At 42.7% G+C, this 106,253-nt stretch overlaps 3 protein-coding genes across 4 annotated transcripts; 1 reads left to right on the top strand and 2 right to left on the bottom strand.

Moving 5' to 3' along the window:
* Positions 1-19,849: 19,849 nt before the first annotated feature.
* Positions 19,850-31,924, bottom strand: GOLT1B (golgi transport 1B). 2 transcript variants are annotated; one of them, XM_080634461.1, is made up of 5 exons: positions 31,795-31,924; positions 27,168-27,259; positions 25,217-25,395; positions 23,728-23,809; positions 19,850-22,351 (listed from the first exon to the last, which is right to left on the bottom strand). In XM_080634461.1, the coding sequence occupies exons 1-5, from the start codon at positions 31,817-31,819 to the stop codon at positions 22,313-22,315; spliced, it is 417 nt and encodes a 138-aa protein (XP_080490587.1). In that variant the 5' UTR covers positions 31,820-31,924; the 3' UTR covers positions 19,850-22,312. The 2 variants fall into 2 exon arrangements, with proteins under 2 accessions (XP_080490587.1, XP_080490586.1); XM_080634460.1 differs by having other exon boundaries at positions 19,850-21,884.
* A 2,334-nt stretch (positions 31,925-34,258) lies between these two features.
* Positions 34,259-55,799, top strand: RECQL (RecQ like helicase). Its single transcript, XM_080625971.1, has 14 exons — positions 34,259-34,452; positions 35,832-36,029; positions 37,868-38,047; positions 38,907-39,013; positions 39,988-40,186; positions 41,309-41,475; positions 41,962-42,043; positions 43,088-43,236; positions 43,322-43,439; positions 45,029-45,167; positions 46,010-46,101; positions 52,133-52,352; positions 53,036-53,165; positions 53,397-55,799. The coding sequence occupies exons 1-14, from the start codon at positions 34,437-34,439 to the stop codon at positions 53,583-53,585; spliced, it is 1,986 nt and encodes a 661-aa protein (XP_080482097.1). The 5' UTR covers positions 34,259-34,436; the 3' UTR covers positions 53,586-55,799.
* A 660-nt stretch (positions 55,800-56,459) lies between these two features.
* Positions 56,460-80,900, bottom strand: PYROXD1 (pyridine nucleotide-disulphide oxidoreductase domain 1). The gene is made up of 12 exons (XM_080628931.1): positions 80,318-80,900; positions 76,802-76,882; positions 74,606-74,725; positions 73,099-73,227; positions 71,146-71,219; positions 70,046-70,206; positions 69,031-69,131; positions 67,616-67,745; positions 66,266-66,378; positions 59,756-59,878; positions 59,327-59,464; positions 56,460-58,821 (listed from the first exon to the last, which is right to left on the bottom strand). The coding sequence occupies exons 1-12, from the start codon at positions 80,396-80,398 to the stop codon at positions 58,573-58,575; spliced, it is 1,500 nt and encodes a 499-aa protein (XP_080485057.1). The 5' UTR covers positions 80,399-80,900; the 3' UTR covers positions 56,460-58,572.
* Between the last annotated feature and the right edge of the window lie 25,353 nt (positions 80,901-106,253).

The following is a 106,253-nucleotide window of genomic DNA, read 5'->3' as shown; positions in this document are numbered from 1 at the left end:
AAAATGAGAACTGACATGCTTAAAGAAAAGAGCTAGCAGACACAAACCTTTATTTAGAGACATACTCCTGTTTACAAGCTTCCTCATAACTACAGTGGAACCAGAAGAAACATGGGGTTAGGTCTGAATCACTGGCCTGTATAAGGGGTCATTTGTAGCTATTCTCAGAGTGCTCAGACCGTGTCCCATTTAAGCCCATTTTGCACTGGAATAAAGGTTTACATAAGATGCTGAGCAATGATGAATCACACACTGAAAACAAAAGCTGTGGTGGAAGAAAAAATAAAAGAAAAAAAAGCAGCTTTTGGAGGATAAAGGAGTTACTTTTTTCACCACAAGTCCTGTACACAGTCCCACTAGAAATAATAAATCAGTAACTTACACAACTGGCTCTCAAATAACACTGGGTACAATGAAACATTATGCAACTGTGGTTGCTGGTCTGTAAAGGGCAGACATATGCTGGCTTGATATCACATCTACCCTTGATAACTTTGCATGGCTTATTTAATTCTCCACTGGATATCAAATGCCACTGGTGCAAAAGCATAAGAAGTATGACTTTCTGTTTTGCGTTAGGCTGTTACTGCAGTTACTGCCTGTTCCCTGCTTCCCAAAAGGTTTGTTTAGCTGTTTAGTGTCCAACAGATGAAGCTGATAAAGCATGGCAGCAGCTATCTAACCTGGGGATGTCAAGGGGTTCAGTTCTTCAGGTACACTCTGCCTGGCTAGTTAGAGGAGTACTCCTTATAAACATGCTTCTCTACCATGTTGAGCATAGTCCCAGTTTTCGCTCACAGGCAGAACTGTATGCACCTAAATATGTGTTCTGCCTTGACATTTGGCCACAGTGCTGCAGAAGGACCCAGACATGAAGTTTCATGGTTTACAGTGGATTGAGTGATCTAGTAGCTCTCCCAAAATGGGCAATGCGGACCATCTAGATGTGTTGCAAAGACAGTACTTTCGCCTGAATTCTAATAGAGAGCAGATCTGCATGATGCTTGCATTTATCTTACTGTTTGTTCCAGATGAAGAGTGGAGACCTTCATTATTTATAAGCTTTAAATGAATCTTCTAATTGTAATACCTGGAAGCCTTAAAATACTGGCTGTACAGTCACAACACCTAAGTGAAGGAAAGTACAAATATCCATTTCCTCTACAGACAAGAAATGTAGACATAGATTGTCCCATTGGCATACCTCTGGTTGGTATACATAAAACATTGGTTGGCAGTTGCTTCAGAGAATTGCCTGGAGGTGGACAGGTGCCAGAATAGAGCATGCATGACTCTTGAGTTAGTAAATCTATAGTTCCTCTTCCTTATAGAGACATGCCCATCATATCCATTACAGGTCTTCTCAAGGAAGAAGAACAAGTGTAAATGATTGATGTGGTTTTGGCTGTGCACTCTACTCACAGCTATGCCCTATGGAAGCTTCTTGCATAACAGCACACAGGCGATGGCTGCAGAAGACCTGCCTATACTAGCTCCAGTGGGTTTTAAGGCTAGCATAATTAGTTTGAGGTAATGAGAGATTTCTCCCTGGATTTTACCAAAGCCTGGGTCACATCATTGTGGCGTGCCTCTTGCTGTATGTTCAAACACTGTCTTAATTTGATTTAACTGGACAAAATTCAACAAAGAGAGGAAGTTGGAGCTTTCTCCTTGATATAAAAGGCACTAGGAACAAGCAAACCCACAGAGAAAATCCTCAGAACCTGTTTGAAGACAGCATCTACAATGATGTTCATGGCTTTGTTCAAATTAACAAACTGCAGAGAGGAAACATATTTGCATGATGGATGTCGATCTCAGAATATGCTAGAACTTCTCTTGCTTTGCAGTCTTTATAAGCTTCAGTGAGTGCAGTGAAAAGTAGTAAGCATAACCCACCACACCAGACAAATGTAAATAATCCCATGGAAGCCTACTAACAAGCCAAGAAAAGCAGAGCACAACTACAGTGTCACTATACAGAGTCACACATTACTCCCTTGGACATGGAAGAACTCCCAGATAGCACCCACAAGAAGCTTCTTTTCTTGACAATGTCTGCTCAAAAGTGGTAAAACATTTTATAATAGTGACAAAGCAGATACTCCACCTACTTGGTATATATTCAACTGTGTAACAGCTCGATGACAGGAAAAAAAAACACATTGTAAAATTCAAAATTTTGGAGTTGCATTAAAGTTACCCTATGTGTCTTTTCTGAACACTCTATGAGCAAGCCCTGCATCTGAAATCCCCGATCATTTGTTGACAGTGCCCAGAGCAAACTGGATTCTGCCCAGGGAATTTAAGAGCAAAATAGCACTCAGCACATTAAAAGTGGCCTTGGAAAAGTATGCTCACAGATGGGGTATTTGCAGAGGTGTCAGCATGAAGCACACAAAGCAAACAGAGGCCCTTTGCTAAATTGATAGCATGGTAAAAGGCCATCATAAATCAAGAGTGATACAGTCTCTATTAGAAAAATGATAACTTTGAAATGCTAAGAAATACCACTAGTAATGAAGATAATAAACAGGCCTGTAACAAGTAATGTAGGCTTGTCCTCTTACAGCTCAAAATCTGTATCAATGATCAACCAGCCCTGATCAGCTCAATAAATCCAAATTAGCAAATTAGCTACTTGTAATATCCCCAGAAATCAAGGGTTTTGCCCAGCTTCAACCCATGTCAATATCAATGCTCTTGACTAGAATATATCTCTCACTTCTGAAATTATGAAGCTAAACTTAAACATCTTAAAACAGTTTAGAATTGGATACGATTTGTCCACTGTTGCAATCCAGTTCACCTGGAAATGGCAGGACAGAACATTAATTTCATATGTATGTCACAATAAATATTTTGCCCAATTGACATGATTAAAACATTGCTGGCTACAACAAAACCACATAAAAGATGATTCAAAAGGAAAAAAAAATGTAAATGAGCATTTTCAGCTCTGTGGAGAACCAGAAAGGAATGTCACTGAACTTCTGCCTCTAGGTATCAAGAGAATCAACCTATAAATGCCAAAAATCATCTCTGAAAAGGTAATGAAAGGATAATATTTCAAAATGAAGCTATTCTAATGGCAGAGACATTTGTCAATATGAAAAAAAAAAAAAAAGACTACAGAACTGAAACCTGGGACATGGACTGGGTTACAGCACAGGATCAGATTTAGAAAAAGGCACAACTAGGTTAGAAGGATAAAGAAAGAAGAAAAACTGAACTGAACCAAATACAGCCAAACAATCCAATGGACTCCCTTTATGGTTACAGAAACAAAACACTTCCAGGCATGCGAAACTGTTTCATTTGTCTCCCAAACTGCACTTCTTTTCTAAAAAGAATTTAAGTTTAAACTCAAGTTTGAGGCAGAATTTGCAATTTAGTTCCCATGCACATATAAATAGGATACAGCATATCTAACCACCATTCTTACTTACAAAACAAATCATGTACTGATGATGGATAAATGGCTCAAATATATGAGAACACGGATACGATATGATTCTTGTTTTCTGTGTGCATGAATGTATATATACAGTTGTGGTAAAAATTGTGGCTGTGTAGCCACCATATGCCATAATACCCTAAGCTACAGCTGCTGTTCCATGTTGTGTAAGGAATAAACTCAGCTCATATGACACTTTCATACTAGTACACAACTATTTTTTTATAGCTTTCACCCAGTATACTTCAGGCAACAGGTTCTAGCATTAGGAAGTGGGGTTTTGAGTTTGTGAGTAGGTGCTGCCACAGCATTGGGCAGGATTCACAGGGATTTGACCCTTAACAGTAGCACTGACTGTGGCCTTGATACTTTGATAATCTTAATGAATCTTGATGGTTTATTCTTTAAAATTACCTTGGTACTTCTGACTGTTTTAAAACTATTGATCCTACTAAAAAAGTAACTTATGCTTTTATTCATGCAGGATCAAAACCTTAACCTCTGCATTTGTTGAGGATACTGCAAGTATTAGAATTTGCTATCAAGTTTTCCTCCCCTTGTTGTTTTGATTAAGAATTTCCTTTATTTTTTACTAGAGGGTAAGAAATTCCATGCAACAACAGAAATTATATTACTACTGCTGATTTTAAATGGACTTTATGTGATTCTTCAATGAATTGCATGACGATATGCAGCTGTATAAAACCTTGTGAATTAATAATTTTGTTGTAAGAGTAGGATGTGCACTTTTGTATGGTGTATTTACATATTATATTTAAGATACAGTCATTTAAAGTTCACATTCCAGAAAATCAAAAAGGTCTCCTTCTTTCCCAGTGCTTCATACAGTTTTGCCAGTGTTTTATTTTCCACATATCTAAGGGGAAATTACACAATTCAGACAATTCAGCATCAAATATTACAGACAGAACCTTTTCAAAAGTTGTAAGAACTCTTAGTGCATTGCACTTCACTTGCAGCCAGTTGCATTGAAAAGAAGTAAAAAGACCACCTTCTGAATTCATTTCAAAACCAACAAGAAGCTGCTCTTTGTAAAAAAGACAGCAATATTATAAAAGACCCAACCGTTAGAAAAAAGTGCCTGAATCCCTGACATATCCCCTTAACTTTACCTTTGTAACTAATGTAACTAGGAGTTCTGACATACCTCTTCCCTTCCCATGGCCAGTGTCTATCGGTACAATGATCCTTGTTTAAAGAATTATTCTTCAAATACATGCTAAGAAGAGAAAGAAAAAAAGAAGTCCAGCAAAGCCAGGATGTATTCTGATATAAGTAGTACTAGCTTAGGTCTCTGATGCTGATGGTGAAAGAAAGTACCGTACTTAGAGGGAAGGTGTTGAGAGTGTAGGAAGGAGGTACAGTCCTCTCTCCTGACTCAGTGGTAGACATACTGATAAACCTTACCATGGATCCTAATGAGGTAAGTAAAGAACCAAGACAAACAATCCCTCCTCCCCCCCCCCCCCGCAAAAAAAACCCAACAAAACCAAAACCAAATAAACTCAAAAATGTCCAAATAAAGTAGCATTCTTCTGAAGCAACTTGCACCACTGCTGTTCAACCTCTTCTGTTAAGCACTTAAGAGCTCCTCAAGACACTAGAGAACAAAATATTACTACTATACTGACCTGTTTAAGAAATTACTTTCTGCAAAGAAATCTGCCAGCACTGGCGACTTTAAAGAGCATCTTTGCATGGAACTCTTCATACTGTAAAAAGCCTAGCAAGCATAGCTCTGGGACAACATGCACTAATCCTGTGTCAAAGCCTCAGGAGGTTCAACCTCCTCCTCAAAGTAGGGTCAGCTCTGAGCTTAGACGAGGTTTTTCAATGCTTTATCCAGTTGGGTTTTGAGAGCTCCCAAGATGGAGACAGCACAGCCTCTCTTGGCAACGCATTCCATCTCCCTGACTGTTCTTGTGGGGAGAATTCTTCCTATATCCAGTCTGAACCTTTCTGGCTTCAATTTCTGGCATTGTCTCCTGTCTTCCTGCTGTACATGATTGCTGAGCCTGGCCCCATCTCCTTGGTTTTCCTTAGATTCCTTTAGGAAGGCTGCTGTTATGTTACCCAAAAGCCCCCTCTTCTCCAGACTGAACAAACCCGGTTCCCTGAGCCTCCCAGCATAAAGTTTAAAAAAGGCGATTCTCAGTAAGGATAATGCAATCTGAAGCATTTATTACAGAAGTGATGACCCCTCAGAAAACAGCCCAAATATAATTTAGCAAGTGGACATGATCTGCGCGGCACTGATCTCTCTGAATGCTGGGGGAAATTCATACAATCAGAACCTTGTGGAATTAAACCCAATTCATATACCAGGAAAGCCAATGTTTTCTGTGCTTACTAAGACTGCTTTTATCAAGTATTATGTGAAATGCTCTTATAAGCAAAATGAATTAGCAATAGCTGTGTATCTACTGAGAAGTCATATGTTTCACTTCATTAATGCATCAGATATACTCCAAAATAAAACTTGGAGCAAACTGCAGACCTCAAGGGAAGAAAGCAAATTAGTAACTCTGTTGAAGGGTATTATGACATTAGTTTGTAAAAACAGTAATAACTATGGGCCAATATGAACAAAAGACAAATGCATAAAACTTCTTGATAATTTTAAATATAGTTTCAACTATTTTGCTCACGTTAACTCTTTTGAATCATTTGATATACACACCAAAGGGCAATATTAGGTCTTTCCATAAGCATAACACTAGATTTTCATCTGCAATAGCATATAGTAATAGTTCCTAAATTGCCCTTTTACAGCAGATGCTCTACTTCATGAGGTAATATTATCGGTTCTTTAATGTTTAAAGTCATAAAGTAATGAAATCTTTCCAAGGTAAATGGGACAACCCATTCACTTCATCCTATGTAAGAACTGGAGGTATAAACCTGCAAGTATGTGAGTGACTATGAATAAGAAATTAGGGTTACATACTACTTTGATTTATGCCCAAGTATCACTGAAATTCAGACATCCAAGTTGGAGGCTGCTCATTTAATCTCTGCATTACATCCATCATGGCAGCTGGATAGCCACAATTTACTATCAAAAGCCACAAACAGGACTGAGCAGCTTGAGCTCATGGAAGTCTCTGATGAGCTGATCTAGGACTGTGAAGTACATGGTATGTCACTGTAGTGACATGAAGATATCAGTCCTCACATGTGCAAATTTTCCAAACAGAACTTACCCCTTAGTTCCTTCATTCTAACAGTGAGCCTTTAACTTTTTTAGTCTAACAGTGAAGGTCCTGCTTCCAAACCTACTGATAATCTGCCATGTACTTTCAGCTGAGATTATTCATTTAAGAAAACAGCATAACATAAGGAAGCAACGAAAGTAATGTCTGTTTTGATTCGTTTGCATAGACACACCAAATAAATTGTTTTAAAATGGCTGAACAAATTCAGAGTAACTGAGTGCTTACATGAATAATGAGCTGATTTACCTCCTTTCCTAACATTGCTCTCCCAGGGATACATTAATCACTAGTGAATTCCATTTGGATCGTTTTCATCTATCAAATTGAAACAAGGATACAGCCTACGGACTGTGTTAAAGCTACCTAATGATCTTGCAGTCTTTCTTTTTACCTATGACGTTGCAGCAGATTCTAATACTCAATTTCCATGGGAAAAAAAAATCAGAATATCCAGTGCATTACACAGTGCTAAGAGTCCTAGGCCTGTCAGTAACAATCAGTGCAATAGATGAACAAGGCAGGACAGCATAAACCAGAGGCATAGTTCATTTCTTATACGTAACATTCATTTAAACAGGCAAGAAAGAGAAGGTTGAGGTTGGGCTGGAAATGCTTCAAGGAGAAAGGGAGGGTTGTGACTAAAAGCAGGAAATGAAGGGGGAAATGAAGGGATAAGGAGCTGTAATAATACTGTTGCTTACTGATACCTTTAGAAATTTATTGAGTTTTACATGAGTATAGTGATAATCAAATGGCAATTTTCTCCACCTTTGATACATGCTCTACAAATACACAGTGACAGCCATAACCCTGAAGAGCTTGCAGTCTGAACAAATGGTGCAAATAAAGGGTAAAAGGCTCAGACAGAACCAAGATGCCCAAGGCTACACCACTTGCAAGTGATAAGAATGTACTTCTACTGCTGTAGCTATTGCTTCATGCTGTCTTCTCTACTGTAAAAGTATAAAGCAAAGTTAGGTTTTGTGAAGATGAGAAGAACCCAATGAGAATCATAAAATCAACTAGGTTGGAAAAGACCTTCAAGATCATCAAATCCAACCATTACTCCAGCACTGCCAAGTCCACCACTAAACCATGTCACTAAGGGCATCATCTACATGTTTTTTGAATGCTTCCAGGCATGGTGATTCCATCACTACCCTGGGCAGCCTGTTCCAATGCCTGACTGCCCTTTCAGTGAAGAATTTTTTCCTACTATCCAGTCTAAACCTCCCCTGGCACAGCTTGTGGCCGTTACCTCTTGTCCTGTCACTTGTTACCTGGGATAAGAGATGTCAGCCCTGCTTTGAGCAAACAGGCAAGTAGGTCTATGGCTTGCCTGCTACTTGTTTTTCTGCATGGACATGCCAGAGCATTACTGCCAGGTGCTGTGTAACACCCTGGACACCAGGGTCATGCCCATTTGCCTAGATAGACAACAGTACACCAAAAATGGTATAAGACATGACAGCGTGTCTCCCTCCTTGGTTCATTTGAATTCTGTCTCTAAGCATTCTGGCTGGGGTAGCTGCTGGGTATTTTCCCTGAGCAGCCTCAGATCCATTTTCGGCTACGTCTGGTCTGAGACTCCTAAGTTAAAGAAAATGCAAATGGGACTAATGGAAGCCTCCTCCAGAGCACTCCCCCCTTCTAACTCTGCCATCATCAGCAGCATCTACACTACTGCTAGAGCCACCCAGGGGAGAACAACGCTGATAAGACCTAGGATGGAATAAGATTACTCTTGTTATCAGTGGTGGGAAGAAGCTAGCCACATACCTGTTGTGCCCGTATTCCACCTGTTATAGTTACCCAAGGAGAGCAAACAACTCAGTCTTGTTTTATCTCAGCTGCTAACTTTAGCATCAGGCTGCAGCTGTGAAGTTCACAGTCAGCCCAGCACAGACCTTCAAAACCCACAAATTATTCTTAGTGCAGCTGTTCCACAGGGTACAAGATTGCTGTGATGTTCCTTCAATCTAATTGAAAACCACCTGTGCTATCTCCATGCCCTCTGTCTTGACAAGGATGACTTCTTTTTAATCCCCAGATCAGCCTCAGTAGGCAGAAGAACATAAACATGACATTTACAAAAGGCTAGTTCCCACAGATATTCATCTCTCATGTTAGTGTTTACCACAGACGACTTGTCTTTCACTATTTAAAGTTATTTCTCAAATTACTCAAAACCTCTAAATACATGTCACTGGATTTTACCCAGTCTATTTTAGTACAATAGCAGATATTAGGCCTAAAATAAACTCACATGCATAAAAACCCATAATGCCTGTCAGCAGACCATATTCTTTGCAACTTTTTTTTTAATCATTAAGAGTCCCATGTTACAAATAAACAGTAAGAAATATATCCCTCCCCCCGCTTCCCGAGGAAATTATACACCTTCCCTTCCCCCCCTTCTCCCTCCCGACTCACTATTTCTTTTTCACGCATGCTATCTGCAATGAAAGAACATGGGAAGAGGTAGAAGAATCATACACATTCTGCCTCTGAATCTCAAGCAATAAACCTTTCGGGCGCAGAAATCTTCTTTGAAAAGCATAAATAGCAAACTAGAGCATTGAAATCTGTAAATAAAAACAGTAAACTACAGCTTTCCTTGTGTGCGAAGGAGAAGCCCCTCAGGTACTCCGCATCCCTCGAATGATGGACGAGAAGATTCCGGCAGGAAACCCGCTGCGCTTACCTTGATCATGCCTGCAAACAGGCGGTACCTCCCTGGTGCGGCTAAGCGGGCTCTCAGCGGGCCGCCGCTCGTTTCGTGCAGCGCTTCTGATGAAGCCCCGGTGATCGCTGAGCCTCCGGTGCGGTGACGGCTGCGCTTACGGCGGCGGCTGTGGCACGCTGCGCGGGTTCAGGGCCAGGCGATCCGTCTGCGGACTCCGCCAAGGTTACTGTTTCTGCCGCTGCCGCCGTGGCCACTGCCGCCGCTTGCGGGCTCCGATTGCATCAGCGGGCGAGGGCGGTGCGCACGGCGGGCGCCAACGGGGAGAGCGGCGAGGGGCTGCGGCTGCCCCGCCTCGCCCCTCCCGGCGGGCAGGCACACCTCCGGCCACCGCCCCCCGCCTCCCGCCTCACCCTCGGGAAGCACCGGCAGCGCCCCAGCCGGGGACCGGGCTGGCGGCATCTAAACCTTCACCCGCACCGATCCGCAGGGGCAAGTCGGCTAGAGGGGTCAGTCCTGGTCTGTGGCTCGGCCTTCAGATGGCCGCACATCATATGCTGTGCCTACCAGGCAGAGACAGTTAAATGCTTGTGCTGTAATTTATACCGAGGACAACACGTTCTTCTTACCCCTCTGTCTTAGCAAGCATTAAGAAACTCATCATTTTCAGTCCCTGAGTCATTTCCTCCTTCTTGCATCCAAGTTGTCTGACACACCAAACACCTCACGGTTTATTCCTCCCATTGCTAGCAATCTCTCCAGCTGCAACACAGGCTTTCCCCAGGCCTTCTGCCTTCCACCACTATGTGCACAACTTGTGCCAAGTCCTTCAGCACTGGCAACGAACACAGGAGAGGCCCACACAACCGTTCTATTTGGAGCTGGCTGGGACTGCCAGATGTTTCACAACTGCCCTCTGGGTCCTCCCCCTGCTAACCAGTGCCTAGTCGATGCTGAAGCCCATGTAGCTACACCTCTGCAGCTATTCAGACCTTGGTGGCTGTCTTGCAGCCGGCTATATCTCTGATTTCGGAGAATAGGTACCTGGCAAGCCAGTGACCTGCACCTGAAGAGGAGAGCATAAACATCAGAGGCCAATCTACTCCACTACTTCTACCATCACTGCTGCCAGTGAAATTGTACAGTACTGGTACAACCCATGAATTTTTACAAGACGCTCCCAGTATAACCACTGTATGATGTTCACAGTGTGCTTACTTTCATCTTTATTGAGTTTATAGTTAAGTCTTTTCTTCTTTTACTACTGTTTTTGTAAATGTGTCCCACTTCTGATCTGCTTGAGAGTAGTTGTAGGAAGCTGTTTCATCTCAATGCTACTGTCACACGTGCAAGGTTCTGCTTTGCATGATGTATGTGAATTACTCCCTCTCGTACAGTGCCAGAGACTGGTTACATAAACAGATATCTGTTCCTGCTACTCTTCAGCCATGTAAAAAACCACTATTTAATGGAATTACAAAAATTTGGACTCCAAAGAAATGACACTACTTGAACTGAAAGTCCATGTGAACAGTGATGTTCTAGTGGCTATTTAGGAGAGAAGAAAGATGGAGCAAAAACCAGGAGGCAGGAAGGCAGCAAAGAACCATCAGAGAGAGGCATAATTCATCATCAGTGAACTACTACTCAGTGCTCATGAGAGCAATCCAATCAATTCCTGATGAATTATGATAATTATTATTATTTAGATTACAAACACAACATAGGACCAACCATACCAGATAATTTAGGATCCTGCCTCTGACAGTCAACAGTAATGATGCCTACAGAAGATTTACAAGAACAGAACAAGCACACAGGAGCACACCTGATGTGCTCTTTTAGCTTCAAGGGCTTTGTACCACAGCAGTTTCCCAAAAGATGAATACTCTAGGCTTAACAGTTCATGGAATTTTTGTTCCTTGAATTTATTGTTCCTTGAACCCATGCAAAATTTGGCATCCCTAAGATCTTGTGCTGATGAGTTCCACAATTTAGATTTGTTCTGTGGAAAAATAGGTAATTTAGTTTTATTTTGAACCTGTCACTTGAAAATTTCACTTCATGCTCCCTTCTGATACTGTGAAACTGTAAACACAAGTAAAGGTCAAAATATTCACCCCATCTATGTCATTTGTGATTTTAAAGACTGTTGAACTCTCTGTCAGCCATTCCCTTTTTCCAGATGAAGAGTCCTAATCTTTTTACTCCTAATATAGGAACAGTTCCATACCCTTGATCATCTTGGATTTAGGACAGGGACATGAACTACACAAGACTCCCAAAATGCAGGTTGCCACATTTACTTTTAATCTGCTTTTTTATCCAGTTTCTTTTCCTAAGAATGCCTCCTGTTCTGTTTCCTAGTTTGACTGTTCCTGAGTACTAAACCGAACTGATGTTTTTACAAACTATCTAATTCCAAAATTTCCGTCCTGCACGGTAACACGTCATTCATAACCCATCACTATACATAGCTTTAGCTTTCTTTTTTCCCCCCCCACCATGTGCATCACTTCATACTTGCAGACATTATTATATGTTATTTTGACAACCGTGTACTCAATTTCATAAGGTCCTTCTGCAGCTTTTTGCAGGTAGCTCTAGTTTGGCTGAATTGTTAAACACCATTACCCAGAAGGTTTTAATCTGATCAGCAAACTTTGCCCTTTCTCTATTTGCCTCCCTTTCCCTACAATTTTCTCAACTGCACAGACTCTCTCTCTTCTGTTTCTTATCTTTTAGCCAATTAATGAGAGCAACATAAAAGCACCTTCACATGGGAGCTTATTTTCTACCAGCCTTTGGTAGGGGACCCTGTCAGGTCCTTTGGAAATCCAAGTGGATCATATCAATTGGATCTCTACCATCTGCATGTTCACTGAATCCTTCAAAGAAGTTTGTAGATAGGCAGGTTGGGATTTCCTTTCAGATAAGTTATGTTGAGTCTGCCCTTTAATGTGTTATTTATTCATGTGTCTTTTGCATTCCTTACTACAGGTTCTACAGTTTCTTCAGACTTGCTGCAGTATCCTGAATCCCTCTAGAACAAAAGCTGTTTGAATGCTGTTTCACTGTTCCCAGACCTCAGCTTGCTAGTCTGCACAGCATTGTGCTTGAGCCCTTTTTCTTTCTAAGTTGTCTGTATCATGCTCCACCATAGAGACGCATTTCAAGTTATCCTCAAACTAGTACCAACTACTGAGGTAGAGGGCAGAATCCATAGCCTGGACATAAGTAAGAAATAGGAGAAGGAAAGGGAAAGGAGGAATATTATCAGAACTACAGAGGATTTGTGCAAAGCCAAAACACCAAGTTTTCTAGGATCTCTATTAAAACAAGATATTTTTATTGATAGTCAAGCTGATCCTGAACTTGCAAATAAAAGTTGGAAAGAGGAGACCAAAATTCAGAGAAGCTACAGAACTTACCTCAAAACTTGCATCTTGCTGTAACACCCAAAACCTGAAACTGCCATTAGTAAATGTGCGATATAGACTTATTTTTGCAGCATTGGCTTGCACTGCCTCAATGTAGTTACACTTTCTTATGTAACGCTCCAGAATTCACAATGCAAGGGGTGTTGACTTTCCTTTTACCTCTACCTCAATCAGTTGTATTGATCCATCAGTCAGAACATACATTTTCTACATTATGAATATTTCATTTTCATAAAACAGGTAATTGCTCATTTCTATGCTAGATTTTCCATTGACACAAAGTATTCAGTGAATGCCTGACAGCACTGGTAAACTTTAGAAGTTTTAATGATAAGTTTTTCACAGCTATGATAGAATTAAGTAATTTATATGCTTAGAGTCCAAAGTGTTTCTGTTTTCACAAATTCTAGAGATTCACAAGGTGAATAGGAGTTGTGATACCTGGGGCTGTAGGAGCAGATTATGTTCGTAAAGGTACCACAAACCCAGTGATTAGTATGTTTCGTGCTTTTGGCTGGTCTGCACAGAAACACAGCATTCCTTCTGCTTGCTCTGGGCTCTTGAGGGGAGTTTTTGCAGAAGACCAAAGGGGTTTCAGTCGTGCACATTATCCAAACCAGAACTGAACAAACTTATATTTTAGCCACAGAAATATGAGGAACTACAGTTGGGAAAATGAAAAGGCTCTATGATATAAAGCCAAATGGGGCATTTTGAAAGAGGAAGCTTGTATAATTCCATAATTCTACAAGGAATAAGGGCAGAAGCCCATAGCTTGGTACACTTTCAAAGGCTCCCTTTTCTAATCCCCATCTGCACAAAGTGGATAGGGTAAACACAGGCAGAAACCAGGTTTTCCATTTAAGAGAAAGCTGGGATTCTGTGATTTTTTATTTGGCTTTTTTTCCCTTCTGTAATGGAATTAAAACTTCCTGTAGTAAAACACGTGGAAAGCAATTTTGATTCAATCAAAAGGATTGAGGCATGGATTTGATGGATGGACAAATTGGTGGTTAAGGAATTGGCTGGATAGTCACACTCAAAGAGTTGTGGTCAGCAGCTCACTGTCCAGTGCTGAGTGATGTTCATCAGGGGTTGGTGTTGGGATCAATCCTCTTCAGTATCTTTGTCAGTGACATGGACAATGGAATTGATGCACCTTCATCAAGTTTGCCAATGACACCAAGCTGTGTGGCGTGATCAACACGCTGGAGGAAAGGGATGCCACCCAGAAGGACCTAGACACGCTTATGAGGTGGGCCAGCACCAACCTCATGAAGGTCAACAATGCCAAGTGCAAGGTCCTACATCTGGGTCGGGGCAATCCCAGGCACAGCTACAGGTTGGGCAGAGAAGAGATTCAGAACAGCCTTGTGGAGAAGGACTTGGGGGTGTTGGTCAGTGAGAAACTGAACATGAGCTGGCTCCAGAGTGTGCTTGTAGCCCAGAAAGCCAACCATATCCTGGGCTGCATCAAAAGGAGCATGACCAGCAGGTTGAAGGTGATCCTGCCCCTCTACTCTGCTCATGAGACTCCACTTGGACTACTGTGTACAGTTCTGGTATCCCCAGCATGGGGGGGGGCATGGAGCTGTTGGAGCAAGTCCAGAGGGGGGGCCACAAAGATGCTCAGAGGGCACCTCTCCTATAAAGACAGGCTGAGACAGTTGTGGTGGTCCACCCTGGAGAAGACTCCATGAAGACCTCACAGGAGCCTTCCAGTACCTAAAAGGGCCTACAACAAATGTGGAGAGGGACTTTTTACAAGGACATGTAGTGACAGGATAAGGGGGAATGGCTTTAAGCAGAAAGAGGGTAGATTTAGATTAGACATTAGGGAGAAGTTTTTCACTATGAGGGTGGTGAGACACTGGAACAGGTTGCCCAGAGAAGCTGTGGATGCTCTATCCCTGGCAGTGTTCAAGGCCAGGTTGGATGAGGCTTTGAGCAACCTGGTCTAGTGGAAGGTGTCCCTGTCCATGGCAGAGGGGTTGGAACTGGATGTTGTTTAAGGCTCCTTCCAACCCAAACCATTCTGTGATTCCATGATCTTGACAAAATTTGTGCTTCAATTTGACTTTGATCTTTCAATATTTTCAAAGCCTTTTTGAAATGTGTTCCAAAGTTAAAAAAAAATATATATATCCAAAAGAGAGTATCTCTTCTAAAAATATCAGAACGCTATATTTTGATCTTTCTGCAAAAGCTTTGTCTCTACTTAGCTTCTGTACTAAACCCCAATCTCTGTTAGTTTCTACAACTACATGAAAGTGCATTGGCACAAATACTTAAAATAAGGAAACATCAACTTTCACCCAAAATTTTCTTCAGGGAAACCCTGTGACTGATCTCAGTCACAAAACTAAAATTCTTCATAATAATTAAGAAGGTAATTTCAGGACATGATTTCCATATAGCTGCCTTGCAGAACTGGCAATACAATTGTAGAAAGTTTTAAAGTGAGGGAAAGTAAAACCCTTTGGATAAGAATCAGATTGGTGTTGTAGAAATTTCCTAACAGGAAAAAAACCACATAAAAAAACCTATTATGTTTAAAACTATAATTTTAAAAACTATTAGTTAAAAAACCTATTAATTTAAAATTATTATGTTTAAATATTATATGCATATATGTGTTCATATAAGTATAAAATATTAGGGTAAGGTTTTTGTTAATAGTTTTAATTTCAGAGAAGGATGAGTCATTTAAAGTCTGGTCATTTGAGGCTACAACAAAATGATGGGAGAAGCTGAAATACTGAGCCTTATACACAGAAAGTGATGGTGGCAATTACTAGTCTTCATTTTGGAAAAGGAGAAGAAACAGTTAAGATTCTTTGTAGAAATGAAGAAGCCACAGTGACCTCTCCTGTAGTCACAGGCACATGTCAACATGCCAACTTGACCCAATGGCTTGAGTGAGATGTAAGGTTTCAGTGAATGTCATTTTCAGAGAAGCAAAACAGCAATACCATTTTAGAGGCAGCACCTTCTGCTGGTGCTGATTTCCTCTTTTTCATCCTCATGGCATTTTTTCACCTCCTTAGACATGCCAACTCTGCTGTGTGTGGGCTCTGACGTAAAATGGATTGAGTCATGTGGGTTTAAAAACCCAGATAAAAACATGGGAGTAGGAAGTAATTGTTGTAGGTGCTAAAAGGCAGGAAGCATCTAAGCTGGCATCCTCACAAAGAAGTACAAGCTGTATAATTACACTCTCAGAAAGGAACATTGAAAAACAGGAGTTGTGAGCAAAGACAGAGGACAAAGCAGTTAACACAGCACCTGACAACCAGAACACTAGGAAAGAGGCTGAAAGGAAAACGTCTGCATGGGTGAGGCTAACTGGAACAAAATAAACACATCTCCTCCCCTTTCATCCCTACCCATTCAGGGAAACAGCATTTTGCATATTCTTCCTAAAGAAGCATTTTATGAATGTGTCACTTATTTTTGCCTTGAAAGGCAAGAAAAACATTACGCTCTGGGAATTAACCAGGAACAATTTGTTTCTGACATTTCTGTCAGACTTCAGTTTTATAGCAACTCAGCACTTACCTCTTTTCCTTCTCCTTCATCCTGATCCTCCTCATGGCCTCCTCAGGCAGAGCAGGGCTGGGCTGGGCCAGGCCAGGCCAGGCCAGGCCAGGCCAGGCCAGGCTGGACCGGCAGAGAGCTACTCCCCACAGGCCTCTTCCAGAAGGTTCCGGGCCACCGCAGCTGCCTCACCTCACAGCCCTGCCAGAACAGGCCTGGCTTCCTTCCTGTATGTCAGTCACACTTCTGAGGCAAAGCCCTCCACAAGCATTTAAAAAGAGTTTAGGTGCACCAGAGGTGGGAATGGGGGCATGCGGAGATGTTGCATGTGGCAGCAGCACCTCAGGGGATAAGTCAGCAGCAGAACTACCTCCCCTGCCCTGGCCCCCCTGGCTGGCTCCATCTGAGGCTGTAGCACCCAAGGCTATTGAGCCCTGAGTTCTCATCAAAATCAACCCACTCCTTCACCTTTTAAGGGAAGCACCATGATCCCTTGCCAGCCTATTTTCACATCTAAGGTAACTCCCAAGGTTTCATAACCACTAAGTGGCTTCTTTCTCCTCCACTCAAACCTGCTTAAAAAATGGCAAAAAAGTTAAGAAACAGGAGTACCTGATATTTGGTGCTGTTGTGTTTTCTTCTGGGCAGGTTAAGCAAGTTGTGGTTAATTCTCCACGTAAGTTCATAGAATCATAGAACCACACAATCGTTTAGGTTGGAAAAAAAAAACTAAAATCAGTAAGTCCAACCATTAACCCAGCACTGCCATGTCCACCGCTAAACCATGTCTCTAAGCACCACATCTATATGTCATTTAAATACCTCCAGGTATTGGGTCTCAATCACTTCCCTGGGCAGCCTGTTCCAATGCCTGACTACCCCTTTTGGTGAAGAAATTTTTCCTAATATCCAATCTAAATCTCCCCTGGTGCAGTTTGAGTCCATTTCCTCTTGTCCTATCGCCTGTTACTTGAGAGAAGAGACTGATCCCACCCCACTCCATCCTCCTTTCAGGCAGTTGCAGAGAGCAATAAGGTCCCCCCTGAGCCTTCTCTTCTCCAGACTAAACAACCCCAGCTCCCTCAGCCATTCCTCACAAGACTTGTGCTCCACACCCTTCAACAGTTTCGTTGCTCTTCTTTGGACATGAGAAGTTAAGATGGTTAAGCATAAAAGCCACTCAGCCAGGCCACCTGGAAGAAGACTTGCTGCCCAACTGCTTTGTTTCAATATGAAAACTAAATCAATACTTACAGACTGACCTAATGTGACCTTTTTTTTCTGGGGGGTGATGTTAAAATATTTTGGTTCAAAAATGCCTTTTATTTCAAAGCAGTAGAATTAAATTGTGGGAATCAATACAAGGTCTCAATTTCTCTGATGTCACTGGAAGAGCTTTTGAGTGCCTGGAGGAAAGGAGGCAGTGAGGCAGCTGGGCTGTGGCACGTGGAAAACCCACTTTCCCAATCTCCAAATTCCAACTCAAATCCTGCCAGCTAAGAGAGGAACCGGCTGACATGCGGCATTTTGACACGAAAGGCTTTTTATAGAAAGCTCAACATTCACTTCACGTTTTAAAGCTACATTGCAGTTCCTCAGTTTAAATTAAATCAAGCTTAAAGGGACTCCAGAAGAGCAGAGTAAGACAGCCAGAAGTTTTTAAGATATGTCAGACCCCAGACTGCTGGCTCATTGCATGGCCAATTTGAAAAGGAAACAATATCTTTATTAAACAAAATATCTGTCTTTTGCGTTTGCCACGAGGTATCACCGCTTCATCTCCCCTCCTCGGCTTTACAGCCCCTCCGCTGGTGTCCCCCGGTGTTTCCCTTCCTCGTGGCTCCCCCCGGTGGCCGCGGGGAGACCGATTTATTTTTGCAGGAGATCCACCACACTCCCCAGAAAAAGTGGTACTACAGCTTCAATGAAAACTGGTGCCTGCTGGAAAGTATGCATGAACACACGTGCTTTTCAACAAGTATACCTCCAGGCATTCGCTACTTCAGCAGGTAAGCTAGACACAGTAATTGCCGTTGAAAAACACATACATGCATTTCTGGAAATAGGTCTTGAGCAATATCCCGAATTATTAGTCATAAGTGTGAGATAATGAATTCCACACCAAATTACTACGCATCAGTCCTGTAATTTTTCTGCAAAATGATACATATTTGAGGATGCTTTAGCATACAATTGTGCTGTAATTAGGCTTGGCGAGGAACTATAGCAGCTGCAAAATCTCTTTGTTGGACTGAGCATAAGATCCAAGTCTTCTGAAAGATGCTTTAATATGTCAAGACCAATTAGAACAAATGGTTCACAAAAGCCAAATTCTGCTGGGTAAGATAGTCTGCCATTACCAGCTCTGACACTAGTGCTGTCAGAGCTCGTAATGGCAATCGGAAGGGTGGAAGTAACAGCCAAAACAAGCCACGACATGCAGCGACAGACAGGATGTAACTATTGGCGCTGACTTCTCAAGAGACAGCTAGGAGACACACATACTTTGTTCAGTTTAAGGACATGGTCTCTACTTTCCAGCCTGATAATCAAGTGAACAAGAAAGGCAACAACTAGATGAATCTGACCTTGAAATCTGGTAACAATTCTAAAATAATCCAGCGAAACTTTGCCCTTGACAATTACCAGAGACAAGATACCTTTCTTTACAATGTTTTTGACTTAACTATAAAATACAGTGGTACGATATTGTGGGCAATAACAAAGTCAAAGTATTCCTGGTTAATAAATGGCAACCGTTCACTAAAAGTAACTGGCCACAGAGGTTAACATTATACCTCTCACAGTTAAACAAATATAACTACATGTAGCTGGGATTTTTTTCCTTTTAAATTAGGAAGTGCCAATTCTTTGGAATTCTTAAGATAGAATCAACTTTTGGTAAAAGTCAGTTGAGAGGCCGGAACTTTAGTCAAAGGAAGAAGCATTGAAACTCGCACTCATCCAAGATGAGATAAACTAAAAGCACAGGGGCTAGAAGCTACTCTATGTTCTAGACATGCACCCCTTTTTCTCCTACAATTTTCAGTTCATATTTCCTCAGAAAGGAGAGTAGGTAATTTCACAAATAAACTATTTCCTGTGTAACTGTAATTTACACATTTTGTTGTGTTTGAAATTGAACCTGGATAACTACAGGGAAGTTTACATGAAAGGTTTATTGTAAGAAAATCAGGAAACATTTCTATTTAAGATTAATCAAAGACACCATTTACTATGAAAGTCAGAGCAGCATAAGCTGGTCAAGCAGTTAACAGCATGCACTTCCTATCCTTTGGAAAGGAAAACTTGTCAAAACACTTTATTAAAACATGCACATAGAGACACAAATAAAAATGATAAAAAAAGGTACCCATTTATTCAAGGTATGACAAGGATATTTACAGTATTCATTTGCTCAGAGTAAGATCCATCTTACGATATTTAAAGCAGCAATTATAAATTACATTAAAAGGGGGAACGTTCCAAGCATGTTTCTGATAGAGATATTTTTACAATGACAGAAACACTTTAAGGCTAAGTTGTTTTGACCTTTGCTGCCACCCACATTTATCTTGGCAAAACTGCCTCAAAGACAACGTTACCTTGAGAGATAAAGACTGTGCTACATTCAACATACAATTTTGTTCCCTCAGATGCTTTTCACAACAGTTCACATCTGACAAAAACTGACTTTTGTTTTAAAAGAATGAATTAAATATAAGCAAGATGAATTACCTACATCCCAGCATTTCAGAGGTCTAAAAGATCGTAGACAGCAACACATTCATCACCTCTGAGAGATACCATCAGCTTTCCTGTTGATGAAGATACTTCAACTTCCCAAGCAATTTGCTTTCAGTCAGAGCTCCATAGTCATGTGGTGCAATCCACCTTTCCCATCACATTACTTCTCAAAAGGCAAGAACAAAAAACTTCGGGTAGCTGATTTCTAACATTAAGTGATGAACACTGCCCGCTTTAAAAGTACTTGATTCCCACAGTAGACTAGTGTTCTACCAAAGCAAAAAGAGGAACTTGCTAAACTGCTGTAGTGTTATTCTCTAGCCATTTTAACACACAACAGATCTACAGGCGCAGTTAAAATTGGTTTATCCCTTGAGGTAGAAGCCACAAGTCCTGTCTGTAAACTATAACACACATGCCATCAGACAAATATAGATATTTTGTAATTTAAGAAATAAACCCACTGATTTTTCACATTATTAATTTTAAGCATAATGGCATTTTTTCACTGAATCATTTTGTGCCTGTTTGAGAAGGAAGCAAATTAAACATTGGGAATGGCAGATTGTGGCTATTTATACAGTTGTCATTTAAACAGGTCTCACAGAAATAAACTTCATAGCAACTTCCAAAAAGGCTGGTGTATGAAGATTCTTCTTAAAAGTTATTTTGGAAAATATCAATTTTAACTGCATAATAAAGGTGGGGGGTAGGAGTGGAACAAAACCAAAACCACCTACAACTGAAAAAAAGCCCAAACCAAACCCCAGTCATTACACCTTAAAGGCTACATAGCTAGTTGAAATACTACCACTGCATTTTGGTAATTCTTTTAAGATTACATTTAAGGGAAAAGAACATTAAACACAAAAGAAACCCCCAAAGCCTGCACAAATACAATTTACTTAATGATAACTTTTTGTTAGGTCAAGACACTACATAAACTAAATCTATTGAAAGTGCACAATGTTTAACATTCGAATGGAGGCAGAAATGCAGCCCTTGCATTTAGTAGGGGACATGTATTCCATGTTAGCTAAGAACCTCCGTCAGAGCAAAGTTGTTGCTGCAGCTGATAGAAGTTTTAAGTTATCTGAAAACAGCCGAAGCAACAAGTTTACAAAACATATGAAGCTTGGCACTTGATCTTTAGTTAGCCCCATTAGTTCAATCTTTGCCCCAGAGACTCACATACACAGAAATTTTAAGCTTTCATTTTATTACTGTAAAAAATAAGTCAATTTGTGATTCCAGAGTAAACAAAAAAACCTTAGCTTCAAACTATTTAAAAACAAAGGTTCAATTTTTGATAAGATACATTTGAGAGGTTCATGTCAGCACCTTAACCAAATGCATTTTGTAAATTAAGCATATTTCACCAAGTTTTCATGTTAATGACAAGGGGCTACATTCTCATCCAGATGCACATGTAACAAGACTCGAGAAGAACAAACTGGAAGGAGTGCAAGTCAGTTTCCAGAGTTCCCAGTTGAGCTCTAAATGTTCGGAACCAACATTTAAGACTGAAGATTGACCTGCTGCATATCCCGAAATGGAAGGCAAATACAATCAACTTACATTTGGCTGTGAAACATTAAGATAATGTTTTATCTCAGCCACATATTTACAGAAATGTTTATAACAGAATCATGTAGGGCTTCCTTTTTTTTTTTTTTTTTTTGTCATAATACATTTAAAGTTCAACAGTCATCTGAACCTTCATGCAAAGATGCATCTCTTGTTACACAAGAAGTTTTCCCCGTCTGGTTTTTTTCTTTTGCACTCTGAGGATAGCAAGGAGAGGGTTGGGTAAGTTTGGGTCACCCTTAAAAACATAGGCCTGTTTGCTTTACTGCACCTTCAAAATAAGAAAGCAAAGTACAGGCACCGTTAATTCCACAAGGGTTCACTGCCTCTAACATGTTTTCCAAAACCAACAGAAAGAGTCTTGAACAGTTGTAACATGGGTTATTCCACGACTTTCACCTCTTCAGTTTACTTCCTGAACTCTGTAGTTACTTTCCTAGAAGCATACTTGCTGAGCTTCTTTTCTAATGCATATTGTTGACTATACATTTTAAATTAAACTGTTATGTAAAGAATGTAACACGCTTTTCCTTTGTACACAACTTAATCTTTGTGCTGAGTATTCTTCAAAAGGATTTTATAAATAATACGGTAAATTTAGAATCAGTCTTCTGCCCTCTTGTCATTATACCATGTTGTTGCTTTCTCCAACTTTATCTACAAGCTGTAGAAAAGAAGACAAAGATTTTAAGCTGTATGACATATGTGCAGTGAAGTTATTCCCAAATATTACTTGCTACTTGCACAGTTAGTATGCAACTAAAAATGAGAGTCAAATAGTACTCACCAAGGTCTCATGACTGAAGTTTGTGAAAATTAGAAATTTTACATTGCAATTGTGTTTCTGCATGACATGTTTTTCTTATATAGACATTAACAGTGCAACATGAAGATGCAACAGAATGAAAAAGGAAATAGAAGAATGCAGATAACACTGCTAGCTTAATGATTAAAACAAAACAATACGGTATCAGCCACACATGCATTAGTAGACCAAGTAAGATATTTCAACTGACCATTACTGTGGGTTCTCTTCTGAGCCTACGTAGGCTTTGAATAAAACATTAACAATTATCTTTTAAAAACAAGATTTAACCCCATTATGATCAAATTAAATATGACTAAGTAAGATCAATTGACAAATGAAACATTCAATTGATCATGAATTATGAGCCAGAACTTGGCCTAACTGTAAGACTGGAACAGACGATCTTGAACACTGATTTTTAAAAAGCAGTAGGTATACATCTAAGTTATACCCTCCCTTAATTTTTTAGTAGTAGCTATTAAAACTGTTGCATTCAAAACTAGGGTTAAAAATGCTTGTGTTAAAACATATTTAAATTAGCACAGTAAAAGTAGTTGACTGAAACATCCTAGATTACCATATTTCTGCCACCTGTTAATTTTCTTCAGATCCCTGGCTATTTGGATAAGAAAATGGAAAACTGCATTTGAAAAAATATAAATCTGAGTAAATAGCAAGACAGAGTCTGGTGCAGTGGGCCTTAATAAATACATCTGATGAATGATTATGCATCGTGAGTTTCCAGATTCACCACACAAGCTACAACTTAACATTGACCTACACTGTTTGCTTTTACAGGCCACTTTTCGTGAACATATCCAAATATCATCTGAAGAAAAACAGTGGTCTCCTTGTCGTACAGCTAGGAGAAGCAGCACAGAACAGTGGCATGATTCACCTGTCTGGTCTCCTAAGGCCAACAGTGAAGCAGGAAGCAGAACCCCATCACTCTGAATGCACGTTCAGAGCTCTTCCCACTTCACAATGCCTAAGTAGGGGCAGCTTCTCCAAAGGTGTCCTTTTGTTCCTTTTACATCTATTAGTCTCTTGTTAATGAATGGGAATGAATGTAGTCTGCATTGTGCAAGAACTAGTAGGGGAATACACTCAAAGTCACTGCTCTACAGTTATGTTTTGCTTCATTTCCGATGCATTTCTATTATTGCTATAACAACGGAATAAAAAAAGAACAGTACAAGCTTCAAATTTTGCACGAAGTACCAAACACTTACCGAGCTTATACCAGGTAAATTCAAGAGATAGCCAAGAACTGGAACTCTTCTAATAAAGCCAACCACCACAGGAAAGAACCCCCTTCAGGTAAGATATCAGAAGGTTGTATTAGTTTTTATAATTAAACTATTCTTATATTGCTGTAAAGTGAAGAAATGATTTTTTTTAAACCAAGATTACATAAAATCTTGTAGCTTGTTAGCAGCACATTAACTGTACCAAATACATCAACATACATTCAGCAGAGAAAGGAGAAAACCAGGAAACAACCACCTTATTTTTAAATGGACTTATTTCTTCTTAGCTAGCAACTCTCAATCAGCTCTTCAAAAAGGAAAGAAAAAAAAAAACCCAACTAAAGAAAGAATACCCAATTAGTCAATAGAACTCATACTCCCAACTCATTTCTCAAAATTACCACACATATTTAGAGACAGTTTCTTTTTACGTTATAAGAAATACATTCTTGCAATACTCAATGTAAAAACAATTGAAGCTAATTTTGAGTAATTCCCTTTGATACTATATATGGTACTCTTTATATTAACTAAAGAAAATTAAACATGACAGTTGTATATTACTTATTTAACAGATCACATAAAGTCAGAGATTTGGATCACGAGCCAGTGTGTTGCCTAGCACAGTTGCTATGCTGTAGCCCCCTGCACTGTCCACTTGGTCTGTGCAGCAGCAAGATAAGTTTTCTGTGGCAATATCTCAGCTGTTTACAGTCAATCACAGCAATTCAGCTGGTGGTGGCATTCTGAGCTCTCTCTTGTTCAGCTATACATTCCCTGCATAGAGTAAGTATTAATGTGTAATGAGATTTCATCCACAATGAAACAGTGAAGTTTCACAAGTCATCATCCTCTTCACTGCACTGGTTAAGAAGAATTTGCTGGCTAATATCAATATGAAGATTTTTTTTCCTGGAGATTTTATTTTTCTTTTTTTAGAGACTGCATCATTTCATAGGTCCACTAAATTGTGATGCAGGGCACACAAACCACTTGTAACAGATTAAAACAACTGCTGTAGCCAAAAATAAGGAATAATCAGTACAGGAAGGATAATATTGTTAGCCATAACCTTGGATGCCTGCAATCTGAACAAGGCTCCAAAAGCAGCCCAGACTACAAGAGATACTATCTCATAACAGCCTTCTCTAGTGAATGCAACTTGAGCATGTGAAAGTCTGGCAAAACACTAAACCTCTGATGGGAAACTTGTGGCAGCACCTTAAAGACTAGAAGGGAGAGATATTCTAGATTTAAACCAGAGTAAATTAATAATTGTGTGTGTCTCACTTCAGTCAGATGCATCCTTGAAAAAAAAAAACAACCAAAAAAAACCCCACCAAACCAAAAACCAAACCCAAACCCAAACAACAACAAAACCCCAACAAACAACAAAATAAAAACCACTGCAATCCTGTCATTTATTTATTCCTAGATACACTAATACAGAAAAGTATTCTGAAAGTCTTACCTGAATAATAGGAAGAACCCATAAATTTCAAGGATCATTCCTATTAAAGGCCAACCAATGAGAACTATGAGCACACCACCAAGAAAAAAACCCGTTGCTTTCATTTTGTGTTTTTGAAAGAAGAATCTAAATGTTCTTTCTAAACCAATAACAAAAGATAAGCCAGCCACAAACAAAACCTAGAAAATAAAGAAAAAAAAAAAAGCTAATTATATTCCTAAGTTTAGGATGTACACATATATACAAAAATTAATTCTTCAAAATTAATTGCATTTCTTGCACAACTTGTCTTAGTACCAAGAGATGCTAAAGAAGAATTTACTAGTAAATTTCTTTTGTCAAATCAGTCTTAAAGCATTTCTAGCTAACATTCAGAACTCTTCTCTCAGCTGCTTGAAAAGCAGAAGAGTCTACTTTTGTGGTCTCTGACAAATACAATCATGTCAAAAGACCTGGTGACACCAGTTTTATCTGTCCTACAATATAAGTACAACCATTATCCACAAGCAGTGCTGAAGCTTAGCACTGCTGACAGCAAAGGTTCATAAAGACTGAGAACAGACATGTTACAGAAGCACGTCTGTTCTGTCACACAGACATCTTCAACATCTTGTACTAATCTACTGAACAGTGAAAAGCCAAAAAATGAAAACAATTGAAGGGCACTATCAGTCATCTTTTTTTTTTTCCTCTTGTGTACTGTTTACTAGTTCCAGTACATTCTGAACACTTTCACTAGTCCCAACTAGTTAGAGCTACTTTTAGTGTCTTTTATCAACAGGACTTGCAATTATTTCAGTTTCAAGCATACACCTAAGTAACATTTTTGCTGAGAAGTGGAGAGTATCTCAGATTTTACTTGATATTATGGATAAACTGTAAGTTTCAGATGTTATTTAATAAACCACCTTCTTACCACCTCTTTCTCTTTCCGCTACATATACAGTTTTTTAAGTTTCTGTAAGGATATGGTAACTTCTCTTGCATAATCTGTCATAACCTGTTATTGTCTCTTCCTACTTATGTTTTCATCATTTTCCCTAAACAGCATCTTGTATTTCCACCTTATGTTAGAAAAAGGAAAAATAAGCAATATTTTTACTCTTCCACTATACGCTTTATTGACAGTTCAGAATAATGCTTCAACTAACCTACCCAAATTCAAATACACATTTTTTTTTTTATCTTCCTTCAGGGAATCTCAGTATTTGACTCTGCTGCTACAGAATTAAACTGACCAATTTTGACCACAGACTAAGGCATCAGAAAAAGAAGATGCAAACCTCTACCAAGCTGTGCTCTTGGCTGGCTGGTGAAGCTGAAAACAGCAGAGGCACAGAGATTATCACATTCCGAAAATATCCTGTCATTTTCTATTTGCTTTGGATTGGGAATTTTGTGTACCAGAACTAGGATTCATTTTCTAGGCTTAAGTGAAAATTTTGATTTGGTAAAAATGAAAGATATTAAATCTCTCTACAATGAAGGGTGATTGGCTCTTCTAAATCCAAACTATCAGCAAGTCATACTCCTTCTGTCATAAAGCACAACAAAGCTAAAATTGCTACCATATACAGAATACTATTCTTACCCAAATACATTCTTAAGTTTGACAGTTACCTTACAAGACCATAAAAAAGACAGCATTAGTAATCACAGCTAATCTAAAAGTCATATTTGCAGCAGCATAACAACTGTGGAAGAAGCTGTTTCTTGTCTGACCAATATACTGCAGGCCTGACCTGGAGGTACAACATTTAAATTCATGTGAACTGTTCTAACTTTAATCAGGAAAAATGATTCACTCTTATCACTGAGCATAACTCTTCCTTTATACCAAATTGCCACAGTATTTTTTGTGATCCAGTTTCAAACTGATAAAGTTTTTGTAACATATCATATACTTTATTCTAAGCAGTGCAGAATCTAAAACTAAACCGAAGGCACTTACATTTCCAATAGCCAAAAGAGCTTTGTCAAAGAAGAGTATCATTCCAAAGAAAAGGAAAAACACTCCAAAGCCTGTTAGTCCCATTCCAATCTCTGAAAAAGGAACAGATTTAGGTATATAACAAAACGTGGTACCAGGAAAAATTCACACATAAAAATTGTGTAAACCTTACATCATCCAGTCTACAGACATTTTAAGTTTATAGAAAAACTCAACCTATTTTATGATCACATAAAACTTTCCTGAATGTACAAATATAATAAGCCCTGTAGACACCAATTACTTCAATACCAGAAAGATCTTTGGAAGCTGCTTATCAAAAAAATACGTATTTGGCAGTATGTACTGAATCAAATGCTACAAAAAAAGCATGCGTGCATATATACACACACACACAAAGACATCCCTTTTGCTTTACTGCTGGTCTGAAGGAAAGAATTGTATTATGAACAGATAATGAAGCTTTGCTTTCCATTTGCAACTCTTATCCTATTACTCTTACTGCAGTAACATATGTACCCCAGTCCTTTCCATCCTCCTGAGATCTCACATTCTACCTCCCACAATCTTGCATAGAAGTCCTACAGCCCTCAATTTCTGGCTTGAACACAACTCAGATTAATGCTGTAGGCTGTTTCCAAGTTACACCTGCACTGACAGCAATAAAACATCAGCCTGGCTCTGCAGCCAGTTGCCAGTTTTCTCTAAACTAGTAGACATCAGTATCTTTGAATTCTGCCTGACTGTAAAGGTTGCTCCAGAAACACTGGGAGGGCAAAGTAGGATGGAAGGCTTGTCTGAGAAATGGGGCTAAAAACATCAAGCTATGATTAAAACTACCATTGACACTAGCCTCTAAAGGTATCTTGAAGATCATACTTAAAAATATATCTTACTTTTAAAATTAAACCACTAAGGCCTCTGTTTGACTTTCACAAAGACTGTATGGGAGTGAAGTTAACAGGAACAACAGCAACATGGCTGCAACAGCCTTTGCATTTAGCCATGCACTCACATTGCTACCCCTGTCATCAGAGAATTTAGAAACCTATAAGACACAAAACCAGCCATAATACTACAGGCAGCTTGTTAGCCCAGTTTGTCTGTGCATATATATCTTTTGAAGATTCCAGTAGTTTTGTATAGTCTAGCCTGAACCAAACAAAAAACCCCACCCACGCTATCACAGCCTTCACTGCTATTGTCTGCAAGATCTACTTTTGAATATATTTTGGTTGCACTTTTGATTGAAAATTAGATCTAGTTGATTGAAGAGCTTGAAGAGCTCAGGAGTATCACTCTGCCTATTTCAGAACTTCCCTTTAGTTATAGCAAAAAAATTTCAAAACAGCTCAAAGAGATTTGTTACAGCACCATTCAATTTCCCTAACTTCTGTAAGGGCTCATCTTTCACCAAGGCTGCAGACAACATGGTATTAAATCTGTAGTTCTACTGTATTGTCTGCCACTTTAAGCTTTTGCTATGAGCATTTTAACCACCCAGAATTAGAAATACTAAGTAACCTGCCACAGTTGATTTACTACAGACGTTTGTCTGTTTACTACAGACACTTTCATTGTTTACAACGAAAAATGAAACTGCAAATTGTATTTTCAATGAATCTGCTGACTGAAGGCAAGATAACAATTGCAGCCTGCCCTTTTCTCTAGTACTCTTTACTTTAGAAGAGCAGAAACAATCTGTATTCTGGGAGGAAAACACTTGGAGGCAGAACTCCAAGGGAATTACCAGCTGCCAATAAGATAAATATGCAGTCATGGGAAATGAGTATTCATTCCCTCAGCAGACATGGCACAAAGAAGGCATCTAGTAAGAAGGCAGAGGCCAACTACCAAAGAGCTGCTGCAAGTACTGCTCTGACACTTCTCCTGTATTCACTTGAAACATGTTTGCGATCACCTACTGCTAGAACAGATTCAGTTTCACTTTTAAGTACCACTGAAAAAAGGAGTGGTCCAGAACTATTATTCCCAATCTGTCAATAGAAGGTATTACTAACTTGGTTTATATCAGAATTTGGAAATATATTTGACTAGCATTCTTAAAGGCAGGGGGGAAGCACTGACATATCATACCTAATCTTTGCAACAATGAACTAGGAATTCTTGTTAAGTGCTTTCTCCTGCACCAGAAGAGCCTTCCTGTATTACTCAAATACAACATTTCAATGCCTAGAAATGCAGAAAGACATACTACCCATGTGACATTTGCTATGGATTGTTTAAAACTGATTCTGATGCACTGAGAGGAGAGAGCAATGCTGTCTGAACCTTTCTGCAGATACCCTGTAATCTCTGCAAGCTTACTGCAGCACTGTACCAACCAGCTTAGTAAATAGTAAGGCTTAAAATGAAGATACATTGCTTGTGAAAGTTCAGGGAAGACAATGCACATCCTTTATCTCTTGTGCACAAAATAATGCAAGCTTACTGCAGCACTGTACCAACCAGCTTAGTAAATAGTAAGGCTTAAAATGAAGATACATTGCTTGTGAAAGTTCAGGGAAGACAATGCACATCCTTTATCTCTTGTGCACAAAATAATGGGATTGTGCACTATAGGCTCTCAGAAGAAAAAACACTAAAGCAGTTTATAGGCTATATGAAGTTCCCATTTTTAATTATTATTTTTCTAGCTGTATTTTTTAGTTTTCCCCAAATTATTTTTTCAATACTAAGTGCATTCTTTTGCAATTACTGGTGATTTATACACCATTCCACAAATCACTTAAGAAGTTCTAGACTACAGATGCAAATTTAACTTTTCAAGCATCATCTAACAGAGTGGTCCTCTTCAAGTATTAATCACACTACCACACCAGTAACCCTATGGCTAACTCCATATTTTTCCAAACAGCAATGAGCTTAAAAATACCTGATGGAATATCTCCAGAATTTGGGAAAAATAGTGGAAAACACAAACACTAAACCACACTAAATTCTGCAATATTTTATTTCCTGCTCTTGGCTCTGCCAGTTAAAACCAACAGTCAGCACTAGAGGTAGCTGAAGGTCTCAAATGAGGAACTTTTCTCCCCCAGAACACTCTGGGCAAGACAATAGGGGAATGGGCAAAAGCAAAGCCCACAAGGGTTTAATCAATCAGAAATCTAAAAATAAACTGCAAGGGTCAGCATCCATCGCATTAACAGAGCAAAGAACCTCATTTTCCTCAAGAAATCACTGACCTTGAATGCTGCTAGCCTGCTTTTTTGCCCGTCTTCATCCTTGGCCTTGAATGGCTCTCCAACACCTCCATTTCCACTATCCTACCATCGAGTTAAACCTAGTTCTTTTAATTTTCATTTCTAAGTCTTTCACATTTATCCTCCTTCATAACCGATACTATGGTGCTTATCAAGAAGACCCATCTACTTTCATGGCAGCTGTGCCAGAAATGCATCATATGCAAGATTTTAATTTAAATCAAAGACCAAACTTTCTTCTTTAACTTGTAGCTTAAGCTCTTGGGAACCGCTTCACTTTGATTTATTTGTATTTTCCCTTTCAGTATCTCTATTAGCAAAACTACAGTTACATACAAGTACTTCTTCAAGGCCAGGTTGGACAGGGCTTTGAGCAACCTTGTCTAATGGAAGGTGTCTCTCTGCCTGTGGCAGGGGGTTGGGAACTAGATGGTCTTTAAGGGCTCTTCCAACTCAAACCACTTTATGATTCTGATTCTTCCTTGCACTTCAGACTGAGCATCTTGTCTTCACTTTCAACCCTCCTCTGTTACTTTCCAACATCCAGCATTATAACAGAAAGGCAAGAGGAACACAGTCAAGTCAGAAACATACAATTAAGTGATTCAAAGCCACCAATGTCCACATGGAGGCATATTAGAAGATTTCAGCTAACTGCTACTTTTGCTTACCGTTCATCTTTCATTCATTCTCGCCATCCTCACACCACAGCATCCCTTCCAGCACCCACGAGCTGGCAGCCCAAGACAAATGCCAGCAGCGGCGGCGCTGGTGCCGCTGCTCTCCTAAGGAGGGAGCAGCCGCTCCCGCCGGGCGCTTCGCTGTACCCCTCCATCCTGTTTTACCCGCAACTCACGGTACCACTGCCAGCCCCGAGGCCGGCGCCAGGGCGGTTTTGACAGCCCTCACGAAGCAGCGGTACCGACAAGGGCAGCCAGGTAAGCCTCGCCTGCGCCCTCAGGTTTGCGAACCTGCACTCAGGTTCGCCTGTTTCCAGCCGGTGCTCACCGGGGACCGCCGCGGGGTGGCAAACGAGTGTACCGACGGCCCTTCGTCACCTGCACAGGCCGGACCCCGCCTCGGTGACTCCCCTCCCAGCGCCGCGCCCAGCCCGTACCCCGAGCGGGCGTGGACGGAGGAAGAAGCTCATTCCGCCACTCGGCCCGGGCCGGCGCCCTCAGCCGCAGCCACTCCAACGGCCGCAAACGACGTGCAGCGGAGGTGCGAACCACAGGTGAGGGCCCGGTAGGCTCCGGGAGCTCCCGCCCCACGCTGCGCGGCCACCCCCGGGACCCCTCCACAGCCCCCGCCTCCCCGTTCCGCGGCACGGCAGCCTTTAGCCCGACAGTGGGCAGCCCGCCTTCCGCGGCGGGGTACCGGTAGCGAGGTGCGGCGCTTACTCTGGGTGTCGGAGAGGGAAATCATAGTGGCGGCAGGACCGGGAGTGCGGGGTGGCGAGAGCGGGGCACAGAAGCGGCAGCAACGGCCACGTCTTCCGGAAACACGCAGCCCCCTTCACCTCGCCGCCGGCTGAAAGGGGGCCACCGATTGGAGGAGCCGGCACCAATCAGAACCCGCGTTGTTCGCGCGGCATGCCGTCGCTATGCCCGCCTCTCTGCCTTCATTACCTCGGACGGAAGCGTCTCAGCGCCGGCGCGGATTGGGGGAGAGGGGATGTACGTGACCACCTTTGCTCCAGCCCTCTCCTGGCGATTGGCTAGAGGGAAGCCGGCAGTGGAAGAAGCGGAAGCGGGAGGGGGTGCGGCCTGCGAGCCGGCGGTACAGGTGCGAGTTGGGAGCAGCTGCGGTCCTGGTGCGCGGGAGCGGGAAGGGTGGCGGGTGGTGCGTGGCGCACGCTCCGGCACTGACCGTTTAGACTAGGGGGAGCGAGCGCGGCGCTCGCCAGGGTTGACACAGTCGCGCGGGACGAAGCAGTGTGAGACGAGGCCGTTGGCAGCCCCGGGGCCGCCCGCTTCACGTGCATGGTGGCCTCAGAGCCAGAGTGGTTTGGGCTGGGAAGGACCTAAAGACCATCTAGTTCCAACTCCCTGCCATGAGCAGAGACAGACTAGGTTGCTCAAAGCCCTGTCCAGCCTGGCCTTGAACACTGCCAGGGATGGGGCAGCTTCTCTGGGCAACCTGTGCCAGTGCCTCACCACCCTCACAGGGAAGAATTCTTTATAGCTAATCTGAACTTCTCTTTAAGTTTAAACCCATTACCCCTTGTCCTATCGCTAGAGTCCCTGATAAAGAGGCCCATCTCCACGTTTCTTGTAGGCCCTCTTTAGGTACTGGAAGGTTGCCCTAAGGTCTCCCCTGAGTCTTCTCCAGCCTGAACAGCCCCAGCTTTCTCAGCCTGGCTTAGTATGGGGGTGCTCCAGCCCCTTATTATCCTTGTGGCTCTCCTCTAGATACCTCTGATTAAACTACTGCTAAGGTGAGACATCTTGCTTGTGCAAGTATTGTTGAGGTGGTTTTTTTTCACCCTAAGTTACAATTTCTTAGTTTGGTAATGATCTGTTAATGTCACTTCTTAGAATAGGGACTGAAGAGGTCTATTTTGGACTCTGGGCAGAAGATGTTGTGAGAAAGCTTCCAGTGCTGGGACGCTGATTTAAATCTGTGCAGAGTGAAAAGTGATGCTGGTTACTAACCTGCCTGGTTTAAGCACAGCCATCATGTATCTGCTTAGAGGTCTCTTTTCCTGTGGCTGGTGGGCTATTAAGAAAAAGGCTGTAATGGGATGAATTCGCAGGAATTCAGCTGAGTTTTACAGAGGGGTAAAACTGTTGGATGGACAAGGTACTTCCACTTGCCTTTTGTCCACTATGGTTTATAAGCAATGTGTTAATTTTTATTCAGTTTCTTAGGAGCTGCATTTTTGAGGAACTGAATGGTAATTGGGGGTCTTTGTTGTCAGTGGTGTTACAGAATTAATTATAAGGTACACTGCACTACTTCTTCCAGGGACTGAAGCCAAATTAAAGACTCATGGAATTTCAGCAGCACATAGGGAAGCATTCATAGGGAATTTTCATTCTCTATACACTCCTTGGATAAGAAAATGGATTATGTCTCCTGAGCTGTCAGCCTAGTGGTATTTGTGACATTTGTGTTTACTAGAAGTGTACTGCATTTACAGTGTGTCTGTTTCACACCTACTGCTTTTTCTGGAATGGCCCTGCTCACTTTGTACTTTGGGGAGACTCATATTTACAAATACATTTGTGCAGGTGACAGGTGGAATGAAGGCAGAACTGTGTAACTCGAATTATGTGACCTGGACACTGCTGAGTTATATTATACAACAATCATCTGCTTTCTGAAGTGTGGGCCTTTAACTTATAATTAAAAATAACCTCTTCTGGCAAAGTCAGTGTTTATTCACACATTCTTTTTTATATATATTTTCCCCTCATTTACTGGAATGCAATAAAATATTTGTTATGGTAGAATTTGCTTATAGTGATGGTCAGCTGAATTTGTTCCCTTTCACTTTCCCTCGGATATGGCTCCCATGTATATAATAAATAGTTCAGAATTCAGCAAGAGTGAGAGAATATCAAGTTTCTTGGGTTTTGTATTGTTAGCATATAATATGAAAAAGAACATTGCTCAAAAAATAAATTCTAAGTCTTTGAAGAGACGAAAAAACCCTGCAGTATGTCAAAAGTAGGAGAATGACTGGTCTGTATTAGACAGTGCCTCTTGTGGAAAATTTATGACTTGGTCAAAATTAACTTGGTTTCGTTTAGCCTGTAGCCTGAGGAATTGGTTGTGAGTTGGTATCTGTCCCTTTCGCAGCAGGAAAAAAGCATGTTTTCATCTAGTTTTCATCTATTTATATAGGCAGATTAAGGAACTAGTGCTTAAACTGTTGTGTTAACACCTCATCTACTAATGAAAAATCTCATAGTAAATTTCTTTGAAGTTTAGAAGGATTACTAGTGGAATAACTTTTTTTTTTTAATTTTATTCTTAGTGATAGTTGTTCAGTTAAATAAAGTCTCCTAAGGATAACAACATTCTCCAACCTCCAAAGATGGCAGCTGTTGAAGGTAATCCAAAATTAGTATTCAATATGTTCGTTTTGCTATACTTTAGCTAACAGACACAATCACCTGATGTTATTGCTATTTATATGAATTTGATGTATGCAGAAAGGAGTGTGTGGAGTCTACGCTATTATATGTCAGATTTAAAGAAAAAGTTCTTTTACTGGATAACTTTTTATTGCTTAGATAAAAAGTAAAAGTAGGTTTGCCAAGGAAATTTCTTGTTTTTCAATAATTTGAAAATATGCTTAATATTTTAAGATACTTCCAGCTCTTTCCTGCTGTGCAATAGCGGGCATTTAGGAAGACAAACATCCCCATTTTTTGCCATTTGTAATAAGGATATCTTTTTCTATATCATACATTTTTGCTTCCATAAGCACATTATCATATCTGCTATGCTTGGACAAAAATGTTGTATTTTGTGGGGCAGTGGGGAGGAAAACGTTTCCTCTTATGCTTTTCTGACCTGGCTCTGAAATAGTGGCACCTGCTTGGCATACTGTGGTATGTGTTAATTACTCTTTTAAACCCTGGGGACTGGATTCTAGAACACAGTCCGTAATTCACACAGATGCATATTAGGATGTAAAGAGGCAAATTCTCACCAAAGATTCACTTGTGTAACCCAAGCTTTTGGGGAGTATTTGCATCAGGTTTTTCAGATGTGAAGAAGGGCTTGTGTTTGAAAAAGCTTTTGTCCTCTGTGTTCAAACCTTGACATTCAGCAGATTCTCTGGTTCTGCATAGGAGGGAGATCTGAGTGCATAAAATGTAGTTTTTTGCTAACATCACTATTTCTGCCTTCAGAAAACCTTTACTTGCTGAGGTTCATGGTGCTTCTCACATGTAAATGCTTTCTATTAAGTATCTTCTAATGTGCTCACCTTGGAATTGGCTGGAGTACTCATCTTCATTGTAGTACAGCTTTAATATCAGGACTTATGCAATATGCTTTTCACTGCTTAACATGCATCTGCAGAAAAGAAAATAATTTCAAGTGTTTCTGTGGAGAGGCACTGCTTTTGGGAAAGTGGATTGTAATATACTTTTTCCCTGTTTACCATTGCAGGCAATGGTAGTGTTGCATATCTCTAATACACCATATCGGTGATGACAGTTTACAGCATAGCTGTGTATATATGACCTACCAATATAAGAAACATGTTGTTAAGTCTTGCTAAGTATTTTTATATGGCATATGCAATATTATATGCTATAATCTCATCAGTGGGCGTGTCAGGCTTTCTTGTTTCTCTAGATGTATTTGGTTTGTTTTTAATTTTTATCTCAATCAACAAATCAAATAAAATATCATGTAAAACTGGGATTAACATGTTACTGTAGTCTCTATACTGCCTTTAACTTACTTTTCCCTTTAGTGCTGGAGGAGGTACTGGTTTCCATTGAAAATGAGCTGCAAGCGGTGGAGATGCAAATTCAGGAGCTTGTAGATAAACAGCAGGAGCTCATTGAAAAGAAGATGAGAATAAAGAGTCTGATAAAGCAGTCCTCAGGAGACTTGGAGGCAGGTGGAAGTAAAGACACTGAAACCTCAGCCGAGGCATGGAACAAAAAAGGTTTGCAGAGACAAAATTCGAATATTCTAATACAGAAGTAAACTAATTCAGTAGGGCAAAAATGTGTTCATACAGAATTTTGTTTGGGTAATGGTATTGTCCTATTTAATTTTGTTCAGCTGGGTGACCTGCCATCTTAATTACGCAGGGTAATGTTTGTATGTAACTCCCTGGACATTCCTAAATATTAATCTGAGTTCTTCTGGGCAGAATTATCATAAGAATGGCCTGTTATAACTGCTTTTATTCTTTTATTGTTGCAAAGTCACAACTTGATTGGATTTGCTGTAAGAATCCCAGCATAAATTTGGATATACTGCAATACTTATATTCCCTGTTTATGTTCTAAAAATAATTACTCTGGATCTTTTCAGGATTTGATAATAACAGTTTTGCTCTGTCAAAGTTGCTTCTTGCTGTCTTTGTGTTTCTTGCTTGAATGGGTAGGACATTGGTTGTGTTTGCCATGGGTCATGTAGCTTCATTGTGTTACCAAATTAATGCAAATTAGATGGATGCTGACTGCCAAAAGTAATGTAGAATACATTAGTATGGTAGAGTTAGTCCAAGTGGCAAGTGCCTCAAGGTGGTGTGAGGGCTACTGTTCTTTTGGAAGTGGTGTCTTTCAAGTTAAACATTAACTGAACTCCTGGATAGTTGGTGGGTCTTGACCATGTTATGCCTAGCCAGATTAAATTCAGTTCCTTTTACTATTTTTCCCTCTCTTCTATTTCGCTTACAATTTGGGAACACATTGTTAGCTTCTGCCTCTCTCTATCGTGTGTATTCTCCTTTTTTTTTTTTTTTTTTTTTAATTAAACTAGTTTTTTAGTCTAATACTTATTTGTGCTTGAGAAAAGTGTTCTGCATATGTAAGAATACTGACACTTTATAATTGCAGATTAATGCTATTGAACAAATCAATTTGTTTTGGATAGCTTTGTGACTAAATCTCTCCTATGCTTTGAAAGCTAACGTCTTTGCAATCAGATGCTGTGTACATGTTGAATAAGAGCTGTTGCTAAATTTGGTTCCAGTATAAAGCTGAGTGAAGTCAGTGGGAGGCTTTTCTTGGTTCCAGAGAGCCTTGGATCTCGGCTGTGCTCTTTGGAACCTCAAGTCCCAGAGTTAATGCTTGCGCTGCACATGGTGTAGCCTGGAGTTTCCACAGTTGTTCTGCGTTTTAATTTTAATAATGTGAAAATGGTTAATACTGTTCTTGATGCATCGTTTAAGTTTTTACAGTATTACGTCTTTAAATGAAGCAGTCTTTAGTGAAGAAAAGAATGTTGGGGTCATTATTTTGGGGATGATTAAACTTCTCCTTCCCCCCTTTTAAAATAAATGCTTATTATCAGTGAAATATATGGAAAAATGGTAGCCCTGCTTTCATTATACTATTTGTATTCACTGCATTTGTATAAGGGAGACCTTCAGACAACTGCTGCAGGTCTCAGTCTCTGGTTTTGTTTATTTTCAGGGTGGGCTTCTAATTTCCATTTCATTGTGGACTAAGCAGTTAACTTGATCATTAGCACTTTGAAGTGCTTCATCTGCTTGTGAGTGTTTCACACTAAATGTGCAATGAGAACGTTTAGTCTGGAGGTGGATTGTGTTTACATTTCATAGGGTTTTCAAAGGTCCGCCTTAGAAACTGGTTTATACAGACTCAGGTTGTGTGTGGCTTTTTGTGTACCATTACTGAATCTTTGAACACCTTTCCAGATCTAAAATTATGTTGCTTCCAGATTTAGTTATTGTATATGTAAATTGTCCTTCCTTCTTGTATTTTAACTTGTTATGAAACATGTTTTGCCTTTTTTTTTTTCCCTTAACAGATTTTCCATGGTATGAGAAGCTAAAAACAGCATTGCGGGGCAGATTTAAACTCCAGAAGTTTAGGTCCTTGCAACTTGAAACAGTAAATGCTTCAATGGCAGGAAAGGATATATTTCTTGTCATGCCTACAGGTGGTGGGAAGAGCCTTTGTTATCAGTTGCCAGCTGTCTGTTCTGAAGGTATGTAAGGGAAGAAAAGATCGTTTATAGACAACTGGATTTATTTTCTCCTTTTTGTAGTTCTTTGGAGAATGAACATTATATTGGTATGTAATATCACTGTATGAGAAAAAACAGCAAAGACTGACTAGAAACACTTGTTTTTCTCTCTGTTTATTTTCTCTGAATAATAGTAGCTTTGAAAGAATGTGCCTTTTACGTATGATTTAGCTTTAAATAATTTATCTATGTTCCTCCAAATACTGAAAAAACTTTTTAAACATTTGTTACTTTTCTTTTTCTTTCTTTCTCTTTTAATCAATGTACTGACTATAAGTTATCAAAGTATGAATATCTGTTATTTGTCTTTTCCATTCTAAAGTTTTAGCTTCAGATTATTTGGGAGAGCCTTTGTATATTCATTTTAAAAAATAAGTGTCCAGTTCTGGTCTTTAAAATATTTTATTTTTTTTAATAACCCATCCAGTTGCATGGAAGTTTACTTATTTACGAATATATAATTTATCAAAACCTAGCATTGCTTAGTTATACTGTAAATTAGCACCTCATGACACAGATGTGAATGCAACTTTCTGTGTTTTGTATATTAGTTCTTTCTCTGTTTATTGCAGCTCAGATGTTTGTGGTCTAGATTCTAAGAGAAGGTGCCAGGTCTTGGCCACCTGATGAGCAGTATCCTCATGTGGCCTAGCAGTCACTTGTCAGCTATATAGGAAGGGAATCTGCTACTGTGTGTATGAAGCTTAAGCTCACGTTTGGCAGTTCCTTCAGAACAGGACTGATGCATTAGTAAAACGTATTACAGGAGATATTTGTGACATCTCAACTGTTCAGTTTACACAATGACTGATTGTTACAGGTTTCACACTTGTGATATGTCCTTTGATATCACTTATGGAAGATCAGCTCATGGTTTTGGAACAGCTTGGTATTTCTGCAACTTTATTAAATGCCTCAAGCAGTAAGGTATGTTTAACTGCCACATCTTCATGGGTTTTGTGGTGTATGTGCTGGCATTGTGCCTCTGTGCATGTTGTTTATGGCTAATGAATGAATGGCACAGTTTCATCAGCTAATACCATTCTATCAACTGTGCTAAGATTCTTAAGAGGTTATTAACAATTCATAAGGGGTGGTAAACTGTTACATAGTATTTACCACTACTATAAGTCTTTGTAGAAGATCACTATATATAAAATATTAATTTTAATACTTGAAAAATCTATCACAGAACTTTGAAAAAACAAACCATTGAATATTTGTCTTTCCTTCATCATGTGGTATCAGTATTTTTCCAATAAACTATAATGTACCAAACACACCTCTGGTACTACAAATAAATAATTAGTAAAATTAGTAAATAGTAAAATAATTTCTTGTACACAACTGAAGTATTTATTGTTGAGTTTTCAAAGTGTTCTATCTTAAAGCAGGCTCCAAGTTTGGCACATTGCATCAAGCCACTAAACTATTAAAGCCAGTGTCATGTGCAAGTTAATGACCATGGCCTTCTGCTAGTCAGGAAAATATATAAAAAGTAATTGACTTACTGTAAAAAGTAATTGACTAATAGCAGACTGGGAAATAAGTTGCTTCTTGGTCTCTGGATCAAACAGCTTCCTATCCTAAAGTATGATAAATAATTATATTTAAAAGCCTGCACTGTTCAACATGTTACTAATGGACAAAAAAGTCACCGACTCCAGTCTTTTAAGTCTAGAAACTGAGTAAAAATCTGCAACACGCACCAGCCAAAGGGACTTTACATCCTCTGAATAGCCCCGTGAAATCTATTTATTCCATTAAAGGGGTTGGTTAAATGTGTTCTTGTTATTAAAACAAGAACACAAGACACTTATTCACATTACCTGTATTACAGCACATAGCTGGCAAGTTGTCCTAGTTTGTTAGCCCCTGATTTCTCCTTTTGTTTCGAACAGGAGCATGTGAAGTGGGTTCATACCGAAATGCTAAACAGAAATTCCCAACTAAAGCTCATTTATGTGACCCCAGAGAAGATTGCAAAAAGCAAAATGTTCATGTCAAAGCTAGAGAAGGCTTATCAAGCAGGACGTCTTGCTCGCATTGCTGTAGATGAGGTCCATTGCTGTAGTCAATGGGGCCACGACTTCAGGCCTGGTATGCTCATTAGAAATCCGGTTTGCAGTGTTATTCAGGCATCAGTACTGAATGAGGCTTGCAATAAAGCCAGGTGCTTTCTTCATGTGTTAAGCAAATGCTTAGTGTAATGCTAGTACCTGTGTTAGCTCAAGAACTTTAATGCACATATGAGTATCCTTGTCCAGGAGTTAAGTTCATGCAAATAGGGGGTGATGCCAATGTAGATTTTTCTGTCAGTATTCTGAAAAACTCCTAATTCAGTTTATTTTAATTGGAGCTTAATAAAATGAAAGTTTTTGGCTGCCATCTTTAATATGGAGAATACAATCAGCTTTAATCTAATGCTACATGAAAAATATGTAATTCTGTACACCACTTTGTAATACTCTGGGTGACAAGAGCTAGAGCATTCTGTAAATTCATGAGCTATGCTTTGATCACTTCTAAATGCCCTTGACTTGCAAGGGAAAAAAAGTGCACTTCAGTCTGTTTCCTGTCTTGTCTGTTGTAGAAGACTTACTTACTGGTTACTCTTCCTTTGCCTTTGAAAGAAAACCTGATTTGAAGCAATAGTGACCATAAAGTCAACCTTTGCAATTTTGTTAAAAAGTGGTGTCTGAGCAAAGAGCCATGCCAATAAATAGAAAATGTGGAATTTGTACCCCTGGCTGCATTTCTCTTCTAAGGCAGCAAGTGATTGTCAGTACTGAGCCTTTAGAATCTTTCCTTAGTACATTCTGGTCTGTGTATCCAAATTCCATATTGATTGTTTACTAGCAGAGCTGTGTTTACTGAGAAGTTGTTTGTAAAAACAGACCTGCAAAATAACCTGAATGTTCGTTAATGCGATGACACTTGATTTTTTCTAACTTTTTAAGGACTTCTATTTCAATATGCTTTGCCTTTTGAATTGTGGCGGTTTCTGTAAAACTCAGAAGATAAAGCATCTGTTTTGATAAATGCAGCCTTCTTATTACTTCATTTGGGTGTATAAATTAGTTCTTTAGTAAACTGATCAATAGTAACGCTTATTGCAGTATTACCCCATTGAATACTATCTACATGAATTACATTAATATCTTTTTTAACTTTGAATCTGTGGTATGTGAAATTCTTTCCCCTTTCTGTTTTCTTGCTTAGACTACAAGTCTCTTGGTATCTTGAAAAGACAGTTTCCCAATACTCCCTTGATTGGATTGACAGCAACTGCTACAAATCATGTTTTAAAAGATGCTCAGAAAATTTTGCATGTTCAAAAGTGCATTACCTTTACTGCTTCTTTCAACCGGCCCAATCTTTACTATGAGGTATGTCTTAATTTTCAATTATACATTTTAATAATAAATATCTTTTCAACTGAATGATGGTGTCCTTTCATCTCCTCATCTTGCTGAACTTGCTGTCATCTGCAGAGGAGCTTGGGCTGCTTTGTCTATGGTCAAGGCTTAGCAGATAGAACTGTGTACAGGGGAGAGCTAGATAACAACAGGCTTAGACTACTGCAACCTGTTGGAAAATATGTCATATGATTGCAAAACGTTGTGATTCATTGTGTTTTCAGTTTGGCCACAGGTTCTTTTATTGTTCTTCATGGGAAAACTTGTGGTTTTGTTTTTGTGTTTTTCTATGGACTTTTGAGATGTAATCTGACTGTGCACAAAGAGGATATAATAATTTTGGTTAAATGCAGAACAGTTGTTTTTATTGTACTGGAAGAAGTAGAATGAATAGGCTTGTTTGGCAGACTGTGTGCAACTTGAAGAACTCTGATATATGTATGTTGTATTTTTGAGGTTCGGCATAAGCCTTCAAATAATGAAGATTTCATTGAGGACATAGTTAAGATGATTAATGGAAGATACAAAGGACTCTCAGGTAAAAAGTTGTTTGTTTTTTTTTTTTAAAAAAAGGCATATTATTTTTGTATAATCTTCAGTGTTACAGGAATGTTTTTGAGTAATCCTGAAACTTGTAGAGAAACTTTACCTTCACCATACCTTAAACATCCAGCATTAGAAGAAATGAAATTTAATACCTTGAATAATTAGTCTTTTCATTCATTAGTGTTTAAATGTCTTTACATTTTGCTTACATATTCTGACGTATTGAAATATAATGTTGAAGTATATAGAGCAATGTTTGCATAATAACAGCAATTTTTAAGATTGTAAAAACAAGGCTTGGAAAAGGTTACCTGTATGTTCTTAAATCATGTGTTATGTTATTTAGTATCTGTGTGTCAAGATACTTACTATCTTTAGCACTTCTTTTTCACATTTGATCCGTAAGATTCATGTGTTATGCACCTAGAATGGGTGTTCGGTGGGGTGAATTGCACTTTTGTGATGAAAGCAGAACTGTGAAAGTTGGACTTTATGTAATCAATTAATTATGTAGTGCAAATAAAAGAGGAAAGACATATTACAAAGGCACCAGAACCCAGTTTTCCAGGGCAGCAGTCTCTGCCTGCTATGGAACTCTGTGTCTGTGATGAGCAACTCCCTGTGGACAAACTGCTAAGATGATCACAAATCATGTGGCGTTGTGTGTAATCCTTGATTTAGCCCAGGCTGACTAATGACAACAGATATATCTGAAACCTCAGGTGAGACATCATAATGAACAGCACCCCTTTACATGTGCATTAATAACCATTGTCCTCCTTGAACACAGAACACTTCTATGATTATGTGGATTGCTATACATATTTTCTCTTTAGCCTACAAGTCAAAGCCGATAATTGAAGTTTCCTTTATGGCTACCATACTGGAGACTGAATAGACACAAAGATTGTTTGCTGGGGTTTATTTATTTATTTTTAAGTTAATAAAACTTTCAAAGTTGTTTTTAAGTATTGGGGACTGTTTGCTGTGAGTTTTTTTAAGACATTACAATAAAGCATGTCTCACTTTTGTGCAGGAATTGTTTACTGTTTTTCTCAGAAGGATTCTGAGCAAGTTACTATGAGTTTGCAGAAACTGGGAATCAAGGCAGGGACTTACCATGCAAACATGGATGCTAAATGTAAGAGCAAAGTTCATAAAGGATGGGCAGCAAATCAGATCCAGGTTAAGTAGATATTTCTCATAGACTTATATTTTATTTAAACAAATTATGGTTTGATACCTTAATGGTTTCTTAATCTTTTTTCAGGTTGTAGTGGCAACTGTTGCTTTTGGCATGGGAATTGATAAACCTGATGTGAGGTTTGTAATTCATCATTCTATGAGCAAATCCATGGAGAACTACTACCAAGAAAGTGGACGTGCAGGTATTGTAGGAAATGGCTTTTGCAAAGCTGCCATTTACATTCATTAAACCAAAAAAAATTGCACTTTGATTTTAGTCATTTGTGCGAAGCCTTATCTCTGAGACAGGTTCCAGAGTGTGTAATGCCACCTTGCCTCTGTAAAGAGGCTTTGAAGCAAACTACCCAACCCTTTACTCAGCATTTGTTTCAATTACTTAATTTTTGTGGCATCTGTGGCTTATCAGAGTAATTTCATAACATGACATTGACTGATCAGATGCATGTTATAGAAAGGAGTTGGTTTTGGTTTTTTTTTTTTCTCCTTTGCATAGCAGCAGGGCTGTGTGATCTGCTTAGATTGATTCTGGATGATATCTAATTGCTGTATGAATTTCAGTAGCCACAGAAACACAAGTAGGATGGGGAGTCTGGAACAGGGAATTTTAAGGATTGATCAGTGTATAGCAGCACTAAATAGCTGTTACGGCTAAAAAAAAGTTTTGTGGTGTTTTGGTTTGGTTTTTTTCAACCTTGTGCATTATTTTTCAAAGATATTGAATCTATGTGGAGGAAAGCTTTTTAAGAATCTTGAGGGGCAATCAGTAGATTAACTATGGCTCTGTGATAGAAACTGGCCTTAATGTTGGCCTAAGAAGTACAGCAGTCATCAAAGTCTGTGGGAGTTTGCATCTGCTTATGCTATAGACTGGTTACTTCTAGGTAGTGTTGGAGGTGATGGGAAGTATAAGTAATGAAGTGATGAGACAAGGGCCATATAGGTGCTGCACCTTTTGTTTCACAATGTTTATCAATTTGGGATTAAAGCAAGCTTTTGTGTTTCTTATAACTATTTAAATGAGATTCTTGTGGGAGGGATTAATTAGGCACTGCTACTCGTTTGCATGAATGTACTACTTAGCTTATGAAACCTTCCTTTTTCCCTTTGACTGCTCATCCGTGTGAAGTAGTTCTCTTAAACGTTAAACTTTTTTAAAAGTTTAGGGGTTTTTAGGCCTTTTATGCTCTCTGGATCTTGTAAATAGCGGGTCGGCACCCATCAGCACATCACTGGGAGAGGTGGGCAGCAGGAAGGAAGAGATGATCTAAATTCAGCTATAGAAGGCACAGGTGGTTTTAAATGGAATGTCATACCTAATTGTTTCTTCATTTATTACCATTAATACCTAATAAGGTATTTGAAGCTCACAATGTGTTTTAAACAGGTAAGATTTAGGCTTCAAGATGTATTTGGCTAGGATTTTCCAAGAGGTGTTAGGGTGAGAAAGTAGTGATTTCCCTGATTTTCTGTATGATGCTAATATTTTATTTTGGTTGTTAAAGAGTCAAAATCTCCATTGTGAGGTATTTTCAATTTGCTTGATTCTGTATTTGTAGAAGACTGTTCTATTTTATTTCTAGTCTGTATCATGCTATGTTCTGGTACCTAGTGTGTTATGCTTGATACTCTGTTACAGTCATGGCCTCTCTATAATAGGGGCTGCAGAAACCCATGCAGATAAGAGTGGTATTTGTACCCAAAAAAAGCTCCACTTAAAATAAACCTCTTCTAATTTTATTTTTTTGTTGTTGTTGTTTTTAATGCATTGCAGGTAGAGATGACCAAAAAGCTGACTGCATTTTGTATTATGGTTTTGGAGATATATTCAGAATCAGCTCAATGGTAGTGATGGAAAATGTAGGGCAAGAGAAGCTGTATCATATGGTGTCCTACTGCCAGAATCTGAAGAAGTAAGTTACTGTGGTGATTTGGTTGCTTAGTTTGTAAATAGGCCAATTAGTGAGGTTTTTTACAGGGCATTTGAAAACAAACAAACAATTTAAAACACCCAAACAAAATAAGTAAAACCCAACAATAAATCAAAAAAACTCCTCCCTCCCCCCTCAGAACAGAGCCGGAGAGGGTTTTTTTTGCCTATTGTAACAGAGTCTTGAGTGTGGAGTTTGTGGTGTAGCTGCTCAATACATGTGCTGTTGCACATAACTGACGGTGTGTTGCTTGCCAGCTTCAGATAAAGTTCTGGAAGCAGTTATGCTGAGGTGAAATGTCTGTTGACAAACACTGTTTTGATTTCAAATCCCATTCAGAGTGAAAACTGGAATGCTTTGGGTTTTACTCTTAAGGTAGCAGTGTTCAGTGTCCGTACAGGAATCACATGTGCTTCATCGGCTGCACTGAGCTGTTTGGAATACTTCATGGAAAACACTTGTATCTATGTTGTGGGTAACTTGTGCATTCAGTGTAGCCTTTGTTGGCCCCAGACTAAGAATTAGTTCATATTCTTATGATTTTTTCATTCTATAGAAATTGCAGATTACTTTTCTGCTTTAACCAGTCTGTTCCTACAGTGGTGTTCACTATTACTGAAAGCTGCTGCTTATTCCTGTTAGCACAGCTGACAGGGAATACTGTGTAGCAGTATTTGTTTTCTGATTTTTCCTGAGATAATCCCTCATGCTTGTTTTAAGATATGAGCTGACCCAAGGGACCTTCTTTTTTGCCAGTTTCATGATTTATAACACAGGTGTGTATATATTTATGTTCTATAGTCCTTTGCTCTCTGTTCTTTCAGATGTCGCCGAGTCCTCATAGCCCATCATTTTGATGAAGTATGGGATTCTGCAAACTGCAACAAAATGTGTGATAACTGCTGTAGGGAGAGCCGTAAGTAAATTGTTTTTATAACCAGGGATGGTGACCATGGAGAAGGTTGGCTTAAAGAAATACCTACATTAGAGAAACTGTGAGCAACTCCCCCATCAGGGAGTGTGAAAGGGAGATCGACTGGTGGAGTAACTCCCTGGCGTGCCAGCAGGAACGGTTCCAGGGAGATACCCCCCAAAAGGGGATGGACCCCCTGTCCTCTCAGACAGAGGGGGATGGCCCGAGACAGCCCCTGCCCTGTAGCTGTCGCACAGAGGTAAGGGACCAAAAGGACGATGAGGGTTGGAAGCAAGTTCCCGTTCGGAACCGTGGGCAACCTTCCTCTCTTCCTGCCCTGCTTCCCCAGGTGCCCCTCCGTAATAGGTTTGAGGCCCTGGATCTTGATGGAGAGGTAAGTGAGGATGTGATGCAAGGCCGGCCTACAAGGTCACATAGGAAAAGGCGGTCGACTTCACGCCTCAAGACTGCCTCTGACAAGGAAGAAAGAAGGGTAATTGTCATAGGCGATTCCCTTCTGAGAGGAACAGAGGGCCCAATATGCAGAGTTGACCCTCATCATAGGGAAGTGTGTAGTCTGCCTGGAGCCCGGATCAGGGATATCACCAGGGCGCTCCCCAGCCTGGTGCACCCGACAGACTACTACCCGCTGCTGGTCTTCCAGACAGGTGGGGGGGAAGCTGCTTCCCGCAGTCTGAGGGGGATGAAGAAAGACTACAGGGCCTTGGGGCGGATGGTGAAAGAGTCTGGGGCTCAAGTGATCTTCTCCTCACTCCTTCCATCTTCCGGTGATGATGTGGGACTGAATGGGAAAATTCAGTCCATAAACAATTGGCTACAAGACTGGTGCTTTAGGCAAGGCTTTGGATTCTTTGATAACAGCTGGTTTTATAAGGCTCTAGTCCGGACAATGGCACGTGGGAAAGGTTTATCTCACCAAGGCAAAAGGATGCTGGGGCATGAATCAGCAGGGCTCATTTGGAGAGCTTTAAACTAGATTCGAAGGGGGATGGGGTTGTAACTGGGCTTGCCCCAGTGGGGCAGCACTCTAGAATTGATGGAGACCGGGAGGCCTCCTATAATCCTAGGGTGAAATTGGTGAGCTCAGCTCCCTCCTTGAAATGCCTATACACCAATGCGTGCAGCATGGGAAATAAGCAGGAGGAGTTGGAGACCTGTGTTAAGTCAGGAGATTATGATCTGGTGGCAATTACAGAGATGTGGTGGGACAGCTCGCATGACTGGAATGTGGTCATAGATGGCTATGTCCTTTTCGGGAAAGACAGGCCAGCCAGGCGGGGTGGTGGGGTTGCGCTTTATGTGCGAGAGCAGCTGCAATGTACTGAGTTCTGTCCAGGAACAGGGGATGAGCGAGTTGAGAGTCTGTGGGTGAGAATTAAGGGGCAGGCTGGCAGGGGTGATACTGTTGTGGGTGTCTGTTACAGGCCACCAGATCAGGGTGAGGAAGTTGACGAGGCCTTCTACAGGCAGCTGAGAGCGGCCTCACAGTCACAGGCCGTGGTCGTCGTGGGGGATTTTAACTTCCCTGATGTTTGCTGGAAGGACTACTCAGCAACCCAGCCACAGTCCAGGAGGTTCCTCCAGTGTATGGATGATAACTTCCTCATGCAAATGGTGGATGAGCCAACCAGGAGAGGAGCACTGCTGGATCTCATCCTCACTAACAAGGAGGGTCTGGTCGAAGCAGTAAAGGTTGAGGGCTGCCTTGGTTGCAGTGACCACGAGATGGTGGAATTCAGGATCTTGTGTGGTAGGACCAGTACAAGAGCAAGTAGCATTGCAACCCTGGACTTTAGCAGGGCAAACTTTGGCCTTTTCAAGCAATTGCTGGGGGAAATCCCATGGGCAAGGCTGCTTGAAGGTAAAGGGGCCCAAGATAGTTGGTTGGCATTCAAGGATTGCTTATTCCGAGCTCAAGAGCAGAGCATCCCAACACGTAGGAAGTCAAGGAAGAGGGCCAGGAGACCTGCGTGGCTAAATAAGGAACTGCTGGGTATGCTCAAGTGGAAGAGGAGAGTTTATAGGTCATGGAAGGAGGGGCTGGCCACTTGGGAGGAATATAAGGCTGCTGCTAGAGCATGTAGGAAGGCAGCTAGGATGGCTAAGGCCTCCTTAGAATTAAATCTGGTGAGAGGGGTCAAGGACAGCAGAAAGAGCTTTTTCAAATACATGGCAGATAAAACTAACACCAGAGGCAAGGTTGGCCCACTGGTGAACGGGATGGGTGCCCTGGTGACAGAAGATACAGAGATGGCAGAGTTACTGAATGCCTTCTTTGTCTCTGTCTACTCTGCCGGAGGCAGTCCTGAAGAGCCCTGTACCCCTGAGACCTCAGATGAAGCCCAGTCACTGGAGCTGTTTGCCTTAGTCGATGAGGAATGGGTTAGGGACCAGTTGATCAATCTGGACATCCATAAATCCATGGGTCCAGATGGGATGCACCCGCGGGTGCTGAGGGAACTGGCGGAAGTCATTGCTAGACCACTCTCCATCATCTTTACCAAGTCTTGGGAAACGGGAGAGGTGCCTGAGGACTGGAGGAAAGCAAATGTCACTCCAGTCTTCAAAAAGGGCAAGAAGGAGGACCCGGGTAACTATAGACCGGTCAGCCTCACCTCCATCCCTGGGAAAGTGATGGAATACCTTATCCTTGATGCCATCTTAAGGCATGTGAAGGATAAGAGGGTTATGAGGGGCAGTCAACATGGCTTTACCAAGGGGAAGTCATGCTTGACCAACCTCCTAGCCTTTTATGAGGAAATAACACGATGGATGGATGATGGCAGAGCGGTGGATGTGGTCTACCTTGACTTCAGCAAAGCATTTGACACAGTCTCCCACAGCATCCTCATAGCTAAATTGAGGAAGTGTGGTCTGGATGATCAGGTGGTGAGGTAGACCACGAACTGGCTGATGGAGAGAAGCCAGAGAGTTGTAGTCTATGGGGCGGAGTCCAGTTGGAGGCCTGTATCTAGTGGAGTGCCTCAAGGGTCAGTACTGGGACCAGTATTATTTAATATATTCATCAATGATTTAGATGAGGGAATTGAGTGTACTGTCAGCAAGTTTGCTGATGACACTAAGCTGGGAGGAGTGGCTGACACGCCAGAAGGCTGTGCTGCCATCCAGCGGGACCTGGACAGGCTGGAGAGTTGGGCAGGGAGAAACTTGATGAAATATAACAAGGGAAAGTGTAGAGTCCTGCATCTGGGGAGGAACAACCCCAGGTTCCAATATAGGTTGGGGAACGACCTGTTAGAGAGCAGTGTAGAGGAGAGGGACTTGGGGGTCCTAGTGGATGGCAGGATGACCATGAGCCAACACTGTGCCCTTGTGGCCAGGAAGGCCAATGGCATCCTGGGGTGTATTAGAAGGGGGGTGGTCAGTAGGTCGAGAGAGGTCCTCCTTCCCCTCTACTCTGCCCTGGTGAGACCGCATCTGGAATATTGTGTCCAGTTCTGGGCCCCTCAGTTTAAGAAGGGCAGGGACCTGCTGGAGAGAGTCCAGCGCAGGGCAACTAAGATGATTAAGGGAGTGGAGCATCTCCCTTATGAGGAAAGACTGAGGGAGCTGGGTCTCTATAGTTTGGAGAAGAGGAGACTGAGGGGTGACCTTATTAGTGTATATAAATATATAAAGGGGGAGTGTCACGAGGATGGAGCCAGGCTCTTCTCAGTGGCAAACAATGATAGGACAAGGGGTAATGGGTACAAACTGGAACACAAGAGGTTCCACTTAAATTTGAGAAGAAACTTCTTCTCAGTGAGGGTGACAGAACACTGGAACAGGCTGCCCAGGGGGGTTGTGGAGTCTCCTTCTCTGGAGACATTCAAAACCCGCCTGGACACATTCCTGTGTAACCTTATCTAGGTGTTCCTGCTCTGGCAAGGGGATTGGACTAGATGATCTTTTGAGGTCCCTTCCAATCTGTAACATACTGTGAACTTCTGTGAAGTGTGCTCATAATAGTGTTTCCAATGTGCAAATTTTGTTATGAACATCAGGTTTTGGTGACTTAATATTGCTGAGTTCAGGGTGTTTAGTAGGATCCTTTCTGCTTTTTGCTTGAGGCCAAACACTTTGGTATCTTTCAGGCTCAGCCATTCACCTGTTCCCAGAAGTGAAGCTGGGGGAAGGGGGAGATTGGCTTACCTGTTTTAAAATGATTCTGGCATGTGTCGGGGTTTGTTTCAGGATTTGTTTGGGTGTGAAAGCTTTATTTTGAGAAGAAGCCTCTTGTTCTCAGCGTGTGGAACTGTTCACATTTAGGCTGTGAGAATGCAAAGTTTGCATTGTCCTCTTACAGCTTGCCTGATAAAACCTCTGAGCATTTCAGTGCTGCGTGCTCATGAGACATACCTGTACAGAACAGCTGAGCACACTAATTCAAGATTTGGCCGTGTGTTAGTCTTAACTGCTCACTGTCTGTCTGGTGTGCACTCTTCCTTTGAAAGAAAGTTGGGATTGTAAGAGGGAAGGCATATGGGCCGAACATAGAGGGAACTAGGAAGATGAACGGAAACAAGATCTGCTGCATGGTAAAGGAGGATGGTTTCAGCAGAATGTGGTTCTGGGACATAAGTTCTTTCGCTGCTTTGATCACAACTGTCCTGGGCAGTGTTGGGTAGCTAGCTTAAACTACACTTTCATGGGTGATCACTGCCTGCTTTAACTGTCATTTTTGGTACCCGTCCAGAAAGCCATAAGTTTCTGAAGATGCACGAAGTATCTCTGGCTGGACTTCCTAAGTGTGAGCTTGTGGTTTAAACATAGGAATTCCCATCTAAATCTAGATAACTCTGGAAGGAGTGCTGAGAAAAAGTTGATCTTGGGCATCTCTAACTGGACACACAAAACCACCTTAAATTTCTTTGAGGACCAGGTGAATTCCTATAATATGTAAAAAATACCATCTTCTCATACCACATACCTGTTGTGAAGCGTTTGGATAATCTAGAGATCAACGCTTGAAAAACTTAGGAACAACTCTTATATTCAAAGCTGTTCTCATAACTAGACTTTATTTCCCTGTATACTTTTTTGGGGGGCAAGGTAAACAAAGACATTCAGCTTCTTTTTTCTTTATACAGTTAACTGCATCTATATAATAAACCTGTTTTTGCAAATTCATGCAAGTAACAATGTCTTCTTGTGGTTGGAAATAGGGCTTAGTTAAACTTTATACTGGATCAGAGGTTGAGAAGAGTATGGAGCTTGTACCCAAGACTTAAATGAACCATGTAATGAAATATAGTTGAAATGTGTCCTGTTAACTGCTGGTTTTACTCCCAGGGTCTCTTGATATCTAAGCAAGGTCTGAGGAAACCTAGCAGTAGTGCTGGGTGTTCAGTACTTAATTCTTAGTATTGGATGAGGCAGTTGGGTAATTCTATGCCATAATCTGATGATGAAGTAGAAGCATGATCATTATGTACTACATGGATGTGTTGGAGCTCAGAATAATTATTCATGATAAAGCTTATTTGTATGAAATTAATACTTTTTTTGGTCTCATTTTGCCCATAACTGTCTTGAGAGAAGAAATGTCTCACTTATAGTCTTCATTTCCTTTTTGCTGTCTAATATTTAATAATAAATATAATGGGTGAACAAAATGAATCCAGCTGCAGAGTAACATAGAAGCTACCTTAGAAATTTTACAGTTTGTAAATGCTTCTTTGAAATAATTTGTGTGGTTTGTAATGTTAAATCTGTATAAAAACATTTGCAGGACTGGAGTTTTAATAATGAAGTAGAAACATAAATACAAGTTTTGAGTACAAACAAATCCTAATTTGACAGAGGGACAGTTATAGCTTTTATCTGTTAAGTTATAGTTTGAAAACAAAACCAAAAAAGCATTACTGTTATATGGCACAAAGATATGTATTTATAGATATATGTATATATCTATGAATATATAAAGTGCATATATATGTATACACCTAATGTATATTATCTACATAACTCTAAGTAATTTGCTATTTAAATATTACTTCACTTTTATTTGTAGCATGTGAGAAAATGGATATAACAGGATACTGCAGGGATCTAATCAAGATACTTGAGCAGGCTGAACACATGAGTGAGAAGCTAACCCCACTGAAATTAATCGATGCGTGGTCTGGGAAAGGTGTAGCAAAACTGAGGGTGCCTGAAGTTACTCCACCCAAGCACCCTCGAGAGGAGCTGGAGAGAATCATTGCCCATTTACTGCTGCAGCAGTATCTGAAGTATGTAAGATGACGACTTTCTTTTTTATTTTTTTTAATATCTACTAGTCATTTGTCATTACTCTGGCATTAGGTCTGCATAGTATTATTGTATACATTCTGTAGTCTCAGTTTTAGCCTTTATTTCAGATGCATTTAATGTATTTAGAAAATCTCAAAAGATTACTGTATTTCAACTTCAGAAGGTTAAAACAGGAGTTGGAGGAGCATTTGAAATGCTCCATCTCTTGCAGTTTTAAAAAACTGGGGTCTTCTGTATTCAGGTGGAACCTTTAAATCTGCCGCAGGCTTCATTTTGGAGAGGTCTGCTGTTAATATGGAGTCTCATTTACATTCCATGGATAAGCAGAGTAAATGGGGCTGCCCAGATGAAGTCTTAAGTTAGAACAGGCTGGCTAATGCAGACTTATTGCATCTTTTTTTCCTCATTTTCCTCCATGTATTCCAACATACTGACATGTGCGTATATCTGTGTTTATCTAAAGTTCCACAAACTGAATGATGTTAAGTGCTGACTAGAGTCACTCTAAATTAACTGGCTGTCCACTTGGAAAGATAAAGGAGAGCCAACCTGCTATTTGGAACATCCCTCAGAAGGTTTAATGCGTCCCCTTTTCCTCCTGCATGGTCTAGCCTGACTTTGTCTCCAACCTTCCCTCATAACACTGGTTTTGTTTATGCAGGGAAGACTTCAGCTTCACAGCATTTGCGACAATATCCTACCTGAAGATAGGACCAAAGGCAGGCCTGCTGAAAAATGAGGCGCATGTCATAACTATAGAAGGGATAACAAACAAGAAAAGTGTTTACAGGGTATTTATATATATTTATATATACATATTTATATCTGTACTGACTTGCTATATAGGTATCTTTCCATCGTAATTTATTTTGATAGTTTGGTATCTGCTCAATATATTTTTCATAGTAATGCAATCAACTAGATTTAAAATAGACCTCGTAAATATCTTCTCTCTTGTGTGGGAATGCTGCAAAGAAGGAAAGCAATGCTAGAATTTGAACAGATTTGTTTATCACTTACAGGCCAAACCAACTCAATCTTCGAATTTGAAAGGAAGCAGAGAAAATGCTCAGACTGTTTCAAAGACTGTCCAAGATTCAGTGGTGAAGAAGTCACAGGAACATAAACGGCCTAACTGTGGTTCTAACTTAAAAGCAAAGAAGCTTAAGCTTCAGGCAGGTGGAGATGATCAACCAGTAGTTATTGACTGAGTTTCACAGACTACATTTAGGATTTAATCGTGTTCGCTTCTCCATGGACAATGCAGTGTGTAAGTTCAGTTTGTTTTAGTAATCTTAATTTTTTTTTTTTGTCTTTTTTTTAATAAAAAACCAGGGAAACAAGTATCTTTAAACCCCTCAATCTAGAGAAAGTCTAGTAGTCAAGGGAAAAATGCTACATAGCAAAATTATTGGTGCATATCTTATGATAATTACTGTATAATTATGTAAATAATTACCGTGTTGTCTTGTTAACTCTTTTGGAAGTGTAGTATATAGTAACACTATAGTAGAATCACACAGGCTGGGAGGGACTTGCAGAGATCATCTAGTCCAGTGTCCTCCTCAAAGCAGGTTCAGTTGAAACAGAGTGCTCAGGGCTGTGTCCAGTGAAGTTTTGACTGTCTCTAAGGATGGATATTCCCCAACCCCTCTCAGCATCTGTTCCACCATTTGACCACCTTCATAACTACCCCACTTCCCGCCCCCTCCCCCTCCCAAAAAAAAAAAAAAAGGCCATTTCTTAGAGCTAATTGTTAATTCCTGTATAGCAACTTGTCTGTTGCCTCTTGTCCAACCGGTATGCTCTTCTGAAAAGAGTCTGGTACCACTGCTGTTATGCTTTTCCATTAGTTGAAGACAACAGCAAGTTCACAACAATCATACCCTTTCTTTCTCCCTGGCTTTCTTCTTTCTTAATCTGGAAAGATTAAGAACTAGCTTCCTAATCATCCCTCTGTGCAGCCCATCCAGTCCTGTGGATTTGTGAATGGCCAGCTGTCTTAAGTGATCGGTGACTCCACCTTTCCATACTGCTTTACTCCCACAGACTGTTAGTAGGTTGCCTCAGGGACCTGGGAGGTCTGAGGGAAAACCATACCAGTGAAAATGAGGCAAAAAGTACCTCAATCTTTTCCATGTCCTATGTCACTAGCTCCCCTGCCCCTCTGAGCAGTGGGACTGTACTTACCTTACCCTTCCTTTTGCTCCTAAGGTACTTAGAGAATCTCGTCTTACTGCTTTTCGCATCCTTCGCTAGTTCCACCTCCAGCAGAGCTCCTATATTTCTAACTCCCTGTGTGCTCAGTCAATGTCTCTATGTGTTCTGGATATCCTGTACCTTCTACTTCCTTTCTGTGTTGGAGCTAGCTGAGTTCTCTGTGCGCCCATGTTGGCATTCTGCCATGCTAGCTTGACCTTCTGCACATAGGAATAAACTATTTGTGTTCTGAGGAGGTTGTGGTTTGGAAACCAAGCAGCCCTCCTGAGCCCCCTTGCCTTCCAGGGCAGTGTCCCCGGCATACTGACAAGCAGATCCCTGCACAAGCTGAAAAACTGCTTTTCTGAGGTCCAAGGCAATGGTTCTGTGATGTCTTTCTAACTCCTGAAGCTTAAAATCCTGAATCACACAGTCAGTGAGCAACATCTGGGATCTGGGCACCCAGTAAGAAACACCTGTCAATTTGTCCCAGTCAGGCTGGCAGTGAGAGCCTCTGTGCCCCCTGGAGGGATTCCTTGGTAACTGTTCTTCCTTCATTGTGTGAACACTTGGCTTGGCTTCAGCTGGCACCGATGCATCTCTTCGTGTGGAGTTGGTCATCCTCATCTTTCTCAGGGTGCTGTATCTACTCTGCAACAACAGAGCTGCAGGTGAAAAACGAGCCCTTTTGTGTTGCTGGAAGCAAGAGGTTTCCAGCCTTCCCTTCTGTGGGTGTGTTCAGCCACTGCTCCTGTGAGGGTAATCTCTAGGTTTTCCCTCCTTTGCTGCACAGGACTTGCTCTTTAGCTCTGTAGTGTCTCTGTGAAGACCTTGTCTCCTCCTGTTCCTCCTTCTTGCTGCTATGCTGGTGACTCACCTCCACCCGCTGCTCCTTCACCAGGAGCTCAGCTCTGCAGCCAGAGTGCAGCTCCTGCTCGTGAGGCTGCTGGTGCCAGCTCCAGTGAGAGACATCGGTCATCCAAAGACGCGGGCTGCTGGAGCATCCGTCCTTCCTCTGGAGCTACATGTGGGTCACAGTCTCTGCTGTGCCAGGGGCAGTTGCCCTGGCCCACTTGGACATCACCCATCACTGCAACTTTAAGCGGAGCAATGTGGCCCCTTTCTGCAATACTTACACCTGCTACCACATATTGTTGAGTTTCAACAGAGCATTGTTACAAGACTGCATTACTTCTGATTTACAGAGATTTTTGTGGAATATTGTATGTTTATCCCTCTAAAATATACCTGTTGCTCTTGGAATTGGATTTCTCCAGCTTGTTATTCAAATAGAAAATTACCACTTCTGTGATTTTTGGAAGTACCTAGATTTATTTTTAGAAACAAGATTACCTTTCTTAATCTCAGCTCTTTTCTTCGTAAAAGATAGATTTTGGGGGGTAAATACAGAAAAAAGAAAAAATAAGCCACTCAAGAAATACTTCTCTCTCTTCTTTCTGCCTGCCTTTCCCTGTTGCATCGGCTCATTCTAGCTACAGCTGTGTATTCTTAAGAGAGGTGAATCTGGTTGTCCTAAGTAACATTGTTCTGTTCTGTAAGCAATAGATCGTGACTTCATTCATACAATCATAGAATAGTTTGGGCTGGAATGGACCATCAGAGGTCAGAGAGTCCAAATCCCCTGCATTAAAAGCTGCTACTTTAAGCTCTAACAGTGGGCTACATTAAACTTAAATCTTTGGGAGGTTTCTAAAGTCTAGTCTCTTAACTCTGCTACCCCACTTACCCCTTTGCTTACATTCCTGTTGTTTGTGGAAGAAAACTGTATTGCTGCTTACCTGTGGCTTAAAGTAACACATCTGCACCATTTTAAAGAGCAACCTGTCTCTTTACCCTCACCAGCATTCCATTCATGTCAGGTCATGGTTCTGTCAAAAAGCTTCAGCTACAGGATTTGTGTGCCTCCCTTTTCAGCAGTAGAAATACGTGCTTCTTGCCTTCCCTTGATGAACATCAGCATTTTCAGAAATAACTAACTGCTGCCAGAGTGGGAAAGACCCACCAGCTGCTGCTGACCTCAGGCAGTGCTTGAGAACACGAGGTTCAATGCCAGATTTGAGGTTTTGTTTTTTTTTCTGAGGATCTTGGCAGCCCATGATCAGTGAGTCAAGTTCCAATTCATCATAAACTGAACTTCTGGTAGGTTTCATGTTGGATCTGCCCCTCAACCCCCAGACATGCAGATGTATGCCAACTTAAATATGAAACAAACATGATTAAGAACATGCTCTTCATCTTTATTTTTCTGGTAGTATCTCATCAGTGACTAAAGCTTAATATTTCACCCACTGTTTACCTCAAACCTTTGCCAACAGCATAATTAATTCATTTAAACAGTCATTCTCTTAAAAAAAAAAAAAAGAAGTAAGAGTGATTTTCTGGGAGAAGTCTCAGTATGTGCTGCCAACTTTGAATTTAGTGGAGTACAACAAACTACTCTCAGTTTGACCCTAAACAAACAGCAACACCCAAGTAGCAGTTGTAGAATCAACCCAAAAGCAGGTTCGAAACAACCTGTGCCCATGGATGGGGCTGTGGAATACAGAGAGGACTTTAAGGAACAGCTTGAATTGAGCTTTCTCACCTAGGCACTAAATTATGCCTAACAACTAAAGAAGGAACTCGAAGCAAGCCTGTACCTTTGATTGAAAACAAACATCTTAAACCCCCATTTGTAACTTAATAGTAGATCCTTTGTCACTAGTTCCAAGTCAAATTGGAGTTTAGTAGCCAAGAGGCATAACAGTGGGAACTGGGAGCAGGCAGGCAGGAGCAAAGACACACAAGTCCCTATGAATGGTTTTGTTAAGTGACTGTAATAGATGTCTATTAAGAATCCTGTCAGATTCAGGACTCACATTCAAAATGGCACTGATTGATACCATCTACCACATTAGCTTGTGGAGCAGGCTGCTCTGACAGGGGACACTGCTGTGGGTGATGTCCAGCAGTGCTGTTGTGCAGTGTGCTAGAGGGAGAGACTAACACATGGATCCTGTTGGAGATTACACTGGATGCACCAGGGCAGCTCTACCACAATACCTCGGCAGCTGAAGTGACAAGCAGTAGAAGAGCTGCTCTCAACTGACAGCTCATCTTGGCTTCAGCATTCAAAGTTTTTGTGTCCTGTACTTGGCTGAGTAGGAAATACATTTCAGAGATAAACTTCTGGGGGAGGATAAGACAAAGCATCCATCTTACCACATCTTTGCCAAGCACTTCCCAGGCAGTGAGAGCTCCAAGTGCACTGTACCCTACAGATGCCCTCTGTTTATCTGAGCCAGCTGGGAGAGATTGGCTGGAACAGGAGCATTGAAACCCATGGCAAGTACTCGCAGGTCTGAGCGCTGGGGGATGCCATTGGGATGGCAACACACTATATGACTGCCTTGTAAATATTCACCTGAACAGATGGTTTTAGGAAGCAGGATCTTCTGCCCTAGCCAACTTTGGAGGGAGCTTTGGGTGGGTCAGGCAGCACCATCATACCACATCACAGCATCCTGGCTGGTTGAGATGAGGAATGTGCCTGGTGGTAAACTACGGGGACACTGGGCTCTCGTAACCATGGCAGGTGAGTCTTGCCTGGTTTGGGGAAGAAGAGACCTACACGGCAGGTGTAGGATTTAGCACATTTCATTTAGTTCTAAAAAATGAAGGCTACCTTGCATTCAAGGGAACGTGGTGCCACCTTAACAGCATAGCGAAGCCCACTTGTTAAGACGGTTACAGCTTTGTTTTCATACACTCATTTAACCCAGATGAAAACTCTTTGCCAGCACTAATTCACTTGCTTTTGTTGCTGCATTTTGACACTGATTAATTTAATTTGCCAGTCAGTATTTTGACAAGATCAATACAAAACCTTATTAAGAAACTGCATTTATCCCTGGTACATTTCTGGTAATCCTGTGGAAAGTTTTAGAAGACATATTACTCGGTATCAAAACTTTATACAAAATGGAAATGGGGTTTTGTTCAATCAAAATAATCTTCTATATCAATATCTGGATTCAGGAGATCTTCACCATAGGTTGAAAGGTCCATTTGATTTAAAATTAAGTTTTCAAAGGTTTCTTCCAAGTCCGTGTCACCGATCAGCACAGCTCCCACCATTCGGCCACTCTGCATCACTACTTTCACGTACTCCTGTCCCTTGGTACACCTCAGCATCAGTTCATGGTCTAAACCCAAGCCTTGAGCATTGTACTTTCCCAAAACCACCACCTAGCAGAAAGAAAAAGAGAAAGCACTCAGAAAAGCATTGCAGTGGCTTTTAGTACTTCTGCCAGTACTGTTCTAAGCTTCAAAAGACTGATGCAAACAGGGAAATATTTGTCCTGGGGGAACCTCCCCCCTTCACAGGTTAAAAATCTTCACCTTGAACTATCATACGCAGAACCAATAACGAACCAGCTACCATGCTGAACTCTGGCTGACGTTATCCAAGGACAGAAACCTAGTGAAATGGAATGTGTGCGCAGAGATGCAGATTAGAGCAGTTGTCAAGTCACCAATTGGAAGTTGTAACACATCTGTAAAGATCATTGCCCTCTTCAGTTTCAGCATTCAAAGTCAGCATGAATGGAGAAAATCTAAACTAAGGTTAATTATTACAGAGAGAAGACCGTTTTGTCAATATTAAAGCATCTGCTCAGTGTCAGCAAGTGAAGATAAGCAAGCAACGTGTGTTACTCTGTGGTTGAAGGCTATCAGACTGCGTTTACTTTACCTTGTAATTGAAAAATTTTGTAACATGAGCAAATAGTTCAAAGCTGAAATCCAGATCGATTGATTCCCCTAACATATCTGCTGCCATGCATTTGGCTGCGTACCATCCCATCTGCCTGGCTTGAGTCCACAGCCTCATCTAAAACCAAAGAAAAATAAATTTAAAGACTGAAGAAGACATGTAAGAATATCCCTGGGCAATGACCAGCACTTGCTGTTCTCACCAATGCATACGATGGGTTTATTACACTTAGCAAGGCTGAACAGCTTTTCTTCCAGCCACCTAGATAAAATCATCTGTCACCAACACATGAGGATTATCTACTTATTCACTGGTTTCCATTTCAATTAAACTTTCTTTTCTCCCATCTGTGTAATTTACCCTGCAATCAGACTGATGCTGAGCGCACACCTGTACAATTTGATTTACCTGATGCCACACTGGACTTGGTTCCCAGGATGCTGTGCATATATCTCCAGCTGCATATATGTCTGGCAGGGATGTGCGCATGTGCTTATCCACCTTGAGACCTCCATCTTCACCTACAGCAAACTAAAGAATTCGCACAACTCAGCAATAACAAAAATAATCATTTAAACAAAGTAATTCAACTTTATCTGTGTTAAGCAGCCATCTCATTTGTTACTTTTTAATGGCAGACTCCTAAAAATGTCCAGTTAAATTCACTATTCTGTTTAATCAAAACATTTGCAGGTCTAAAATGATACGAATAAACGCTATGGGAAGCCAGCAAAGTGCTCTTCTGGGTGCCATGTAGCACAGAGAGAAAGGTCATTCAGAGTGAGTAATTTATGGCTACTTATTGTCCCGTCTAATCTGACTCTATTAGGAAAGCCTGACACCACAACAGAAACATGTGGTTCAAACCTCTGCATCTCAAGGCTCCTTCACCATCAAGGGAAGAAAATGGATTCCCTGAAAAGTGAGTGCCACAGTGAAGTATCTTTCACAACTACCTACATATCAAGTATTACTTCTTCACATGGAAATGCAGCCCTGCCCCCTGCAGAGCTTTTCCTGAATTGTATCAAACCAAGAACCCTTCAAATAAGCAAAGAGAAAATTGGCCTACAAAAGCAGAATTTCCCAGCAATCTCTGCATGCTTTTCTCACCAAGTTTAAAAGCAGATCAGTGCTGCATTTTACAACTGATTTTCAAGTATCCTTTAAAATCTCTCTAACTATGTATGAAAACTGAAGCTTAGAAAAGCATTATGTACTGAATAAAATTGTTTAACATGAAACTATGCAGAGTGGTAAGACATAGAATCATAGAATAGTTAGGGTTGGAAAGGACCTTAAGATCATCTAGTTCCAACACCCCTGCCATGGGCAAGGACACCTCACACTCAACCATGCCACCCAAGGCCTCATCCAACCTGGCCTTGAACACTGCCAAGGAAAGAGCATTCCCAGCCTCCCTGGGCAAACCATTCCAGTGCCTCACCACCCTCTCAGTAAAGAATTTCTTCCTTATATCTAAACTTCCTCTGTTTAAGTTTGAACCCGTTACCCCTTGTCCTGTCACTACAGTCCCTGATGAAGAGTCCCTCCCCAGCATCCTTGTAGGCCCCCTTCAGATACTGGAAGGCTGCTATGAGGTCTCCACGCAGCCTTCTCTTCTCCAGGCTGAACAGCCCCAACTTTCTCAGCCTCTCTTCATATGGAAGGTGCTCCAGTCCCCTGATCATCCTTGTGGCCCTCCTCTGGAGATGTTCCAACAGTCCCATGTCCTTTTTATGTTGAGGACACCAGAACTGCACACAATACTCCAAGTGAGGTCTCACAAGAGCAGAGTAGAGGGGCAGGATCACCTCCTTCAACCTGCTGGTCACGCTCCTTTGGATGCAGCCCAGGATACAATTAAAAGCAAGGGGCTTCCTCCTAAAGCTGTTGTCCCCACCCAGAACCGCTTTGCTGTCCTGCAGGGGGCTAGAGGAGGAAACGCACTGGCACCAGAAACAACTGGCTGATGCACTGGTAAAGAAGATCTCTACTGGTGCTGCCAGGAAAAAAAGGCGGGTCATAGTGGTAGGGGACTCTTACCTTGAAAGGGACAGAGTCATCATGAGGACGACTCATCTGTCGGCCTGACCCAGTCTCGAGGGAGGTGTGTTGCCTACCTGGGGCACGGATCAGGGGCGTTGCAGAGAGGCTGCCTGCTCTAGTGAGTCCCACTGACTATTACCCACTTCTGGTGATCCATGTGGGTGCTGGTGATGTTGATAGCAGTAGGCTGGAGAACATAAAGAAGGACTACAGAGCCCTGGGAGAGGTGGTTAGGGGCTCTGGAGCTCAGATTGTCTTTTCATCAATTCTCCAGGATAGGGGGGAGGACCTTAAAGAAGCTAGGAGGATTGGCCAGGTTAATAAATGGTTAAAAGGGTGGTGTCATAGTCAGGGATTTGGGTGTCTTGAACATGGGGCCCAAGTTTGTAGGCCAGGTCTACTGGGGGCTGGTGGAGCTGCTCTGATACAGAAGGGGAAGAGAGGTTTTGGTAGGAGGCTTGCAAGACTGGTCAAGGTTGCTTTAAACTAGATGTGTTGGGGGAGGGGGGCATCATTCCATCCCAACACACCCAGTCAGTTGCCAGCACCTATAATAAATGCTTGGAGTGACACAGAGATATTCCGGCAGCTCCAGCCAATGAGCCAGCTTCATTTGGAGCTCGGCTCAGATGCCTCTATACAAATGCCCGTAGCATGGGGAACAAACAAGAGGAATTAGAGATGCGTGCAGGTCTACGGAGGTATGACAAAACAGGCATCACAGAAATATGGTGGGATGGCTCCTACGACTGGAGTGTTGGAATGGAAGGTTACAGGCTCTTTAGAAAAGACAGGCCTGGCAGGCGGGGAGGGGGAGTTGCTATTTATGTTAGGGATAGGCTGGAGAGCATGGAACTGTGTCTGGGGACAGGTGAGCAGTTGAGAGAGAGTTTGTGGGTCAAGGTCAAAGGGAGAACAGCGATGGGAGACATTACTGTGGGGATCTGTTCCAGGCAAGCCTGATCAAGAGGAATCTGTGGATGAAATGCTCTATAGGCAGATAGGAACAGCCTCACGCTCACAGGCCCTTGTTCTCATGGGGGACTTCAACCACCCTGACATCCGTTGGAGTGAAGGTACACCCCGGCACAAGCAATCCAGGAGGTTCCTCGATTGTGTGGAAGACAACTTCCTTCTGCAAGTAATAGAGGAGCTGACAAGGAGAGGTGCCATGCCTGACCTCATGCTCACCAACAGGGAAGGGCTGGTTGGAAATGTGACGCTCCAGGGCAGCCTTGGTTGCAGTGACCACGAGATGATCAAATTCGAGATCCTTGGGACAGTGAGAAGAGCGTGCAGCAAGGTCACTGCCCTGGACTTCAGGAGAGCAGACTTTGGCCTCTTCAGGAGCCTGCTTAGTAAGGTTCCATGGGATACAGCCCTAGAGGGCAGGGGGTCCCAAGACTGTTGGTTGATATTCAAGGATCTCCTCCTACAAGCTCAGGAGTGTTTTTTCCCGCCTAGAAGGAAGTGCAGCAGGGGAGCCAGGAGACCTCCTTGGATGGATAAGGAGCTGCTGAGGAAAATTAGAAGGAAAAAGGAGGTTTATAAAGGTGGAAGCAAGGACAGGCAGCCTGGGAAGAATACAGGGATGTTGTCCGGGAAGCTAGGGACCAGGTTAGGAAAACTAAGGCCCAGTTAGAATGGAACTTGGCTAGGGATGTTAAGGATAACAGGAAGGGATTCTATCGGTACGTAGCAAATAGAAGACAGACTAGGGACAACGTAGTCCCCCTCCGGAAGCTATTGGGAGAACTGGCTACCCTGGATTTGGAGAAGGCTGAGGTTCTTAATGACTTCTTTGCCTCAGTCTTCACTGGCAAAGGCTCTGACCGCACCACCCAAGTCTTGGAAGGCGGACGCAGGGACTGTGAGAATGAAGACCCTAGGCCCACTGTAGGAGAGGATCTGGTTCGAGACCATCTTAAAAACTTAAACGTACACAAGTCCATGGGACCTGACGAAATCCATCCGCGGGTCCTGAAGGAGCTGGCGAATGAAGTTGCTAAGCCCCTGGCCATCATATTTGAAAAATCATGGCAGTCAGGTGAAGTTCCCAATGACTGGAAAAAGGGTAATATAATCCCCATTTTCAAGAAGGGGAAAATGGATGACCTGGGGAATTACAGACCAGTCAGTCTCACCTCTGTGGCTGGCAAACTCTTGGAGCAGATTCTCCTGGAAGGCATGCTAAGGCACATGAAAAACAAGGAGGTGGTTGGTGACAGCCAGCATGGCTTCACTAAGGGGAAATCCTGCCTGACCAATTTGGTGGCCTTCTATGATCGGGCTACGGAACTGATGGACAGGGGCAGAGCAGTTGATGTCATCTACCTGGACTTGTGCAGAGCGTTCGACACTGTCCCGCACGACATCCTTGTCTCTAAATTGGAGAGACATCAATTTGATGGGTGGACCACTCAGTGGATAAAGAACTGGCTGGATGGCCGCACACAAAGAGTTGTGGTCAATGGCTCGATGTCCAGCTGGAGACCAGTAACGAGTGGTGTCCCTCAGGGATCGGTGTTGGGACCAGTCTTGTTCAACACCTTTGTTGGTGACATGGACAGTGGGATTGAGAGCGCCCTCAGCAAGTTTGCCGATGACACCAATCTGTGTGGTTCAGTTGATACGCCAGAGGGAAGGGATGCCATCCACGGGGACCTTGACACGCTTGTGAGGTGGGCTGATGCCAAACTTCATAGTTTAACCATGCCAAGTGCAAGGTCCTACACCTGGGTTGGAGCAATCCCAGGCACAGCTACAGGTTGGGCAGAGAAGAGATTCAGAGCAGCCCTGCAGAGAAGGACTTGGGGCTGTTCGTCGATGAGAAAATGAGCATGAGCCGGCAGTGTGTGCTCGCAGCCCAGAAATCCACAGTAAGACACAAATTAAGCATTAAGCATTATTTCTAGAACACCGTGTGGGTTTTCAAAACATTATTACTGATGCCCCAGGCAGCGAAGTAACACAGCTTGCCAAATTTCCAACTGTACTACGTGTGTTACAGGGATACCTCATCTTGAGAGTTCATTTTGTATTTTTACCAAGGCCAGAGAATACATTGCAAACACTTAATTCCTCATCTAACTTCATAACAGAGGCCTTGAAATATTTAACAGCTCAACATCAGATGTATGTGTCATGATTTAAGCCCAGCCATTAAGTCAGAACCATGCAGCTGCTCACCCACTTCCCCTCTTTCTCCCCCCACTCCCAGAGGGAAGGGGAGGAGAAATTAAAGAATGTAACTGCCCCAGGTTGGGATAAGAACTGTCCAGTAACTAAGGTATAACACAAAACCACTACTGCTATCACCAATAATAATAGGGATAAGGGAAATAAAAAGGGAAGAGAATACAACCGCTCACCACTCACCAACTGATACCCAGCCTGACCCAAGCAGTGGTCTGGGCCTTGCGCTAACTCCCCCCAGGTTATATACTGGGCATGATGGGTTGTGGTATGGAACACCCCTTTGGCTAGTTTGGGTCAGGTGTCCTGTTTCTGCTTCCTCCTGGCTTCTTGTGCCCCTCCTCACTGGCAGAGCATGAGACTGAAAAGTCCTTGATCAGAGTAAGCGTTACATAGCAACAACTAAAAACATCAGTGTGTTATCAGCATTGTTCTCAGGCTAAAGCCAAAACACAGCACTGCACCAGCTACTAGGAAGGAGAAAAATAACTGTTATGGCTGAATCCAGGACAGTATGTTTTCATAATTTTCTTCGTCTGTATTCATAGGACAGCATTTCACTTCAGGATCAGAGGAACCACAGACCACCAAACACCCCTACGTGCTGCTTTTGCCTGTAAGAGAGTTAATTTTCTTTACAGAAGCCTGTATGGTTCTGTGGTTTGGATTTGTGATGAGAAATGTGTTGGTAACACAGGGATGTTTTAGATGTGCCTGAGCAGTGCTTACACAGTCAAGCCCCCTCTACTTCTCATGCTGCCCTGCCCCTGGCAAGGCTGGGGGTGCACAAGAGCTGGGAGTGGACTCAGCCAGGGCAGCTGATCCCCACTGATCAAAAGGACAGCCCAAGCATATGATGTTGTGCTCAGCAAGAAAAGCTGGCGGGAAGGAGGAAAGGGGGATGTTTTTAATTATGGCATTTGTCTTCCCAGGTTACCATTAACACCTGTAAACCCTGTCTTCCTGGAGATGTCCAAACCTCTCACTGCTCATGGGAAATAGTGAATTAATTCCTTATTTTGCTTCGCTTGAATTGTCTTTATCTCAAACCATGAGTTTTCACACTTCTCCAACTTTTCCTTCCAACCCTCTTCCCCATCCCACTGCCAGCCAGGGTTAAACCAGACACCCACTGTGGAGACAGAATGATCACAAGGCCTGAAAATTCACAGGGCAGCTATGAACTTCATAATCAGCATCCACATCGGGATGTTGATTTAAAGCATGACTTTCCTCAATGAAATGATCATGTTTGTAGCTCTGTTTCCCAGATTCAGGATATTGAAAGTAAATGCTTCCTTCCCAGGAGAAAAATGTGAAGACTTTTAAGATAAGAAATGGTGAAGAATTAACACAAAAATTATTCTAAATATTTGCCACATTAACCAATTATACAAGAGTTTTTCTCTCTTCGTATAGGCTTAATCTTAACAGTGTATATTGTATGTGTACTGTCTACCATGAGATATGAGGAGCAACATAATAAGCCAAGACCACAAATGAAATCCATTTTATATTTCCAGCATCAGCATACCTGCCTTATTTTGAAATGGCGTACGCTGGAAACCTGTCACAATCCATGTCGGAACAAAAGCATAAACCAGCTGAAAAAAGCTTAGCTCACCTTACTTAAAAAACCAAAACAACTTTAACTTCAAAAGAAATCATACTTACATTATTGCCAGCAAGAAATGGTGTAACATTTGGCACAACTCCGGTTGCACTGACAATGAAATTGCATCCATAAATTTTTCCGTTAGTTAATTCCACATATACAGGCCAAAGCACTGAAAAAGGGAAAAGTTTTGCCCTGAGAATGTAACCAACAGATGTTATTTTATTAATTATGTCTTCTAATAAGAGATGAAATAAAATGGAAAAAAAAAAATCTACTGAGACAACTAGCTGATTACGTAGGGAAAAATAAAAAAGATGTAATTAGAGGTTACCTATAACTTTTCTGACCTTCACTCAGGACTACAAAGACCTATGAGATTTTGGAGCTTAGCTCCAAGTCCTACTATTAACTTTATCTGGAATTTTCCTGAATCAAAGGCCTCATATGTAAAGGGTGAGTGTCAGGATGATGGAGCTAGGTTTTTCTCAGTGATGTCCAGTGATAGGACAAGGGGCAATGGGTGTAAACTGGAGCATAGGAGGTTCCATGTGAATATCAGGGAAAACTTCTTTACTGTGAGAGTGACAGAGCGCTGGAACAGGTTGCCCAGGGGGGTTGTGGAGTCTCCTACATTGGAGATATTCAAGGCCCGGCTGGACAAGTTCCTGTGTGATGTACTGTAGGTTACCCTACTCTTGCAGGGGGGTTGGACTAGATGATCTTTTGAGGTCCCTTCCAACCCTTGGGATTCTGTGATTTATAGGAGGAAAATACTGTGTCTTGACACTTGCCACTTCTTCAGACGTGTGGGATATTCTCTGAAGTATCTGGCAACTGCCAAGTATTCTTCTATATATGTGTTTCCTGATGCACAGGAAATGCCTCAAAAGCAAAAAGAATGTCAGACATTTGACTTCTTAGAATTTTATGCCAGAAGTAACTGGCTATTAAAAAAGTATTTTAAACATTAATTTCAGTTCAGTGGAATTTATAGACAGAATTCATGAAGTAAGTGATATTTTCTTCTGTTTTCTTTGAAGAATTACTTCAGTTTTAACACTCAGTGTTGTTCTGTTGGAGGTTTTACCTCTTATTCTACCTCCACTATTTTACCTGCTTTACCCCCACTATTAAAATATGATTTTATTGGACTGTTACAAGGTGGGACTACTCTGCATACAGGATTTAGGTGACTTTGTGGTAAAAGGGTCTTATCCATAACATTTTGTAATTTAATTGTAGCCCATAAATCAAATTCTCAACTACTATAAATTGCTAGAGCTCCATTTGATTTATAAAGGATTTATTTTCCAAATCTGTATTTGCTCTAAAACAGCAAACAGGATCAAACATGCTCCAATACTTCAATCTTCAACACGTTATTTCTGCTCAGTACTGGCACCTACCTTCATCTGGTTCCACGTTCTTCTCTTCTTTAGGAAAAGCCAAAGAAGTCTGTTGCAGCTGTAGAAATTCTTGCTGTAAGTGTATTTTCTTTACTTCACATAGTACTTCAATATGTACTTTATGAGAAAACTGGAGAAAGATTGACAAAACTGATATGATCAAAATTGATATGATCTCAAACATGATCAGCAAAAGCAACATTTTTAATAGCAAGTGCACCTTCACCTAAAATGACTTTAGTAAACTGGGAAAAAAACCCAAACAAACCAAAAATCAAACCATATATCCCATCCTAAAGCATGACACATGAGCTGAGTTCCCACACTTACTCCGTTTTTGGCACAGATCTAACCACAGCAAATGGCAATTTATCTGCTTTTCCAGCAGACACCTCATGTTCCTTGAAATTTCACAAGAACCTAGATTTTTCTGGCACACCAGAAAACATACTCAAGTTCCCCTGAGTTTACAGAAAAAGAATTCAGAACTTATCAAAACAGAAAAAAGTAAACTTATCTTTCCTGTCTTTCAGGATTTCAAATCCTTCATTTTTCTGTCATGAATTCAATTCATAATTGCGTATCTCATAAACTTAATACTGATAACAACATTATGTTCTAAATGCTGTAAAAAGAAAAAGGAAATATATCCTGTTCCACCAACCCATGTTTCAGCCACTTACTCCTATTCTGAGGTTGAGACAAACTCAGAAAGTTACCTGTTTCTCTTCTGTGGATTCTGGCCTTGAATGGTTTTATTCTTCACTAACCCAACATGTTTCCATGGCCTTCAACAGCCAAAACTCCACTGTTTAATCTGCTGAATATCCTAAATATCCTTCAGCTGGCATTGTACAGCTATTTCTGTAGATATTATGACTGTTTGAAAGGTCTGTTTTCTAATGTGTGATGCAAATGCCTAACAGCCAAGAGATTAATAAATACAAAACTGACCAAAAAATAAAAGGATTTTTATTCTTCACAGTGTTCATCCCCACTACCGATTTTATATTGCATTATCTGCTGTGACAGCAGACTGATGTTCCCTGTACCTCTGTACAAATCCTACTGTATGTATGGCAGCTAAAATGACAACGGAGGCCCCACTGCTAATGTTTAAAGCAAAGATTGACACCAGTCCTACAGAAACCTACAAACCAACATTTATATTTCAATCTGAAGAGCAAATTGCTAAAACCATGCCAGTGGAGCTGATTAGCCACCTTCTTCCTGAAGCAGAATATTACTTTATCTGTTTTAACATACTTTCCTGTTAAATTCTGATGGAACAGGAGAATCAGTTGAAGCATTATTTTATTTTTCTAATAATCCTGAATGTGACACTGCATGTTCTGTCATCCTTACCCACTTAAAGCAACATTTAAACAAATACGTAAGTAAGATTATGACCATACCTCTTTAGTCCCTTTAAGACTTAAACCCTCATGCCAATCAGGGCCTAAGGCACTGCCCAGTTTGTCAGATGCTGCTATAGGTCTTTCTTTTTCCCCACTTCCTGAGGGAAAGAGATGAAGAATATCAGATTTAGCATGCATACTTCATGGCCTGAAGGTCTGGTTATTAAAAGGAAAGACAAAAGTGTGTAATCCAAAACGTGTTACTTTGCAGTAATACTTCAAGCCAGTATTTTTAACGCCTTGCAACGTTACACCTTTCATTACTTCACTCATCTCCAAAACAACCATGCCCCCGCTGGATGCCTGCATGGACCCTTAACAGCCAGACACCACAGCACCACAGTTCTGGAGACTCACAGTAGACTTAGTTGCTTAACATCATGGCTAATCACTGTCTGCTAGCAAATGTCCACTGGCCCCTCCTTTGCATGAAAGTGAAAGGCGTAACATAGCATGATACATATGAAGAACACTGGGTGCCATTTTCTGATGTTCTGGCTGACTCTTTTACAATTTATTCTTCCAACCCAGAACCATGTTTGTGGGTTTTTTTTATTATTCTGGTCATATACATGTTTGTGTAATGTTCATTCGTGCAGTTCTAGTTGACTGTTGCTATTAAGACTGCAGTTTCACTGCATCAGTAATAACAACCTGAGGGGTTTCATCTGGTCCTCCAACAACTTATGATAGGAGAGTTCCTTCCTACATAATGCTGCCATGTATTACAAGTATTACAGAAAGTAGAACAAGTTCTTCAGCAGGTGGAATACACGAAATTGAATGAGAACTTGGCACTGTTACAAAAGATAAGCACACTTTTACATGCTGCCATGTCTCTATGTATATTCTGGATGGGGTTTTATATCCCTTTGTTACTTTTATTTTTTTAAAGAAGGGAGTGCTACCAATAACAGCAATCCTTATTTATGACCTGCTATATTAACTCATCTTAAGACTATGTTAACATTAAAAACTGCTGCTGCAGTGTTAGAAGACCAAAACACTATACCTTCCATTGTGTACTTGGTTCTTTTACATTCAATTGGAGTCTCTTGTTTTTCAGCAGACAGCTTTGGAATGAGAAATTCGGCTGCTCCTGCATCAAAGAAAGTGTTCCCAATGGCTTTGTCTTTGATAGCCCAGATCACTTCACAGCCTTGAATTTCATACCTGAAGGCATTTAAACAATGAATAAAGTCACAGACTACCTGAAAAGGACCTGACTCTTAGCAATGCAACTAGAAGCGTGACAGGTTTAATTCCAAAACCTAGGAATAAGGGATCCAAGATGTTTAAACCTATCAAATCCATCACTGCTTCTAAGTATTTTCATAAGGAACGCATTAAAAAAAAAGAAATTAAAATCTCTTCAAGCTGACAGGTCAAACTTTCTCACCAGCACAACCTCAGCTGCACCAGGGTGGAGGGCGAGGGGAGGTAGATCAAATTTATGACATTACTACTTAGTATTTCCTGCTCCCCACAATTTAAAAAATGTGCGTTTTTCCAGACTGCCCACTGCTAAGAACTGGCATTTGGATCTTGTTTGTACTACCTGGAACATGAACTGGTAGAGACACGCAGAGAACAATTTAGTGAAAGCGAAAAAGTGATTCCCTGCAACACAAAACAGGACCATATACTGGCATAATACAGGTGGTTTTGTAATGTAGCAGACTGAAGGACCACATGGTTCAGTAGCCTACCTATGACAAAGGCCACATCAGACACTTCAAAAGCTCTGTCAGCTTAGATTAGGGTGGGTGCAAGATAAACTGCCTCTTTATTCCCATTACACCTTCTTTTTCCAGAAGTCAGACAAGTTTTATAACTTAAATATTGCCCTAATTAGCCTTCACAGAAATCTCTGTTGGTGCCAACTCAGGCAGCGTACATTCTTGTTATCTATGTGCCAAAGCTTCTTTTGAAGCTTGCTGAATTTTATGTGACAGTAAGCAGCACTACACTGCAAAAAAAAAATTTTAATCAATTTTGCTACTAAATTCTTTAAGCGCTACAATTTTGTAAGTCAACCTTTTCCCAAACTCATGCACACTAGAAAAGATTTTATTTGCATTATCTATATTTAAAACTTAGTCATTTACTTACACTAATTCAAGTGCAATCCCGCCATTTCCTACCACTACTATTCTCTCAGCTTGAGCCAATTTCTTCTGGAAAGCCTGCATTAAGAAAGGAAAAAAGTCAATTACAGCTTAGGTCATGTGTTCCATCACACTGATCAATTATATCCTTCCTTTTCAGTATTTTCTTGTTCTGTTAGTCATCTTATTTTGATCCTCTCAGACTAATGATACACATTTGCTTACACCAAGATCTGGTACAAACACTCATGAAACCTGTGAAGTTCTAACACTGAGGGATGAAGTTACTGGTAAGGCCTTATAAGTCTCAAATTGAGACAGGAGAAGTTAAATAATTATGTTTAAGCCACTTACAGACCTTAATAGAATCCAGGAGACTTTTCTCTGCCCTAGAGACCATTAGTATTGTGATAGCTATTAATCCAGTTTTATCACAACTTGCATAACTTTCACAGTAATTTGCATAACATTAAAAAGGCAAAGATACAGAAATTTGGGAGTTTAAAAAATCCTGATCAGAAATCAGGAATTTAAAAAATTATTTGTATCAAATCTGAGAACCAATTTTATTTGTGCAAAAAGCTTTCAGAAAGAAATGAGTCTCCAAATCATATCTTAGTAGCAAGAGAAATTGAAAAAAAAAAAAAAAGACAATACAGCCCAGTGTTTTTTTAGATCCTAGTCATGATTCTTGATTTGTTTGAAAGAAAATACTTGAAGTGGCTCAGACCAGCTACTGCAACTATATGAAAATCTGTTCATCCATACTTCCAGTTTACCTAATTGTGCCAGAGAACCTGAACTGTAAAGACCAGGAAAACTGCAGTTCTTTAATGCCTTCAGAGAAGGATGCTCAAGTTGTATCAGAAGGAATTACTGAACGCAACCAATCATCATTGAAACAACAACAAAACCCAACCACAAAACAAAATAAAATCCCAACAAATCCAACCCCAGAAACAAGCATTTTCAGCCTCATTCAAAGTTCAACATCAGCTTTGATGTGAGCCCAGTCTACTGTTTCCCAGCGGCAGACAGTGGATACACATGGAAGACCATAAGACAACAAGCACATGATGATACTATCCTGCAACATCCTCACAGGTTCCAGACACCACTGGTGCCATTTTAAGTGGCATCTTTCTCTTCAACTTAGACAAGATAAATGCATTGAGGTCTGTCTTTTTGTGGTTTGTTGTTGCAGGGTTTTTTCCCTTCTATTTCTTTTCTTTTTTTTTTTTTTTAACTCAGCTAAAGTTTTAGTATCTAAACCAACCAACAACAATTTCATGGTTTCACGGCAGTTTACTTGAAAAAGTAACTCCTTTTTTATTCTCTATGTCAAATTTTATTTGATGAATTACAGTTCTTATGTTGTGAAGAAGCAGTGTTCATGTTGCTCCTCTAATTCTGAAGACCTACAGCAGTGAAACCTCACTTTCTACTTCTAAGCTGACGTTTTAGTCTATTAAGTCATTCCTCAAGTGAAAACTTTCCCACATCTTTTACTGTAACTGTAATTTTTTTATGTACAATGAGGACAAGCCACAGTAAAACTAGGAAGACAAAAAAAGCCATTCACTAACTTTTCATTGTGAGAAGCAGCCCTTCATATCATGTACCAGGTATGCCTCCTCATGGAAGATTCTACTAGCACCTACTTCCTGTTTATGTTTTCAGATTGGCTTCTGTCTGGAGGGCAAAAGATTACAATTAATTCCAGATTATCATGTTAGAAATATTGTCTATGAAATATCTATAAACTAAATAAATTTATTGACTAATTAAATAGCCTTAAAATACCACTAAATAAATTAGCTGCTACTGAAAGTCTTATTTAAGGATATATGATAACAAACACCACCTTATGTTTTACCATTTCACTCCACATCATCTTTAGTACTTTCCATCAGAATCAGGAATATATTTTACGCTTATACGTCCAAACTCCATTTACCTGTGCACTGTCAGTATCCCGGATTCCTAACACATATGGGTTTCCCTCAAAAATCAATTTTGGTTTTGCTCCAGCACACAGGCAAAGTTTCTCATACGTATATTCTTTCCCATCTTCAGTGAAAATTTTCTGTTAAAAGAAAAAATAAAAACCTATTGGAGACATCTAAGAGAACATCAGCATTTCTTCTCCTTCATGTCACAGTATTCTGCAGATATTAAATACTGTAACTGGCTTCTTAAAGAGCAAGCCTTCATACTCTCATTGATTGTGTGTCATTTATTTGCATTACATTCATCACACCCTTACAAGCCTAATTGTATGACCTCATACGACTGGTGAAACTGAAAGCGTACGCAGTGTACTCAAAGAAATGTGAAATAAAAGATTACCAGTTGGTGGCACTCTGTACTCACTAGCTGTGCCATGGAACAGGTTTTCCATGTGACGAATATCTTCCCCATCCCAGCAACATATTTAGGTCTATGCGCTATTATATAGTAGCAATTAAGAAACTCATTCAAAACCTTTCAACAATGGTAAACCTGTGTTAACCAGGCAAAGGCTAGAATAGAGTTTAGAAAGGCAGCAAATTCTGTCCTTTGCTAAAGAAAAAAGGTAAGCACTAAACCAGCTACATCATTCTGCAACAAAGCAGTACTTACATTTCACCATTTTATGACTTTATTTGTTGCTTTCCAAACTAGAAGCTAACCAGTTTACAGAGGTTTTGCATAACAAGAGTTGCTAATGGTTTTAGACAAAAGATCCTCCAAATTATAGTAATGATCTAAGAATATAATTAGATTCAGAGCATTCATAGAATCTAATTGGGATCATACCTCTGTGACTTAAAATGAGCATAATGCAGTTTGGATCTGAATGTGAATTTTTGATAAATGCATGCTGAAGTGAAAAGTAGTATGTCAAGCTGACACAGACACTATCAAGGATCTGGACCTGCTCATACTTGTAACACATTTCCTGCTAAAAAAAGAAATAAGAAAAGGTGGAAACATTGCTTCTTTCAGGATTTCTTTTTTTTTTTTTTTTGGAACACGAAGTTGTTAATATCGAGTCTCTGTAGCAACAAGCAGTAACTCAGGAATTGTCCAGGTCTGCAATCAAGGGTTAAAGAAATGTTCAGACACCTGGATTCATTCATATACAGTTTTGGTTTCACTGACTGGGTTCTCTGTGATTCTAATCAGGTTTTCAATGATCTATCTCTAAGGTGTCAAAGATTTCAATCTAAAACATATGATTTCATAATTTACGAGTAATTTCTGATCTACAATATTGTCCACTGTATGTATTTCTACTTGAACAACAAGTGTGAGTGATAAATGAAATTAAAGTTAGGAAGTTTTTTCTTGTAATTCTGGTAACTTAACACTTTAGTACTCTGTTCTTGAACAGAATTTCACACCCTAAACTTTCAACCATTTCTTACTTTTTTTTTATAAATAATTTGAAAAGCCACATAAAAGAGAACACACTAGCTTACGTGTTCATTGCTTCTCAACTGTTTTACTCCAGACTGTATAACTTTAATATTGGGATATCGTTTTTCTAATAAGGAACTTGGCTGCTCTTCTACATCAAATTCCTCAAGTGTTTTGGAGACCTGTAGAAAGAAGAGAGGTATTTAAAAATGTGAATTATTTATTTATCTATTTTTTCTAAAGCTTGTAACAAAACATGTTATGTTCATTTCCAGTAAAGGAATCACAACATAAAGCCCATATTGTCTCAAAACATGTTATCATGTTACTACTAAAGGCTCCTTTTTATATACAGGATCTTTTCATGCCTGTTCCTGGTATTCTCTTTTAAAAAAAAATATAATCTGTTGACATTATCTTCAAAAAATTCTTCCTGCAGGTAGTTGGTCCTTATGTCAGGAAAAGGGCTTACTGTTCTTCAGCTTGTATGCAGGACATAAGACAAGTGTTCAGGCAAAACAGATTCAAGATCACCTCAAAACATTTACTCAGCATCTCACCCTCAGTCACTACTCAGTATTTCACAGACCGGAGGGTGGGGGTGGGGGTGTGGGAAACCAGAATTTGGGAAATATTCTAAGTTATGTTCATTTTCTGGGTTTCTTCCAGAAGGGGGCCTCCAGGCCTTCAACTTTATAGAATATTCGAAGAGTCTGGCTCACAGCTAGGAACCAGAAACGACATCATGATTGCAATTCAGAGAGAAATTAAGATGCTTCTGTCCAAAACTTAAGATTCTGCTGCCTTCAAATAGTGTTTAGCTCCTCCCTTACTCTTCAGATGCTGAAACTTGTGCCAATGTGAATTACAGACTTTACACTTTTGCATGTTTAATGTCTTTCCTGGACACTCAGGACCCTATTGTCAGTTCTCTCAAGCTCAGAAGATATTTTTTAGTTGCATATTACTCTACCAGTCTCACAGAGAGCTCCAAGTCTCTCAGCTATCTTCTGAGCATTCCATTAGCCCTGGACAAAAAACAGAGTTGGAAAACGAAGGGATGCTGATAGCCAATTACAGGTACTAAACGCAAAGAACTGCTGTTCAAATTTTTTTCTGCTTTATTTTCCCCTGTAGTGATTTGAATTAGGCATTCATACACCACAAAGAATTACGATAAAACCAGGCTGTTAGATAAACTGCAGAGTGATCTTTCTTTACTTGTAGTGAGATATGCCACAACTGTTAGATACCATTTTCAAAAACATGGTATTTTTATGGGTTTAAACTTACACAGGGGAAGTTCAGGTTAGATATAAGGAAGTTCTTTACTGTGAGGGAGCTCCACCCCTGGCAGTGTTCAAGGTCAGGCTGGAATGAGCGTTCAGCAATACGGTCTAGGTGTGAGGTGTCCCTGCCCATGACAGGGGGGCTGGAACTAGATGATCTTAAGGTCCTTTCCAACCCTAACCATTCTATGATTCTATGAAAAAGAGAGTCATGACAATAAATGCCAGGTGCAAGTCCAGCTCTTGGTGTCTTGACTTTCCCTGAGACATAAACCTGACTTCTTACCAGCTGGCAGCTTTGCATCCCAAGTTCTATGCAATACAGTCTCCAACACTTTCCATGGCTCAGCGTAGAGCTTAAAGTTCCCTCAGAGAGAGAGAAAGAGCAGTGCTTTCTAAGATCTGAGTACCTCTGCGAAACCAGCTTAATGAACCCATAGACAGAAATCTGAAGTCACGTATGGATTTAGCTTTCTTCTTCAAACTAGCAGGAAAGAGGTCACCGAATCACCATCTGCTGGAGATGCAGATAAAGCTGACGGCAATTTCACAAAAATTTCCCTTTGTTACTTGTCAGAAGCCTGTTTCTGCCCGAAATTCAAACATATTACCGTATATAAGAATCACTAGTGAGACTAAGTTTCTTCAGTAATTTATTCCAAAGATATCATTTCTAGTGCTTGAAACGAAGCACCCATTAACAAATCAGTGAAATAAAGCTCCAGTAACTTGGAAAATACTTCCACTACGTAAGTATCCATTGCTTGAATGGTGTGAATATATTCACAATTATTAACAATTAGGAATCACTATAATGTATCTCATCAGTCCTACTAATACCACTGAAGTCACACTAATGTGAAAGCAAGTTTAAATTCGTAAGCATTTTCAGCTCTAGGTTCTAAATTACATGTACATACGCAAACTTCTGAAAAGGTCTTACCATAAGAAAAATTAAGTTGTTCTTACCTGTCTGAAATTCGTTACTGCTTTTATAACCGGAGAAGCTGTCATTAAGAAAATGTCTTCTGATGGGAATTCCATGGCCAGCTTTTAAAGAAACAGAAATAATGATATGTGAGTACAGTCATGAGTGAGTACAATCAATAGATTTTGACTTTAAGACAAAAAAAATATTACCAAAAAGTAATATATGTTACTACACTACTTTAGTGGAATCCTATTGGATAAACAGTACTTCAAGAGTGTTTAAGTATTATCCATAAGAGTGGCAACAATTGAAATGAACAGAATTTGGAGACCCAGAATCTTAATTCATTCCACACAAATACATCTTCATGAACTGCAGCTATGGTATAAGGGACTACTCAAATGACTATTTGTCACAGTATTCTAAAGGCCAACTGTAGGAACAGACTATGACCATGTGCTTTCTGGAGACATCCAGTTGCTGGACATATTTTTTTTTAATCATAGAGCAGTAACTGTCCCTAACATATGCTTCACACATTGTAGCTGTATGTGTTGTATTGACAGACAATAGGAAGAAAGATTGACATGTAACACACTGTGCTGCAGCAGCTGCTCTTAGCTGTATCGAATGTGACTCAGAAAAACTACAGAATGCTGTAGAAAACACAAGATCATATTTGGTATCTTTATTAATGACAAGCAGTGGAATTGAGTGCACCTTCAGCAAGCCTACAGATAGTACCAAGCTGTAGGATGCAGTCGACATGCTGAGGGAAGGAACGCCATCCAGAGGGACCTTGACAGGTTTCATGAGTGTGCTCATGTGAGCCTCATGAAGTTCAAGAAGACCAAGTGCAAGGTCCCACACCTGGGTTGGGGCAATCAACAGTATCAGCACAGACTGGGTGGTGAATGGACTGAGAGCAGCCCTGCAGAGAAGGACTCTGGGGTACCAGTGGGTGAAAAATCAGATAAGGGCTGTCAACATGTGACTGCAGTCCAGAAAACCATTCATATCTTGGGCTGCATAAAAAGAATTGTGGGCAGCAGTTCGAGGAACTCAACCCGGAGTAGATTACGTATAGGTAAGAAATCCTTTAGTGTGAGACACTGGAACAGGTTGCCTGGAGAAGCTGTGGATGCTCCATCCCCAGAACAGTTCAAGGCCAGGCTGGACAGGGCTTTGAGCAACCTGATCTAGTGGAAGGAGTTCCTGCCCATGGCAGGGTGTTGGAACTGGATGATCTTTAAGCTCCCTTCCAACCCAAACCATTCTGTGATTCTATGTAATAATCATCAGATGTATACTGCAACTCAAAATTTTAAGACTGACATAATGTACTTTGCATCACTTACATATGCTCAAATGCTTACCCCTGCCCTCTTACTAAGATTTAATGGTTGTTTCAAACTTTCATTTGATCACAGTAAATTTGTTGAATTTCTTTACCTTCTAAAATACTAGGATTAGAAATCTGCCACACAGAATGTATATCCATACATATGGAAATATATGAGTCATCACAATCCACAAAGAAATGTTGCCATTCATAAGCATGAAAGGCAAAAATTACGTAAGGCATGAAACATTTGTGACAGAGAAAATAAATCTAACTCAAACTCAGCTTCTAAGACATTTTGTTGGAATATTTCAAAATTTACTCAAAATGTAAGTAACTCTGTATTAATTCTTTTGAGACAGACATGACGCAATGACTGTTCTCAGATAGCTGCCTAAGAAGTCTGAACTACAAGACATCATATAATGAATACCCAAAATGCAACATGATGGACAAGTTGTTTATTGCCACTGTGTTCCACAGAACCATACTTGCTCAAAACCAGGACCGAGAAAAATTGTGTCCAATCCTCCTCTTTTATTTCAAGCATACCCTCAGCTATGGATGCACAAAGCAGAAATCCTTCTAAAACACACAGCACCACTTTTAGTGGTCTTGGTGAACTGAAACATAGGCTAGAAGACCACTAATGCTCACTGCCAAGGGGCTTCCTGCAGTACTAAGATGAGAAAAACAAGCAAGTCTCTGTCATCACATAACAATCTGATTCGCGTTTTTCCAGGTTAAAAAATAAGGGTGAGGGAAAGGAAAAGAGTGTAAGGAAAGAGGTGGAATCACAGCAGTAACTGGCACTCTGTGAGCTTTGGAAGAAAATAAAACTCTGTGGCACTAACACAGCAAAAAGCATCTTCAAAAAACCAAAAAATTTTAGTCCCTTTTATAGCAATCTTAAAGATTGCAGACATCTAATGTATACTGGAAATAAGTGTATTGTGAAATAGAATCATAACAATTGAAGACAATTCTAAATTACTTCCAGGAAAACAAGTCTCTGGGAATATTAAATGTTGACCCAAATCTTATTCTTACAAGCACATAAGGATATACAAAAGCCTTAATTATGTAAATAGTTTAACAAACTTTTAAGGGATTACTCATACTAATACAGGATTTAAGTGTCTATAGACAGAGACCACGTGTTACATTAACCAAGAATAAAATGAAACCTCCCCTCAAGCTAATAAATGGTAGAATCAACCCAGATGCATAAAGATGAAGAACAGTATCAGTATTTTCTTTAGATTTTATCAGTATGTGGTTTATACAATGTCACAAATGAAATAGTATCACTCCATCCACAGAGACTACATGGCTGAAACACAGTCTTTTAAACTGCTTTGTAGTTTAAACAGCTATTCTTCACTGAACTGGAATCCACATCATTCTGTTCTACATTATAGGTACAAAACTGTATGTACAAAATTGCCTCCAGTTACTGCTACTTTAAAAACACTCTGAAACTAGAAAACAAATTTATTAAGAGTTCGAGCTCATGGAAAGCTGCTGAGATTGGGCAATCTTCACAGGTGTACAGCCCTAAACATGGATCCAACAACGACAGAAGGAGCACATCATAGCAGCATTCACCTTAGTTGCAGTATGATCCTTTATGCCTGTAAATAAGGCATGCAGTGCTCCTTTCTCACCTCCTGACTAGCATGCAGAATGCCTGCCTTTTCAAGCTACAAAGTTTTAATCCTCTTTTTATGAAGTGGTCCTAAGCCTTTATGAGGTTATTTGCAGTTCAGTTTTAACCTCTCAGCATTTCTAGACAGATAAACACTATTATAGTACAACACCGTTTCCCTGGAACTGTTTGGTTTGGGGGGGTGTGTTTGTTTGCTTTTGTTGTTGTTGTTGTTGTTTTAAGAGGAACAACGAATTTTTTTTAAAAAATAGGCTAATTACTAAATTAATCAGACTACTTATGCAATTACTACATAAATGTAGTGAACTGTTCTCTACAGAAGTTCCTAGGCTGGGTCTGTGAGCAGTAAAGCCTCTCGGCCTCACACCCTGATTCGGCTGTGCTAGGTCGCGGCTGGTGCCCGCGACCTACACGTCCCCCACAGCGGGAGACACCCGCACCCCGCTGTCCCCCCTCAACCGCTGGGGGTCGTCTACCGGAGGCGGGGGGGAGGTGGGGAAAGCGCGCATGCGTGAGGCGCGTAGTGGGGCCCCAGCCTTTTACCTTCTCCGCGCAGGTCACCCCTGCAATTCCTCCGCCCACCACCACGAACCGACTCCGTGCACCGCTGGGGGCTGCCGCCATTTCCCTGCTTGCTCCCCGGAGCGCCGGGCTTCCGAGAAAAGAAGACGCTGTTCGAGACCGGCTTTTCACTGCCGCCGCCTCGCTCGGGTGCGGGACGCGGCGTCGGAGCCCCGCCTACGGTGCGTGGCAGCGCCCAAACTTGCTCCGCTGGCGGCGCTGAACTTCCCGCAGGGCCAGGGCGGGCCTCTCTTCTGTCGCCCACCCCAACCCAGCCGTTTCCACTGGTTTTTATTTATTTTCTAATTTTTTTCTTTTTTAATTTCGAGTTTACTTTTTCCACTTCCTATGGCAATACCTTCACAGGTCTGAACGCTGAAGGATTTTGATGGACTTTGTCAAGGGACCAAAGAGAACAGATAGCAAATAGTTTATGATAAAAGTTAAAATACATGTAGGCCTTTTGTCGTTTCCTTAGTAGGAAGTCAAGAGAACAAAACATGGCAATGTGAGAGACTGTGTTTTCCCTAGGCCTACCCTTTCCTTATCAGCTTTGGACACAAAAAGTATAATTTAGCATGAAGTGTGGAGAGGAACATGAAGCTGATGTTTTGAGGCGTTCCTCTCCCCTCTCTGTAACCCTCCCTTCATGAGGTATAATTGGACTGTGCAGAAAGGATGGAACTTGCAAATCCTGGTTTTGGTGGTGGTCAGTCATTGGAGCAAATTACTTTGCTGTTTATTTCCTTTGGTTTTGAGTAGGATGAAAAGCCTGCTGCTGTAATACGACGTTCTCCAACATGGGACACTTAAGATTAGGCTGTCCAAGGTGCTGGGACATCTAGTCTGGGTCATGGTTTGCTAGGAAGGGTTGGACCAGGTGATCGTTGAGGTCACATCTGACCTTGGATTCTATGAAATGTGTTAAATTAAGGGAATAAATAGATACATGCGGTAAACTGCTCAGTGATGCCCAGAGTTTGAGGTGAACTGCTTAAAATGAGTTCGAGCTGTTGTGGTCTGGTTTACCTTAGAATTTTCTGCATATTAGTAAGTGTAATTTTCATTCCAATGCTGAAGTTCAATGCTTTTTTCCTCTTGGAAGAAGGGATAAGCTATGAAAGATAAAACTACCAAGTGCATGCACCACAGAAAATAACCCTGTTTTATGGCCACTGTCTGTTCAGGCAGTCCTGTAGCTATCAAGACATCAATCACATTCTTTAAAACAGTCACTTTCTGATGGCAGTTATTTTTAAATGCTTATATTTTGCCTTTTTTTAAGAGGTAACTTTGTTTTGCTGGCATTGAAGGTAATTTTACAGTCCAGGCTATTGTTGGCCATTTTGGTCATAAACTAAATTCTATTCTCTGAACACATTCTATTGCACTGTAAATTACCTGAGTAAGTGACATGACCTAAACAGTGCAAGAAATTGGATAGACTTGCGTCATCAAGTACACAAATGCCTTCCAAGGATTTTACTCTGCAGTATATGACAAATGACAGGAGAAATTCTTATTTTATTTGGTGCATTTGCTTGGGCAAACTACAAGAAGTTGTTACTGTCTCCATTCACAAAAAATATAAAAACCCGTTTTGGACACAATGGGGCAAATTAAGACCATGAAAATAGTTGCTTGCAATTACAGCATACCTTCGTAGTTCCTAATTGACAGCAAAGAGGTGGTAAGTGCAGATCTGTAAAAACTTTTCCAAATTAATGACATGTTATTTGTGTAGGGGATGTAATGGATTCAGATTCATTCCTGACACACTGCAAATTCGTTCCTGATACTTCTTACCAAGCTTAGTGCACATGCATTGGAAAGGAGTAGCAAAGGATGTGAGATCATGCAAGTCGATGGCAGTCTAAGGAAAGTAGGTTTTATTCTTTGTTAAATGAGACCTCTTAATATTCTCTGAGGAGCTCTGAAAATCACTGTGCACCCATCATGGTGCCTGTGTCACTCATATCAATTGTGTGCATCACATTCAATGCATAACTTTGCTTATCTGACCCTGACAATCTAAACACAAATGCAACTCTCATAAGCACCCCAAACTCCAGTAGCCAAATCCTTGTCCATAGATGGAGTAGTTATTGACTAAAGAACTTCTGGAAAAAAGACACTTGCCTATAAAGCACAATAATTTTTCTGTGAAAAAAACCCAAAACCCAACAGGTTGACTGAGTCCCTGCTATGCTGCATACTGTGGTAAATGCCCACAGTGCTTTGGTACAGAGCAAGACCTTCCTAATCATGGCTCTGTTGTGAAAATCTAACTGTCCTGCTTGCCAGTAGTGATGTACTTTGCATTTCTGTCACCCTTTTCTGTGAGTGTGTTTGGGCTCTTTACATGTCTGTAGGCCTTTGTTGATTTGGGTCGAGATGTCAGGTTTTATCTGGGAATGAGTAATCTACTACTCGTTAATAAAGAATGTACAGGATCTGACAATAAACCCTATATAAGGATAAATACTACAAGGAATTATTTCTCTTTCACTGTCTTCCATTCGTCAAGCAGGTGGGAAAATTGATCAGTGCTAGCAGAGGGAGACAAGAGGTGCCTGATTCACTGATTGAATAATAAAGATGATGTGAAAATTACATACTATTTTATTGGCCTTTGGAAGGGATCAGAAAAGTGATAAAGCCTTAAAAGAGCACAAAACATTTTACAGGGTGAGTGACATTAAAGATTCTGAGATTTATTTGTCAGGTAGTACTTGGTTCACATAAAGGCAGAAGATGCAATATTATTGTTGTGGTTAATCCGAATGATTTTTAAAGCTACATACTTGCTTCTGGAAAAACACCTGCATGTTTTGACACCAGAAGGTGATAATCACCAGTACTGAATGGAGATAACAGTAGGCTCCTTGATAGCAATTAGCTGGCTGAGTTTGTCCTGCAGCCAAGGGATGTGTGCAGCACGGCATAGCCTGAAGGAAGCCAGGCTGTATATGCAGCACTGCACAACCACCGCTGCCTTGGGCCAACACAGGTCAGCTGTTTTGTGGATCACTAACTCCTCGATGGACAATGATCTTCCAGTCAGGATGTCTAACTTCTACATATCGTTGACTTTTCCTACAGATACCATAAGTTGCAGATTTTATTTGTAAGTTGGGGTTTTTTTGGCTACTACAAAGATTATTTTACAAAAAAAAAAACCAACAAACAAACCACCCAAAACAAAACCAACAACACCCCAATTGCTGATTTCAGTAATGCAAGAATAATAAACCAAATTATGATTGTGAGGATAAGTGTAGGATAGAATTACATTGGAGGTAGGACCATTGAAGATGTCTTGCCATTGGGTTCTACCCCTTGTCCCATGGATACCAAGACATGGTGGTGAAAATTTCACCAAACACTCCAGTTATGTGATGTAGTAGATGAAAAGGAGCATTGGTGCTTCTGGAGGGCAGAGGTGTCCGGCACTTCATGTTCACTGATGTACATGCAGAATCAAAAGCAATATTTCCTAACCCTTATGGCTCAGACCACATTGTAACATTATAAGGGGGGTTTCCTTGGACCCTTTATATTTGATCAGCCTGTCAGTGTCCCAAGAAGGACGAGACCCTTGTGTCCGACCAGCCTGTCTGCATCCCACTGTGGGAACCGTACTGGACAGCCCACTGTATCGGAGGGTGATTCGACTAACCTATTCAGGGACCCACGCTGACAGCATCACTGAATCAAATCCCTTATGTGCTGCTGATAGCACACTGGCTGGAAAACAAGCTTGAAGCAATACACAACAGAACTATAGTCACTAATAACAGCTAGAGTGACTTAATTGTTTAGCATGCATAAAGTTCTTACCCAATAGGTGTCTCTATGGGGAGAAGGCGGGTTCAGCCCATCAACTGATCCCAGAAGCTCCAATGGACTTTTCCCCTCCTTTATTCACTTTTATAGATTTTTTTACGTTTAGGTGGAGCTTGAGTGACTCTAGTCATACATACTTTTGTTACTGATTGGTGTAAAATTCTCTCACTTTTGTCTTGAAGATGCAGTCAATAAAATGCAGAATGCATGCTCAGTGAGGGGTGGTCATACCTTGAAGGTGGGTAACTTTGGGATGGAGGTGTTGTGTATTGATGTTAAAATGAGATTGTAATGAGCAAGGTTCATCTGAGGAAAGTGATTATGCCACAGTTGCTGGCTCAGCAACGGACATCTTCTGTTCTCCATTTGACAGCTGCCATGTGATTTATCAGCTGCATAGTGCCATCAAGTTCCCATTCTTGCAGGAGTACAACAGAGCCTGGCCACGGTGTCTCCACTCCGCTCCACCCTCCGTTACTCCTTTTAGCATGTGCTAAGATGGCAGGTTGTGCTGCCTAGGGAACTGTGGTGGAGTAGATTCCATGCATGCCAACCAAACTGTATTTCACCTTAAAAAAGTTTCCTTAATACTGCAACTTCTCTTGAGCCCCAGTTTTCTCTGATTTCTCCCCCACCCAAGTAATTTTCTCACATAAGCCACCCTGTGACTGAAGTCACTCAAGCTTCACACAAGGGTGTTTAGGTGTCAATATTGTGTGGACTATCAGACGTGTACATATTGGGAATATAAAATGCATGTTAAATAGGGATCGCAAGTAGGATAATTGCTTCATCATACTCCAGATTTTTACATTCATTGTGATCATCAAGATAGAAAGTGAAAGGGTTAATATCAATAAAGCAACAGGATGAAACACTCTCTTTAGACTTCCTGTAGCTGTTGGTGACCATCTGAAGAGTGTCCCACCATTGATGTTCTCTGTCTTTCTTCACGCTTTCCAGAATTTTGTGTATCTTTTCCGCACCATGATGGACAGTAATCAGAGTCTTTCATCCGTTTTCTTGAGCTTGCTTAAATAGTCATTTCAGATATTCATATTGCAGCAAGTTTCTTGTCAAGGTGAGATTCATTCCAATGGGAGTAGGCAGCAGATTTTGAATCAGCGTGTAATTAAACTGTAACAATTGGTCAGTCATAATAGGAGCTGAATAATTAGAGTCACATTCCATCATCTCGACAAAATTACAAACACAAATGTTAGAATGGTTACTTGTATCTATGTTAATGTTGTCTACAACTACAAAATCACAGAGAAAAAAATCTCTTACAAGAGCATCCTTTACCAATATATACAAGTACAGTTTCAGGATTTTTGTCAGGACGCATTTCCAAATGACAGACATTTTGTCCAGTGTCAAAACAAATGTCTTGACCTCTGATAGTATTACTTTCACAAGTAAATCCTTGTTGTTCTTGCACAATGCATGTTGACATCAACAGTTTCCCATTTGTCTCCATTTTGTTGGGCCCATACTCTAATGGACAGAGTACAGTTCTGTTGTGGTTCAGTCCTAACACAATGATTTGGTATATCATATATACTGAAGCGTTCTGTATAGTCAAAAATACTAATTTGTATTGATGATTCTATTCTTTTGCAGGACCATGATGGTTTACACAATACCTGCTCTTGGCCTGTGTTCTTGATCACTTATGGTCCAGACCTAGAAATGCGTGGAGACAAAAACTGTTTCACTGGCAGACTTGTGGGTTTGGGGCCTGGTGTTGAGGCCAACACCAGTGCCTTTTCACACTTTACGTTATAAGTCCAAGCCCACTTCACCTTGCAAGTCCCCTAAAGTGGTCTTGGACTTGTAATGCAATGGTGTGGTTTGACTTTCAATAGTTTACTATTAATTTCCTTTGCAACCATGAGATCCTTATCAGTACTGCAGCAGCACCAGGTAAAATTTTGAGAATCTCTCTTGTTGGTTAAATTAAACCAAACAACAGACTCCAGAGTACTCTGTGTAAAGAAATTGTCTTTGGTGTCTCCTTTACCCATCCATTTAATACTGATAGTTGCTGCTCTTGCATGGTAAATGGTCCATGGAGCAGGCATAGTTGGGTCAGGTTTGACAACTTCTATTTTGAACCTAAATGCTAGTGCTGTACTACAGTGAGTGCAGGAGCAATCTACAAAAACAAGTTTAACCAAGATAAAATTGTACCAACTGTTCAATTGCTTAGAGGCACAGGGTTTCATTTTGCGTGGACAGGCGAGCGGGATGGTGAGCACTCGCCGTATGAGCAGGGCCCGGTCTGGGAGCTCTGCTCTGGCTGCCCCGACAGTGGCCAGCGTAGGCACCCAGACAGAGTCGATGAGAGGGGAGGCTGCAGTGCAGAGCTCGGAGTGTAGAGAGTGCCTGCACTGGTCTCGCGAGGGAACGGTGCCCAATGGGCAGGGCTGTACTCGGTGCTCCCTGGGGGAGGTCCTCCTGCAGCAGGGGCTGAGCTGCGGGATGCTGTTAATAGGCTGCAAGATATCAGGGAAGCTGAGAGGAAGCAGGACTGCTTGCTCCAGGCCCAAACTGTGCAGTGGCCTCAAGCGTCCATCGGAACTCATGGAGGAACGAAGGAGGCCATTAACCCAAGAAGCTGGGAAACAGTAACAAAGAAAACTAACAGAAAAAGGAGGAAGAGGACAATTAAAAGCAAGGGGCTTCTTCCTGTATCTGTTGTCCCCACCCAGAACCGCTTTGCTGTCCTGCAGGGGGCTAAGGAGGAAGCGCACTGGCACCAGAAACAACTGGCTGGTGCACCGGTAAAGAAGATCTCTACTGGTGCTGCCAGGAAAAAGAGGCGGGTCATAGTGGTAGGGGACTCTACTTTGAAAGGGACAGAGGCACTCATCTGTCGGCCTGACCCAGTCTCGAGGGAGGTGTGTTGCCTACCTGGGGCACGGATCAGGGGATGTTGCAGAGAGGCTGCCTGCTCTAGTGAGTCCCACTGACTATTACCCACTTCTAGTGATCCATGTGGGTGCTGGTGATGTTGATAGCAATAAGCTGGAGAACATAAAGAAGGACTGCAGAGCCCTGGGAGAGGTGGTTAGGGGCTCTGGAGCTCAGATTGTCTTTTCATCAATTCTCCAGGATAGGGGGGAGGACCTTAAAGAAGCTAGGAGGATTGGCCAAGTTAATAAATGGTTAAAAGGGTGGTGTCATAGTCAGGGGTTTGGGTGTCTTGAACACGGGACCCAGGTTTGTAGGCCAGGTCTACTGGGGGCTGGTGGAGCTGCTCTGATACAGAAGGGGAAGAGTGGTTTTGGTAGGAGGCTTGTGAGACTGGTCAAGGTTGCTTTAAACTAGATGTGTTGGGGGAGGGGGGCATCATTCCATCCCAACACACCCAGTCAGTTGCCAGCACCTACAATAAATGCTCAGAGCAATGTAGAGGTATTCCAGCAGCTCCAGCCAATGACCCGGCCTCATTTAGAGATTGGCTCAGATGCCTCTATACAAACGCCCGTAGCATGGGGAACAAACAAGAGGAATTAGAGATGTGTGCACATCTATGGGGGTATGATATAACAGGCATCACAGAAACATGGTGGGATGGCTCCTACGACTGGAGTGTTGGAATGGAAGGTTACAGGCTCTTTAGAAAAGACAAGCCTGGCAGGAGGGGAGGGAGAGTTGCTATTTATGTTAGGGATAGGCTGGAGAGCATGGAACTGTGTCTGGGAACAGGTGAGCAGTCAACAGAGAGCTTGTGGGTCAGGGTTAAAGGGAGGACGGCGATGGGAGACATTACTGTGGGGATCTGTTCCAGGCAAGCCTGATCAAGAGGAATTCACAGATGAAGCGCTCTACAGACAGACAGACAGGAACAGCCTTACGCTCGCAGGCCCTTGTTCTCATGGGGGACTTCAACCACCCTGACATCTGTTGGAGTGAAGGTACGGCCCAGTACAAGCAATCCAGGAGGTTCCTCGATTGTGTGGAAGACAACTTCCTTCTGCAAGTAATAGAGGAGCTGACAAGGAGAGGTGCCATGCTTGACCTCGTGCTCACCAACAGGGAAGGGCTGATTGGAAATGTGACGCTCCAGGGCAGCCTTGGTTGCAGCGATCATGAGATGGTCGAATTTGAGATCCTCAGGACAGTGAGAAGAGCATGCAGCAAGCTCACTGCCCTGGGCTTCAGGAGAGCAGACTTTGGCCTCTTCAGGAATCTGCTTAGTAAGGTTCCATGGAATAAAGCCCTAGAGGGCAGGGGGTCCCAAGACTGTTGGTTGTTATTCAAGGATCACCTGCTACAAGCTCAGGAGTGTTGCATCCCGACTAGAAGGAAGTGCAGCAGGAGGGCCAGGAGACCTCCTTGGATGGATAAGGAGCTGCTGAGGAAAATTAGAAGGAAAAAAGAGGCTTATAAAAGGTGGAAGCAAGGACAGGCAGCCTGGGAAGAATACAGGGATGTTGTCTGGGAAGCTAAAGACCAGGTTGGGAAAACTAAGGCCCAGTTAGAATTGAACTTGGCTAGGGATGTTAAAGATAACAGGAAGGGATTCTGTAGGTATGTAGCAAATAGAAGACAGGCTAGGGACAACGTAGTCCCCCTCCGGAAGCTATCGGGAGAACTGGCTACCCTGGATTTGGAGAAGGCTGAGGTTCTTAATGACTTCTTTGCCTCAGTCTTCACTGGCAGACTGACCACGCCAGCCAAGTCTTGGAAGGCAGGCGCAGGGACTGTGAGAATGAAGACCCTAGGCCCACTGTAGGAGAGGATCTGGTTCGAGACCATCTTAAGAACCTGAATGTGCACAAGTCCATGGGGCCTGACGAAATCCATCCGTGGGTCCTGAAGGAGCTGGTGAATGAAGTTGCTAAGCCACTGGCCATCATATTTGAAAAATCATGGCAGTCAGGTGAAGTTCCCAACGACTGGAAAAAGGGTAATATAATCCCCATTTTCAAGAAGGGGAAAATGGATGACCCAGGGAATTACAGACCAGTCAGTCTCACCTCCGCGGCTGGGAAAATCTTGGAGCAGATTCTCCTGGAAGGCATGCTAAGGCACATGAAAAACAAGGAGGTGGTTGGTGACAGCCAGCATGGCTTCACTAAGGGGAAATCCTGCCTGACCAATTTGGTGGCCTTCTATGATGGGGCTACGGAACTGATGGACAGGGGCAGAGCAGTTGATGTCATCTACCTGGACTTGCGCAAAGCGTTCGACACTGTCCCGCACGACATCCTTGTCTCTAAATTGGAGAGACATCAATTTGATGGGTGGACCACTCGGTGGATAAAGAACTGGCTGGATGGCCGCACGCAAAGAGTTGCGGTCGGTGGTTCGATGTCCAGCTGGAAAACAGTAACGAGGGGACCAGTGTTGGGACTCGGTCCGTGAGGTCAGCTGATCGGTGCCGACTTGGACGGAGCCGCTCAGCGATCACGAGGTACAGAGAAGGGGTTGACAGTTTCGGTTTTGTGTCCCGGAAGCCCCGGCAGCCCTTGCGAGAGCGGCTGCCGTGGCGTGGGCGTTAGCACCGTGACGGCGATCGCACCCCCGCCCCTCGCCTTGAAAAAGCCTTCGAGAGGCTGAAAACGCCTTCGACGCGTCGCTGCCCACCAGGCGCTGGGAGGTGAGACCAGCTGGTGCAGAGGGTGAGTACCGCCCTCACTGTGCTGCAGCAGTGGGTGTGGTAGCTCGTGTAGTAGGGTGCAGAGGTTGTCAGTCGTCGCTTGTTAGACCGTCTAGTTATTGCCACTGTCCCAGACTGCTGCTGACCATGGTCTCCTCCAAAAAGAGAGCTTGTCACAAAAAGACTGCTGCAATGCAAACAGAGGCCCTGTCCCAAACCGTCTCTGTTCAGGTCTCCGGCTGCAGGGAGTGCCAGAGCCTGGTGCAGCCAGGGGAGGGAGGCTGGCATTCCACCTGCGTGAGGTGTGAGCAGGTACAAGATCTGCTCAGCATGGTGGTGAAACTTAAGGAGGAGGTTGAGACACTGAGGTCCATCAGGGAATGTGAAAAGGAGATTGACTGGTGGAGCACCTCCCTGATGTGCCACTCAGAAAGGCCAAAGGGGGATACCCCCAAAAAAAGTGATGGAAGACCCAAGACAGCCCCTGCCCTGTAGCTGTCGCACAGAGGTAGGGGACCAAAAGGACGATGAGGGTTGGAAGCAAGTTCCCGTTCGGCATCACCGGCAACTCCCTTCCCTACCTGCTTTGCTTCCCCAGGTGCCCCTCCGTAATAGGTTTGAGGGCCTGGATCTTGAAGAAAAGGTAGGTGAGAATGTGGTACAAAGCCTGCCTACAAAGTCACATAGGAAGAGGCAGCTGCCTCCACACCTCAAGACTGCCTCTGATAAGAAAGAAAGAAGGGTAATTGTAGTAGGTGATTCCCTTCTTGGAGGGACAGAGGGCCCAATACGCAGAGCTGACCCTCATCATAGGGAAGTGTGTAGTCTGCCTGGAGCCCGGATCAGGGTTATCACCAGGGCTCTCCCCAGCCTGGTGCACCTGACAGACTACTACCTGCTGCTGGTCTTCCAGACAGGTGGGGGGGAAGCTGCATCCCATAGTCTGAGGGGAATGAAGAAAGATTTCAAGGCCTTGGGACAGATGGTGAAAGATTCAGGGGCTGAAGTGATTTTCTCTGCACTCCTTCCATTTTCAGATGATGACGTGGGATCAATTAGAAAAATTCAGTCCATAAATGATAGGCTTCAAGACTGGTGCTGCAGGCAGGGCTTTGGATTCTTTGAGAACGGCTGGTTTTATAAGACACCAGTCCAGACAGTGATACGTCGGAAAGGTTTATCTCGCAGGGGTAGAAGGATGCTGGGACAGGAATTGGCAGGGCTCATTTGGAGAGCTTTAAACTAAATTTGAAGGAGGATGGGGTTGTAGCTGGGCTGGCACCAGTGGGGCAGCACTCTAAAACTGATGAAGAACAGGAGGCCTCCCATCCCTGCAGGGTGAAGTCGGTGTGCTCCGCTCATGCCCTGAAATGCCTATACACCAATGCGTGCAGGATGGGAAATAAGCAGGAGGAGTTGGAGACCTGTGTTAAGTCAGGAGATTATGATCTGGTGGCAATTACAGAGACGTGGTGGGACAGCTCTCATGACTGGAATATACTCATGGAGGGCTATGTCCTTTTCGGGAAAGACAGGCCAGCCAGGCGGGGTGGTGGGGTTGCTCTTTATGTGCGAGAGCAGCTGCAATGTACTGAGTTCTGTCCAGGGACAGAGGACGAGCGAGTTGAGAGTCTGTGGGTGAGAATTAAGGGGCAGGCTGGCAGGGGCGATACTGTTGTGGGTGTCTGTTACAGGCCACCAGATCAGGGTGAGGAAGTTGATGAGGCCTTCTACAGGCAGCTGAGAGCGGCCTCACAGTCACAGGCCATGGTCGTCATGGGGGATTTTAACTCCCTGATGTTTGCTGGAAGGACTACTCAGCAACCCAGCCACAGTCCAGGAGGTTCCTCCAGTGTATGGATGATAACTTCCTCATGCAAATGGTGGATGAGCCAACCAGGAGAGGAGCGCTGCTGGATCTCATCCTCGCTAACAAGGAGGGTCTGGTCGAAGCAGTAAAGGTTGAGGGCTGCCTTGGTTGCAGCGACCACGAGATGGTGGAATTCAGGATCTTGTGTGGTAGGAGCAGTACAATACCAAGCAGAATTGCAACCCTGGACTTTAGCAGGGCAAACTTTGGCCTTTTCAAGCAATTGCTAGAGGAAATCCCATGGGCAAGGCTGCTTGAAGGTAAAGGGGCCCAAGATAGTTGGTTGACATTCAAGAATTGCTTATTCCGAGCTCAAGAGCAGAGCATCCCGACACGTAAGAAGTCAGGGATGAGGGCCAGGAGACCTGCGTGGCTAAATAGGGAACTGCTGGGTATGCTCAAGTGGAAGAGCAGAGTTTACAGGTCGTGGAAGGAGGGACTGGCCACTTGGGAGGAATATAAGGCTGCTGCTAGAGGATGTAGGAAGGCAGCTAGGATGGCTAAGGCCTCCTTAGAATTAAATCTGGTGAGAGGGGTCAAGGACAGCAGAAAGAGCTTTTTCAAATACATGGCAGATAAAACTAACACCAGAGGCAAGGTTGGCCCACTGATGAACGGGATGGGTGCCCTGGTGACAGAAGATACAGAGATGGCAGAGTTACTGAATGCCTTCTTTTTCTCTGTCGACTCTGCCGGAGGCAGTCCTGAAGAGCCCTGTACCCCTGAGACCTCAGATGAAGCCCGGTCACTGGAGCAGTTTGCCTTAGTCGATGAGGAATGGGTTAGAGACCAGTTGAGCAATCTGGACATCCATAAATCCATGGGTCCAGATGGGATGCACCCACGGGTGCTGAGGGAACTGGCGGAAGTCATTGCTAGACCACTCTCCATCATCTTTGCCTTTGGAGAGGCCGGAAGGAAGAGACTCGGCAGGGCTTTTAAACGGGCCCAGAGCATGGGGACTTCATTTCCTAGCCTGCCTTTGGAGAGGCCGGAAGGAGGAGACTCAGCGGAGCTTTTAAACAGGCCCAGAGCACGGGGACTTCATTTCCTAGCCTGCCTTTGGAGAGGCCGGAAGGAGGAGACTCGGCGGGGCTTTTAAACGGGCCCAGAACACGGGGCTTGGCTCCAGTATTTAAGGCTAAGAGCTTCCAGGGAGCAGGGCGACCTGGAGCACGGTGAACAGGAGTAGGCAAACAGGGTCATAATTGGATTATAGAGAGGCAGTTTGCGCGGCAGTTCACGCAGGCAGGGCAAGCAGGGCTTTTGGAAGTAATGGTTCTTACATGATCAAAACCTGTAGTGAGCATGAGTGTAAGTAACTTAACGGAACCCTCCAAAAAGGATGTGTCTGTACAGACCTCTTCCTGTGCAGAGTGTTTGAGCTTATCAGCAGTACCCGGGGCAGAGGACATTTGCCTGAGGTGCGAACAGGTTAGTAATCTCTTATCATTGGTGACTGAGCTGAAGAAAGAAGTTGAAAGACTAAGGAGTATTAGGGAAAGTGAAAAGGAAATAGATTGGTGGAGTTCCACCCTTGAACCTTTGAGGGAGGCCCACCAGGAGTCAGAAGACTCCCATGCCTCCAACTGCCAAGAAGTAGAAGGGCACCTGGTTGACGAAGGGGACTGGAAATGGGTCTCTGTTCGGAGAGGTAATAATAACATTTCCTCCCGACCCCCATTACCAACACAGATACCGCTTCAGAACAGGTATGAGACCCTGGATCAGGAGGATCTAGAGAGCCAGCTAGATGATTTAGAAAACAATAATTTACTCAGTGAGCCTCTCAGTTATGCTTCATCTGTAGGACGAATTACCACTTCTAACATCAAAAAGAAAAAAAGGGTAGTCGTAGTGGGGGACTCGCTTCTAAGGGGAACAGAGGGTCCCGTATGCCGACAGGGCCCAATCCACAGGGAGGACTGCTGCCTCCCTGGGGCCCGGATACGGGAGATCACTGAGAGACTTTCTGGGTTGATTAGGCCCTCTGATTATTATCGACTGCTGATACTCCAGGCTGGCAGTGATGAGATTGAAAGGAGGAGTGTTAAGGCAATTAAAAGGGACTTTAGGGCACTGAGTCAAGTGGTTGATAGGGCAGGAGCCCAAGTGATCTTTTCCTTGATCCCTTTGGTGGTAGAAAAATTTAATGAAAGGAACCGGAGAGCCCACATTATTAACAAGTGGCTCAAGGGTTGGTGTCGTTGGCAGAACATTGGGTTCTTTGACCATGGGACAACCTTTACGGCACCTGCCCTACTGGACACAGATGGGTTGCATCTCTCTGTTAAGGATAGAAGAATTTTTGCTTATGAATTGGCAGAACTCATTGAAAGGGCTTTAAACTAGGTTTGAAGGGGGAAGGGGATGCAGCTGGGCTGACTGGAAGCAGGTCCAAGGGTAGTCAGCCTGGGTCGGTGGTGAAATCGGTGGACCAGCTGAGGTGCATGTATACTAATGCATGTAGTATGAGGAATAAACAAGAAGAGCTGGAAGCCATGGTGCAACAATATAGCTATGATGTAGTCGCCATCACAGAAACATGGTGGGACGAGTCAAATAGCTGGAACATCGTATTGGATGGCTACAGGCTCTTCAAAGAGATAGAAAAGAGAGAAGGGGTGGAGGGGTGGCCCTTTATATTAGGGAGGTCTTAGATGTTATAGGTATTGAAATTAATGATGATGAAGTTGAATGTTTATGGGTAAGAATCAAGGGGAAGGCCGGTAAGGCTGATACCCTATTGGGGGTCTGTTATCGTCCACCCAACCAGAAAGAAGAAGTGGACAACTTGTTTTATAAGCAACCGGAGAATGTTTCTGGATCTTCAGCCCTTGTTCTTGTAGGTGACTTCAACCTACCAGATACCTGTTGGGAATTTCATACAGCTCAAAAAAGGCAGTCCAGAAAGTTTTTAGAGTGTGTGGAGGATAACTTTCTGTCACAGCTGGTGAGAGAGACTACCAGGGGAGGGTCTATGTTATACCTGTTGTTCACTAATAGAGATGGACTGGTGGTTGAGGTGGAGGTTGGAGGTTGCCTGGGGCACAGCGATCATGAAATTGTAGAATTCTCAGTACTCAGGGAAATCAGGAGGAACATCAGTAAGACCTATACCTTGGACTTCCGGAGGGCAGATTTTGGCCTGTTTAAGAGACTCATTCGGAGAGTTCCTTGGGAAACTGTCCTTGAAAACAAAGGAGTTCAGGAAAGATGGGTGTGCCTCAAAACAGAGATCTTGAGGGCGCAGGAAAAGTCTGTTCCTGCATGCTGAAAGATGAGCCGACGAGGCAAGCGTCCAGCCTGGATGGGTACTGAGGTTATGAAGGAACTTAGAAATAAAAAGAAGGTGTATCATCTTTGGAAGGAGGGTAGGGTTTCTCAGGGAGTGTTTAAGGAGGCTGCTGGGGCACGTAGAAGGAAAATTAGGGAGGCCAAAGCTCAGTTTGAACTTAAATTGGCAACTTCCGTAAAGAATAATAAAAAAAGTTTTTATAAATATATCAATGGTAAAAGGAAGGGTAAGACTGATCTTTGCTACTTATTGGATGAGGCAGGAAACTTAGTAACTAAAGATGAGGAGAAAGCAGAAGTGCTTAATGCCTTTTTTGCCTCAGTTTTCAGTAGGAAGACACCTTGCCCTCAAGATAACTGTACTTTGGGGTTGGTAGGTGGTGTTAGGGAGCAGAATGGTCCTCTTGTTATTCAAGAAGAGGAAGTTGGAGAATTGTTGAGGCACCTGAACATTTACAAATCAATGGGACCAGATGGGATCCATCCCAGGGTGATGAGGGAGATGGCGGATGAGCTTGCAAAGCCGCTCTCCATCATTTACCAACAGTCGTGGCTCACTGGCGAGGTTCCAGATGATTGGAAGCTGGCCAATGTGACGCCCATCTATAAAAAGGGTAGGAGGGAAGATCCTGGTAATTACAGGCCAGTTAGTCTGACTTCAGTGCCGGGAAAGTTAATGGAAAAGTTCATACTGAGTGCTATTAAGCAGCACTTAAGAAATGGCCAGGGTATTAGACCCAGCCAGCATGGGTTTATGAAGGGTAGGTCATGCTTGACCAACCTGATTTCCTTTTATGATCAGGTGACCCGCCTGGTGGATGTGGGAAAGGCTGTGGATGTTGTCTATTTGGATTTCAGCAAGGCTTTTGATACTGTCCCCCATAACATACTCCTGGAAAAGCTAGCAGCTCACGGCTTGGACAGGAGCACTCTTTGCTGGATCAGTAACTGGCTGGATGGCTGGGCCCGGAGGGTGATGGTGAACGGTGTTGCATCCAGCTGGCAACCAGTCACCAGTGGTGTCCCTCAGGGGTCTGTGCTGGGACCGGTGTTGTTCAATATTTTTATTGATGACATGGATGAGGGTATTGAGTCCTTCATCAGTAAGTTTGCAGATGACACTAAGCTGGGAGCTTGCGTCGATCTTTTGGAAGGAAGGAGGGCTCTGCAGAGAGACCTGGATAGGTTGGATAGATGGGCAGAATCCAATAAGATGAAATTTAATAAATCTAAGTGCCGAGTCCTACATTTTGGCCATAAAACCCCTTTGCAATGTTACAAGTTGGGGACAGTGTGGCTGGATAGTGTCCAGGCAGAAAGGGATCTGGGAGTATTGGTGGATGGCCAGCTGAATATGAGCCGGCAGTGTGCCCTGGTGGCCAAGAAGGCCAATGGCATCCTAGCCTGCATTAGGAATGGTGTGGCCAGCAGAAACAGGGAGGTTATTCTTCCCCTGTACTCAGCACTGGTGAGGCCGCACCTTGAGTACTGTGTCCAGTTCTGGGCTCCTCAGTTTAAGAAGGTCGTGGAAATGATTGAGCACGTCCAAAGGAGGGCAACGAGGCTGGTGAGGGGCTTGGACCACAAGCCCTACGAGGAGCGATTGAGAGAGTTGGAGTTGTTTAGCCTGGAGAAAAGGAGACTCAGAGGTGACCTTATCACTCTCTGCAACTTCCTGAAAGGAGGTTGTAGACAGGTGGGGGTCGGTCTCTTTCACCACGCAGCAACTGACAGAGCGAGAGGACACAGTCTCAAACTGTGCCAAGGAAGATACAGGTTGGATATTAGGAAGAAATTTTTCACAGAAAGAATAATAAAATATTGGAACGGTCTGCCCAGGGTGGTGGTGGAGTCACCATCCCTGGATGTATTTAAAATGAGATTGGATGTGGCACTTGGTGACACGGTTTAGTCGAGGTGTAGGGCCTGGGTTGGACTCGATGATCTTGAAGGTCCCTTCCAACCTGGTAATTCTGATCCTGAAGTCTTGGGAAACGGGAGAGGTGCCTGAGGACTGGAGGAAAGCAAATGTCACTCCAGTCTTCAAAAAGGGCAAGAAGGAGGACCCGAGTAACTATAGACCGGTCAGCCTCACCTCCATCCCTGGGAAAGTGATGGAACACCTTATCCTTGGTGCCATCTTAAGGCATATCAAGGATAAGAGGGTTATGAGGGGCAGTCAACATGGCTTTACCAAGGGGAAGTCGTGCTTGACCAACCTCATAGCCTTTTATGAGGAAATAACACGGTGGATGGATGATGGCAGAGCGGTGGATGTGGTCTACCTTGACTTCAGCAAAGCATTTGACACAGTCTCCCACAGCATCCTCATAGCTAAATTGAGGAAGTGTGTTCTGGATGATCAGGTAGTGAGGTGGACTGTGAACTGGCTGAAGGAGAGAAGCCAGAGAGTTGTAGTCTATGGGGCGGAGTCTAGTTGGAGGCCTGTATCTAGTGGAGTGCCTCAAGGGTCAGTACTGGGACCAGTATTATTTAATATATTCATCAACGATTTAGATGAGGGAATTGAGTGTACTATCAGCAAGTTTGCTGATGACACTAAGCTGGGAGGAGTGGCTGACACGCCAGAAGGCTGTGCTGCCATCCAGCGGGACCTGGACAGGCTGGAGAGTTGGGCAGGGAGTAACTTGATGAAATATAACAAGGGAAAGTGTAGAGTCCTGCATCTGGGCAGGAACAACCGCAGGTTCCAGTATAGGTTGGGGAACGACCTGTTAGAGAGTAGTGTAGAGGAGAGGGACCTGGGGGTCCTAGTGGATGGCAGGATGACCATGAGCCAACACTGTGCCCTTGTGGCCAAGAAGGCCAATGGCATCCTGGGGTGTATTAGAAGGGGGGTGGTCAGTAGGTTGAGAGAGGTCCTCCTTCCCCTCTACTCTGCCCTGGTGAGACCGCATCTGGAATATTGTGTCCAGTTCTGGGCCCCTCAGTTCAAGAAGGACAGGGACCTGCTGGAGAGAGTCCAGCGCAGGGCAACTAAGATGATTAAGGGAGTGGAGCATCTCCCTTATGAGGAAAGACTGAGGGAGCTGGGTCTCTATAGTTTGGAGAAGAGGAGACTGAGGGGTGACCTCATTAACGTTTATAAATACATAAAGGGTGAGTGTCACGAGGATGGAGCCAGGCTCTTCTCAGTGACAAACAATGATAGGACAAGGGGTAGTGGGCTCAAACTGGAAGACAAGAGGTTCCACTTAAATTTGAGAAGAAACTTCTTCTCAGTGAGGGTGACGGAACACTGGAACAGGCTGCCCAGGGGGGTTGTGGAGTCTCCTTCTCTGGAGACATTCAAAACCCGCCTGGACACATTCCTGTGTAACCTTATCTAGGTGTTCCTGGTCCGGCACGGGGATTGGACTAGATGATCTTTTGAGGTCCCTTCCAATCTCTAGCATACTGTGATACTGTGATACCATGAAACTGATGGAACACCTTATCCTTGGTGCCATCTCAAGGCATATCAAGGATAAGAGGGTCATTAGGGGCAGTCAACATGGCTTCATCAAGGGGAAGTCGTGCTTGACCAACCAAACAGACTTTTATGAAGACATAACAAGGTGGTTGGATTATGGCAGAGCAGTGGATGTGGTCTACCTTGACTTCAGTAAATTCAGTAGAGCGTTTGACACAGTCTCCCACAGCATCCTCACAGTTAAACTGAGGAAGTGTGGACTGGACGGTCGGGTGGTGAGGTGGACTGTGAACTGGCTGAAGGACAGAAGCCAGAGAGTTGTGGTCAATGGGGCGAAGTCTAGTTGGAGGCCTGTATCTAGTGGAGTGCCTCAAGGGTCAGTACTAGGACCAGTATTATTTAATATATTCATCAACGATTTAGATGAGGGAATTGAGTGTACTGTCAGCGGGTTTGCTGATGACACTAAGCTGGGAGGAGTGGCTGACATGCCAGAAGGCTGTGCTGCCAGTTATCCAGTGATATAATATTATCCAGTATCCAGCGAGACCTGGATAGGCTGGAGAGTTGGGCTGTGAAAAAATGTGATGAAATATAACAAGGGGAAGTGTAGAGTGTTACGTCTGGGTAGGAACAATCCCAGGTTCCAGTACAGGTTGGGGAATAACCTTTTAGAGAGCAGTGTAGGGGAAAGGGACCTGGGGGTCCTGGTGCATGGCAGGATGACCATGAGCCAGCACTGTGCCCTTGTAGCCAGGAAGGCCAATGGCATCCTGGGGTGTATTAGAAAGGGGGTGGCCAGTAGGTCAAGAGAGGTCCTCCTTCCCCTCTACTCTGCCCTGGTGAGACCGCATCTGGAATATTGTGTCCAGTTCTGGGCCCCTCAGTTCAAGAAGGACAGGGGCCTGCTGGAGAGAGTCCAGCGCAGGGCAACTAAGATGATTAAGGGAGTGGAGCATCTCCCTTATGAGGAGAGGCTGAGGGAGCTGGGTCTCTATAGTTTGGAGAAGAGGAGACTGAGGGGTGACCTCATTAACGTTTATAAATACATAAAGGGTGAGTGTCACGAGGATGGAGCCAGGCTCTTCTCGTTGACAACCAATGGTAAGACAAGGGGTAGTGGGCTCAAACTGGAAGACAAGAGGTTCCACTTAAATTTGAGAAGAAACTTCTTCTCAGTGAGGGTGACAGAACACTGGAACAGGCTGCCCAGTTAGGTTGTGGAGTCTCCTCTGGAGACATTCAAAACCCGCCTGGACACCTTCCTGTGTAACCTTATCTAGGTGTTCCTGCTCTGGCAGGGGGATTGGACTAGATGATCTTTTGAGGTCCCTTCCAATTCCTAATATTCTGTGATTCTGTGATTCTGTGAAACGCCCGTAGCATGGGGAACAAACAAGAGGAATTAGAGATGTGTGCAGGTCTACGGAGGTATGACAAAACAGGCATCACAGAAACATGGTGGGATGGCTCCTACGACTGGAGTGTTTATAGGTCATGGAAGGAGGGGCTGGCCACTCGGGAGGAATATAAGGCTGCTGCTAGAGGATGTAGGAAGGCAGCTAGGATGGCTAAGGCCTCCTTAGAATTAAATCTGGCCAGAGGGGTCAAGGACAACAGAAAGAGCTTTTTCAAATACATAGCTGATAAAACTAACACCAGAGGCAAGGTTGGCCCACTGGTGAATGGGATGGGTGCCCTGGTGACAGAAGATACAGAGATGGCAGAGTTATTGAATGCCTTCCTTGTGTCAGTCTACTCTGCCGGAGGCAGTCCTGAAGAATCCTGTACTCCTGAGACCTCAGATGAAGTCAGGTCACTGGAGCGGTTTGCCTTAGTCGATGAGGAATGGGTTAGGGACCAGTTGAGCAATCTGGACATCCATAAATCCATGGGTCCAGATGGGATGCACCCGCGGGTGCTGAGGGAACTGGCGGAAGTCATTGCTAGACCACTCTCCATCATCTTTACCAAGTCTTGGGAAACGGGAGAGGTGCCTGAGGACTGGAGGAAAGCAAATGTCACTCCAGTCTTCAAAAAGGGCAAGAAGGAGGACCCGGGTAACTATAGACTGGTCAGCCTCACCTCCATCCCTGGGAAAGTGATGGAACACCTTATCCTTGATGCCATCTTAAAGCATGTCAAGGATAAGAGGGTTATGAGGGGCAGTCAACATGGCTTTACCAAGGGGAAGTCATGCTTGACCAACCTCCTAGCCTTTTATGAGGAAATAACATTGTGGATGGATGATGGCAGAGCGGTGGATGTGGTCTACCTTGACTTCAGCAAAGCATTTGACACAGTCTCCCACAGCATCCTCATAGCTAAATTGAGGAAGTGTGTTCTGGATGATCAGGTAGTGAGGTGGACTGTGAACTGGCTGAAGGAGAGAAGCCAGAGAGTTGTAGTCTATGGGGCGGAGTCCAGTTGGAGGCCTGTATCTAGTGGAGTGCCTCAAGGGTCAGTATTGGGACCAGTATTATTTAATATATTCATCAATGATTTAGATGAGGGAATTGAGTGTACTGTCAGCAAGTTTGCTGATGACACTAAGCTGGGAGGAGTGGCTGACACGCCAGAAGGCTGTGCTGCCATCCAGCGGGATCTGGACAGGCTGGAGAGTTGGGCAGGGAGAAACTTGATGAAATATAACAAGGGAAAGTGTAGAGTCCTGCATCTGGGCAGGAACAACCGCAGGTTCCAGTATAGGTTGGGGAACGACCTGTTAGAGAGTAGTGTAGGGGAGAGGGACCTGGGGGTCCTAGTGGACAGCAGGATGACCATGAGCCAACACTGTGCCCTTGTGGCCAAGAAGGCCAATGGCATCCTGGGGTGTATTAGAAGAGGGGTGGTCAGTAGGTCGAGAGAGGTCCTCCTTCCCCTCTACTCTGCCCTGGTGAGACCGCATCTGGAATATTGTATCCAGTTCTGGGCCCCTCAGTTCAAGAAGGACAGGGACCTGCTGGAGAGAGTCCAGCGCAGGGCGACAAAGATGATTAAGGGAGTGGAGCATCTCCCTTATGAGGAAAGGCTGAGGGAGCTGGGTCTCTATAGTTTGGAGAAGAGGAGACTGCGGGGGGACCTTATTAGTGTATATAAATATATAAAGGGGGAGTGTCATGAGGATGGAGCCAGGCTCTTCTCAATGGCAAACTATGATAGGACAAGGGGTAATGGGTATAAACTGGAACACAAGAGGTTCCACTTAAACTTGAGAAGAAACTTCTTCTCAGTGAGGGTGACAGAACACTGGAACAGGCTGCCCAGGGGGGTTGTGGAGTCTCCTTCTCTGGAGACATTCAAAACCCGCCTGGACACATTCCTGTGTAATCTTATCTAGGTGTTCCTGCTCTGGCAGGGGGATTGGACTAGATGATCTTTTGAGGTCCCTTCCAATCTCTAACATACTGTGATACTGTGTGATACTGTGAATGGAAGGTTACAGGCTCTTTAGAAAAGACAGGCCTGGCAGGAGGGGAGGGAGAGTTGCTATTTATGTTAGGGATAGGCTGGAGAGCATGGAACTGTGTCTGGGGACAGGTGAGCAGTCGAGAGAGAGTTTGTGGGTCAGGGTTAAAGGGAGGACAGCGATGGGAGACATTACTGTGGGGATCTGTTCCAGGCAAGCCTGATCAAGAGGAATTCACAGATGAAGCGCTCTACAGACAGACAGACAGGAACAGCCTCACGCTCGCAGGCCCTTGTTCTCATGGGGGACTTCAACCACCCTGACATCTGTTGGAGTGAAGGTATGGCCTGGCACAAGCAATCCAGGAGGTTCCTCGATTGTGTGGAAGGCAACTTCCTTCTGCAGATAATAGAGGAGCCGACAAGGAGAGGTGCCATGCTTGACCTCGTGCTCACCAACAGGGAAGGGCTGATTGGAAATGTGACACTCCAGGGCAGCCTTGGTTGCAGCGATCATGAGATGGTCGAATTTGAGATCCTCAGGACAGTGAGAAGAGCATGCAGCAAGCTCACTTCTCTGGACTTCAGGAGAGCAGACTTTGGCCTCTTCAGGAATCTGCTTAGTAAGGTTCCATGGAATAAAGCCCTAGAAGGCAGGGGGTCCCAAGACTGTTGGTTGTTATTCAAGGATCACCTGCTACAAGCTCAGGAGTGTTGCATCCCGACTAGAAGGAAGTGCAGCAGGAGGGCCAGGAGACCTCCTTGGATGGATAAGGAGCTGCTGAGGAAAATTAGAAGGAAAAAAGAGGCTTATAAAAGGTGGAAGCAAGGACAGGCAGCCTGGGAAGAATACAGGGATGTTGTCTGGGAAGCTAAAGACCAGGTTGGGAAAACTAAGGCCCAGTTAGAATTGAACTTGGCTAGGGATGTTAAAGATAACACGAAGGGATTCTGTAGGTATGTAGCAAATAGAAGACAGGCTAGGGACAACATAGTCCCCCTCCGGAAGCTATCAGGAGAACTGGCTACCCTGGATTTGGAGAAGGCTGAGGTTCTTAATGACTTCTTTGCCTCAGTCTTCACTGGCAGACTGACCACGCCAGCCAAGTCTTGGAAGGCAGGCGCAGGGTCTGTGAGAATGAAGACCCTAGGCCCACTGTAGGAGAGGATCTGGTTCGAGACCTTCTTAAGAACCTGAATGTGCACAAGTCCATGGGACCTGACGAAATCCATCCCTGGGTCCTGAAGGAGCTGGTGAATGAAGTTGCTAAGCCACTGGCCATCATATTTGAAAAATCATGGCAGTCTGGTGAAGTTCCCAGCGACTGGAAAAAGGGTAATATAATCCCCATTTTCAAGAAGGGGAAAATGGATGACTCAGGGAATTACAGACCAGTCAGTCTCACCTCCGTGGCTGGGAAAATCTTGGAGCAGATTCTCCTGGAAGGCATGCTAAGGCACATGAAAAACAAGGAGGTGGTTGGTGACAGCCAGCATGGCTTCACTAAGGGGAAATCCTGCCTGACCAATTTGGTGGCCTTCTATGATGGGGCTACGGAACTGATGGACAGGGGCAGAGCAGTTGATGTCATCTACCTGGACTTGCGCAAAGCGTTCGACACTGTCCCACATGACATCCTTGTCTCTAAATTGGAGAGACATCAATTTGATGGATGGACCACTCGGTGGATAAAGAACTGGCTGGATGGCCGCACGCAAAGAGTTGCGGTCGGTGGTTCGATGTCCAGCTGGAAAACAGTAACGAGGGGACCAGTGTTGGGACTCGGTCCGTGAGGTCAGCTGATCGGTGCCGACTCGGACGGAGCCGCTCAGCGATCACGAGGTACAGAGAAGGGGTTGACAGTTTCGGTTTTGTGTCCCGGAAGCCCCGGCAGCCCTTGCGAGAGCGGCTGCCGTGGCGTGGGCGTTAGCACCGTGACGGCGATCGCACCCCCGCCCCTCGCCTTGAAAAAGCCTTCGAGAGGCTGAAAACGCCTTCGACGCGTCGCTGCCCACCAGGCGCTGGGAGGTGAGACCAGCTGGTGCAGAGGGTGAGTACCGCCCTCACTGTGCTGCAGCAGTGGGTGTGGTAGCTCGTGTAGTAGGGTGCAGAGGTTGTCAGTCGTCGCTTGTTAGACCGTCTAGTTATTGCCACTGTCCCAGACTGCTGCTGACCATGGTCTCCTCCAAAAAGAGAGCTTGTCACAAAAAGACTGCTGCAATGCAAACGGAGGCCCTGTCCCAAACCGTCTCTGTTCAGGTCTCCGGCTGCAGGGAGTGCCAGAGCCTGGTGCAGCCAGGGGAGGGAGGCTGGCATTCCACCTGCGTGAGGTGTGAGCAGGTACAAGATCTGCTCAGCATGGTGGTGAAACTTAAGGAGGAGGTTGAGACACTGAGGTCCATCAGGGAATGTGAAAAGGAGATTGACTGGTGGAGCACCTCCCTGATGTGCCACTCAGAAAGGCCAAAGGGGGATACCCCCCAAAAAAGTGATGGAAGACCCAAGACAGCCCCTGCCCTGTAGCTGTCGCACAGAGGTAGGGGACCAAAAAGACGATGAGGGTTGGAAGCAGGAGGAGTTAGAAACCTGTGTTCGATCAGTAGATTATGATCTGGTGGCAATTACAGAGACGTGGTGGGACAGCTCGCATGACTGGAATGTGGTCATAGATGGCTATGTCCTTTTCAGGAAAGACAGGCCAGCCAGGCGGGGTGGTGGGGTTGCTCTTTATGTGTGAGAGCAGCTGCAATGTACTGAGTTCTGTCCAGGGACAGATGAGGAGCCAGTTGAGAGTCTATGGGTGAGAATTAAGGGGCAGGCTGGCAGGGGCGATACAGTTGTGGGTGTCTGTTACAGGCCACCAGATCAGGGTGAGGAAGTTGATGAGGCCTTCTACAGGCAGCTGAGAGCGGCCTCACAGTCACAGGCCATGGTCGTCATGGGGATTTTAACTTCCCTGATGTTTGCTGGAAAGACTACTCAGCAACCCAGCCACAGTCCAGGAGGTTCCTCCAGTGTATGGATGATAACTTCCTCATGCAAATGGTGGATGAGCCAACCAGGAGAGGAGTGCTGCTGGATCTCATCCTCACTAACAAGGAGGGTCTGGTCGAAGCAGTAAAGGTTGAGGGCTGCCTTGGTTGTAGCGACCATGAAATGGTGGAGTTCAGGGTCTCATGCGACAGGAACAGAATACCAAGCAGAATTGCAACCCTGGACTTTAGCAGGGCGAACTTTGGCCTTTTCAAGCAATTGCTGGGGGAAATCCCATGGGCAAGTGTGCTTGAAGGTAAAGGGGCCCAAGATAGTTGGCTAGCATTCAAGGACTGCTTCTACCAAGCTCAAGATCAGAGCATCCCGACATGTAGGAAGTCAAGGAAGGGAGGCAGGAGACCTGCGTGGTTAGACAGGGAACTGCTGGGTAAGCTCAAATGGAAGAGGAGAGTTTACAGATCATGGAAGGAGGGGCTGGCCACTTGGGAAGAGTATAAGGCTGTTGTCAGAGGATGTAGGGAGGCAACTAGGAAAGCTAAGGCCTCCTTAGAATTAAACCTGGCAAGAGGGGTCAAGGACAGCAGAAGGAGCTTTTTCAAATACATGGCAGATAAAACTAACACCAGAGGCAATGTAGGCCCACTGATGAACGGGATGGGTGCCCTGGTGACAGAAGATACAGAAATGGCAGAGTTACTGAATGCCTTCTTTTTCTCTGTCGACTCTGCCGGAGGCAGTCCTGAAGAGCCCTGTACCCCTGAGACCTCAGATGAAGCCCGGTCACTGGAGCAGTTTGCCTTAGTCGATGAGGAATGGGTTAGAGACCAGTTGAGCAATCTGGACATCCATAAATCCATGGGTCCAGATGGGATGCACCCACGGGTGCTGAGGGAGCTGGCGGAAGTCATTGCTAGACCACTCTCCATCATCTTTACCAAGTCTTGGGAAACGGGAGAGGTGCCTGAGGACTGGAGGAAAGCAAATGTCACTCCAGTCTTCAAAAAGGGCAAGAAGGAGGACCCGGGTAACTATAGACCGGTCAGCCTCACCTCCATCTCTGGGAAGCTCATTCTGTCAGCTGATCGGAGCCAGCCCAGCTAGAGCCAGAGCCGGCACGCTTCAGAGACCACGAGGTTCAGCAGAGATTAGGAAAATCAGAGGGGACAGCGCAGAGACATCGCGATTCCCGACATCTCCCGATCCCCGAAGCCCCAGCAGCCCTTGCGAGAGAGCGGCTGACGTGGCAGGGGGCGTTCCCGCGGTAACGGCGACCGCACCCCTGCCCCTTGCCTTGAAAGAGCCTTTGGGAGGGCAGCGACCGGTCGCTGCCCACCGGGCGCAGGGAGGAACAAGCAGGTCGTGTTGCGGACTCTGTTGCTGGTGTCCCAGACTGCTGACCAATATGGTCGCCTCCAGAAGGAGAGCTTGCAGTAAGGAGACTGTAGCAACTTAGACAGA

The sequence above is a fragment of the Psittacula echo genome, assembly GCF_963264785.1.
Source record: "Psittacula echo genome assembly, chromosome: 1".
In the NCBI taxonomy this organism is placed as follows: domain Eukaryota; kingdom Metazoa; phylum Chordata; class Aves; order Psittaciformes; family Psittacidae; genus Psittacula; species Psittacula echo.
This window is presented reverse-complemented; position numbering and strand designations above follow the sequence as displayed.

Bases quoted from the DNA above. Each gene is read 5' to 3' on its own strand.
- PYROXD1 (XM_080628931.1), bottom strand. From the start codon at position 80,398: ATGGCGGCAGCCCCCAGCGGTGCACGGAGTCGGTTCGTGGTGGTGGGC. The intron at 59,879-66,265 runs GTAAGTATGATT...CGAATTCTTTAG, and splicing joins CATTTCTTGCTGGCAATAAT to TTTGCTGTAGGTGAAGATGG. The intron at 58,822-59,326 runs GTAAAGTAAACG...TCTTTCTGCTAG, and splicing joins CAAAATTTTTCAATTACAAG to GTGGTGGTTTTGGGAAAGTA.
- GOLT1B (XM_080634460.1), bottom strand. From the start codon at position 31,819: ATGATTTCCCTCTCCGACACCCAGA. The intron at 27,260-31,794 runs GTAAGCGCCGCA...TTCCTTTTTCAG, and splicing joins TTCCCTCTCCGACACCCAGA to AGATTGGAATGGGACTAACA. The intron at 23,810-25,216 runs GTAAGACTTTCA...TCTTACCTGAAG, and splicing joins GGGTTCTTCCTATTATTCAG to GGGGTTCTTTCCTGTGGTGG.
- RECQL (XM_080625971.1), top strand. The intron at 40,187-41,308 runs GTATGCTCATTA...TTTCTTGCTTAG, and splicing joins GGGCCACGACTTCAGGCCTG to ACTACAAGTCTCTTGGTATC. The intron at 46,102-52,132 runs GTAAGTAAATTG...TTTTATTTGTAG, and splicing joins TAACTGCTGTAGGGAGAGCC to CATGTGAGAAAATGGATATA.